The following is a 128667-nucleotide window of genomic DNA, read 5'->3' as shown; positions in this document are numbered from 1 at the left end:
GGTACCTACCGACATGTATGGTGTTGTCTGATGAGGGAACACGTAAGAACAGGTACCTACCGACATGTATGGTGTTGTCTGATGAGGGAACACGTAAGAACAGGTACCTACCGACATGTGTAGTGTTGTCTGCTGTGGGAACACGTAAGAACAGGTACCTACCGACAGGTATAGTGTTGTCTGCTAGGGGAACACGTAAGAACAGGTACCTACCGACATGTATAGTGTTGTCTGCTAGGGGAACACGTAAGAACAGGTACCTACCGACATGTATAGTGTTGTCTGTTGTGGGAACACGTTAGAACAGGTACCTACCGACATGTATAGTGTTGTCTGCTGTGGGAACACGTAAGAACAGGTACCTACCGACATGTGTAGTGTTGTCTGCTGTGGGAACACGTTAGAACAGGTACCTACATGTGTACACGCATATATAGCCAATTATATGCTCAGAATTAATATTAGTTTCAAAAGGGTTTGTCATAGACTCTTTATAGAGGGAGAAACAAAACGTTGATTTTTATCCATTTTTTCTGTTACATCCACATGTTGCCATTTCCGATTTCAGAAAAGCCAAACTGAGAGACACTCGACGAAACCAAAGAAGATAGACGGTTCTGCAAGTACACAATTAGGGCGTCATTTGGTCGTTGATTGTTAATAATGCTTCTAATTCAGTCTCCGATTGGTGCTTGAACTGTGTGAAAGGAAGCAAAGTTCTGAGAATAACTTCGCTATGAAACAAAAAATACCAGCTACCTTAATTTCTGCTAAAATATCCATATATTACAAAAAACTCGCCATTTTATAGTATCCATAGTTACAAAAGCTCGCCACATTAAAGCATTCATAGATTACATTGCTCGCCACATTGAAACATTCATAGATTACAAAGCTCGCCACATTAAAGCATTCAGAGATTACACAAGCTCGCCACATTGAAATATCCATAGATTACAAAAGCTCGCCACATCAAAGCATCCATATATTACATAGCTCGCCACATTAAAAATTCATAGATTACAAAGCTCGCCACATTAAAGCATTCATAGATTACACAAGCTCGCCACATCAAAATATCCATAGATTACAAAAGGTCGCCACATTGAAATATCCATACATTACAAAGCTCGCCATATTAAAGCATTCATAGATAACATTAGCGCGCCACATTGAAATATCCATAGATTACAAAAGTAAACCACATTAACATATCCATAGATTATACAAGCCCGCGTCATTAAAGTATCCATAAATTACATAGCTCGCCACATTCAAATTATCCATAGATTACGAAAATTAGCCACATTAAAGTATCCATAGATTACACAAGCTCGCCACATTAAAGTATCCATAGATTACGAAAATTAGCCACATTAAAGTATCCATAGATTACACAAGCTCGCCACATTAAAGTATCCATAGATTACACAAGCTCGCCACATTAAAGCATTCAAAGATTACACAAGCTCGCCACATTAAAGAATCCATCAATTACAAAGCTCGCCACATTAAAGTATCCATAGATTATAAAGCTCGCCACATTAAAGTATCCATAGATTACAAAAGTTAACCACATTAAAGTATCCATAGATTACACAAGCTCGCCACATAAAAGTATCCATAGATAACAAATGCTCGTCACATTAAACCATTCAAAGATTACAAAAGCTCGCCACATTAAAGAATCCATCAATTACAAAGCTCGCCACATTAAAGCATTCATTGATTACACAAGGCCGCGTCATTAAAGTATCCATATATTACAAAGCTCGCCACATTGAAGTATCCGTATATTACACAAGCTTGCCACATTGAAATATCCATATATTACGAAAGCTCCCCACATTAATGTATCTATAGATTACGAAAGTAAGCCACATTCAAGTATCCATAGACTACACAAGCTCGCATTATATAAGTATCCATAAATTACAAAAGCCCGCCACATTAAAATATCCATAGATTACGAAAATAAGCCACATTAAAGTATCCATAGATTACAAAAGTTAACCACATTAAAGTATCCATAGATTACACAAGCTCGCCACATTAAAGTATCCATAGATTACGAAAATTAGCCACATTAAAGTATCCATAGATTACACAAGCTCGCCACATTAAAGCATTCAAAGATTACACAAGCTCGCCACATAAAAGTATCCATAGATTACAAAAGCTCGCCACATTAAAGAATCCATCAATTACAAAGCTCGCCACATTAAAGCATTCATAGATTACACAAGGCCGCGTCATTAAAGTATCCATAGATTACAAAGCTCGCCACATTGAAGTATCCGTATATTACACAAGCTTGCCACATTGAAATATCCATATATTACGAAAGCTCCCCACATTGAAATATCCATATATTACGAAAGCTCCCCACATTGAAATATCCATATATTACGAAAGCTCCCCACATTGAAATATCCATATATTACGAAAGCTCCCCACATTGAAATATCCATATATTACAAAGCTCGCCACATTGAAGTATCCGTATATTACACAAGCTCGCAACATTGAAATATCCATATATTACGAAAGCTCCCCACATTAATGTATCTATAGATTACGAAAGTAAGCCACATTCAAGTATCCATAGACTACACAAGCTCGCATTATATAAGTATCCATTTATTACAAAAGCCCGCCACATTCAAGTATCCATATATTACAAAGCTCGTCTCATTAAAGTATCCATATATAACACAAGCTCGTCACATTGAAATAGCCATAGATTATAATAGCTCGCCACATTAAAGTATCCATATATTACACAAGCTCGCCACATTAAAGTATCCATATATTACATAGCTCGCCACATCAAAGCATTCATAGATTACACAAGCTCGCCACATCAAAGTATCAATAGATTACACAAGCTCGCCACATTAAAGTATCCATAGATTTCACAAGCTCGCCACATTAAAATATCCATAGATTACAAATCTCGCCACATTAAAGCATCCATATATTACATGGCTCGCCACATTAAAACATTCATAGATTACAAAGCTCACCACATTAAAATATCCGTAGATAACACAAGCTCTCCACATTAAAGTATCCATAAATTATGAAGCTCGCAACGTCACATTAAAGTATCCATAGATTACAAAGCTCGCCAAATTAAAGTATCCATAGATTACAAAGCTCGCCACATTAAAACATTCATAGATTACAAAGCTCGCTACATTAAAGTATCCATAGATTACAAAGCTCGCCACATTAAAGTATCCATAGATTACAAAGCTCGCCAAATTAAAGTATCCATCGATTACAAAGCTCGCCAAATTAAAGAATTCATAGATTACAAAGCTCGCCACATTGAAGTATCCATAGATTACAAAGCTCGCCAAATTAAAGTATCCATAGATTACAAAGCTCGCCAAATTAAAGAATCCATAGATTACAAAGCTCGCCACATTGAAGTATCCATAGATTACAAAGCTCGCCACATTGAAATATCCATATATTACGAAAGCACCCCACATTAATGTATCTATAGATTACGAAAGTAAGCCACATTCAAGTATCCATAGACTACACAAGCTCGCATTATATAAGTATCCATATATTACATAGCTCGCCACATTAAAACATTCATAGATTACAAAGCTCGCCACATTAAAGCATTCATAGATTACAAATCTCGTCACATTAAAGTATCCGTAGATTACAAAGCTCGCCACATTCAAGTATCCATAGACTACACAAGCTCGCATTATATAAGTATCCATATATTACAAAAGCCCGCCACATTCAAGTATCCATATATTACAAAGCTCGTCTCAATAAAAGTATCCATATATAACACAAGCTCGTCACATTGAAATAGCCATAGATTATAATAGCTCGCCACATTAAAGTATCCATATATTACACAAGCTCGCCACATTAAAGTATCCATAGATTACAAATCTCGCCACATTAAAACATCCATATATTACATAGCTCGCCACATCAAAGCATTCATAGATTACACAAGCTCGCCACATCAAAGTATCAATAGATTACACAAGCTCGCCACATTAAAGCATTCAAAGATTACACAAGCTCGCCACATTAAAGTATCCATAGATTTCACAAGCTCGCCACATTAAAGTATCCATAGATTACACAAGCTTGCCACATTAAAATATCCATAGATTACAAATCTCGCCACATTAAAGCATCCATATATTACATGGCTCGCCACATTAAAACATTCATAGATTACAAAGCTCGCCACATTAAAGTATCAATAGATTACAAAGCTCACCACATTAAAATATCCATAGATTACAAATCTCGCCACATTAAAGCATCCATATATTACATGGCTCGCCACATTAAAGTATCCATAGATTACAAAGCTCGCCAAATTAAAGTATCCATAGATTACAAAGCTCGCCAAATTAAAGAATTCATAGATTACAAAGCTCGCCACATTGAAGTATCCATAGATTACAAAGCTCGCCAAATTAAAGTATCCATAGATTACAAAGCTCGCCAAATTAAAGAATCCATAGATTACAAAGCTCGCAACATTGAAGTATCCATAGATTACAAAGCTCGCCACATTGAAATATCCATATATTACGAAAGCTCCCCACATTAATGTATCTATAGATTACGAAAGTAAGCCACATTCAAGTATCCATAGACTACACAAGCTCGCATTATATAAGCATCCATATATTACATAGCTCGCCACATTAAAACATTCATAGATTACAAAGCTCGCCACATTAAAGCATTCATAGATTACAAATCTCGTCACATTAAAGTATCCGTAGATTACAAAGCTCGCCACATTAAAATATCCATAGATTACAAATCTCGCCACATTAAAGTATCCATAGATTACAAAGCTCGCCACATTAAAGTATCCATAGATTACACAAGCTCGCCACATTAAAGTATCCATAGATTATAAAGCTCGCCACATTAAAGTAATCCATAGATTACAAATCTCGCCACATTAAAGTATCCATAGATTACACAAGCTCGCCACATTAAAGTATCCATAGATTACACAAGCTCGTCACATTAAAGTATCTATAGATTACACAAGCTCGCCACATTAAAGTATCCATAGATTACACAATCTCGCCACATTAAAGTATCCATAGATTGCAAAAGCTCGCCAGAGTAAGCTGTTTTCACGAAAGAAATCCTAAAAGTATTAACCATATGTAGACGAAGAGTGATGATGTACATTTCGGTAAGTTCTGTGGTAGACTTGCACAAGTCCCTATTTGTCAAAGACAAAATATTGTACAAAATATCAAAAAAATGTATAAATATAAGGATTGAATAAAGTTATGTTGAGGTGTATGGGGGTATAAACCTCAATAGGTCTTGAGACAAATTTAAAGCAGTTCATAAAATTTGTCTCAAGACCTATTGAGGTTTATACCCCCATACACCTCAACATAACATTATTCAATCCTTAAATGAGATTGCTGTGTGTTAAATAACAGATGTAAGATGCAGTTTATTATATAATTTTAAAGGTGGTTATATCATCTGCGTCTGTTGTACAATCCTTACAGAGTTTCGTAACTTGTTTTGTCCTTCATTTGTCCTCTGAGATACCCATACAGATATAACCAGAAATGGAAATCCAGAACGAAGGTTCGGCAAATCGAAATCAAATCGGCTCAAAGACTTTATTAGTGTTGTGTAATGTCATACCTTCAGTAGTGTGATATCACCCCTTCTGTAGTGTGATGTCATACCTTCAGTGTTGTGATGTCGTATCTTCAGTGGTGTAATGTCATACCTTCAGTGGTGCGATTTCATACCTTCAGTGGTGTAATGTCATTCCTTCAGTGGTGCGATTTCATACCTTCAGTGGTGTAATGTCATACATTCAGTGGTGTAATGTCATACATTCAGTAGTGTGATGTCATACCTTCAGTGGTGTAATGTCATACCTTAAGTCATTTGATATCACCCCTTCTGTAGTGTTATGTCATACCTTCAGTAGTGTGATGTCATACCTTAAGTAGTGCGATGTCATACCTTCAGTGTTGTGATGTCATACCTTCAGTAGTGTGATGTCGTATCTTCAGTGGTGTGATGTCGTATCTTCAGTGGTGTAATGTCATACATTCAGTGGTGTGATATCACCCCTTCTGTAATGTGATGTCATACCTTCAGTAGTGTGATGTCATACCTTCAGTAGTGCGATGTCATACCTTCAGTAGTGGGATGTCATACCTTCAGTAGTGTGATGTCATACCTTCAGTAGTGCGATGTCATATCTTCAGTGGTGTGATGTCATACCTTTAGTGGTGTGATGTCATACCTTCAGTAGTGCGATGTCATATCTTCAGTAGTGTGATGTCATACCTTCAGTGGTGTGATGGCATACCTTCAGTGGTGTGATGTCATACCTTTAGTAGTGTGATGTCATACCTTCAGTAGTTTGATGTCATACCTTCAGTGGTGTGATGGCATACCTTCAGTGGTGTGATGTCATACCTTCTGTAGTGTGATGTCATACCTTCAGTAGTGTGATGTCATACCTTCAGTAGTGTGATGTCATACATTCAGTAGTGTTATGTCATACCTTATGTAGTGTGCTGTCATGCCTTCAGTAGTGTGATGTCATACCTTCAGTAGTGTGATGTCATACCTTCAGTAGTGATGTCATACATTTAGTAGTGTGATGTCATACCTTCAGTAGTTTGATGTCATACCTTCAGTGGTGTGATGTCATACCTTCAGTAGTGTGATGTCATACCTTCAGTAGTGTGATATCATACCTTCAGTAGTGTGATGTCATACATTCAGAGTGTGATGTCATACCTTCAGTGGTGTGATATCACCCCTTCTGTAATGTGATGTCATACCTTCAGTAGTGTGATGTCATATCTTCAGTAGTGTGATGTCATACCTTCAGTAGTGCGATGTCATGCATTCAGTGGTTTGATGTCATACCTTCAATCATTTGATATCACCCTTTCTGTAGTATGACGTCATACCTTCAGTAGTGTGATGTCATACCTTCAGTAGTGTGATGTCATACCTTCAGTAGTGTGATGTCATATCGTCAGTGGTGTGATGTCATACCTTCAGTAGTGTGATGTCATACCTTCAGTAATGTGTTGTCGTACCTTTAGTGGTGTGATGTCATACCTTCTGTAATGTGATGTCATACATTCAGTGGTGTGATTTCATACCTTCAGTGGTGTGATGTCATACCTTCAGTAGTGCGATGTCATGCATTCAGTGGTTTGATGTCATACCTTCAATCATTTGATATCACCCTTTCTGTAGTATGATGTCATACCTTCAGTGGTGTGATGTCGTACCTTCTGTGGTGTGATGTCATACCTCCTGTAGTGTGATGTCATACCTTCAGTGGTGTGATGTCGTACCTTCTGTAGTATGATGTCATACCTTCAGTAGTGTGATGTCATACCTTCTGTAGTGTGATGTCATACCTTCTGTAGTGTGATGTCATACCTTCTATAGTGTGATGTCATACCTTCAGTGGTGTGATGTCATACCTTCAGTAGTGTGATGTCATACCTTCAGTAGTGTTATGTCATACCTTCAGTGGTGTAATGTCATACCTTCAGTGGTGTGATGTCATACCTCCTGTAGTGTGATGTCATACCTTCTGTAATGTGATGTCATACATTCAGTGGTGTGATTTCATACCTTCAGTGGTGTGATGTCATACCTTCTGTGGTGTGATGTCATACCTCCTGTAGTGTGATGTCATACCTTCTGTAGTGTGATGGCATACCTTCAGTAGTGTGATGTCATACCTTCAGTAGTGTGATGTCATACCTTTAGTGGTGTGATGTCATACCTTCAGTGGTGCGATGTCATACCTTCAGTAGTGTGATGGCATACCTTCAGTAGTGTGATGTCATACATTCAGTAATGTGATGTCATACCTTCTGTAGTGTTATGTCATACCTTCTGTAGTGTGATGTCATACCTTCAGTGTTGTGATGTCGTATCTTCAGTGGTGTAATGTCATACCTTCAGTGGTGCGATTTCATACCTTCAGTGGTGTAATGTCATTCCTTCAGTGGTGCGATTTCATACCTTCAGTGGTGTAATGTCATACATTCAGTGGTGTAATGTCATACATTCAGTAGTGTGATGTCATACCTTCAGTGGTGTAATGTCATACCTTAAGTCATTTGATATCACCCCTTCTGTAGTGTGATGTCATACCTTCAGTAGTGTGATGTCGTATCTTCAGTGGTGTGATGTCGTATCTTCAGTGGTGTAATGTCATACATTCAGGGGTGTGATATCATCCCTTCTGTAATTTGATGTCATACCTTCAGTAGTGTGATGTCGTATCTTCAGTGGTGTGATGTCGTATCTTCAGTGGTGTAATGTCATACATTCAGTGGTGTGATATCACCCCTTCTGTAGTGTGATGTCATACCTTCAGTAGTGTGATGTCATACCTTCAGTAGTGCGATGTCATACCTTCAGTAGTGGGATGTCATACCTTCAGTAGTGTGATGTCATACCTTCAGTAGTGCGATGTCATATCTTCAGTGGTGTGATGTCATACCTTTAGTGGTGTGATGTCATATCTTCAGTAGTGCGATGTCATATCTTCAGTAGTGTGATGTCATACCTTCAGTGGTGTGATGGCATACCTTCAGTGGTGTGATGTCATACCTTTAGTAGTGTGATGTCATACCTTCAGTAGTTTGATGTCATACCTTCAGTGGTGTGATGGCATACCTTCAGTGGTGTGATGTCATACCTTCTGTAGTGTGATGTCATACCTTCAGTAGTGTGATGTCATACCTTCAGTAGTGTGATGTCATACATTCAGTAGTGTTATGTCATACCTTATGTAGTGTGCTGTCATGCCTTCAGTAGTGTGATGTCATACCTTCAGTAGTGTGATGTCATACCTTCAGTAGTGATGTCATACATTTAGTAGTGTGATGTCATACCTTCAGTAGTTTGATGTCATACCTTCAGTGGTGTGATGTCATACCTTCAGTAGTGTGATGTCATACCTTCAGTAGTGTGATATCATACCTTCAGTAGTGTGATGTCATACATTCAGAGTGTGATGTCATACCTTCAGTGGTGTGATATCACCCCTTCTGTAATGTGATGTCATACGTTCAGTAGTGTGATGTCATATCTTCAGTAGTGTGATGTCATACCTTCAGTAGTGCGATGTCATGCATTCAGTAGTGTGATGTCATATCGTCAGTGGTGTGATGTCGTATCTTCAGTGGTGTGTTGTCGTACCTTCAGTAGTGTGATGTCATACCTTCAGTAGTGTGATGTCATACCTTCAGTAGTGTGATGTCATATCGTCAGTGGTGTGATGTCATACCTTCAGTAGTGTGTTGTCGTACCTTTAGTGGTGTGATATACCTTCTGTAATGTGATGTCATACATTCAGTGGTGTGATTTCATACCTTCAGTGGTGTGATGTCATACCTTCAGTAGTGCGATGTCATGCATTCAGTGGTTTGATGTCATACCTTCAATCATTTGATATCACCCTTTCTGTAGTATGATGTCATACCTTCAGTGGTGTGATGTCGTACCTTCAGTAGTGTGATGTTATACCTTCAGTAGTGTGATGTCATACATTCAGTGGTGTGATTTCATACCTTCAGTGGTGTGATGTCATACCTTCTGTGGTGTGATGTCATACCTCCTGTAGTGTGATGTCATACCTTCTGTAGTGTGATGGCATACCTTCAGTAGTGTGATGTCATACCTTCAGTAGTGTGATGTCATACCTTTAGTGGTGTGATGTCATACCTTCAGTGGTGCGATGTCATACCTTCAGTAGTGTGATGGCATACCTTCAGTAGTGTGATGTCATACATTCAGTAATGTGATGTCATACCTTCTGTAGTGTTATGTCATACCTTCTGTAGTGTGATGTCATACCTTCTGTAGTGTGATGTCATACCTTCTGTAGTGTGATGGCATACCTTCAGTAGTGTGATGTCATACATTCAGTAATGTGATGTCATACCTTCAGTAGTGTGATGTCATACCTTCAGTGGTGTGATGTCATACCTTCTCTAGTGTGATGTCATACCTTCAGTAGTGTGATGTCATAACTTCTGTAGTGTGATGGCATACCTTCAGTAGTGTGATGTCATACCTTTAGTGGTGTGATGTCATACCTTCAGTGGTGCGATGTCATACCTTCTGTGGTGTGATGTCATACCTTCTGTAGTGTGATGTCATACCTTCTGTAGTGTGATGGCATACCTTCAGTAGTGTGATGTCATACCTTTAGTGGTGTGATGTCATACCTTCAGTGGTGCGATGTCATACCTTCTGTAGTGTGATGTCATACCTTCTGTAGTGTGATGTCATACCTTCTATAGTGTGATGTCATACCTTCAGTGGTGTGATGTCATACCTTCAGTGGTGTGATGTCATACCTTCAGTGTTGTGATGCCATACCTTCAGTAGTGTTATGTCATACCTTCAGTAGTTTGATGCCATACCTTCAGTAGTGTGATGTCATACCTTCAGTGGTGTGATGGCATACCTTCTGTGGTGTGATGTCATACCTTCTGTAGTGTGATGTCATACCTTCAGTAGTGTGATGTCATACCTTCAGTGGTGTGATGTCATACCTTCTGTAGTGTGATGTCATACCTTCAGTAGTGTGATGTCATACCTTCTGTAGTGTGATGGCATACCTTCAGTAGTGTGATGTCATACCTTTAGTGGTGTGATGTCATACCTTCAGTGGTGCGATGTCATACCTTCTGTGGTGTGATGTCATACCTTCTGTAGTGTGATGTCATACCTTCTGTAGTGTGATGGCATACCTTCAGTAGTGTGATGTCATACCTTTAGTGGTGTGATGTCATACCTTCAGTGGTGCGATGTCATACCTTCTGTAGTGTGATGTCATACCTTCTGTAGTGTGATGTCATACCTTCTATAGTGTGATGTCATACCTTCAGTGGTGTGATGTCATACATTCAGTGGTGTGATGTCATACCTTCAGTGTTGTGATGCCATACCTTCAGTAGTGTTATGTCATACCTTCAGTAGTTTGATGCCATACCTTCAGTAGTGTGATGTCATACCTTCAGTGGTGTGATGGCATACCTTCTGTGGTGTGATGTCATACCTTCTGTAGTGTGATGTCATACCTTCAGTAGTGTGATGTCATACCTTCAGTAGTGTGATGTCATACATCCAGTAGTGTTATGTCATACCTTATATAGTGTGCTGTCATGCCTTCAGTAGTGTGATGTCATACCTTCAGTAGTGTGATGTCATACCTTCAGTAATGATGTCATACCTTTAGTAGTGTGATGTCATACCTTCAGTAGTTTGATGTCATACCTTCAGTAATGTGATGTCATACATTCAGTGGTGTGATTTCATACCTTCAGTGGTGTGATGTCATACCTTCAGTAGTGCGATGTCATGCATGCAGTGGTTTGATGTCATACCTTCAATCATTTGATATCACCCTTTCTGTAGTATGATGTCACACCTTCAGTGGTGTGATGTCGTATCTTCAGTGGTGTGTTGTCGTACCTTCAGTAGTGTGATGTAATTCCTTCATTAGCGTGATGTCATATCGTCAGTGGTGTGATGTCATACCTTCAGTAGTGTGATGTCATACCTTCAGTAGTGTGTTGTTGTCGTACCTTCAGTAGTGTGATGTCATACCTTCAGTAGTGTGATGTCATATCGTCAGTGGTGTGATGTCATACCTTCAGTAGTGCGATGTCATGCATTCAGTGGTTTGATGTCATACCTTCAATCATTTGATATCACCCTTTCTGTAGTATGATGTCATACCTTCAGTGGTGTGATGTCGTACCTTCAGTGGTGTGATGTCATACCTCCTGTAGTGTGATGTCATACCTTCAGTAGTGTGATGTCATACCTTCAGTAGTGTGATGTCATACCTTCAGTAGTGTGTTGTCGTACCTTTAGTGGTGTGATGGCATACCTTCTGTAATGTGATGTCATACATTCAGTGGTGTGATTTCATACCTTCAGTGGTGTGATGTCATACCTTCTGTGGTGTGATGTCATACCTTCTGTGGTGTGATGTCATACCTCCTGTAGTGTGATGTCATACCTTCTGTAGTGTTATGTCATACCTTCTGTAGTGTGATGTCATACCTTCAGTAGTGTGATGGCATACCTTCAGTAGTGTGATGTCATACCTTCAGTAGTGTGATGTCATACCTTTAGTGGTGTGATGTCATACCTTCAGTGGTGCGATGTCATACCTTCTGTGGTGTGATGTCATACCTTCTGTAGTGTGATGTCATACCTTCTATAGTGTGATGTCATACCTTCAGTGGTGTGATGTCATACATTCAGTGGTGTGATGTCATACCTTCAGTGTTGTGATGCCATACCTTCAGTGGTGTTATGTCATACCTTCAGTAGTTTGATGCCATACCTTCAGTAGTTTGATGTCATACCTTCAGTAGTGTTGTATCATACCTTCAGTGGTGTGATGTCATACCTTCAGTGGTGTGATGTCATACCTTCAGTGGTGTGATGACATACCTTCAGTAGTGTGATGTCATACCTTCAGTAGTGTGATGTCATACCTTTAGTGGTGTGATGTCATACCTTCAGTGGTGTGATGTCATACCTTCAGAAGTGTGATGTCATACCACTGATCGTATAAATTTCTAAGCCAATTAAAATGCGCGTTACAAACAAGATTTCCTGATATTCTCGTAAATAGTCTTGATGTGATAAATAGAAGATTATACTCGTCGCTATATGGTGTGAAATTTATTTAATTCGTTTTATAAATTCCATATTAAAGTATTAAAGTGTTGAGAGCCTGAGGCACATACTTATATACTCATCATAGCCTGGAAAAATGATTACAGAATGACAATTTAATGGTAACACCATAGACATCCTGAATGTATACAGATAAATACGTTATCCAGTATGGGAAAGGCACAAGAACTTAGATATTGGGTAGTTTTAAAACAAGGAGTAACGACAAGCAGTATTCCAATACTGATGAAACAAAGGTTCGGCTTTCAGAAAATGCATTTCTCTCGTTTAAGCAAACATCAGTTAAACGAAACCGTAATCCCAACTCAAAACCAACAAGGGCAAAAAAAAAACACGAGCAACATTTTGTACCACGAAGACAATTGAAGAAAATCCCAAATATAATAAGAGCCCGTGTTCCGATACACCCGTCGTCTAATTATAGGTAGAATCCAGGTAATATTACAATCCGAAAGTGACAAGTGTTTATGACAACGACACACATTCAAAATATTAAATATGACAGCAAGTAACTTGATAAGATTTAGATGCATAGGTACTTACCGGGTTTTGTGAGTATGAATACGAATTTGCCCATAATTTAGATGTGAATGGAAAAACGACAAATATAAACCCGCTACTCCCGTATGATATATTTATAAAATGAGTGACAAGAGGATTATTTTTCCCCTACGGATAAGAAGAGATATTGAATCGCATAGATTTGTATTCAAACGTAAAGTACCCAATGATAATAATTAGTTTATGCCTATTGTATAGTATAACACGGTCATAGGGTAATCGTCTCCCGCTCCAATATCATATGATGATTTTCGTCAAACTCGACAATACACATCCTAAATTCAATCCGACGTAAACACAAGTTTGCTTCTTTACGCTTTTCGTGTCATGCACCAATGCAAACAAAAAAACAAAAAAAACATCTTATCTTATATATAAGTATAGAGAGAAGAGAAAAAAAGTAAACCTTTTATGTAAATGAGTATAAAATTATGCACGGCAAGTTTTTTTCTATAACATTCGCTCCTCTCTCCGTCTTACCATGTACAGATGTATTAATTCATACTCTCATATATAGCATGCATATTGACATTATAGGTAAATGGACATTATAGGCATATTGACATTATAGGTAAATGGACATTATAGGCAAGCAAAGAGTTTACAAGACATAATAATCATTAGTGGCTCTTTAATCTCTAAGTATTTTCCTTTTCCCCAGTTTTTGGAATAGTATGCTCAGTGACGCGTGACCGTAGGTATACTAGACTATCTCAGAACAGGTTTAGATAGACTATGAGAGTACAATGTCACCTTGAACATGCAGCCACTGATGTTTTAGTGCGTTTAGTTCATCTTTAACTTTGATGTATACACTAATTTCATGCGCTTTTAATTAATTAATTAATTCTGAGTTTATGAACAAAGCAATTAGTTGTTGTTGTTTTTTTTTTTATAGTTTTGGGTTTTTATATGCATTGTTTCACAAGATTAATTTTGTATTTTCATCAATATGCTTATCAAACAAATTCTTGTTTTCGAATCATAGTCTTTTTCCCTTATCTATATACCTTTTTACAGTACCATATTATTTGAGTTATCATTTCAGGGTGTATTTTGCAAAAGAAACATATCTAACTGAATAACCTAATCTTAATAAGATGTGTTTATATTAAGAATTCATAGATTTATATCGAACAGTTTGTGTGTTTTTGTTTAGTATTATCGAAGTGTGTGCTATCTCATTGATTATTAATTTAATATCTTTCTAATATTCAATGATGTACGGAGAGAGTATGACTAGATAACTGTCAGATAATATTGATTTCAGATTTATCTGAATTGTACAGTTACTGGAATCTAACATATATTGTATAATTTGTTGGTTAGTGCAAAACTTGAAATCAGTCTGTGATTTGTGGAAACGGTTTTCTTAATCAACAAATTTAAGCAATACGTACGTCCGATATTTCCTGCATGGTTGCCAGCTGTAGGTGTCCGCCTCTATTTTTTATTATATGGCCTTTTGCCTTAGGAAATAAACTTGTCCTACATCCATTTTACATGCTACTAGGTCAAATACACAGGGGCTGACTGGAAGGCAGTTAGAGTATGTTTTAATGGAGCAGAAACCTATCTATTCTACATAAAAACTGAGATTTTAGAATTACAAAACTAACTACGACTTTAATGAACTAGACTTCATCCATTGCTAACCTAAACCAGTACGCAGCCTATATTTGTATTTCATTACCATACGCAAGCATAAATTAGTGTGTGTAAGCCCTCACTAGCATTGTGAGTATCGTCACCAGTAGTGCAGGACGCATTCGCTCAGCCTTAACGCAACATGTCGTCTGCTCTTCAAGATGCCCCCGGGTTCGTGGTTGTGGATTATGTATTGTTTGCCTGTGTTATTGTAATTTCCATCGGAATCGGTATATTTCATGCATGTGTCGGAGGGAAACAGAAAACTGGACTGGAGTACCACTTGGGGAACCGGAACATAAAGACGCTCCCTCTCATCCTCTCCATGCTGGTCACCACGCAGTCGTCCATCTTGATGCTCGGTATCCCCGCCGAGACCTATCTGTATGGAGGCGTTATTCTATTTTCATCCTTTGGTTTCTTTCTATCGTACTTGATTGGAGCAAGGATTGTGGTCCCAATGCTTTACCCCCTCAAGTTAACAACAGTAAACGAGGTAAATATTAATGGTGTACACCACATGTCCAAAACTACCTAGTTAATGATTCGGAACTCTTCTAGTATATAGGTGAAAGTGAGTTAAAATAGCAGAGACGTCCCGAAAAATCTGAGGAGAGGTCACGAAAAAGAAAGTAAATTTAAATAAGGAAACGTGTTCTATTTTCACATTTTGCGTTAGGCCCACAGGGGCTTGGCACGATTTTCCAAATGATAGTCTATATATATAGCCCCTGTGGTTAGGCCTATGACTTGAGAAAGCATTTAGTTCTTTACACTTAGAAACATACTTGGGGAGATTGAAAAGATTTGGGCTATAATTAAAGACTCGGGTTGTTATCCTAACCACATGAATAATATATAGTACATTAATATCGGAGATCTAATCCGGGGGGGGGGGGGGGGGGGGGGGCAATACTTTTTTAACCTTAAAGAGGCTTACCCGCAGACGGACCAGTAAACGGCACATACATATCCTATCACTAAATAAACTTCAGTACACGTTTCTATGTGACAAAATTAGAGGCTTTCCGACTTTATTTCTTGAAAACAATTACAGAATATGTATTTAAAGACGTTTTAAAACTCAACCTGAGAGGGAAATGTATGGAATATAACGGCAAATCTTCTTTGTAAATCGCCGCTGCCTTTGAAGTTATCACTGTGCGGCACTGTGCACGTGCTTGTTTCTTTGATGTGTCAATCAAATTAGACTCCACTTTATAGCGGGGACTTATTGCGGGTTGCGAGATTAAATAGATAATATTTAAAAATGAGGTTTTAATATCACTTTTCAGCGTTTTATAAGGAAAATAAAATGAAAAACTCAACAATTCCAACAATCTGTCATGTGTAAAAAATCTTTTTCTATTAGCCAATTTTTCTGATCTCTCTGCGGGCAAGCCTCTTTAAATTTTACGCACTAAAAAATCGTACGCCATCTCCGCAAAATTAGCCAATAATTATCATTTCAACATTATCCCATGATAATTTGTGTAGTACAAAATAATTCATAAATCAGGATATATTATTTATAGTAAAACATGAATCACCAGACCCTGATCCAGGATTTTCGAAAAGGGGCGGGGGGGGCGGGTCCAGTAATTTAGTGATAATGCGAGCGCCGTAGGCGCGAGCCAATTTTTTTGGGTTTTTTTTTTTTGGCGAGGGGTCCCCCCGGCGGAAAATGAATATAGCAAATTTGCAATCATTCAGGATTAGGCGCGGATCCAGGATTTTCGAAAGGGGGAGGGGGCAGTAATTTAGTGATAATGCGAGCGCAATTTTTTTTCCATTTTTAAGGCTATAAAAAAAATTTTCCTCCGAAAAAAGGGGAAATTTACCTAGAATAGGTATTCACTTTAAACACTTATTATTTTTCCTTAATAGTTCACAAGTTTTTAACTTTTCGAATATGATAGAATGTGTATCTAAAGCGAACCCTATATGCTGCAAATTTGTCGACAACAGATGCCAGTGCCGTTTCATGTCATACGGTGTTTCCTCATTCGTACCTGTCAGTAATTAGTATCACTCTATTCACGTTAAAACGAGAGTGGCAGATGTTATAAAACAGGATGTATATTGATATATTATGTTTGTCAACGTATGCCGAACAGATGATGTCGATTGATAAAATAAGCCTCTATTACAATATTTACATTTATTTACATTATCTACATAAAGATATTGGTCATAAATGTCATACTCTGTTTTACACACTATCTAATCTCCCATAAATCACTCTTACACAAATACTAATAAATCAATATATGGATATCAAACCCTAATATACACTAATACACACATATATATATATATATATTATACCACTATACTATATCACCTACGTTATAGCCAAACAGTCTGATCGCTCATCCTTCTGTTCACAACAAAGTCTATCCTCTACGAACTTTAACACTAGCCCTCCACCACTGGGTTGCAAGTTCGAAACCTACGTGGGGCAGTTGCCAGGTACTGACCGTAGGCCGGTGGTTTTTCTCCGGGTACTCCGGCTTTCCTCCACCTCCAAAACCTGGCACGTCCTTAAATGACCCTGGCTGTTAATAGGACGTTAAACAAAAATCAAACAAACAAACCTCCACGAACTAGTACAAATGTCTACTCCATCACAGAATGTTCCCGCCTTTGACTGTAGCTGAACAGTATCTCAGCTGCTGATTTGTCTCCAGTAAAACACCTGGTCCACTACATCACCGGGTCTCCATACCTCAGTATGAACGAGACACTCCCGGCCTCCATACCAGGAAGTAGTGTCTAAATGCGGGTTGTACCAACAGTATAACCCTCTCAGGATACACATATCCCAACACAAAATGAATGTCTATTCATGACGCACGACTTATGGTGTGTTCAAACATCCGTAGATGCCAACTGGAGTTTCATCTTCCTCGGCCCTTATAGGCTACCGTAGTTTTCGTTAACAGACAAACTGAGTAGTCTGAACCACAGGCGCTTGCATAGAAAATATGACTTTCAAATTTTTTTTTATGACAGTGGTATGTGTAATCTGTTAAGCTGAAGGTTGGCAACAACGCCACGAGCGAAACGGCACCCCATCTCACTTCAATCGACTAAAAAACACATTTATTCAAACTGGCACGGCGCACACTATATGCGACCGTCATCAGAAAACATTCATCTTTAACCTACCGTGACACTCAAATGATGACCCCCAAAAGTGCACCTGACGACTGACGATCATATAATCGCATAACCTTTCAACCCCGTATGTAAATGAAGAATCTGGACAGGCTGAGGGAGCCGTTTGAAAAATGGCGTTCTGAGCGAGGAATTCGGCGATGTTTTCACGGATTATTGTGTTTTGGATGTAACAATTCGTATTACATATTACACATACCAGAGACTTGTATATCAAGTCTCTGCACATACCACTGTCATATATAAAAACAAAAGAAAGTCATATTTTCTATGCAAGCGTCTGTGGTCTGAACTAGATAATAAGCTACAAATATAAACAACGACAATAACTATACTATTCCATTCTATTATATATTTCATATATACTACACACTAGCAATGGAATATATATATATATATATATATAAATACCCATAATTACACTATACCATGCTAGGCCTAAATAACATCTTACAGTATAAATGAAATAACTTAGGCTGTGTAGTGTGTACATCTTGGATTTTATCTCTTCATGTTATACATGTTTTTGTTAATAGACCGATTTGTCCTTCAGTTGATTTTTTTTTAAAGTTTACAAGCAGTTTACTGATTCAGAAGTATATCAATATTCTTCCACAAACATGAAAAAAAGGTCAGGGAAAGAACTAAAAACTATACCCGGCTCTTGGACATTTTTCAGCAGATAAATATGTTATTCTTGAATATATATAGAATAGGAATAACCAGATTAAGACATTTCATCTGATACAAATGTAGCTGTCTGACTATAAAATCCAATTTTAAATTTCTTATTTTATGACCTCAGACCCTGACGTTTCTCGGGCCCTTTGGCCCTTTGATTTTAATCTTTGTTTTTGTTTTATAACAGTATTACCAGCTGCGGTACAAGGGCAAGGCCGTGAGACTATTTATAGCAATATGTATGATACTTTTAAACGTAAGTAAAACAGTGTGATTATTAGATTAGAGAACAGACGCCACCAGAATCAGGGGCGATTAACCCTACTGTGCTCTGACATATTACTGAGCCTCATTGGTGTCGTGTTGAATCTCAAAGTACATGTGAATAACTATATACACACACTCACACACTGATAATGTAACCTAACGGAAATTGTATTGTTTCTCAAGAATTTCTATTTACACAAATGAAACACGATTTAACACGATTTACTGTATGTAAAACGATTTCTTATTCTTTCCTGACCTGAATTATATTACAGGGAATATACGCGGGCATCGTGGTGATGGGACAGGCGGTTGCTATGGAAGGCGGTAAGTGAAAGGTCTCTATGGAAGGCTGTTAGTGAACGGTTGCTATGGAAACAACATAGGAAATATGATTGTGGTAAGAGGCGTGTACATACGCAGAAACCTTCTATATGGTTAATGGGAGCCGTGGATCATTCACAACAATAGATAGTACCATAGCAAAGAATAGATAGGTCCATATTAGACACAGGCATAACAATTCAGTCGAACAGTCCATCATTAACATACCGTCAATCACAACCATACCGTCCATCACAATCATACCGTCCACGACAACCATACCGTCCATCACAATCATACCGTCCATCACAATCATACCGTCCATCACAATCATACCGTCCATCACAACCATACCGTCCATCACAACCATACCGTCCATCACAATCATACCGTCCATCACAACCATACCGTCCATCACAACCATACCGTCCACCACAATCATACCGTCCATCACAATCATACCGTCCATCACAAGCATACCGTCCATCACAACCATACCGTCCACGATAACCATACCGTCCATCACAATCATACCGTCCATCACAAACATACCGTCCATCACAGTCATATCATCCACGACAACCATACCGTCCATCATTAACATACCGTCCATCACAATTATACCGTCCACGACAACCATACCGTCCATCACAACCATACCGTCCACGACAACCATACCGTCCATCACAATCATACCGTCCATCACAATCATACCGTCCATCACAATCATACCGTCCATCACAACCATACCGTCCATCACAACCATACCGTCCATCACAACCATACCGTCCATCACAATCATACCGTCAATCATTAACATACCGTCCATCATAATCATACCGTCCATCATAATCATACCGTCCATCACAACCATACCGTCCATCACAACCATACCGTCCATCACAATCATACCGTCCATCACAATCATATCATACCGTCCATCACAACCATACCGTCCATCACAATCATACCGTCCATCACAACTATACCGTCCATCACAACCATACCGTCCATCACAACCATACCGTCCATCACAACCATACCGTCCACGACAACCATACCGTCCATCACAATCATACCGTCCATCATAATCATTGTGTCATTTGTGGCTAAAGGTTATATCGAAACCATGGCCCATCACTTTAGGGCTCGTCATTACTAAAAGTTTCCATCACAATTTCCAATGCAAATTAACCGGTGGCAAAATACCTACGCATTGCATTACAAGTGCATTACATTGTAGGAACTTAATTACATTGTTCTATTAAAGTTATTTATTTTTTCAGTGACCCGTATCCCCAAATGGGCCTCAATACTAGCCGTATCGTCTGCTGCCGTTCTGTACACATCTATCGTGAGTAACACTGATTAAAACGAAAATTACGTAGGTCGACATCATATACAGACCTCAAACCGCAGATCTCCATTTTTATCTTATTTCTTCTTTTATTCCCAAAAGATAGCAGCAAACTGAAATTGATATTTATTTCTTTATCTCGTCTTCTAAGTTTAAAAAAAAATTATTTTTCAGTTTACGTGAAAGAAGTCTTAGTTAACCTGGAAACACCATTTCTATTGACAAAATTTATCATTTTTGTCCGTTCATGTTTTTATATTTAAATCATTATTAAATGAAACCCACAAGAATCAAAACCGGCGGTTTTTCTCCGGGTGCTCCTCCTTTCCCCCGACCTCCAAAACCTAGCACGTTTAAACAACCAGACCTAAGCATTAGCAGTTCTTATTTGAATCAGATGTTTATGTTTAACTTGATTAATTGTTTTATTTGATATATGTAGAACATTTTAATTGACATATGTAGAACACTGTTACTTGACATATGTAGAACATTGTAATTGATATAATGTATGTAGAACATTGTTAATTGATATATGTAGAACATTGTTAATTGACATGTAGGACGTTGTTAATTGATATATATATATATATATATATATATAGAATGTTGTTAATTGATATATGTAGAACATTGCTTATTTATAATGTAAACATTGTTAATTGATACAAGTAGAACGTTGTTAATTGGTAGAACATTGTAAATGACATAATGTAGGAGTTTCACTTGACATATGTAGAAAATGATTAACTGGCGAATGTATATTTTATTATGACAGGGAGGAATCAAGGCGGTGATATGGACGGACGTTTTCCAGTGCTTTGTCATGTTGTTCGGAATAATATCGGTCACCATTAAGGTAATCATGGAATCATAAAATTTGGAATACTACATTTACACTTTTAAATTACTCATCAATATATGTGTTCGATAATTAATACAATTGAAATATTTAGTAGTTAATTATGGTTGAACGTTTGGACGTTAGGACCTTAAGATATAATGCCGTGATAAGACACATATTTTATGCTTATAGAACCGGTTGTGAACAGATAAGTCATACGCGTCATATATGTTCAAGAAAAGAATGTTAAACGCTCACTTATCAACTAGGTTACATGTACTGATCACATCAAGGTCGCTGACGAAGTAATGTTATACAATAGCTACGTAAGTGGGACATGCTAGTATTGTTATGATAACTATATACGTGGGACAAAGTGGGACAGGCTACTGTTTTTTTTTGTTGTGTAACAAATTCCTCCTCTCTATCACATTACATAACGTCAGCGATGCCCTAGATTCACTTAAGATGCTAATCTAGAGTCAAGGACACTGGAGGTGCTTGCAGCTGGTAAAAAAACCGTACAGTAGTACAGTACACATCTGTTAGGATTTAAGAATCTGTCGAAAGTCAATTTTAGTAAAGACCATATATTTTTACACTTTGCTTGTATATACGAAATAGTTTAAAATGTAAAATATCATTATAAATAAAACTTCCTTAAAGTTGTTCCATATGATTTGGCATTATCGTAGGTTGAGAAAACATTCTTTAAATTTTGTAATGCCTTTCTATAGAGCGATACATTAACGAATACAGGTCTGTTAATACTCCGTGTTTGAAATGAAAACTACACATAGAACAGTTATTTTGCCGGATACCTGTTATGGTTCTAATTCTACATCACATCTCTTTCCTTTCTATCACTATTTTGTCTCTTCACTACCCCGTCATCTTCATTGCTGTCCTCCTCTCATCTCAACACGCCGCCCTCTCATATCAACACGCCGCCCTCTCATCTTAACACGCCGCCCTCTCATCTCAACACGCCGCCCTCTCATCTCAACACGCCGCCCTCTCATATCAACACGCCGCCCTCTCATCTTAACACGCCGCCCTCTCATCTCAACACGCCGCCCTCTCATCTCAACACGCTGCCACATAAAAAATCCAAACGTAACATATATTTCATCACTCTCTCCACATAACATGCCATCAATATCCAGTCACATCGATATTGTCATCATCTATTGTTGTGGTAAGCTGTCATATAGTGACCCGTTCTAGTGACACTTACAGGGTACGATAGACGCCGGAGGGTCTGCCTATGTTTGGGAGGTGAATACAGCTTCAGACAGACTAAACGTATTCAAGTAAGTGTAACGTCAGGTACTAGGTCTGGTCGCCTTCAAGTAAGTACAACGTCATATAACTGGCCGCCTTCAAGTAAGTACGACGTCATGTATATAACTGGTCGCCTTCAAGTAAGTACAACGTCATGTATAACTGGCCGCCTTCAAGTAAGTACAACTTCATGTATAACTGGCCGCCTTCAAGTAAGTACGACGTCATGTATAACTGGTCGCCTTCAAGTAAGTACAAAGTCGTGTATAACTGGCCGCCTTTAAGTAAGTACAACGTCATGTATAACTGGCCGCCTTCAAGTAAGTACAAAGTCGTGTATAACTGGCCGCCTTCAAGTAAGTACAACGTCATGTATAACTGGCCGCCTTCAAGTAAGTACAAAGTCGTGTATAACTGGCCGCCTTCAAGTAAGTACAACGTCATGTATATAACTGGTCGCCTTCAAGTAAGTATAACGTCATGTATAACTGGCCGCCTTCAAGTAAGTACAACGTCGTGTATAACTGGCCGCCTTCAAGTAAGTACAACGTCATATATAACTGGTCACCTTCAAATAAGTACGACGTCGTGTATAACTGGTCGCCTTCAAGTAAGTACGACATCATGTATATAACTGGTCGCCTTCAAGTAAGTACAACGTCATATATAACTGGTCACCTTCAAATAAGTACGACGTCGTATATAACTGGTCGCCTTCAAGTAAGTACGACATCATGTATATAACTGGTCGCCTTCAAGTAAGTACGACGTCGTATATAACTGGTCGCCTTCAAGTAAGTACGACATCATGTATAACTGGTCACCTTCAAGTAAGTACGACGTCATGTATAACTGGCCGCCTTCAAGTAAGTACAACGTCATGTGTAACTGGTCTGGTCACCTTCAAGTAAGTACAACGTCGTGTATAACTGGTCGCCTTCAAGTAAGTACAACGTCATGTATAACTGGCCGCCTTCAAGTAAGTACAACGTCATGTATAACTGGCCGCCTTCAAGTAAGTACAAAGTCGTGTATAACTGGCCGCCTTCAAGTAAGTACAACGTCATATGTAACTGGTCTGGTCACCTTCAAGTAAGTACGATATCCTGTATATAACTGGTCGCCTTCAAGTACAACGTCATATGTAACTGGTCTGGTCACCTTCAAGTAAGTACAACGTCATATGTAACTGGTCTGGTCACCTTCTAGTAAATACAACGTCGTGTATAACTGGTCGCCTTCAAGTAAGTACAACGTCATGTATATAAATGGGCGTCTTCAAATAAGTGTAAAGTAAACGTCATGTTAATAGTACAATACCATATATTTAGACTGGTCGACTTCGGCAGTATGCTTCAGTGAGGTGGCACTATAAATCGGCAAAAAGTTCCGGCCTATCACAAAGAGACTGAACACGAACATACTGCAGCCTCCCAAAACACACATACGCACTCGCCACACGCATGCATGTCGCACGCACGGGAGGCCGTCCTTAAATGACATTAGCTGTTAATAGGACGTTAAACAAAATAAACCAAACCAAACCAAACCAAACCAAACCAAACTGGTCGACTTCAAGTAGGTAAACACGACGTACAACTCATGTTGTCAGACTTTGTGTCTTCAAGTAAGTACAATGCCATACACACTACATACTAACGTCTGTCATGTCCAACTGTAACTAATGGGATAGCATTGACAATTTCAACAAGACAATCCCCAACCTTGTCCTTGTTTTATGTTTCAGTTTTGACCCTGACCCATTAGTCCAGTACACGGTGTGGAGTCTCATCATTGGTGGAACATTTAAACTGTTTTTCGTAGTAGTCAAACAGAGTGCCATCCAGCGCATGAGTTCCTGTCAAACACAACGAGAGGCGACAACGTACGGCAAGTTTTATTCTTACATTCCGATCGTGATACTCTGTCTTGAATTATCTTAATTATACACCCAGAACATGCCTTTTTCATCATCGCGGCTCCTTTCTTGTTTAAAGTATAAATTTCTACCTGATTCCCTTTTTTGTGACAATATTGTTATAGTGTATACATTTGAAGCGTAGATAGCGTAGCCATTGTCTTTTGGCTTGGAATGTGTATTATGTTGTCAGTATGTTGTCAGTAGGTTGTCAGTATGTTGTCAGTATATTGTCAGTATGTTGTCAGTATATTGTCATTATGTTGTCAGTATGTTGTCAGTATATTGTCAGTATGTTGTCAGTATATTGTCAGTATGTTGTCAGTATATTGTCAGTATGTTGTCAGTATGTTGTCAGTACATTGTCAGTATGTCTGTAGTTTGAATATTTGATGTTTACAGCGTGTACCTATTATCTGGCCCCGCCTTCCTGTTGACAATGAGTCTCGCCTGTGGGGAAGGATTGGTAGCCTACGCCTACTTCACATCAAAGGGATGTGACCCCCTCGAATCTAAAATAGTGCCCAACCCCAACCAAGTAAGCAGAATTAAGCGAATTAAACGAGAACATTTTACTAACACAGTTTGCTGACTTGTCTCGACAGATATTGAGTCAAATATAAACCTTATCTATTTATCACGAATGGGTCTGTAGGTTAAACCTTAAAATAACGTTTATATCATCATTTACCAAAGCCCTAATATCTGGTGTAGGGCCAGAGCGCACTACTATATGAAAACGTGGAATTATCCGACACCGTTTGGTGTCGCTAAGAATTTGTCACACCCGATTTTATTGTATTTGCGCCAAATTCTTAGCGACACCAAACGGTGTCGGATAATTCAAAGTTTTCATATAGTAGTGCGCTCTGGCCCTACACCAGACATGGTGTCAGGGCCAGAGGAAATATGGGCTACATTTACCATGAACACCATTTTAAAGTATTTTTTTTAGGTTATATTAAAACTATTCCAGCAGGACCCGGAAAATGATATATTTGTCTTCTGTGTGTCGTTGCTTGTCGTAAAAGGCGACAAGTTGTTCCTCCTACCGATCAGGAATTTCGGAAGGTTTACCATATATAGTGCTCTGGGGACATCGCAGAGCCTAGGAAAATGCCTATTGAATCAACCGGTGTTGATCGTAGAAGGTCACTAAATGCGACCCCCTGCGGTATCGGGAGAGTTTTATTTCTCTGCGGCCTTTATCTGATGAGGGGACAGAACACTGGAGAGACGGAACTTACAGCCGCCCAATTGGAACGCTGTTTGCCTTGTCCCTTCTCTCATTTGTATTTCCTCATATTACCCTGTTTGAATGTAGGACATTCAACTCCAGACAAGATTAATATTTCACAAGTTACTGGAGAAGTTTGACCGCCTTAAACATAATGAAACCTCAGTTTTTGGATGACAACCTTTCCAAATATACTTTTCGGTTTATCGTACCACCTAAGTTATGATGAGTCACTAAATGACCTCATTTCAAAACCCATTGTGAATGTGCATTCATTGCATATCAAGTAGAGCAAGAAGATGTTGAATTCTTTAACTACAATAGAACTTTGGGGTATTTGCACGCACCTGTCTCTAATGTCTCGGTAATCATGTCAGAAATATGACTCGTGTTTTGAATTTGCATATGTCACCTAACTTTATCTGTTACAGTTACTGCCCTACATGGTGGTCGACATATTTCGGGACTATCCGGGTATGTCCGGGATGTTCCTGGCTGCCGTCGTGTCTGCATCATTAAGGTACCATAGATGTGCTAATTGTCGGGAATGTTTTGTGTAACTTAACTTATGCGTTATGTTACACATATTGAATATTGTTTTTTTGAATTTAATAAAACTCTTAAGAGATGGCTTGTACAGAAGAACCGCCCTAACCACGCACTTTAGTATTCCAACATACCCTCAACTGTGTTATATAATGTGTATTTTGAAAACTCTTCTGATCGCCTGTGTTGTTAACAATTTGACGTGTCCGTATGTCCGTCCGTATTTCCAGCTCTGTGTCCTCCAGCTTGGCCAGCATGTCCTCGATTACCCACGAGGACTTCATCAAACCACACTTTCCTCGTCTGTCGGACGCGACCATCACTCGTCTATCCAAATGTTCAGGTATTACACGAGATTCAGTTTATGTCTAGATTTAAATTTGATAAGGCCAACGATATATAAAATAGCATTACATGAAAGCTGTACAATGTGGAAAAATTCAATAAGGTCAGCATTGTTTGTCTTGTAAAAACTGGTAACGGGAAAAGCATCGGCTGTTGTTCCAAAGCCGGACTGTTGTTCCAAGGCCAAAGTGTCGTTCTGCAAAACAGACTGTAGTCAAGATGGCGACTGATTTAAAGAAAGTAAAGACAAGTCATATATTTTAGCTGGTTTTAGGCACACGGAATGTCGAAAGAACTTATTCACACTTGACCATTGATTTCTATGTAAATACACAGAATTAAATTTAAACCTGAAATATGTTGCTTGGAACAGCGGACGAAAGGGCAAATTGGACCCTTCTACTTAACTGACTCGCTCTCGAAACAGCCATACGATTGTTGCTTGATCTATGAACACTTCTATACGGGAAAATCACATTGTGTGTTCTAATAACTCGCTCATTAATTAGTCCAGCTTTGGAACAAAAGCCGACGCGTTTCCCTTTACCAGTGTGATGCCTAACAATGTTAATGGAAACAGTGGACAAGATATAATCGCTCGCCGAAATGGTAAAGTATCTTTTTATGATAGAGGGTTTATTTTAACTGTGGCATACATTTGCATTTAAACTTCTTACAATATATCAAGCAAATGTTTCATCAATTTTAACACAGAAAGATAGGTGGGATATTTACAGGTATTGACTTTTTTAACGTCAGGATGCCTTTGGCACCTGCCGTTATAGTCGTGGTGGGTAAATTTTGTTAGTCACACTTTTGTTTCCGGCTAACAACATCTCTTTTCTGTAATACAAATGATATACATCCGCAGTCTAATATAGTGCCTATTTTAACAGCAATTATTGACACGATTTAACTGATGGTTCCCGTGTTTACTGGAATTATTTAAAATGAAATATGAATGTTTGGTGTTTTAGACTCTTTTAGATTATAAATATAAACATTTTCCTTATCGGTACATTGTATATGCATTTTTTTTAGCGTAGGATGACGTAGTTCTGTCTTAATCTTGCCTTGAAAACGAAAGTTAAACAATTCAGTTTGATCGTCGTGGAAATTTACAGGCGTCCACAGAGAAACTATCCACATGTCTTAGACTTATATGTTCATCCTGAGTTCATATGCAGGAACATTTCATTTAAGCCTAAAACCATCCGTGTTTACGTAGTCAAATGTTTACAATTTTATCAATACCTGCAGCCAAACCATCTTCGCTAGCCAAGGCTTCTGATTACGTTACACTACACGAACCCTTGGCGGATATAGTCGTGTTCAAACCGTCGCGCCCTGGGCAACCAATCAAATCGCATTTTACATTCAGGCTTGGTTTCGCAGTAAACAAAAATTGCGGCACCCAGTACAGAGCTACAATGTCGACTATGTCATGGCATTTTACCTATATACAGAGACGAACTATCTTTAGGGAAACATTCGCAGTGTTTGATCAATCTATTTAAGTCATTGATCACATATCTCATCAAAATTACACAAGCCTCCATGTGTGTTTGTAAACATCTCAGATGAAGTAAATCGGTAACGCTCGTTTTGATTGGTCGAAAATTTCATGCGTAAAGAGTGGTAATTTTGAATCTCCGCTAGAGGGCCAGAACTGACGCCTATATCCGCCAAGGGTTCGTGTAGTGTAACATAATCAGAAGCCTTGGCTAGCGAAGATGCAGCCAAACATACCACGGGATACCTTCAGCTGTCACGTGACTAATTACGTGATCGTCACTTATCGGCCAAAATGGCGGTTATGTCTAATGTAACTAAACCAGCGACCGAACGCAGTTTCATATTCATTTGTATGTCGCTAGAATTTGTAAGAAATATCCACAGGTATTGAAGGCAAGTTGAAACAAACTACATTGCCGTTTTTCATGAGGAAATAATCTTCCACAAACATCAAAGAAAAAGGTCAGGGAAAGAACAATACTTAAGGTTTCAGCAGATAGATATGTTATACATGTTTTCTTGAATATAATAGAATAGGAATAACCAGATTAAGACATTTCATCTGATACAAATGTAGCTGTCTGTCTATAAAGTCTAATTTTAAATTAATGACCTCAGACCCTGGCGTTTCTAAGGGCATGTGACCCTTTGATTATACTAAGCAGAAAATGTGTACATTATCTCGTACACTAGGTCTGTCAAGAAGCTTGGGTGCCAACAAGAAAGATTCACGTCTGAAGTTCCCACCATTTTACATAAAAATGTATAATATCTGCAGTAATACAGCATAGCAAATGTCTGTGGTTAGGGTACATTTCCGTTATAATAAATAATCAATACGACCAATACATCTCTCTATAAATGTATTTACAGTTGTGGTGTACGGAATCATAGGAATAGGTATTGCATTCATGGTGGCAGAATTCCCAGGGTCAGTTTTCAAGGTTAGTAAGCTACCGTTATTAGACACAGGAAGTGTCCTATTTATCAAAGGTAAGGACACCGTCATATTTAGTCACACTTACTAGTACAAACGCCTACAAACTGCCCTATGTACTATGTACTTTGTCTGTAATGTTTGTCATGCCTGGGGTTGAAACCATGAACCCCTTACTTGTGGAATATGTTAACCAAATTCGCCGGTATTACGTGTGAATAACAGTGTATAGTGATTATGCCAAGCCACCAGCAGTCGCACATTTCTAGGAAGACCCTTATACGATTAAGTTGCTAACTATGTAGTATAATGATATCTACTTCAATTTTAGGAAGCCCCTTTGCATGTAATGTAATACTGCCCTTTAAGGTAGGAACCAGCACATTATACACAATTATATGTGATGTGATATTATCTACTTTCGTTGGCCAGTTTCATCATATCTAATATTTAATTATGTACGATTATTGAATTTATTTATATTTTTGATAGCCTAATATTAGGTCACCTGAGGCTAAGTCTCAATTGACCTATTTCCTTCATCCTGCGTTGTCCGTCCGTAAACAATAAATATTTTCAAATTCTTCCCAATAACCAACAAGCCCTGGGTCATGGTATTGGACAAGAAGCATGCTGGGCTGAAGGGCTACCAAGTTTGCTCAAATTAATGATCCTGACCTACTTTCAAGGTTTAAGATGCCAAATATGTTAAAATCTTTAAACGGCTTCCCACTAACCAGGAGGACCACGGTCATGATAAAAGGCCATATGCATGTTAGGATGAAGACCTTCCAAATCTCCCAGAGGTCAAATATGTTAAATGTTGGTCGAAAAGCAAAACATATGTGTCAGTGTACATATCTGAACTAGGGTGACCACAAAGGCCAGAGGTCTCTTGTATTTTATTTCACTCTGTGAACGATTATATTATTAGATTTATTTCACTCTGTGAACGATTATATTATTAAATTTATTTCACTCTGTGAACGATTATATTATTAAATTTATTTCACTCTGTGAACGATTATATTATTAAATTTATTTCACTCTGTGAACGATTATATTATTAGATTTATTTCACTCTGTGAACGATTATATTATTAAATTTATTTCACTCTGTGAACGATTATATTATTAAATTTATTTCACTCTGTGAACGATTATATTATTAAATTTATTTCACTCTGTGAACGATTATATTATTAAATTTATTTCACTCTGTGAACGATTATATTATTAGATTTATTTCACTCTGTGAACGATTATATTATTAGATTTATTTCACTCTGTGAACGATTATATTATTAAATTTATTTCACTCTGTGAACGATTATATTATTAAATTTATTTCTCTCTGTGTACGATTAGTAAATTTATTTAATTCTGTGTACAATTGTTAAATTTATTTAATTCTGTGTACAATTTTTAAATTTATTTAATTCTGTGTACAATTAGTGAATTTATTTAATTCTGTATACAATATCAAAGGAGGTGGTGCATGGCGGCCCACGACCGAATCTTATTTTATGCATGATATTATGATAGACTTTTACCAAATACATGTCATTTTAGACACTAAAACGAAAATTGGCAAATGCTGTATACGCAGCGCCACCTAACATGATTTCTGTAGAAAATGTGTACCCTCCCTTTTAAATTAAATATATTTCTTGTACAAAAGTACTTGATAAATTTCATATTGCATTGATAGTCTCATGTGATGTTATATTTTATAAAAACATGTGTGTTTAGCATGAATTTGTATAAAAGAAAGTGTAATTACAGCTTTTTTAGCAAAATTTTCAGTTAAAAATTTACCTTCTTGAAATTTTCTTTTATTTGTTAAGTAGATAAAATGTAATAATCGTTGGAGTACTATCAAATTTTGCTTTTAAAAAACATGTTTGCATATTAATCTTAATACACAACCAAAAAAATCATAAAAATTACTGGATAACAAAAGATTTTTGCATACAAAGAAAGGTTATGAAGTAAATTGTACTAAAAAACCAAGGGTTAAAAAGGAGCACCCTGTCTGACACAAGCAGTAAAGTCTGATTGCATTGTTATTTTTGTTAGATTTTTAGCATTTGCCTCTATTTTCAGACCTTTCGGTACTTTGATATGTTGTCCAAAATTGGGGGTGTATGCATTTAACAATAATAAAATCTTGGCATATCCAGTAATTCACCAAATAAATTTGTTTCATTAATTGTTTTTGAATATCCATAGATTATTTCTAACCGGAAATTTTGATAGTACTCCATTAATAACTTTGTGGTATTAGACTTTAAATGAAAAGTTAAAAACAATGATTTCCACAAAGAAGACATCAAATTAAGCTGAAATTTAATTTTAGTGTCACGGAGCGTGATGATTCATATACAAAATTAAACCTTAAACAAATGGGGTGAATTTGTTTCACAAATAGGAAATAAAAACATGTTCTATAATAGTTAGTGGTCAAAACATTAGCTTCTTATGCAGTTTGATGGGGAAATAATGAAATCACCAAAAAAAGAATGTATACATTGAGGAATGGAAATTAATTCCTCCCACATAATCGGGGATATTATGCTTTTGACAAAAATATGTTTCCGGGAAAAAAATCGCTGTGGGCCGATTTAGCCCTCCTATGCACCACCTCCTTTATTTCATTCTGTGTACATTTATTAAACATTTTTTCACTCTGTACGATTATTAAATCTATTTAACTATATGTACGCTTGTTTGATTTTTTTGCACTATGTACGATTATTTGATTGATTTCACTCTGTGTACGATTATTTGATTGATTATTTTATGTATTTATTTATTTATTTATCCATTTCAGGTAGCGTCCAGTATGCTCTCCGTGTTTGGAGTACCAGTTGTCGGCGTATTCCTCTACTCCATATTTTTTCCGTCCGCCACACAAATCGTAAGTCATGCTATCTCCCTCCCTCTCTACTACTGCTCTCTTGATAGAAATATGCGTTACACCAATACCATTACAGTAAATTAAATGAAACGTGGACTTTCACGCTGAATTGCATACAATCGGAGATATTTTTTAATATATCTTAATTTAACAAACTCACGTGTTTCTATCACATAAACAAATAAGGTAAAAAATGTACTTAAATTGAAAACGGAAAGAAGCGTGAGTAATGAATGCTGATTTGCATGGTAGCAACTCCATGTTAAATTAAGATGTGTCATGACGATCTAGACTTATCTGTCGGCTAGCTATTTCTAGAGGAATAAGTAGCATATAGGAGGAAGAAAACCATAATGGATCATTATGGGTGATGACATATTGGATCAGTAAATTATTGATTTTAGTAGTATAACTGAAAGTGCTGTCTACACAGAATTATGAAGGAGAATATACTGCTAACATTGTCTTGTTGTTCCAGGGAGCGATACTCGGGGGAGTGTTGAGCTCATGTTTGATGTTTTGGATTAATTTAGGCAGTGCATTCAACAAAAAGGCTCACCCCGCCCTCGAGCCGGCCCCTACTGACCAGTGTTGGAACAATACGCTGGTCAACGTTACATCACCGGCAGTTAGTGACGTCATAGTAAAGGAACGGTGAGTAATAGATACATCACTTGGTTGACCCTTTGTCGTCGTTAGATACCCGATATACATGTATATATTGTTCTTACTTCCTAGGGGTTGTTAATGTTTGGTGATATACTCTGTTGTAGGCCAGAGGGGTTGGATGCCCTCTACTCCCTTTCTAATCACTGGTTCGATGCCGTTGGACTCTGCTGTCTTTTACTGGTGGCAAGTCTGGTGAGCTGTATTGTAGGTGAGTGAAGAGACCCCAAGATAAAACATAAGTGTAAATATATCAACGTGTTTTATGCCCTTTCAGTGATGTTACTCCAGCTTGACCACTTCTTTTCGGGCGCCGTGTGAAAGACTTGTAAACTAATGGTCAACTGTAATCTCCCTTGTATAGTAGCTAGATTGATGAGCTGCTGTGTGACACTAACAGGCTTTATTCTAGCTAACCTTGTTGTAAAGATAAAAATAAAAGGACATGTTTTGAAAGCAAATTATTCCTTGTGAGGAATGTGTATGTCGGAGGTCGAAAAAGGAAGTGATGTTTTGAATGTCAGAGATCGAGAAAGGGAGTGATGTTTTGTATGTCAGAGATCGAGAAAGACTGTGATGTTTTGTATTTCAGAGATCGAGAAAGGCTGTGATGTTTTGTATGTCAGAGATCGAGAAAGGCTGTGATGTTTTGTATGGCAGAGATCGAGAAAGGCTGTGATGTTTTGTATGCCAGAGATCGAGAAAGGTTGTGATGTTTTTTATGTCAGAGATCGAGAAAGGCTGTGATGTTTTGTATGTCAGAGATCGAGAAAGGGAGTGATGTTTTGTATGTCAGAGATCGAGAAAGGCTGTGATGTTTTGTATGTCAGAGATCGAGAAAGGCTGTGATGTTTTGTATGTCAGAGATCGAGAAAGGAAGGGATGTTTTGTATGTCAGAGATCGAGAAAGGGAGTGATGTTTTGTATGTCAGAGATCGAGAAAGGAACGGATGTTTTGTATGTCAGAGATCGAGAAAGGCTGTGATGTTTTGTATGTCAGAGATCGAGAAAGGGAGTGATGTTTTGTATGTCAGAGATCGAGAAAGACTGTGATGTTTTGTATGTCAGAGATCGAGAAAGGGAGTGATGTTTTGTATGTCAGAGATCGAGAAAGGGAGTGATGTTTTGTATGCCAGAGATCGAGAAAGGCTGTGATGTTTTGTATGTCAGAGATCGAGAAAGGCTGTGATGTTTTGTATAGATCAGAGATCGATGATACTAGTGAGTGAAAAGAATGTGTCCTGTAAAATTATGCACGTAGGTAACTACTACTGATAGAAGTAAACACTGCCATATACAGCCAATATGCCGTCCTTATTTAAGCATTGAACTGCTTTCATTTGGCAGTTATGGGCTGATGAATGCCAACTGGACAAAGGCAAATTCAATGAAGCGCGCTAGCGCTTCATGTTGAATGTGCTTTTGTCTAGTTGGCATTCATCAGCCCATAACTTCCAAATGAAAGCAGTTCAATGCTTATATTTACATTTGACAACGAGTTTTAAAGACTATATCCAGAAATTTTGTTCCTACGATAAATGAACAAATCATTATCGTCAAAGACGGAACAGCCTTTTCAACAGCCATCTTTCGTTATCGCCGACGTGATATTTTATGACGTCACTATAGTAATGACGTCATAATAAAGATTTTTGGAATCTTAGCACGTGCGTCAATTCGACTGACCTACTTCAAAGTGAAACAATGTTTAAAAGGCGAACATATTTTTGACACGGTTTCACTTCAAAATGATTATTTTTGATGATTATTTTTATGTCTGTTGCAGGATAAATAGAATACGTGGTCAGTTTCTTAAAATATAAGCTGTATTTTTGGCTCGGGACAGAAAGACAAAAGTGGCTCGCCAAGGCTCGTCAGTTTTATTTACCCTCGCCAAAATACAGCTTATATTTTAAGACACTCACCATGTTATATGACTATGACTGTTAATAGGACGTGAAACAATACAAAACTGCACCAAGCATATCTGGTAGTTGAGAACTATTTACAATGTTACAGGTCGTAGAAAGCTAGAGGATTCGGACAGTCGTTACTTGTATAGTTTTGGGGAGAGAACGTGTCCATGTCTGCCAGACTCTGTCAGACGAATCGTATGCTGTGGGAACAAGATAGAAGACAAGGTATACGTAATGACTGGCAATACATTGTCCTGGTGTACAGAGTCAATCTCAGCTCTTTATCCAACGCAAATATATCAAAGATACGGCTGTTGATTTATCCAAACTACATAACTTACTGATCAGAGTACGTGAACTTATCTCCTGGATCTCTTTATTTGCTTTCAGTGAAGATGTTTTAATTTCTTCAATCTGCTAAAGGAACATACTTTTTATATTGTATAGATGTAAATATAATGCGTTTAAACACAAATCGACGAATGAAAAGCCAGTCAGCATCATAACTATTACTAGATAGATAAAGATCAGGTAAAATTGTAAGATTTTAAGCAATGGGTAGACAAGGTATACATGTGCTTTTCAGTTAGTTGTATCCTTAGTCATACGTATATCATATCTTGTTGAATCACGAGTGTGTCATATCTTGTTGAATCACGAGTGTGCCATATCTTGTTGAATCACGAGTGTGTCATATCCTGTTGAATCACGAGTGTGTCATATCTTGTTGAATCACGAGTGTGCCATATCTTGTTGAATCACGAGTGTGTCATATCCTGTTGAATCACGAGTGTGCCATATCTTGTTGAATCACGAGTGTGCCATATCTTGTTGAATCACGAGTGTGTCATATCTTGTTGAATCACGAGTGTGTCATATCCTGTTGAATCACGAGTGTGCCATATCTTGTTGAATCACGAGTGTGTCATATCTTGTTGAATCACGAGTGTGTCATGTCTTGTTGAATCACGAGTGTGCCATGTCTTGTTGAATCACGAGTGTGCTATATCTTGTTGAATCACGAGTGTGCCATGACTTGTTGAAACACGAGTGTGTCATATCTTGTTGAATCACGAGTGTGTCATATCCTGTTGAATCACGAGTGTGTCATATCCTGTTGAATCACGAGTGTGTCATATCTTGTTGAATCACGAGTGTGCCATATCTGGTTGAATCACGAGTGTGCCATATCTGGTTGAATCACGAGTGTTGTTGAATTATGAGTCATATTTTACTCTGAAATATTTAATTCTTGTTCAAACGCTGGTTCAGCCGTGACTCTTAATAAACATGGCGTACCAATGCCTACTTATAGGGTAGGAAGGTGCTACGTCCCTGACTAAGAGTAATCGTGATCGATTGAAAACAGAGATAGACTGTTGTATATACCAATTCTTTCTCTATCAATATTCTAAATCTAAAGTGGATAGATATTCAATTACCCCCCGAAGAAAATTCAACCGCGGGTGTCACTGTTGGTGTAGATTAGATAGATTTCTATACCGTGAGTGTCACTATGTATTTTCGTGACAAGAGGTATACGGTGTCGGCGATGTAACATCATACAACTTCGCCAGATTAGGAAGTTGCTATAAAGATCATCTGTTTTTAAATTCCTCAACTACTGACCCTTCGAACATTGTCTGTATATTTGTTCTCTATATAAGCATGAGCGTTGACCTGAAACACATCTTACTTGGGTTGATTTGTCGGTAAATGATCTGATAATGTAGATGTCTCGGCTCATATAGCACAAGGAGTACACAACCAACTCTTTATTAAAGAGTAAATGGGACAGATAGCCATAACAAAATGACAAAGGCACAAGTCACCTAGTCGAGCAGAAAGATCTGAGACAAGTTTGTATATCCCAAATTGAGTGATTTATAATTCTAATATAATTTTATCATATACCCATGAAAACATAACTAGGTTGGCGGTATATTTACATCTATATAGTAGTTTATTTTATACGCTACGGCATAAAGGTAATTTACGGCTAGATATCAGAATTCAAATCTTTAAAACAAATTCTATTCGACGGACAAAAACAGCCTTGCTCCTAAAATTAAAGGCTAACAAAATACAAAAGTACGAGGGCGATCAAAAGTAACCTCGTGATTGATTAGTGCTGATATAAAATGTAAGTAATAACTAGCTCGCTATACATAACGCTGGTGTTGTTACCATTGTTTTAGACACTTTCATTGACAAATGTATAATCGTTTGTATTCTTGCCGGCGTATCTGTTATGTGGATTTATTATCTGATGACCTTTCAATATCATTCCTATTCTGTCGATAACGTTCCTATTCCGTAACCATTGTTCCTATTTTGTTACCATTGTTCCTGTTCGGATAAAATCGTTCCTTTTCGGATGACATTGTTGCTATTCGAATAACACTGTTCCTAATCTGTTGACATTGTATCTTTTACTGTTGATACTGTTCCTGTTCTGTTGATACTGTTCCTGTTCAGGTGATACTGTTCCTGTTCTGGTGACACTGTTCCTGTTCTGGTGATACTGTTCCTGTTCAGGTGATACTGTTCCTGTTCAGGTGACACTGTTCCTGTTCTGGTGACACTGTTCCTGTTCTGGTGATACTGTTCCTGTATTGGTGATACTGTTCCTGTTCTGTTGATACTGTTCCTGTTCTGGTGACACTGTTCCTGTTCAGGTGACACTGTTCCTGTTCTGGTGACACTGTTCCTGTTCAGGTGACACTGTTCCTATTCTGGTGATACTGTTCCTGTATTGGCGATACTGTTCCTGTTCTGTTGATACTGTTCATGTTCTGGTGATACTGTTCCTGTTCAGGTGACACTGTTCCTGTTCTGTTGATACTGTTCCTGTTCAGGTGACACTGTTTCTGTTCTGGTGACACTGTTCCTGTTCTGTTGATACTGTTCCTGTCCAGGTGATACTGTTCCTGTTCTGTTGATACTGTTCCTGTTCAGGTGACACTGTTCCTGTTCTGGTGACACTTCCTGTTCTGGTGATACTGTTCCTGTTCTGTTGATAATGTTCCTTTATTGGCGATACTGTTCCTGTTCTGGTGATACTGTTCTTGTTCTGATGATACTGTTCCTGTTCAGGTGATACTGTTCCTGTTCTGGTGATACTGTTCCTGTTCTGGTGATACTGTTCTTGTTCTGTTGATACTGTTCCTGTTCAGGTGATACTGTTCCTGTTCTGTTGATACTGTTCCTGTATTGGCGATACTGTTCTTGTTCTGGTGATACTGTTCTTGTTCTGGTGATACTGTTCCTGTTCTGCGATACTGTTCCTGTATTGGTGATACTGTTCCTGTATTGGTGATACTGTTCCTGTTCTGTTGATACTGTTCCTGTTCTGTTGATACTGTTCCTGTTCAGGTGACACTGTTCCTGTTCTGGTGACACTGTTCCTGTTCTGTTGATACTGTTCCTGTTCTGCGATACTGTTCCTGTTCTGTTGATACTGTTCCTGTTCTGGCGATACTGTTCCTGTTCTGTTGATACTGTTCCTGTTCTGCGATACTGTTCCTGTTCTGTTGATACTGTTCCTGTTCTGGCGATACTGTTCCTGTTCTGTTGATACTGTTCCTGTTCTGTTGATACTGTTCCTGTTCTGGCGATACTGTTCCTGTTCTGGTGAGACTGTTCCAGTTCTGTTGATTCGGTTCCAGTTCTGTTGATACTGTTCCTGTTCAGGTGATACTGTTCCTGTTCAGGTGATACTGTTCCTGTTCAGGTGACACTGTTCCTGTTCTGTTGATTCGGTTCCAGTTCTGTTGATACTGTTCCTGTTCTGTTGATACTGTTTCTGTTCAGGTGATACTGTTCCTGTTCTGTTGATACTGTTCCTGTTCAGGTGATACTGTTCCTGTTCTGCGATACTGTTCCTGTATTAGTGATACTGTTCCTGTATTGGTGATACTGTTCCTGTATTGGTGATACTGTTCCTGTTCTGTTGATACTGTTCCTGTTCTGTTGATACTGTTCCTGTATTGGTGATACTGTTCCTGTTCTGTTGATACTGTTCCTGTATTGGTGATACTGTTCCTGTTCTGTTGATACTGTTCCTGTTCTGTTGATACTGTTCCTGTATTGGTGATACTGTTCCTGTTCTGGTGATACTGTTCCTGTTCAGGTGATACTGTTCCTGTTCTGGCGATACTGTTCCTGTATTGGCGATACTGTTCCTGTTCAGGTGATACTGTTCCTGTATTGGCGATACTGTTCTTGTTCTGGTGATACTGTTCTTGTTCTGGTGATACTGTTCCTGTTCTGCGATACTGTTCATGTATTGGTGATACTGTTCCTGTATTGGTGATACTGTTCCTGTATTGGTGATACTGTTCCTGTTCTGTTGATATTGTTCCTGTATTGGTGATACTCTTCCTGTTCTGTTGATACTGTTCCTGTTCTGTTGATACTGTTCCTGTATTTGTGATACTGTTCCTGTTCTGTTGATACTGTTCCTGTTCTGGTGATACTGTTCCTGTATTTGTGATACTGTTCCTGTTCTGTTGATACTGTTCCTGTTCTGTTGATACTGTTCCTGTATTGGTGATACTGTTCCTGTTCTGTTGATACTGTTCCTGTATTGGTGATACTGTTCCTGTTCTGTTGATACTGTTCCTGTATTGGTGATACTGTTCCTGTTCTGTTGATACTGTTCCTGTATTGGTGATACTGTTCCTGTTCTGGTGATACTGTTCCTGTTCTGTTGATACTGTTCCTGTTCTGGCGATACTGTTCCTGTATTGGCGATACTGTTCCTGTTCAGGTGACACTGTTCCTGTTCTGGTGACACTGTTCCTGTTCTGTTGATACTGTTCCTGTTCTGTCGATACTGTTCCTGTTCTGCGATACTGTTCCTGTTCTGTTGATACTGTTCCTGTTCTGGCGATACTGTTCCTGTTCTGTTGATACTGTTCCTGTTCTGTTGATACTGTTCCTGTTCTGGCGATACTGTTCCTGTTCTGGTGAGACTGTTCCAGTTCTGTTGATTCGGTTCCAGTTCTGTTGATACTGTTCCTGTTCAGGTGATACTGTTCCTGTTCAGGTGATACTGTTCCTGTTCAGGTGACACTGTTCCTGTTCTGTTGATTCGGTTCCAGTTCTGTTGATACTGTTCCTGTTCTGTTGATACTGTTTCTGTTCAGGTGATACTGTTCCTGTTCAGGTGACACTGTTCCTGTTCTGTTGATACTGTTCCTGTTCAGGTGATACTGTTCCTGTTCAGGTGACACTGTTCCTGTTCAGGTGATACTGTTACTGTTCTGTTGATACTGTTCCTGTTTTGGTGATAATGTTCCTGTTCTGTTGATACTGTTCCTGTTCAGGTGGCACTGTTCCTGTTCAGGTGATACTGTTCCTATTTTGTTGATACTGTTCCTGTTCTGGTGATACTGTTCCAGTTCTGGTGATACTGTTCCTGTTCTGGTGATACTGTTCCTCTCCTTGTAAAATTATTTTATCCTGTTGACATGTCATATATTGACTTTCCATCGTATCTACATTTGATACAAATCGTGTGTATGATATTACTACCACGGTATGCCATGATCCGTGACCAACATACTTTTTTACTTTCAGAGACGCCAGGAGGTCGAATACACAGAGACTGATGCCGAGACTGAACAAGGGTCGATATACAAAGATAACAATTCAGAAAATACAAAAGTATGAGGATGGAAGTAAGGAAATAATGCGTTACAATGATTATATTGGTGATGCCTTTCTTGATGGTGGTGCTTCGTTTTGTAGTCACTTGTATGACGATGGATGCTTATTTACACAGTCGCTACCATACTTACTCTTCCGCCGAAGGATGCAACTTTAACGATCACATTTATTGTTGATAAATGTTTTTAACAAATGTTGCAACATGATCAAGTTAATTTATGTATTATGTAATTCGTCACTAACACACTTAAGTATTATTTGTTAAGGAAAACACTTGCGCATGTGAACAGTACGATCGTGCCATCTGTATAAAGTAAACTGAAGTATTTCTCGTATAACAGCAATTCATCTAGACTACCGGATGTCATCGATTTGTTCCACCCAATCAATATTACTCACATGTCGTCCTTATCTAGATCAATGAGATCTAAGTTGTATAACTTTTTAACTTACTGAAAACTATTGCATATACAGAACTAATAAGTTTCATTAGCCAATAAAAACTAATTCCTACAATCGCATTGGTTGACTTTTATTCTCGATAATCAAACTTAACGATAGTAGATATGCTGAAGATCTTAATTTAGATTTACACTTAAGATTGCTAATGACTTTCCCAAGTTTATCAGTAATAGTGTAGATGTGCTGTAGAGCTAAATTTAGATTTACACAAAGTTTCAAGTGATCCCAGTTATTTTCACGTTTAGCCCCAATAATCAATAGCTGGGCCTATTACGGAAATCCGAAACCAAGATATCTTCGATTTATCTTCGATGTTAAGTTTTAAAAAAATATTTGTCTCATGAGACACTTTCTAAATTTCCAACTGTCAGTACGTGTTGCAGAGTGATCGAGGGATTATGATCCTGGATTTTTTCCTGGACTATTTCTCAGATGGTGTCGGGTAGATTTTTGACAAATACCACAAGCAAGATTTCATACGATTCCTAATTACATTTTACTTTTTGGGAAGATTGTCAACAGGTGGTTGTTAGGGTTATACTATAGGCATTTCTGCGGTTCCGATTAGCAACATAACAGTAACAGATGACCGTCAAGAATATTGATAAAGATTTCTCCATCAGTGTCTTAGAAAGAATGAGCGGTATCTGTCTGAAAACAGATCAAGATTCAATAAAAAAAATCGATCTATAAATATGGCGGGCGCCAAGATATCTATTTATTTTTCTGAAAATCTGTCTATTGAAATACCTAATTCCGCCTGATGTTGATATCTTCTGAATTGGGAAACCCTTCAGCAGTTTTCTGACTTTTACCATATTTGAAACCACATGGAAGTATCGCTGTCCTTCAGTCCTGGGCGTAACGAAGTCCTGTATGCTAAATCATGAAGACAACCGATGCCATTCACAACAAACAGTTTTATTTGGGAATGTTTGATTTTATCAAAAAACAAAACATAGACTACACTTACAAAACCGAGTCCACTACCACAGTATTCACAATCAAGCAAATAATGTCAAAGCATCTTGGGTAAAACATGTACAACAGACGTATATCAGTGAGCACAAGTCAGACAAGTCAAATGACCGCATCAAATTCTACAGAAAAATCAAAACCTTGACAAAGGTATGTCAAACCTCGTCACATTATTGTGTCCCAAATGTGTGGTAAGTTCATAATAATTTAATTAAAATCTAAAAATCTAAAATATCCATGCAATTATATTTCTCATTTTCTATCCTGATAACTCAATATAAAATTCTAGGACCTTCTATCAGCTCCGTGTACAGTATCGTGAGGACAATACAATATAAACATAAAATTTCTCATTAGGAGCCATTTGCTTGCTTCATATATAAGTGTGACAAAGTCTTAGCTGACAACACAACTTTGACTCCTGTGGTTAAGTGTTAAGTACAAATGAATACATCACAAGTGTTGTAACCGTTTAAGATGAAAATACAAATATGCGATTTATGTCACACAAAAATATATGACGTCAGACACACTCGTTCTCGTACGGCATCCTCGGGACAATAGGTTGAGACCTGTCACACACACCAGCTTCAGACGAATAAACAGATGTCCGAAGTTGACGTTGATACACGCTATGGTATGGTGTTAAGTAAACTCATTGTGGATTTTGTTTAAGGTGTATTGCACTTTGTCACATTAAAAACACGCTAAAACAACAAATATAGCTAAAACAAGTGTAGACTCACAGTAATTACACTGCGTGGCATTAAATATTAACCAATACTGTAATTTGTAAATCAAGTTCAATAAAATACACCCCATGAACACAACAAAAGCGACAGCTTGACATAATAAAAATGACATATCACAAAAAGCACTCTGGAGGCAATAAGCAACCTAACAATAACAAAAATTAATAAGAGATCACTGGGCCATGAGCGCAATCATCAACACCGTTCTCGCTGACTGATATCATTCTATGACGTAATCTGGAGTACTTTCCTGTAGTTGGTTGAAGTCCAATCGACTTCATTGTGGTGTTTGGCCCTTTGGTAAAAACCATAATTTTCCTGTACGTCAAATTGATAGGGTGACGTCATTCCGTTTATAAATAAAATTTCCCATTACGCAATGGTGATTAGTCGTATTGTTAAAAAAAATACGAGCGCAAAGATGATAAAAACGATATAAAATGTCTGATGAAATAAATTAGATCCAGCAGGAAGATTTGATTACAACGATATTTGATTATACATGTCAATTAAAGATGAACCATTCTCTAATAGACTTGCACCACAGGTTGCTTTAACACTGTGGTCGATTTCTCTAACTCTACAATATGCACCAATTAATATATTGAAATGATCAAATGAATAAAATCACACATATTTACATTGATATTAAGAAAAAAACACGGAAACACGGATTCTGGCAAGCTATTAGTAATGTTAAAAGGGGAATAACTCAGGAAAACAACATAACAGTCATTCTCGAGTTTTACACAAGTTACTAACATAAACAGTCTATACATGTCGGGGTGAGATTACCAAGGGCCCGAGATCACCACTGACCCGAGATTACCACTGACCCGAGATTACCAAGGGCCCGAGATTACCAATGGCCCGAGATTACCACTGACCCGAGATTACCACTGGCCTGAGATTACCACTGACCCGAGATTACCAAGGGCCCGAGATTACCACTGACCCGAGATTACCACTGACCCGAGATTACCACTGGCCTGAGATTACCAAGGGCCCGACTCATTACATATCATTCACAATACCAATGAGCAGATTGATATATGCTAACTTGGTAGAGGCACTCTCCAAACATCCTTGTCACGGTTCTACTTACTAAGAGATACGTATTCACCTCGTGTCTAACTCGACAACATGTCTACATTCATGTTTGCAGACTAGATAGAACCTATAACAGTCTGTGAACCATCACCTAATGCTGCACATGTGCAAATCAATCGTCCAATCGATGTCGGACTCACCACTACACGTGACAGCCACTGCCAATCCACTAAAGACTCAGCACACCGTTCGCGTGACAGACATTGTCCAATTGACGCAAGATTCACCACACGTGACGGTCATCATCCAATCCACGCCGTACACGTGACAACCATCGTCCAATTAACGTCGCATGATCTTCAAACTACACGTTGCATCCCTGACCCTACAACGCAAGACTACACCGGACTCGTCCTATTAACAGAACTACACAAGTATTTACCATCCAATCAGCATTACACATATCATACATCGTTCTATCGGCACAAGACTAAAATGGCTACAATACGTAAAGGACATTTTAACGGCACAACCTTACTCGCGCGAAATCCCTCGCCAGTATTTAGTGTTGTTTCCACAGCTGTTATCCGATACATACATACATGTATAGCCAATAAAGTTCACTATAGTTACATCCACCAATCCATCAAATCTGCATTAAAACTTCCTAAAGTAATGTGAAATATCACATACAATTATTGGGTGTGAACAATATAATATATTGACTTGCCTACAAAACAACATGTAAAACAGTAAAAGTTTAACAACATGAGACATCCCGTGAAATATGACTTTCTCTTAAAATTACTCTTACCGTAAATCTTAATAAATAAGACAAGCGGTGTGTACATTGTACAATGAGCAGCAACAGTCTAAGGAAGAAAGCATCGACTAAACATAGTGTAGTCATCACAATTACACAGAGTAGCACCATCAGTAAGCGGCATAGTGGTGAGTAGTTAACGTCTCAAGGCAGATACATAATCAACACGGCCAATTTAAAGAAAAACCTAGAGTTCCCGGAAGTGCAGTTCGAATTCGTAAAAGTTCCACGTCTACTAAGTTGACGATTTATTGATCTATTTCATATTAAACTGACCTAAACATCAGTTCCTATGCTAGTGAATTTTCGAAAAGATCAAAAAGCCTATCTCATCTTACATCTTAACAAGGACGAATGTGATTGTTTCTATTTGGAAGACGTGATGCACTAGTGTTAAGTAAATATCCTTTATATACCTTCCGTCTACATACTACTTTCCGGAGTGATATGGCGAGTATTTCGACCTAGCGATCTACAAACATAAGCACTTAAGTTGAATCCTAAGTAAATTATTAAAAAGGATTTTAATATCCATGAATAAATTCGGCTAGCTGCCTGTGTATTCTATGTAAGTAAACAAACAAAAATAAATAAAGTAAAATGGAGTATAACAGGTGAAGCAGATTGTCTCCATCACTAACACGGACTGTAGATATAATGTTGCAAAAGTGTTTTTTTTTCTTATACTGTGTATATAGTTATAATGTAGTGTTAGTGTAAGAACATGCCCACCCATACAACATATTACTATAACGGTCTCTCACAATGCCCACCCATACAACATATTACTATAACGGTCACTCACAATGCCCACCCATACAACATATTACTATAACGGTCACTCACAATGCCCACCCATACAACATATTACTATAACGGTCTCTCACAATGCCCACCCATACAACATATTACTATAACGGTCACTCACAATGCCCACCCATACAACATATTACTATAACGGTCACTCACAATGCCCACCCATACAACATATTACTATAACGGTCACTCACAATGCCCACCCATACAACATATTACTATAACGGTCACTCACAATGCCCACCCATACAACATATTACTATAACGGTCACTCACAATGCCCACCCATACAACATATTACTATAACGGTCACTCACAATGCCCACCCATACAACATATTACTATAACGGTCACTCACAATGCCCACCCATACAACATATTACTATAACGGTCACTCACAATGCCCACCCATACAACATATTACTATAACGGTCACTCACAATGCCCACCCATACAACATATTACTATAACGGTCACTCACAATGCCCACCCATACAACATATTACTACAACAGTCGCCCACAATGCCCACCCATACAACATATTACTATAACGGTCACTCACAATGCCCACCCATACAACATATTACTATAACGGTCACTCACAATGCCCACCCATACAACATATTACTATAACGGTCACAATGCCCACCCATACAACATATTACTATAACGGTCACTCACAACGCCCACCCATACAACATATTACTATAACGGTCACTCACAATGCCCACCCATACAACATATTACTATAACAGTCGCCCACAATGCCCACCCATACAACATATTACTATAACGGTCACTCACAATGCCCACCCATACAACATATTACTATAACAGTCGCCCACAATGCCCACCCATACAGCATATTACTATAACGGTCTCTCACAATGCCCACCCATACAACATATTACTATAACGGTCACTCACAATGCCCACCCATACAACAAATTACTATAACGGTCACCCACAATGCCCACCCATACAGCATATTACTATAACGGTCTCTCACAATGCCCACCCATACAACATATTACTTTAATGATCACTCACAATGCCCACCCATACAACATATTACTTTAACAGTCGCCCACAATGCCCACCCATACAACATATTACTATAACAGTCGCCCACAATGCCCACCCATACAGCATATTACTATAACGGTCTCTCACAATGCCCACCCATACAACATATTACTATAACAGGTCGCTCACAATGCCCACCCATACAACATATTACTATAACGGTCTCTCACAATGCCCACCCATACAACATATTACTATAACGGTCACTCACAATGCCCACCCATACAACATATTACTATAACGATCGCTCACAACTTATAACATTAGATACACAACTCCCACTTTCAGTCAATATTCTTCCTTATTCCAACATCCACAAGTTCTACTAATAATATAACTGTGACAAGATGATTTAAATGTTTATATCCACGAACATTCTAAGTACATTTTGTATAAAGGTTTAATCAATCAAAAAGACCCTACTGTATGAAATCCATTCTGATAATAATTGAGTCATTTACACCATAGTGAAGGTATTTAACTTGGAAATAACAATCATTCCGTGAAAGTGAACATGACTTATATATAAGGAGCTGGTAAACCCTGTTCAAACCCCAAATACATTCCGGGTAACACTGATAGGCATACTCTGACCTGCCATACACCATACTTCACACTACAGACACCTTCATGCGTTCAATCAATAAACATATGGGCATCTATTTACAATCATGGATATTGTAAAATGGTAATATGGTTCAATATCAACAGAAACCTACACGATGAACATGATAAACTAGGTCTAGTCAACATCACTGAACTATTGTATGTTGTGGGAATTCGTATGATCCTGTCCCTGAAATGAGAAGTGTTACTAAGTTCCGTGACATGATGATCGAATGAGTTGGAGAGTTGCCAGCTTCAGGGTTTATCTGGGATCGCTTGTATGACTCCTTTCTGCAGGAGGGGTCCATTTTCATCCCTAAGAAGGGCCGGCCACACCAGATAGTCCGTCTTGTGTCCAGAGTGGGAGTAGAAGTTGAACTTGGAGTTATCTGCCTCTGACCCATGTCTTACCTTGAACTGAAGATACATGGGGGGCTGCTGTACAACCATTTCCCAGCTCAGCTCCAAACACTTCCTGATGTACGACTTAATCTCATTCACTTCTCGTTCGTGTACGTTACGTAGATGACGAGATTTCTCAAAGTCCAGCTGTCCAAGGAAATCCTGTAATGAGTGGAATCAAAGTCTGTCAGAACAGCATTTATTTGATATTCATTGTTTTTCTGTTTGCTAAGTCGTGTCTATTCAAGATAGACAAGATATTAGTATCGTGTAATACAAATTGAGAGTAAGACACAGTAGAGTCAAACAGTCGATTGAAATAGATCATACAGCTGTTCCGTCCAGCTAGAATCGTCAGTGATGCTAAACGGTTAAGGTGTTGATACTTATGAGGCGACAGTATAAATCTCCCATACATGTGACCTAATTATGTAGCTCCTTGCCATCCGCCATTATACAATGTATCGCCTCGAATGCCGTTTTTATTGATATATTTCTTTCTTTTAATTACTGAAATACTCACCTAGTTGATAATGACGTAACATTCCAGTAAATATGTTTTACACTTTTAAGTAAAATCGCGGACTAGTATGTATAGTATATTTCTAAGTATGAGTTTGAAGCGAATGTTTTGACCTCAGCCATATTGGTTTGAACACGGAAGTAGTATTATGGATGGCGCCATGGTGAAACAGTCTCCATATAGGGAAATGACATCCATTTTACTCTAGATTCTAATAAACAAACATAAATGTTCGTTTTGAAACATAACATACAGTTTACTGTACAACTCGGGGATCAAAGCCCACCTGTAGTGTCTATCGCCTGGTAATACTAAAGCCCACCTGTAGTGTCTATCGCCTGGTAATACTAAAGCTTACCTATAGTGTCTATCGCCTGGTAATACTAAAGCCCACCTATAGTGTCTATCATGTCTATCGCCTGGTAATACTAAAGCTTACCTGTAGTGTCTATCGCCTGGTAATACTAAAGCCCACCTATAGTGTCTATCGCCTGGTAATACTAAAGCCCACCTATAGTGTCTATCATGTCTATCGCCTGGTAATACTAAAGCCCACCTATAGTGTCTATCATGTCTATCGCCTGGTAATACTAAAGCCCACCTATAGTGTCTATCGCCTGGTAATACTAAAGCCCTCCTATAGTGTCTATCGCCTGGTAATACTAAAGCCCACCTATAGTGTCTATCGCCTGGTAATACTAAAGCTTACCTATAGTGTCTATCGCCTGGTAATACTAAAGCCCACCTATAGTGTCTATCGCCTGGTAATACTAAAGCCAACCTGTAGTGTCTATCGCCTGGTAATACTAAAGCCCACCTATAGTGTCTATCGCCTGGTAATACTAAAGCCCACCTATAGTGTCTATCGCCTGGTAATACTAAAGCCCACCTATAGTGTCTATCGCCTGGTAATACTAAAGCTTACCTATAGTGTCTATCGCCTGGTAATACTAAAGCCCACCTATAGTGTCTATCGCCTGGTAATACTAAAGCCCACCTATAGTGTCTATCGCCTGGTAATACTAAAGCCCACCTGTAGTGTCTATCATCTGGTAATACAAAAGCCCACCTATAGTGTCTATCGCCTGGTAATACTAAAGCCCACCTATAGTGTCTATCGCCTGGTAATATTAAAGCCCACCTGTAGTGTCTATCAGCTGGCCCACACGTACTATTAATCCATGGAGTTCATAAAAGGCACAAAATATATTAAGATAGAGCTAAATATTGAAATTTAACAGCTGTTCCGTCATTGAAACATGCATTGTAAACTAAGTTCTGAAACGTGATGCCGTCGGAGCATTGGGGTAAAATTTTACACCTTTTCGACAGACGATAACAAAATATATCACATGTAGGTTACACGTACTTGTTACGTAAACCGATTTGAATAATTTTGTAATCCCAGTACAGCCGTGGAGAGTGTCCTCGAGTCTATAGATGACATGTAAAACTAATCACAATTAAAGGACATGAATCTGAGGATAGACAATATATGGTTTACCCCTTTAGGTTATAGTAATGTAATGGTGTCCCTCGTCCCAGGCACCGTATCAGACACCGTATCAGGCACCGTCCCAGACACCGTATCAGGCACCGTATCAGGCACCGTATCAGACACCGTATCAGGCACCGTATCAGGCACCGTATCAGACACCGTATCAGGCACCGTATCAGACACCGTATCAGACACCGTCCCAGACACCGTATCAGACACCGTATCAGGCACCGTCCCAGACACCGTATCAGACACCGTATCAGGCACCGTATCAGGCACCGTATCAGGCACCGTATCAGACACCGTATCAGACACCGTATCAGGCACCGTATCAGACACCGTATCAGACACCGTATCAGACACCGTCCCAGGCACCGTATCAGACACCGTATCAGACACCGTATCAGGCACCGTATCAGACACCGTCCCAGACACCGTATCAGGCACCGTATCAGACACCGTATCAGGCACCACCGTCCCAGACACCGTATCAGACACCGTATCAGGCACCGTCCCAGACACCGTATCAGGCACCGTATCAGGCACCGTATCAGACACCGTATCAGGCACCGTATCAGACACCGTATCAGGCACCGTATCAGACACCGTATCAGACACCGTCCCAGACACCGTATCAGACACCGTATCAGGCACCGTCCCAGACACCGTATCAGACACCGTATCAGGCACCGTATCAGGCACCGTATCAGACACCGTATCAGGCACCGTATCAGACACCGTATCAGACACCGTCCCAGACACCGTATCAGACACCGTATCAGACACCGTCCCAGGCACCGTATCAGACACCGTATCAGACACCGTATCAGGCACCGTATCAGACACCGTCCCAGGCACCGTATCAGACACCGTATCAGACACCGTATCAGGCACCGTATCAGACACCGTCCCAGGCACCGTATCAGACACCGTATCAGGCACCGTATCAGACACCGTCCCAGGCACCGTATCAGACACCGTCCCAGACACCGTATCAGACACCGTATCAGACACCGTCCCAGGCACCGTATCAGACACCGTATCAGACACCGTCCCAGGCACCGTATCAGACACCGTATCAGGCACCGTATCAGGCACCGTATCAGACACCGTATCAGACACCGTCCCAGGCACCGTATCAGACACCGTATCAGGCACCGTATCAGCTTTTGTAATGATTACGTGCGATATGCCTTTTCTTATGTTAAGTTATATTTCATCTAAATCAGTAAACAAATACCCATTGGAACATGGCTGTGATTTATTACGTACATCATAAAGGTGATCCACGAATTCCTTGCTGGGTTTTCGACGGTACTCCGATATAAGGTCCCGAAGTACAGCAGGAACGGAGTCAGGAGGAGGCAGCTTCTGTAACACAAAGGCACGCTAAACAGGCACAAACATACAGTATTTTCTTTTGTTTTCGTCAAATAATGTTTTAACCTTGAATTTCATGAAAAAATGCATAACTGCGGCCAGCGTAGGGCAATTTCAAGGTACAGCCATAATGAAGTAACGCTGTCCTACGTACCGCCGTGGATGTCCTCCGAGAGAGGCCTCCGCGGACCTGGGCCGCTGTCGGGTTACACAGGAGTGACCAAACCATGTCTATCTGCTGGCGGGCTATACGTCGACAGTGAAGGTACACCTCCTAAAACAGTAATATACACTCTTAACTTACACTTTAAAAGACGAAAATACCCAAACCAACAAAAGAATACAGGCAAACAATAACAAATGAACCTTAAAAGTAATTAGAGACAAAACAACAGCAAACGTGATATAAAACATCACGAAATCGCGTACACTCAAATAAAATACATCAAAGTGTCAAGGCCACTCATAGGTACTGTGAATGAAGGATCGAAGTAAAGGAGAAAAGCAAGTAGTATATCAATATAAAATGGCAGGAAATAAGAAGACATTTTCTTTTTCAAAGTGCATTCTTAATGTTTTATTGGTGGTTATCTCGTGTCATTTTAAGGCCATTTTTGGATGCCTATTTCTTGAAAATGACGTCAGAATCAATCAGAAGTATTCTATTTTCATTTTAAGTATCAAATGTAGAAACAATCGGAGATTTCACTTATCGGTTGCCAATTGGAAAATCCGAGACTAAGAAACAGTAAACTGGATTGTGTACGAGTTACCTCCCCTCATACAAACAAGGAAGCAAGCATAATAAATCAGGAATAAAACAGGTAATTGTGTATGATTTAAGCTGTTTTTCTATAATTTATTTAAATTCAACAAATATCTTGAAACATATAAAAGCGTGGTTCATATTACTTGATCACAAACAAATATTTTGCGGAAGGAGACGAGATTTTCTAGAGTGTGGTTTTTTTTTTTGGAAAAATTATTTCAGGTCCCATCCTGAACTCATCGGGATTTATTCAAATAAGCGACATTTTGATTCACCCGAGAGTTCCGAATGAATTGGTTCTATCGAAATTTGGCGATGACCGCTTAGAGATATACTCCAAAATACAAAACAACATACCTAACACAAAACAACACAAACGCCAATACAAAGCAACATATACACTCGAATAGAAAATAACATATACCTTCTCACCTCGATTCTTATTCAAAACAACACATAACCCCTCTCCCCAATACATAACAACACATCTCACACCAAACAACACATACACCCCACCCCACCCCCAATACAAAACAACACATACACCCACCCACCAACCAAAACAAAGACACCCACACAATACAAACAACACATGCACCCACCTCCCAAATACAAAACACATCTCACACCAAACAACACATACACCCACCCCAAATACACACACAGCTAACACAAAAAACACACACACCACCCCACCCTCCCAACCATACAAAACAACACACTAACAAACACAAAACACACACAGAACCCACCCAGCCCACAATACAAGAACACATCTAACACAAAACAACACATACACCCACCCACCAATCCTCAAATACAAAACACATCTAACACAAAACAACACATACACCCACCCACCCACCCCAAAAGACAAAAACACAGCAAAAAACAAACACAACCCACCCACCCACCAAAAGACAAAACACAGCGAACACAAAACAACACAACCCCACCCACCCACCGAAAAAAAACACAAGCGAACACAAAAACAACACAACACCCACCCAGCCGAAAAGACAAAACAGCTAAAACAAAACAACACACACACCCACCCACCCACCCAAAGACAAACACAAACAACAAAAAAACAACACAGACACCACCCACCCACCGCAAAACAAAAACAACAGCAACACAAAACAACACAGACCCACCCACAACCCACCCAGCCGAAAGACAAAACACACAACACAAAAACACATACACCCACCCACCGCAAACAAAAACACGAACACAAAACAAACAACACCCACCCACCCACCCGTAAAGACAAAACACATCTAACACAAAACAACACATGCACCCACCCATCCTCAAATACAAAACACATCTCACACCAAACAACACATACACCCACCCAACCCAAAACAAAACAAAGAAAAAAACAACACCAAAAAAACACAACACCAACACACAAACCCAAAAACAAATCAAAACACACAACACAACAACCCACAGCCGCAAAAAAACACAAAAAACAAAAACAACAAAAAACAACACAAAAAACCAAAAACAAAACAAGAACACACAAAAACCAAAAAAACAAAACACACAACACAAAACAACACAAACAACACCCACCAGCCAAAAAAAACAAATCTAACACAAAACAACAAATACACACCCACCCACCAAAACAAAACAAAAACACAAACAACACATACACCCAACCACAAAAAAAACAAAACACGCGAAACAAAACAACACATACCCACCACCCATCCACAAATACAAAAACATCAAACACAAAACAACACATACACCCACCCACCCACCTAAAATACAAAACACATTAACACAAAACAACACATGCACCCACCCACCATCCTCAAATACAAAACACATCTAACACAAAACAACACATCACCCCACCCACCCATCCTCAAATACAAAACACATCTAACACAAAACAACATATACACCCATCCACCCATCCTAAAATACAAAACACATCTAACACAAAACAACACATACACCCACCCACCCATCCTCAAATACAAAACACATCTAACACAAAACAACACATACACCCACCCACCCATCCTCAAATACAAAACACATCTAACACAAAACAACACATACACCCACCCACCCATCCTAAAATACAAAACACATCTAACACAAAACAACACATACACCCATCCTCAAATACAAAACACATCTAACACAAAACAACACATACACCCACCCACCCATCCTCAAATACAAAACACATCTAACACAAAACAACACATACACCCACCCACCCATCCTCAAATACAAAACACATCTAACACAAAACAACACATACACATACCCACCCATCCTCAAATACAAAACACATCTAACACAAAACAACACATACATACACCCACCCAACCTAAAATACAAAACACATCTAACACAAAACAACACATACATACACCCACCCATCCTCAAATACAAAACACATCTAACACAAAACAACACATACACCCACCCATCCTCAAATACAAAACACATCTAACACAAATTCTACCATGTTTGCTATGCAACGACAGTTTTGATTGGTTTAAAACCATATATTATTTAAGAAATAATTAACGATGGTTCGTGTATTGTTGCAGGATATACAACGAGGACGAGGATATTTTGCAATTAAATTAATAACGAAGGCCGCAGGCCTGAGTTATTAATTAAAATTGCAAAATATCCAAGTCCGAGTTGTATATCCTGCAACAATACACGAGTCAAAGTTGATTATTTCTATTCTACCATGTACTGTTTAGTTCTTAGATCTACCTGTTTCTAATAGAAAAACGGCAAAGAAACCCCGGGAAAAACTTGTAATTTATTTCTTGAGTATTGCATTATTTTGTTGATAAAATATACATTTCTTTACAGGCACTACAGTACTACAATCAAGAACATCTATCATATGGCATTGATTTTTTTTAAATTAAAATAAAAAGGATGAAAAAAAAGCGGCCTTCGTAGGATTCGAACTCGCGTCGTGATAAAAAATGAACGAAGACTAACCCATCAGCCCACTCGGCTACAGTTACCGTATTCTTGCTATATGAATATTAGATACATAACATTGTAACAGCCGTGACTCACGAGCGTGTGTTATTGACACGAGTGTGTATTATTGCAAAATAATACATGGTTTTAAACCAATCAAAACTAGCGTTGCATAGCAAACATGGTAGAATTTCAAATAATATACGCTCGTGAGTCACGGCTGTTACAATCTTTCCCCTCCGAAATCGTGCATTTGTAAACAAACATGGCGGCGCCAAAACGTTTGAACGTCGGAGACCGTGTATTTTACAACGGAGGAATTTAGCAGATTGTTAATTTCTATCCACCCAGAGCAGATTTTGCTTAACAATATGTTGTAAGGTATATTTCCACAGGCAACCTTTGGAGAGCATTTCTACATGAATTGCTTGCCGACATCCCCGAAAGTTATCGAAACGGCTTGGAATTGACGTCAGCTTTTGAATATTAATTAGCACGCGCGCCTTATCGTTTCTTGTGAATTGTAACAGCCATGTAGCGACACATTTCCCGGGGTTTCGTTGCCGTTTTTCTATTAGGAAGAGGTAGATCTCAGAACTAAACAGTACATTGTAGAATAGAAATAATCAACTTTGACTCGTGAATTGTTGCAGGATATACAACTCGGACTTGGATATTTTGCAATTTTAAATCAATTCGTTAATTATTTCTTACAGTTATGTGATCGCACAACGTTCAACGATGTGCGCACGATGTCTGCACGATGTGCGATATGTGCGATACGGATCGTGCAGGAAAATGTGCGCACGATGGGCGATTGGAACGGTACATGTGCGATACATTAATGTAGGTATCGTGGTAGATATAAAATGAGGAATGCAAAATCTAATTTTTTAAACGTGTGGAACGATTGTAAAAGATATACTACGATTAACATTTTACGAGGCAGCTAAGTACTATATTGTTGTTGAAATATATGCAATAATTAGTAGGAATGAAACTTAATACCGATGTATATTTAAATAAGTTATCTAAATTATTTTTAAAGAACTTTATATAATTTGCTCGGACGTCGTCGAGGACACCTCTAGGCTTAGGAAAGTCGAAGTAATGTGTACTCGGCGAGATTATATACAGGCTATTTAATCAGAGACATATATACAGAGAGATTGGCAGCTCTCTATTTGCCCTTGTGTTTACATAGTGGCCCCTGACCTTCCCACAATCCTTTGCGGTCGCTCGGTTCAGTCTTCACTAGACGCCATATTGGAGAAAACTTGAAAACCAGACACATAATTATCGATAATTTCTATTTGAAATCATCACCAAGATCCAATGATGTGCTTTAATTTTATTAATATCAAAGTGCAGAAGTGTCATCAATATGAAATATATCACAATTTGCTGTCCAAGTGTTTGTATTTTGAGTATGAAAGTCAAGCACAACGCAGGAAAGATCGGCGGGAATCTCCAATTTTCGAAAAGTCCCTATGGGGTTTTCGAGAATACGGATAAATGACAACAATGTGCATGATAATCAAGACCACATTCCATAAGTATGATAGTTTTTGGTTAATGTGGTAAATTTTGTAGTGGCCTAGATAAAACAATGTGCTTTTTGTGTGCGTTTAAAATTGACGATGTTTTGGTCGGACGTAATGGCTGCTTAATTACAAAACTTGGACATGTCGAATAGGACCCAATGGATTTTCGAAAATACGGATAAATGGCAACAATATGCATGACCAATAAGACTATATCCCATAAGTTTGATAGGTTTTGGTTAATGTGGTAACTTTTGTAGTGGCCAAAATAAAACGATGTGCTTTTTGTGTGCGTTTAAAATTGACGATGTTTTGGTCTGACGTAATGGCGGCTATTTACAAACTTGGACATGTCGAATAGGACCCAATGGATTTTATAAAATACGGATAAATGGCAACACTGTGCATGATCAATAAGACTATATCCCATAAGTATGATAGTTTTTGGTTAATGTGGTAACTTTTGTAGTGGCCTAAATAAAACGATGTGCTTTTTGTGTGCGTTTAAAATTGACGATGTTTTGGTCTGACGTAATGGCGGCTTAATTACAAACTTGGACATGTCGAATAGGACCCAATGGATTTTCGAAAATACGGATAAATGACAACAATATGCATGATCAATAAGACTATATCCCATAAGTTTGATAGTTTTTGGTTAATGTGGTAACTTTTGTAGTGGCCAAAATAAAACGATGTGCTTTTTGTGTGCGTTTAAAATTGACGGTGTTTTGGTCTGACGTAATGGCGGCTATTTACAAACTTGGACATGTCGAATAGGACCCAATGGATTTTCGAAAATACGGATAAATGACAACAATATGCATGATCAATAAGACTATATCCCATAAGTTTGATAGTTTTTGGTTAATGTGGTAACTTTTGTAGTGGCCAAAATAAAACGATGTGCTTTTTGTGTGCGTTTAAAATTGACGGTGTTTTGGTCTGACGTAATGGCGGCTATTTACAAACTTGGACATGTCGAATAGGACCCAATGGATTTTAGAAAATACGGATAAATGGCAACAATGTGCATGATCACTAAGACTATATCACATAAGTATGATAGTTTTTGGTTAATGTGGTAACTTTTGTAGTGGCCTAAATAAAACGATGTGCTTTCTGTGTGTATTTAAAATGACGATGTTTTGGTCTGACGTAATGGCGGATTAACCAGAACATGTCGAATAAGTTCCAATACTACGATACACACATGCGCATAGCCCGATTTACCTGCGCTCGCGTGTGTTTGATAGGAGACAGGACGCTCTCGATAAGGGATATGCTTGAGTGGTCACGAATAAAGGGAGCCACTATGTGTACGGGGAAATAGCGATGTTACTAATCTCTCTGTATATATGTCTCTGATTTAATACATGTAGAACTAAACAACAGATTAAACGACTTAAAATGTATTTTGAATAGAAACATTTCTTTTTTTGTTTGAAAATACGTATTATATGTAATTTATGTATTAAGTACGATAAATAATCGTAGCGGTACATGTAGATGTACAGTATCACCAGTGCCACCAGGCCGTCGAAAACATCACGAATACTTGCGAGACAAAATGAAGGTACTTACAATGTAAATGGCAAAAATTAACAGGTCATACATGTTCCATGGATGAAAACAATTGTTATGTAGCACGTATATATAAAACGACCATCTTATATCATAATTTTATTTTTTTCGTATATGTTTTCGTATAACTAGTTATTTCGTAATATTTATAAACCTATCGTTAGCTGTGCGGTTTACATCGCACAGTTGTATGGGGCGCCGTTTTACTATTTATTCCCATTTGGTGATATCACCTATTCAATCAGTGATATCACCTATTCGAATAGTTGATATCACCAATTCATTTTTCAAATAAGTGATATCACCTATTCGAATAGGTGATATCACTTAATGAAACGAATAGGTGATATCACTCATTTGAATAGGTGATATCACCAATTGGAATAGGTGACATCACTTAAAAATATTCTTAAGTGATATCACCTATTCGAATAGGTGATATCACCCATTCGAATAGGTAATATCACTTATAAAATTCTTAAGTGATATCACCTTTTCGAATGAGTGATATCACCTATACGAATAGGTGATATCACTTATGAAATTTATAAGTGATATCACCTATTCGAATTGGTGATATCACCTATTCGAATGAGTGATATCACTATGGGGTGCCGTTTTACTATTTATTCCCATTTGGTGATATCACCTATTCAATCAGTGATATCACCTATTCGAATAGGTGATATCACCAATTCATTTTTCAAATAAGTGATATCACCTATTCGAATTGGTGATATCACCTATTCGTTTCATTAAGTGATATCACCAATTCGAATGAGTGATATCACCTATTCGAATGGGTGATATCACTTAATGAAACGAATAGGTGATATCACTCATTCGAATAGGTGATATCACTTTAAAAAGTTCTTACGTGATATCACCTATTCGAATAGGTGATATCACCCATTCGAATAGGTAATATCACTTATAAAATTCTTAAGTGATATCACCTTTTCGAATGAGTGATATCACCTATACGAATAGGTGATATCACTTATGAAATTGTATAAGTGATATCACCTATTCGAATTGGTGATATCACCTATTCGAATGAGTGATATCACTATGGGGCGCCGTTTTACTATTTATTCCCATTTGGTGATATCACCTATTCAATCAGTGATATCACCATATCACCAATTCATTTTTCAAATAAGTGATATCACCTATTCGAATAGGTGATATCACCTATTCGTTTCATTAAGTGATATCACCTATTCGAATGAGTGATATCACCTATTCGAATTGGTGATATCACCTATTCGAATGAGTGATATCACCCTTTCGAATGGGTGATATCACTTTATGAAACGAATAGGTGATATCACTCATTCGAATAGGTGATATCACTTTAAAAAGTTCTTAAGTGATATCACCTATTCGAATAGGTGATATCACTCATTTGAATAGGTGATATCACCTATTTGAATAGGTGATATCACCAAATGGGAATAAATAGTAAAACGGCGCCCCATACAATTGTGCGGTTTGTATCGCACATCGCACATTTGTGCGCACGATGCTTTTGGAACGTTGTGCGATCACACAACTGTAAACAACACATACACCCACCCACCCTCAAATACAAAACACATCTAACAAAACAACACACACCCCACCCTACCCTCAATGCAAAATAACACAGCTCGGCTCGGCTCGCCAAGGCATGCCACTTTTGTCTTTCTTTACCTCGCGTATTCTATATAACGTGTCCTCATAAACGAAGTCCCTTTAATTTTTTGGGTATTTCTAATCATGTTGACATGTCTGTTGGTAATCACGACGAACAGTAGTAATACGTATAAAAATACGTCAATACTGGCAAAAACGTTAACGGTTTGATATGCATGCTACGCACGTGTAAATCAGGCTTGACTACAATGTTGTGTAGACGTCAGAATATAAAATCCCGCACGTCCACCATTACACAAGAGCCAAACAAACAGGTGCCGATCGATGGAACGTCTGCGTTCTAAATGTCGCGGCATTAACAGCCAGTCCTAAAAGTGCAGCCGTGTCGGATATCATAATATCGATATACCGATATCAACTCTGTCAATATAATGTGTATCAACTACATTTTAACAAGTTATACAGGAAAACTGGTCCTTAACATAAACAAATCGCTTATACATTTCACTTATGATGTAGATCAAAACATCTACTATTCTAATAATGGTATATACATAAACTATCGGAAACTTCTGACTTGAAGTGTACGACTTTTAGTTCAAAATCGTAAAATGAACAGCTTTTCTTTTACAAATTACATGTCAGTCAAAATAGCTATCTATATCAGTATACACAAACCTGTAACTGATTCCCTATATAGGTATACACAACACTACAACTGACCAGTATATATAGGTATACACAACACTACAACTGACCAGTATATATAGGTATACACAACACTACAACTGACCAGTATATATAGGTATACACAACACTACAACTGATTCCCCACCGTCACCAGTATATATAGGTATACACAACACTACAACTGACCAGTATATATAGGTATACACAACACTACAACTGACCAGTATATATAGGTATACACAACACTACAACTGACCAGTATATATAGGTATACGCAACACTACAACTGATTCCCCACCGTCACCAGTATATATAGGTATACACAACACTACAACTGACCAGTATATATAGGTATACACAACACTACAACTGACCAGTATATATAGGTATACACAACACTACAACTGACCAGTATATATAGGTATACACAACACTACAACTGATTCCCCACCGTCACCAGTATATATAGGTATACGCAACACTACAACTGACCAGTATATATAGGTATACACAACACTACAACTGACCAGTATATATAGGTATACGCAACACTACAACTGATTCCCCACCGTCACCAGTATATATAGGTATACGCAACACTACAACTGACCAGTATATATAGGTATACACAACACTACAACTGACCAGTATATATAGGTATACACAACACTACAACTGACCAGTATATATAGGTATACACAACACTACAACTGACCAGTATATATAGGTATACACAACACTACAACTGACCAGTATATATAGGTATACACAACACTACAACTGACCAGTATATATAGGTATACACAACACTACAACTGACCAGTATATATAGGTATACACAACACTACAACTGATTCCCCACTGTCATCAGTATATTAAATTGTAAACAATGCCTTGTGAGATATACTGTAAACAATACCTTGTGAGATATATTACAATATATCTCACAAGGTATTGTTTACAGTATATCTCACAAGGCATTGTTTACAATTTAATATACTGATGACAGTGGGGAATCAGTTGTAGTGTTGTGTATACCTATATATACTGGTCAGTTGTAGTGTTGTGTATACCTATATATACTGGTCAGTTGTAGTGCCTTGCGAGACATTTAAGCATTGAACTGCTTCCATTTGGAAGTTATGGGCTGATGAATGCCAACTGGACAAAGGCAAATTTAATGAAGCGCGCTAGACTATATCCAGGAATTTTACTCTGATAATGAATAAACAAATTATTATCGTCAAAGACGGAACAGCCTTTTCAACAGCCATCTTTCGTTATCGCCGACGTTACAATTATGACGTCACTATAATAATGACGTCATAATAAAAATTTGGATGTTATGGACTCATAACTTCCAAGTGAGCTTGGTAAAGTTATATAGTGGGGCTGCAGTGTAAATGTAAATATACTGTAAACAATGCCTAGTGAGATATATTGTAAACAATGCCTAGTGAGATATATTGTAAACAATGCCTTGTGAGATATATTGTAAACAATGCCTAGTGAGATATATTGTAAACAATGCCTAGTGAGATATATTGTAAACAATGCCTTGTGAGATATATTGTAAACAATGCCTAGTGAGATATATTGTAAACAATGCCTAGTGAGATATATTGTAAACAATGCCTAGTGAGATATATTGTAAACAATGCCTTGTGAGATATATTGTAAACAATGCCTAGTGAGATATATTGTAAACAATGCCTAGTGAGATATATTGTAAACAATGCCTAGTGAGATATATTGTAAACAATGCCTAGTGAGATATATTGTAAACAATGCCTAGTGAGATATATTGTAAACAATGCCTTGTGAGATATATTGTAAACAATGCCTAGTGAGATATATTGTAAACAATGCCTTGTGAGATATATTGTAAACAATGCCTAGTGAGATATATTGTAAACAATGCCTAGTGAGATATATTGTAAACAATGCCTAGTGAGATATATTGTAAACAATGCCTTGTGAGATATATTGTAAACAATGCCTTGTGAGATATATTGTAAACAATGCCTTGTGAGATATATTGTAAACAATGCCTTGTGAGATATATTGTAAACAATGCCTAGTGAGATATATTGTAAACAATGCCTAGTGAGATATATTGTAAACAATGCCTTGTGAGATATATTGTAAACAATGCCTAGTGAGATATATTGTAAACAATGCCTAGTGAGATATATTGTAAACAATGCCTTGTGAGATATATATTACACTAACTCAAAAGCTCAAAAACATTCTTAACGTCCCATCATTCAGAACATACAAAAAATGACAAGGACTAACCAAACTAATGGTAAAAATAATTGACAAAAACTGTTTCTAAAAAAACCCAACTAGAACTGTCGCCAGGATGGCTGACTAATACCCCCGCAATCTTCACTCAATGGTGAATTGGAACTGTTAATTAGAGGCTAACTAAGATAACCCATGCATGACAATATTTTTGAAATTCAGAATGTCTGAAATATGTGTTGTTCACAATTAACAGTGACCAGTTGCCAGAGCAACCATAATTTTGAGGGAAAAAAAGTGGCATGCACATCTACACATGGTCCTCTATATTTGTGCGAGGTTTCATTGAAATCGGACGTTCGGTTTAGGAGGAGTTGTCCGGACAAACTTACAGTTGTGGTTCTTATCGGAAAACATGTTTATAATGACCAGTTGCCATAGCAACCATAATTTTGAGAAAAAGAAAGTGGCATGCACATCTACACTTGATCATTAATATTTGTGTGAAGTTACATTGGAATCGGCCCATCGGTTTAGGAGGAGTTGTCCGGACAAAATGTGTCTACAGACAGACGGACGGACGGACGGACGGACAGACAACCTGATTCCAGTATACCCCCCTAACTTCGTTGCGGGGGTATAAAAAAACATGAACATAACTAAAGTGTGAAAGGTGGACATTAATGACATGTGCACATCTAGCGGAACATGTTAACACATATTTCACTGTTTTAAACATAAGTCTGACGTGTTATATTATTATCGTTATCTTGTGTAGGCTGAAATGATATAAAAATAAGTACAAAAAATAGTTTACCGTGCAGAAGTCCATGAGGATCTGCAGAGCCTTTTTCTCGTCCCTTTTGAATGTCGTGTTCAGTTTCTCGAAGGCGTTTGCCCATTTATCGCAGTAGAGTTCCTTGTGAAATCTTTCAGAAATGGCGATCGGAATATCTTCATCGACTTTCATCGTGACGAGGTTGACATCTTCCCTTTCTATCACCTCGTCAGCAGTCACACCCCTGTACCTGTGTTAAACAGCACATATCCGTACAATATGCTTTTTAAAAGATGGTGAACCTGACTTAGCCATTCATCGACGATACATAATTATTAGTCCTATTTGAAAGTGTTTAATTCAAAACGCGTCTTTTACAAATTGAACAGATAATTTACACTGTTCTCGAAGACAGCATTTACATAACGAATCAAATCGTTTGGAAGTGATTTTTTTTTACATTTGACTTTTTTCAAATTAAAGGCTCATGATCAGCTGCCGCTGTTTTGTTAAGTAAGATAGATATATAATTTTATGGATTCTGTAATATAGACTTCAATTCGATATATCAACCAAACAGTAGCATCCAATGCCAACAATAACATTTAACATTGCCAAAAATAGCAAAACTATTCCAAAAATAGCATTCTGAAGCAGTGAAACCTGCAGGTCTATATTGTGGCGATCTATAGAGTAATGTGGAAATGTGACCGGCAATCGGTCAGTAATCAAAATGATTGTGGTGGAAATGTGACCGGCAATCGGTCAGTAATCAAAATGATGATGGTGGTGGAAATGTGACCGGCAATCGGTCAGTAATCAAGATGATGATGGTGGAAATGTGACCGGCAATCGGTCAGTAATCAAGATGATGGTGGTGGAAATGTGACCGGCAATCGGTCAGTAATCAAGATGATGATGAGTTCAGTATAACAACCCAGGGAACAGAGAGCGTGAATAACATGCACACTTAAATACGTCATAACACTTATAACAACGAACCTGCAACTCAAGAAACGAAGAACTTAAAGGAAAGAATATCAGTGATAGCGTAACATCGTAAAGTATATACTTTGTACATGAATATTGGTAACAAAAACAAACACATTTGAAAATCAATAGCAAGAAGATATCGACTACCCCGTACTTACAAAATCCGCATAAGCCTGTGTACAAACAGTGACAAATTATTGAACACTAACGTCGATTGACCCTCCGTCACAACAATGTCACGGAGGGGTCGCATAATCTTTCTGTAAAAAATGGGGCCTTAATATGGGCACGATATAAAATGTGAGACGAACATGGAAATACATAGGCCAAATTCTGTCATTAATTTCATAAATCAACTGTGTGACTTCTCCAAAAACACACATTCACCAGACGCATGCATCTCAAGTACTCGCCCTAATATGACCATAGTTGTTGATAGGACGTTAAATAATACGAAACCAAATCATCTCGTCCTCTATAGAAACTTAGAAACTTTTCCTGAATTACAGATAACATCCTGTTAAAAAGATTTTAACACAATCAAACAGATTGGTCTGTTGCTCAGATATCACCAAATTGTGTCTCATCGTCACAAAGCATTTTCAATTACAACACTTTGTTAACAAACAGTTTTATAATATATGGTGCGTGCTGTCGACTGAAATGCCAACCATACAGCTATCTCAGAAACAATAAAACTATCATCCTTCTCAAACAATGCCTTACAGCCACACTGTTTTAAGTTGAAGCTTTTATATCATTGATCTATTGTATTATTCTTAAATAACTGACCCACCTAAAACCAGTTCTCAAGGAGATAGCAGAAATATCATGTGCACTCCTCAACTCTGCATATATCTGTATATATCGATGTATATGTATACATATGCGCTTATTTCAAATTGGTCTACACTCAAAAGCATATTACCGGTCAGGTTAACATAGGGTTCATATTAATGACCAACTTGCTCAATTTTTGTCATGTTGAGTCAAAAGTTTTCACGCGCATTACTATCTGAATACCTATGCAATTGTAGAACTATGACCTTTAAATACCACTGAAGTTTATTGGCTAGATTTGATAAGTTTAATATTTTACAAAGACTAATTCAGGGTATAATTAACTTACCGCTCCATGAGGTCTTGATACTTCTGTCGAATGTCCTTCATGTCTGCCTCCAACCTCGAGTATTTCTCCTCCTCCTCTTTCAATTGTATGGCTGCTTTTTCATATCGTGAGGAAACCTCTTTTAGTTCCTCCTGTTTTTGTGCTCCGAATGTGGAAGCCTCTGTTAGTGCCCCTTCCTGGAGGTTCAGCATTTTCATTTGGTCCTCAATGGTTTGTTTAAGTTGAGCTGTTTCTGCAGAGTACGCTTCAACCTGGGCACTTAGGGCGTTCTTTTGGTCCTCGATTTGCGTTAGCCTTAGCTCCATGTCAGAGTAGGAATGTGAGAGAGCACCTACCTCCCTTGTCAAGCTCGAGTGATCTTCTTCTGCCACCGACAGTCGCTGGACTACCTTCATTGAAATCGCCTCCATAGCCTCCTCGTCGTCCTTGCTGACCTCGAGGCGAATGATCCGACATTCCAGTTCTTGGAGACTCTTGAGCAAACCCATGACATCATCGCTGATTTTATCCCGATTCCCTTCGATTATTTCCAACCTTTCTGATAATTTTTCATCCTTACGCTCACGGTCTAAATCCTCTTCGATCTTCTCTACTTTCTCAACGACCGGTTCGTACGCAGAACAAACCCTGTCTAAATGACCTATAGCCTCCAGAATTTCCTCTCTACCTTTAGCATTGTCCAAATCATTCTCTTGGTCACTTCTAGCATTAGCATTAATATAACTTTCTGCTCTTGCACGCTGAGTTTCCACTTCAACTAATAGATCGTCTTTTTCCTTTTTCAGAGTATCCACTTCGACCCGTAATTTCCCCATGAGTTTGGCAGATTCCTCAACCTCTGTGCTCTTTGCGTCCTTGAGTTCATCTATTGTGGCCTTGAGACGGTCATTCTCGCGCTCCATCTGCGTTACACGTGTCCTCATCAGACAAAGCTCCGGTTCATGGTCCTGACTCGACACGGCCGGTACGGCATTCTTCGCGAAGTTCTTTGGCAGATTTTGTTTAGCCACCTCACCCGCCGGAGCGATATTGTCCGGCTTGCTCTCCCGCTGGCTCTCCTCCGGTAAAATGTTACTCTGGTCGCCGTCCGCACCGACCTTGGATTTGTCCTTCCTCTGTTGGAATTTCTCATGGAGCTCCTTGAGTAGTGGACTGACAGGTTCCTCCGCCTTCGAATGGCTTTCCTGGGCTTTCTCAACCTGCCGAAGTTTGGCATTTTCTATGTTTACCTGAAAATACACAAAATCGACTTTCCAGTATGTTGTCTATCACTAAAGGCTAAACGAAGAATTTGTCAAATCATGGTTAGGTAACACTGTGACATAACATTCCCATAGCTTGAATTGTTCGTTTACCCTTAACAGTCAACGTCTCAATCCTGTGCTGGGGCGCCGGTCGATAAAAATAACAAGAGACCCAATGAGCCTGACGGTCATCTCACTGTCATCAGTAAGACACATTGGTCATTACATGCAGGTTTGGGTTGAATCCCATTTGTGGAGATTTTAATTTCATTATTATTATTTTTTCATTTTAAAAGTTCTTTTTAGAGAAAATCATGACTATTCAATCATGAATATCACAAAAGGGCCGCCATTACTGGCATTTCGATGTTTTGTTGAGACAAATCGTGACAATATGCCAATGACGCGACTGGTAGTCCTAGCACAGGGATCAGAAATGACAGTCCTTCCGCGACGCTTTTCTACAGCAACTTAATAAAGCTATCACATAAGCTACAACTAAATAAAACAACTAAACCGACATTAGCAATAACTGAATAAGCCTAGACTAGACAACCGTCAGAGATTGAGACCGACATCAAAATTAAAATCTAAAAGACATCCGCTTACATGTTGTATATCTGTTCAGCAAATACTAAGTAATGTGTATAATTTGATTAAATTGATACCTTACGTCTTGTCCTGTGTGAATGCTGATATAAATATGACAACAGCAGCCTTCTAACATACCACAAGACACAAAACGTCACACCTACTTCCGGTTTTTCCATGACGTCATTTCAACGTCATTTATTTTTCGCGCAAATAACAGCGTAAAGCGGAGATGCATCCGCGACAGAATATAAATCAAAGAAGACAAGATGAATCGAAATACGAGGGGAAATTGTTTTGCTTTATGGTATACACCTTATTAATACATTGCTTAGGAGTCATATTGAAAAGTTTACTGTGCATTTTATTTTAAACCATTTTTCACTTATCATTAGAAATATTTTCTACCTGGAGTGGCGACTTCTGAACTGGTAGAGCCTCCTCGGGTTTGATTTCCTCGACAACAGGGGTCGCTTCATCGTCCTCTTTCTCCGGGACTGGTTCTGGCTTTCTCTGTACGAACGAGACAAACGGACAGGATTAGGATTTTATATTTGTAATATCATTTAGATACATCTAAAACGGGGTTGTCAGCTCGAACAGAGATTAATGTAAGGCCTAACATGTCGCTGACTGTAAACAACAGTCCGACTTCCACGGTTCCATGGAACTTTATTTAGTGAACCTAATACAATTAAGTTGGTAAATTCTTAATGAATATAACCGAGCCAATGGTATGTACCAGTGTTGAGGTATTGGCGTGACGAAGGCCACATATCAACGTCACATGCCCTGACTGCAGATCGATGCTCTTCCGTACAGAAATAAGAACGGTTGTGCAACGTAACCATTATTTCACCCATAAACAGCATGGACTATATATATTAGCTGTTGTGACAGCGGCCCACTGGCTAGTCATGTTGATCTGACCAGTTCTATAAACGGTTAAAAATCCATCACTTAACAAGCATACCCCAGTTTAAGGATTTGATGGAGGAAAGTCAAACGGCGAGATGGTTATAAACTTAATTTTTCTCAAATTTTACCTTTCTATAGTGACAATATATTTTAGAAATTATCGTTAATATGAAGAAAGTAACTGAAAAGAAACAAGAAATATCTTTATAAAAAGGTAAACGGCATAGTTTTAATACTTCAGCACGGATAACAGAATTATATCAAATTGAATCATTTTTGGTGATAATAAGACTGCATTTGAATCAGGAATGTAATTATATTAGTGTGTCATTTGAAAAGATACATCCACTTATTCAGCTTGCATTCAATCTTAACTTTTATTCGTTTTTAACTACATATCTGCATTTTGCATTTACCGCTACATTGACCGATCACATACTTCATCTTGACCATGCAGTAACGCCACCTGTCGCGTCATATCCGGGGCAAAAAGAAAATTATACGGCTGTGTCGAACAAGTATTTGATGCATTTCTTTTCGATTACCGGTGGTAATTTTTTTTCTTGTTAATTTCATCATTTACCGGATTTCTTTGTTTGGTGGGACGATATATTTTAGATACTGCAGTGCTTTAGTAATAACTTCGTACGGGAGTACACGGAGAACAAAAATGTAATGAAGTGATCAAATTTAATTTAATTTGATGTTCAGATTTTTAAGATCGAGGGAAAAATATGCTTACATAACATTACCATGTCCTATGTTCCTCTCTTTTTCTGGAAACGTTCATGTTTAGAGAGGCACATGGGAGTATTTTGTGTGGTGATTTTCGATTGTCGTGGCGGGTAGACGTGTTAAAATGGGGCTTTATAGTAACCCTCGAATTTCCCTATACATTGTATCAGAGACATATATATCTCTCTGATTGTATTAAGCACCTTCACTATATACATCTAATTAATTTTACACACATGCTTTCTAGTTAAATAATAACTCAAAAATATTTCTCTTAATTACATATTTGGCATATGTTCACTTAATCTGACTAATGTGGAAACTTTATCCAACTAATTCAATGCATTGATTTTCATATATATGTAGGTACATTGTAGGAATCACAGGGGCAACTGATCTAGGGGGTCGGACCAGGGGTTAATTTTTCATTCTGGGTCATGACCGTGTCAGTTAAGCCCATGTGTGTAGGACAAACGTTGGTAAATATGAAATTTGTCGGCCAATTTATCCATGTTACCAGAGATCCCTACCAACAAAAGACGTTTTAATAGACAAGATGCGGTAGCAACCAAAGGTATACACATATACCACGTACCGTTACAGCACAACATATAGTTACAAGGCAAATAATAACCGCTCCCCTACATATGTGCTCAGCTAGCGAATTGTCGCTCAGGCCAAGATCAGTTCGAGGACATGCATAAGCATTAGGAGCTTGTTAAATAGCTTTAACGATTGTGCTGATACGCTTTACACGGTGTTACATGCCTTGTTAGTGATCAGACGAGATTATCTAGCGGCTGTAAGCGCCAGTAAGCATTTGTATCGCTGACCAGGTATTGTCTCAAGTGTTAATGGGATTACCAATCGTAGGACTAAAAGACTCGTTATTTACTCCCAACCCCGACATGACTAAAATACACAAGGATGTCAGTATACTTAAAGTAAACGTGTAGTTTAGATGTAGTATATTTGTAGAAATTGTGCATTCAATTAACATCGATATATATAATATAGAATTCTGCAATCAATTAAAATCGATATACTAAATAGATAGAAGATCGAAAGCATATGTACACACTCGACAGATTTCGATTTCGTCAGATTTTTTTAAGGTAACTGATTCAATAAAGATCATGACTACATGTATATATTTATACGTCAAATAGGACACCAGTCCATGTGTTATTTTGCACATATGTAAATTTGAAATGTACAACCACGCTTTGTATGTTTTATTGTAACGATAATGACGAACACCTGTAAATAACCTTAAACCTCTGGAAACAACAAACGCCCGCCTACAGACCATGCTATCCAAGTATAGTATGTACCACAGTCCGATACTCAGGCACTAGGCCATGTGCGCCACACAGTGGACAATGTGGAGGTAATGGTGTAATATTTACCGTTGTACTCACATTTTACATTGTATTACAATGTTGGTTTTACGTCGGTGTCGTAAATCAACGTACACATGTATACAATGTATATTTAATGAGAACCAACACATGCCGGTAGTCATGTGACTAGGGTCACATTTCTATATTTATGGCAGCTGTTTATGTGTATCGCAGTATCTGTATTTCATCGCACACATACACACACGTGTGGTATCGTACAGCTCCTCTTTCTTACCTTTCTGTCTTCAGGCTCTTTTCCTTTTTTCTTTTTTGATTTCTTCAGTGGATTTTTGCCCCCGATACAAGAGAAGAACGCCGACATGATCTCCACTCACCCACGATTTTACCGGGTCCAACTCGATCGATACTCTATATGCTGAACACGCTACCTCTGATAGCGAGGATTTCCGGAAATCCAGCATAAAATAACAGCTGTTTCTATAAATAACCTCTACTGTAAATATGTCTTGGCCTATGTCTAGATTGAGAATTCCAAATATTGCGTTTTCACATCCAGTAGTCCAGACCAAGAAATGCACATCATAAACATGGTCGGCACTTTCGATATCACACTGCACATTTTGCGACCAACCTTGGCCGGGGAGCGGTTATTATTTGTGCCGACAGTCAGAAAATCGATAAAGGATGTATTTTCTTTGTTCGATAACAAAATATGTGAATCCCACAGAGGGCACTTATGCTAGACGCTCCTTTATTTCTCCATGATTAATATTCATGGAACATCATGAAGATTTATTGACATTATGATGCAGTGTAATTATAGAGCGATAAGGATTGACCAGTCTTTAAAAGTCTGGGGATTGACGAATGCTATTATGTAAGCGACCTGTCTGTTGTTGAATACAGGCAGAACATAACAGCTCGTGCTCTTGACGTTTCATGTATAAATATGTTCAGTCATGTGAACCATAGTTTGAGTTTAAAAAAACAACAACGCGTCATTCATGCAGGGATTGCTGTTTAAGTGTAACGGTTCGATTTTACATACAACCCAGGATCTTAATGATACTTAATAGTACTGTGTTTTTATAAAACCACGAATTATATACGGCCCTACATTTACAGTACCGCAGAATAAAACCAACTTCCACACTAATAAGCTATCAGTAACACAAACCATAAACTGCAAACTATAAGGAAAGTAACCAGCCGATGGCTTCTGTTAGTTATAAGGAAAGGATAGAAGCAAGTGACAACCAACTAGTAAGTAATGACATTCATCTTCCCACTCATATAAACTAGCACACTTTTACATTCACAATGGTGGGCAAAGATTATCATACACTGTTTTCTATATAAAATATATAATCATAATCACTCGCAAACATTCTCAAACTAAATAATACTCTCATACTTCATTTTACATTCTGAATACATAGATTCACACTTACAGTCAATAATGTAACTATAATTCAACAAAATACTCTCATACTTACACAATTACATACTTCTACTAAGGGACGCAACTCTCAAACAAAGGTACATAACTCGCGAAATCCATTCCCGTCACATAAATGCAGAGCCGCAGACGGCAGCCTTTGTCTCATCTATGTTTTTTTTTCAATATATCATTGGTTTGTATGGTCACGGACTTTAAGTTCATATTATGGCTACTTTCTGTTTTAAACATTATATTGATCATCAAAATGTACAAAGTAAAGATTTTTTCAGATTGCGTTAGGAAGTTTTGATATTTATTTGTAACTGCCTTATAAAACATTTTTCAAGAAAGTCTATAACCACTTAATGGTATATAAACGTGTGTGATAAAGGCCTAGATGGCAGGAATCACGATTTAGGAATGGTGACAAAATAACAATTTCCAATTTTCATGTTGATCATGTAAGTGATGTTTTTTTAGGAATCGGCATACAATATTTCTAACAAAGGTGATTCATTAATGCATTAGTGAGTCAAAATACACTATATATTAGTGTTGTTGTAGACTCGTTCTCGAAATCCGCAACAAATCTCGAGATAGAAATAAATCTTTTATACACTGATGTCACAATTGAAGGATTTCCCCGGTCAAGCGCCCACTTCAACGGTCATTTTAATGTCAGGAGAGCGTGAATGAGCATCTTGGATTGCCATTAATACATGTGTAGAATTTTATGTTATTTGGGAGTATGTGGCTATAACATACTTGACCACTGTGACCTTGAACATGGGTCAAGGTCATTTATATGAGGAAACTGTAATGTCGTCTTCTATATGTAACTACTGGCCAAATATCAGTTCTCAGTTGCTTATAGTTTTCTAGAAGGTAAAAAAATAATGTGTTGTATTATTTTGATGCTAATAGTACGGTGATGTTTTTTTTATTATTCCATAATCTTACGTTTATCATAATCTGTCATTGCAAGGTAGGCTGTATGTATGATTTCATTCGTGACAAAAAAAAAAAAAAAACGACTACAATATGATTTTCTCTGTAACCACTATACATTTACAGAGAACGAGAACTGTGGCCTTTTCCATCCTTACATCGCATATTTTCTCAAAAATGTCTGGATATCGAGAAAATTAGCATGGAATGGCGTAATAATAGTTTGCAACATACAATGTAGCAAATGGTTGCACAAAGATCACTCATATCAATTTTCATGACAATCACTTCATTACATCCTGACCGTGTCGTGTCCCCTTAGATCTAAGAACAATTATCAATAATACGACTTTTATCCCTTAGTTTCCCTCCTTCAGTGTACATGATTTCTGAGTGTTTGCAGATGGACACTAATTGTTACGGCTTTGTTTCTAATTTCTGTATTCAGAGGCCAATAATTGTCGTGTTGACTTTGCCACTTCTAACACGTAATTGATTCCATATTAAGTTGTCAGCGGACAGCAATACTATGATGTCAGGAAGAGTCCCATTGGGTATACATTATTTACCCTAGTTTCCTCCCCTCAGATAGGACCCTTCCATACATGGTCATATGTGTATATCCCGCTGGACTACACAGGAAGCAAGAATATGGTATAGTATTTGTGGTGCGTGTATTACAACTCGTATAGGCAGTATTACATTCGTTCTTCTTTTAGCATATTTGCTTCTTTGACGACACGTTCGTGCCATTCACAGGGGCTGTGATAGCTCAGTGGTCCGATTAAAGCGTCGACCACCTAATCTCAGGCAAAGACCCGAGGTGTCCTTACCCGTGTGTCGGTTTGTGTTTCTCGGGAAACTGAGAAACGTGCCTGTCTGTGACGTCGTGGTTGTGTCCTTGGACAAGACATTTTACCCTAACTGCTTTGGATGGCATGCGACGGGCCTACCGTGTGTTGTTCAGCGAGAAAGTCACCAACTACTACAAGGAGACCCCACTTCAAAACGACCCTGGCTGTTCACGAAACGATAAAACCGCCGAACAAATAAACAAAGTTTTCATTCATTCAATTTCATATATTTTATATTTACATGGTTGTTTGTTTTATATTTACATGGTTGTTTGTTTTGTATTGACATGGTTGTTTGTTTTATATTGACACGGTTGTTTGTTTTATATTGACATGGTTGTTTGTTTTATATTGACATGGTTGTTTGTTTTATATTGACATGGTTGTTTGTTTTATATTGACATGGTTGTTTGTTTTGTATTGACACGATTGTTTATTTTATATTGACATGGTTGTTTGTTTTATATTGACATGGTTGTTTGTTTTATATTGACACGGTTGTTTGTTTTGTATTGACATGGTTGTTTTATATTGACATGGTTGTTTGTTTTATATTGACATGGTTGTTTGTTTTATATTGACACGGTTGTTTGTTTTGTATTGACATGGTTGTTTTATATTGACATGGTTGTTTGTTTTATATTGACATGGTTGTTTGTTTTATATTGACACGGTTGTTTGTTTTATATTGACATGGTTGTTTTATATTGACATGGTTGTTTTATATTGACGTGGTTGTTTGTGTTGTATTGACACGGTTGTTTGTTTTATATTGACATGGTTGTTTGTTTTATATTGACATGGTTGTTTGTTTTGTATTGACATGGTTGTTTATTTTATATTGACACGGTTGTTTGTTTTATATTGACATGGTTGTTTGTTTTATATTGACATGGCTGTTTGTTAAATTATATTGACACGGTTGTTTGTTTTATATTGACACGGTTGTTTGTTTTATATTGACATGGTTGTTTGTTTTGTATTGACACGGTTGTTTGTTTTATATTGACATGGTTGTTTGTTTTATATTGACATGGTTGTTTGTTTTATATTGACATGGTTGTTTGTTTTATATTGACATGGTTGTTTGTGTTTAATTGTGTTCATGCGTAAAAAGGTTCAAACGTTTTGCTATAAAAGTGTTCCATTTGACTTTCAAACACTTCATAAATGTCTGATGGAGAAGACACGAAAACGTTGTATATGTAATGTACTCACAACGTGTAACATATTTATTGCTAATTTGCCTAATGCATCCTTGATTCATTTGTGTTGTCCACTAATAACTAAGTTTAAAATCGAACGCAGAATTCTGGAGAGGGTGACATTGTGAGAGTGTATCTAAAACAACTTTTCACGTGTTAGAAATGAAAGTCAACACGGCCAATTAGTGGTTTCTACAGAAATTAGCTATACCAAAACTTGTTATATGTTAGCAATGACAGTCAACACGATCAATTAGTGGTTTCTACAGAAATTATATATATCAAAACTGTGTATGTGTTAGCAATGACAGTCAACACGATCAATAAGTGGTTTCAACAGAAATTATATACATGTATATCAAAACTTTGAATGTGTTAGCAATGAAAGTCAACACGATCAATTAGTGGTTTCTACAGAAATTATATATATCAAAACTTTGTAGAAATTATATACACCAAAAAGAAACTATGTTCATCGTGAGGGGCCGCGGTAGCCGAGTGGTTTACTTTATCACCAGCCCTCCGCCTCTGGGTTGCGAGTTCGAAACCTACGTGGGGCAGTTGCCAGGTATTGACCGTAGGCCGGTGGTTTTTCTCCGGGTACTCCGGCTTTCCTCGACCTCCAAAACCTGGCACGTCCTTAAATGACCCTGGCTGTTAAAAGGTAACAAAAACTAAACCAAACCGAGATTAATCGTGTGTTGTTGCTAATAATATACAAGTAGAACTCTACAACCTGTTATGTCTACAAACACATGCGTGTCTCTGGTTAGTATTTGTTGAATAAGAGACCCCTACTAGCCTGCGTCTAGATTTCGAGTTTTTCATTTCAATAGCGATTCCCCCTATATAAATTGGTATACATTGTACACTGTATTGTGAGATATATATCAATGTTAACATTATTAGTAATTAAATTGAATTAAATTACATCGGGGTTATCAGAAGACTACATTGTGATGTTATTTTAATATTTGAAAACTAACGATTACCTTAGAAAATAGCTGTGATATTGTAAAGGGGAAATTGTAAAGTTGGTAAACCTACTTTAATCTCTGATTTAGATACATATTTGTATATATAAGTGTATGTATCTATCTAAGCTTGTGAGTGCTTTAATTAATATCCATTTTTGATAACAACCTAAAATATCTGAAAATAATCCAGTCAAAAGAAAGAAAAAAATGGTGATATCGAGGATGAGTTTTATTATATTTTGGTATGCCCATTATATACAGATCTGAGGGTAACATATAGAAAACAATATTACTTCAAAAAACCATCTGTTTTTAAATTAATCCAACTTTTAGGTTGTGAATATGTTAGAGAGTTGTCTAAGTAAATATCTATACTTGGCTAGCAATAGACGTAATTGATTAGTTTCATCACACTATGATTAATATTCGGATCGGCCACATCTTGTCGATAAAAATGAATTTTACTGGCGAAAGCAGCCATTAATCGATTTGGAGTAACGTTGGGTACTACATTTTCATTTCAGTATATTATTGTTTGTATGTTTGAATTAGTCGAAGTTCCTTGTTTATAGAATGTCCTCATTACAATTATAAGTAATGTTGTGTACGTAACGTTAGATCAATTACCATATACATATGTGTAACACTTCCCTGTATCATCTATATTTCGTGTTAATAATGTTTAATGTATATCATTAAAGAACTTGAAACTTGAACCACATACAGAGACTTGACACATCCCGCCACCCCGTCTCCCGTTAAAGATACCTATAATGTGTACCAAAACCCTGTGATATCACAGTAGAACACATTCTCATAGATCACAGGAAATCGGGGAAGATGTGCATTGTAATACATCAGGCTGGTAAATTTTGCCAAGTCTCTGTGGTTGGATGGAACAATCATTTAATGTAGACTATAAGTAAAGTTTAAAGTTTCATCGTTCCATTATGTGCTGTGGTATTTACTTTGTTATTTACTTAATTCACCAACTCTCATAATGAAATAGACAACGGTTAGGCGAAATACACTATGGCCAGGCAATGCTCACGTGACGCGCCCTAGCGACGCCCGTCCCCTGGTGCCGCCTTTGAAGTTGACCTCTGTTAGCTGGAGCTGCCGAGCCTAACGGATGCTGTTGACAGCAAAACGGTGTTTTGAATCCCAGCCAAGTTTCGGGGATTGGTCAGTTAGATTATACTCTGGAGTGCCTCATTATCTAAATCTGCATTGTACAAGACAGGTGGACATTTTAGTAAAATGGATTTTAACCTCAGTAAAGACTATCTCGGACTTTCTGACGTAATCTTTTTAAATGATGAGGACAAGGAAAGTGAACTGTGTGATATGATGGAGCAGGTCATTGAGATTCAAGGCGATAAAAGTAGACCAGCTACTGCGTGGAAACTGGACGACACGCCGAAAGCGAAGTGTACATTGCTTCCCATACCGTATACGGTTGGAGAGAAACAAGTATGTCTACTTCCAAAGCATGAACCCGAGGCGCAAAGTATCGGACACACGCAACGGAAACTCACGAAAAATCTTGGTGAACAGTATGAATCACAACACGTGTTTCAACAACGGCTGTTCAGTCAAAGGGAACTATACGGAACACCAAACACTTTTCAACAGCGTCCACCAAGTCCTCTTCTTCGAGAGGAGACCCAACAGGAACGGAGCACAGTTCAAAACCTGCCATTGAGACCAAATTATGGAACACAACATGGATTCCGGCACCAACCGCGTAGTCAAAGGGGACAGTATGGAACATCAAATACTTTTCAACAGTGTCCATCAAGTCCTCCAGTTCAAGAGGAGACTCATCAAGAACGACCCGGGGTCCAATACATGTTGTCCAGACCACTGACACAGGATCTCGCATCAAATGTACTTAAGCAGCGTCCAATAAGTCAGTTTCCAGAGCGCTATCAATCTCCAGCTGTGTTCAAACAACAAACGTTCAACCCAGGTGAACAGTCTGATAGTGCATGTGTCTCCACAAAAGGATGTACGCACTGTTCGGAACCATACATTTTACATGTGGGGCTGACATCGTCAAAAAAACAAGTCGGACGAACTGGACAAGATCTTCAATGGTGCGGGATGACTTCCGGGAAACAAAAACATGACACGTCCCAGGCGGAACATGGCACTGTGATTCAGCACAGTGAGAAACACATCGGCCATTTTGGAACGCAGCAGAAACGGCAGCACAGGGGAGCTCGTCCGGAGAGGCTACTACGTCACAATCAATCGGAGACATCCGTGACCGACACCAAAGACGTTCCCGGTTTCAAACAGTTTTCAGTGCAGAGGTTCGACACTCCATGTCGTTATCCCTCTCTAACTGGTCCTGTTGACGTCACTTATTCGCAGGACCAGGCTACACTTCCAGAACAACCCTTAGAACTTGCCCAACGTCGCAGCTGTGACATTGATACATTTAAAAGTATAAAAAGTGTGCCGGCTAACGCAACGAATAAGGGTAAACTCGTGTGTAAGTTCTGTAAGACGAATGGAGAAACAAAGATGTTCTACATGTCGCATGACCTCAAGGACGCAAAGGGACTCGTCACATGTCCAGTGTTGAGGACCTTCCGATGTCCCATCTGCAAGGCAACAGGGGACCACGCTCACACCATCACGTACTGTCCGTTCGGATCAGGGAAATGTTCCGTCATGGTGACGAGTAAGACACCGCGGATGAGTTGTGGACGTTCAAGAGTGTTTGATTTCCGATAAGGCATCGTGTCATCATTCCCTTCCCTGTTACACTTCAGCGCCTATTTCTAACCTGAACTAGGGATACCAGACAATCGGCAGTTACTTTAAATCTGTTAACGGCTAAAGTGTGTGTCGTGGGAGAATTTTATAATTATTATTTATTGTGTGTCGTGGGAATCTTATATTGATGATTTATTGTTTGTCGTGAGAATCTTATATCTATGTTTTATTGTGTGTCGTGTGAATCTTATATCGATGATTTATTGTGTGTCGTGAGAATCTTATATCGATGATTTACTATGTGTCGTGGGAATCTTATATTGATGATTTATTGTGTGTCGTGGGAATCTTATATTGATGATTTATTTGTTTGTGTCGTGAGAATCTTATATCGATGATTTATTGTGCGTCGTGAGAATCTTATATTGATGATTTATTTGTTTGTGTCGTGAGAATCTTATATCGATGATTTATTGTGCGTCGTGAGAATCTTATATCGATGATTTATTGTGCGTCGTGGGAAACTTATGTTGATGATTTATTGTGTGTCGTGGGAATCTTATATCGATGATTTATTGTGTGTCGTGGGAATCTTATATTGGTAATTTATTGTGTGTCGTGGAAATCTTATATTAATAATTTATTGTTTGTCGTGAGAATCTTATATTGATAATTTATTGTGTGTCGTGTGAATCTTATATCGATGATTTATTGTGTGTCGTGGGAATCTTATATCGATGATTTATTGTTTGTCGTGAGAATCTTATATTGATAATTTATTGTGTGTCGTGTGAATCTTATATTGATGATTTATTGTTTGTCGTGAGAATCTTATATTGATAATTTATTGTGTGTCGTGTGAATCTTATATTGATGATTTATTTGTTTGTGTCGTGAGAATCTTATATCGATGATTTATTGTGTGTCGTGAGAATCTTATATTGATGATTTATTGTGTGTCGTGGGAATCTTATATTGATGATTTATTTGTTTGTGTCGTGAGAATCTTATATCGATGATTTATTGTGTGTCGTGGGAATCTTATATTGATGATCTAGTGTGTGTCGTGAGAATCTAATATCGATGATTTATTGTGTGTCATGGGAATCTTATGTTGATGATTTATTGTGTGTCGTGGGAATCTTATATTGATGATTTATTTGTTTGTGTCGTGAGAATCTTATGTTGATGATTTATTGTGTGTCATGGGAATCTTATATTGATGATTTATTTGTTTGTGTCGTGGGAATCTTATATTGATGATTTATTTGTTTGTGTCGTGAGAATCTTATATTGATGATTTATTGTTTGTCGTGAGAATCTTATATCTATGTTTTATTGTGTGTCGTGAGAATCTAATATCGATGATTTATTGTGTGTCGTGAGAATCTTATGTTGATGATTTATTGTGTGTCGTGGGAATCTTATATCGATGATTTATTGTGTGTCGTGAGAATCTTATATCGATGATTTATTGTTTGTGTCGTGAGAACCTTATATTGATGATCTATTGTGTGTCGTGGGAATCTTATATTGATGATTTATTGTGTGTCGTGTGAATCTTATATTGATGATTTATTGTTTGTGTCGTGGGAATCTTATATCGATGATTTATTGTGTGTCGTGGGAATCTTATATCGATGATTTATTGTGTGTCGTGAGAATCTTATATCTGTGATTTATTGTTTGTGTCGTGAGAATCTTATACCGATGATTTATTGTGTGTCGTGGGAATCTTATATTGATGATTTATTGTGTGTCGTGAGAATCTTATATTGATGATTTATTGTGTGTCGTGAGAATCTTATATCGATGATTTATTGTGTGTCGTGTGAATCTTATATTGATGATTTATTGTTTGTGTCGTGAGAATCTTATATCGATGATTTATTGTGTGTCGTGAGAATCTTATGTTGATGATTTATTGTGTGTCGTGAGAATCTTATATCGATGATTTATTGTGTGTCGTGATAATAGTATATCGATGATTTATTGTGTGTCGTGGGAATCTTATATTGATGATTTATTGTGTGTCGTGGGAATCTTATATTGATGATTTATTGTGTTTCGTGAGAATCTTATATTGATGATTTATTGTGTGTCGTGGGAATATTATATTGATGATTTATTGTGTGTCGTGGGAATATTATATTGATGATTTATTGTGTGTCGTGGGAATATTATATTGATGATTTATTGTGTGTCGTGTGATTCTTATATTGATGATTTATTGTGTGTCGTGGGAATATTATATTGATGATTTATTGTGTGTCGTGTGATTATTATATTGATGATTTATTGTGTGTCGTGGGAATATTATATTGATGATTTATTGTGTGTCGTGTGAATCTTATATTGATCATTTATTGTGTGTCGTGAGAATCTTATATTGATGAATTATTGTGTGTGTCGTGAGAATCTTATATCGATGATTTATTGTGTGTCGTGAGAATCTTATATTGATGATTTATTGTGTCGTGTGAATCTTATATTGATGATTTATTGTTTGTTTAGTGGGAATCTTATATCGGTGATTTATTGTGTGTCGTGATAATCTTATATCGATGATTTATTGTTTGTGTCGTGTGAATCTTATATCGATGATTTATTGTATGTCGTGTGAATCTTATATTGATGATTTATTGTTTGTGTCGTGGGAATCTTATATCGATGATTTATTGTATGTCGTGTGAATCTTATATTGATGATTTATTGTTTGTGTCGTGGGAATCTTATATCGATGATTTATTGTGTGTCGTGATAATCTTATATCGATGATTTATTGTATGTCGTGGGAATCTTATATCGATGATTTATTGTGTGTCGTGAGAATCTTATATCGATGATTTATTGTGTGTCGTGGGAATCTTATATTGATGATTTATTGTATGTCGTGTGAATCTTATATTGATGATTTATTGTATGTCGTGTGAATCTTATATCGATGATTTATTGTATGTCGTGTGAATCTTATATCGATGATTTATTGTGTCGTGGGAATCTTATATCGATGATTTATTGTTTGTGTCGTAGGAATTTTTTTCTTGGTAGAATATGTCGCTTTTGATATTGGTGAATCTTATGAAATATAAATATATTTGAAGATCGATACATTTCATCAGAGTTCTACATATTACAACATTTGTGGGTCTCTTATTGTATTGAGTGTTTTGATACAACAGAGGAAATGTATTTATAGTGTGCGACTAGATTACACCTGTATTTACTCTAATCATTATGTCTGTTTGGTTATACCTACCTGTACATGTATTCATTATGACTGTTTGGTTATACCTACCTGTACATGTATTCATTATGACTGTTTGGTTATACCTATCTGTACATGTATTCATTATGTCTGTTCATTATGTCTGTTTGGTTATACCTATCTGTACATGTATTCATTATGTCTGTTTGGTTATACCTATCTGTACATGTACTCATTATGTCTGTTTGGTTATACCTACCTGTACATGTATTCATTATGTCTGTTTGGTTATACCTATCTGTATATACCTATCTGTACATGTACAGAAAATGGATTTACTCTGCACGAGTGAACTTGTGCTTGCATGTGTTCCATGCCGTAAAATGCATGTGTGTTTTATCGGTATCGGAGAAATGTATTCACTGCATGTGCGCCTTATCTATACCGGAATTATATGTACGATAGTTGCGACTTATATGTACGGTGAAATGTATTAACTTGCGCCTTTCGTACGCAGAAATGTATGTGCGCCATACCTATGTCGGGCAATGTATTTAAAATATGGGTAGTGTCTTAACTGTATAGAGAAAGCTTTTGCCTTCACCTGCTGTACCAGAATATGCGCTTTTCTTGTACACTAATGTATGAGCCTTATCTGTATTTATTTACTGTGTGTGCGCCTGCTGTACCAGGATTTGCGCTTTTCTTGTACAGATATGTATGTGCCTTATCTGTATTTATTTACTGTGTGTGCGCCTGCTGTACCAGGATTTGCGCTTTTCTTGTACAGATATGTATGTGCCTTATCTGTATTTATTTACTCTGTGTGCGCCTGCTGTACCAGGATATGCGCTTTTCTTGTACAGATATGTATGAGCCTTATCTGTATGTTTAACTGTACGTGCGCCTGCTGTATCAGAAAAACTATATTTAGATTCGCTTTACTTGTCTACCTCATGGTATGTACCCTACATGTAAGTTACACATGACGTGTAAATGGTTTACATGGGTATTGTTATTAAAATGAAGGTTACACTAGTTGTATTTGACCTGAATTGATTTAACTTTTTCCCTGGAATCAGAATCAAAAGGGTAGTAGCTGTGCATATAGCGGTAGGGGTATGATTTTTGTCTTGTTGTATTGCTTCATATTATTTCATCTGTACATGTTATCTTAGTTGTGTATGGTTTGTATGTAGTCTAGTATTGACCATGTTTAGTCTAGTTATGATAATATTTAGTCTAGATTTGATTATGCTCAACATAATTATGTTATTACTCAAAATAGTTGATTCCATCTTACGTTGGGTTAAAGACTGACTATTGGAGTTGTTTTTTTAGCCATGCTTTAGTCATGTTTTGTTGTATTTTTTATATTCCTATGTGTATTATACAGTCCAGACTAGTCATCAACCGTAGTCATACCAGTATATAGAGTTAACAGCTTTATAATATTTAGATTAGTCTATGTGTGTTTTTATAATGATTATTTTTATCTTCGAAATATTTCAGTTTTAGTCGTGTATTTCCATATGTAATTGATGTGTTTAAATAATAACTTCATATCTAAAGTTTTAGTCGTGTATTTCCATGTACATGTACTTTCAAAACAATATTGAAACAATGTACAACAAAGGGATGTAGTCCCGTTACTTTAGTCTTGTATATCCATATTTAAGTCTACTTCAGTATATGTTTATTATTTTCATCTTGAATCTTACCTTGTATACGTGATAATAAATCTTCACGCCTTGAAAACACAGTCTCTTATGAACTACATATTGACAGTAATTTAAAAGTGACCCTATTACCTTTGTGTAATTTGATTTACTACTTATGTTTCGGGAAATGCATTTGTTGAGATTTGATTTGCGAAAAGGTGTGCGTTTTGTTGTTCTGAGCTCCATGTACTGCTGTAGATCTCCCAAACCTGTAAACCTGTTCAAACGCAATCATCGTAATTATCATAATAAATGATTGATAAACGTCAACGTTATTGTTGTATTCGTTTGTTTTCTAGCAATGGTCAGGAATCTATGGGTGCCGTTTTAGTATTTATCTACAAAATGTTATATCATTAATTCGAATTATAGATATCATTAATTCGAATTATTGATATCAATAAATAAATTATTGATGTCAATAAATGAATTAATGATATCAATAATTCTTATTAATAATAAAGTCATAAATAGTTAATGACAGCAAAAATATCTTATGATATCTATAATTCAAATTATTGATATAATTAATTCATTTCTTGATATCAATAATTCGAATTAATGATATCTATAAAAAAAAGACTGCTCCCTCTATGTCTAAAATGACAGGTTCTCGTTCTCGTAGAATGACATGTGTCATTTCATTTAAAATATCGTATTATTTAATCTCATTAAATGATAACAGTGAACTGGATCAGTTATTGATCTGATTTTTTAAAGAGGGTAAATAATGGATATTAAGTAAGGCACTACATTCGGAACAGCGGGAAGATACGCATGGTGCCAGCTTAAATAGAGGTGATGGTCTCCACTGCACTTGGTGTAATTGACAGAGAACTTTTTTTAAAATTTGATTGCAGTCCACATCATCGTTGTCAAAACAGCGTTGCCCCTGAATTATCTTTTGTCTGATATGAAGCAGCAATTGCTGTATATCGTCCATCATGGTTTTATGTGTAATTCCACACAAAATGGGGAGACTAATTATTTGCTGTTGCTCCACACACGAATTAATGATATCAATAATTCGAATTAATGCTATCTTTAATTCCGGATATTTAATGATTTTATTGATATCAACAATTTGTATTAGATCTAGTGATATCACTAAATGAATTAATGATATCACTAATTCGCATTTATGATGTCATTAATTCAATTTAGTGATATCTTCATTAAGGGGTATCATTAAATCGAATTAGTGATACTACATGTTGAAGATAAATACTAAAACGGCGCCCCATATCTGATGGATCTCTGCGTTCACTACATAGGCCTATATGATATCGCGTGCGAAGAGCGACAACTCCCACCTTGGAATGGCGGAAATTTACGGTTTGTCCGTTTCTGAAAAGTCGTTATTATAATAAACGTATCGTTGAATAAAATAAGTAGATTGACTTATAGATTGTGGTCGAATCAAGCCCTATATTTTCAGAAGGCACACAGGCTCACCGGTCCGGTTGCTAAAACAGGCCTAATATTGGGTTCGCGGAATAGTTTTCTCCTCTTATTTATGTTTGACTACAGATGGCGCTGTCAACAAAGATGGCGAACATAACGATACCGCTTTTTCGAGCTCCTGGAAAATGTGAAATATTTAGCGGTTAATGGAATTGCACACTTTCATTATCTACAGCAATCGATGATGTAAGCAACTATACCCATGATATATCGATTTTAGACGACTTTCTTATCGTTCAATACGTAAAATGTCCCTTCATGCCACCTATAATAAACTGACCCACTGCCAATGCAATGTAGCAGCAGGTATTGGATGTTTTACACAATGTCGTATATGTCCACTGTTTATAGTACGGTGTAATATTATCGTTGGTAATAGAATGAGGAGTGGATGCTGCCCGGTGGTCAGTGGAGTCGACATTCCTGAAAATAGATGGGGTCCTGTTTCTTTTCTACATTTCAAAGCTCGGACCAGTAACGTTACTGTACTGTAACTTATACATAATCAGGATTTTTTTCTGGTGTTATAATAAAATTGTCTGCATTTTATTGAAATGTAGGAAAATAATAGGCCTAGAGTTTTGATTGTTTTCAATTAGTCGGGAAAAGTCAATAATACATGTATTCATTAATGTCTGTTTGGTTATACCTATCTGTACATGTATTCATTATACCTATCAGTGTACATGTATTCATTATGTCTGTTTGGTTATACCTATCTGTACATGTATTCATTATGTCTGTTTGGTTATACCTACCTGTACATGTACAGAAAATGTACTTGCATGTGTTCCATGCCGTAAAATGCATGTGTGTTTTATCGGTATCGGAGAAATGTATTCACTGCATGTGCGCCTTATCTATACCGGAATTGTATGTACGATAGTTGCGCCTTATATGTACGGTGAAATGTATTTACTTGCGCCTTTCGTACGCAGAAATGTATGTGCGCCATACCTATGTCGGGCAATGTATTTAAAATATGGGTAGTGTCTTAACTGTATAGAGAAAGCTTTTGCCTTCACCTGCTGTACCAGAATATGCGCTTTTCTTGTACAGATATGTATGTGCCTTATCTGTATTTATTTACTCTGTGTGCGCCTGCTGTACCAGAATATGCGCTTTTCTTGTACAGAAATGTATGAGCCTTATCTGTATGTTTTACTGTACCTGCGCCTGCTGTATCAGAAAAACTATATTTAGATTCGCTTTACTTGTCTACCTCATGGTATGTACCCTACATGTAAGTTACAAATGACGTGTAATAGTCAATAATAATTAAAAAAAAATGTATAAGGTGTCATTTGAAATATGATGATTATTACCTTATCATTATGTCCAGTAACCATGCACAAAAGGCTCACAATATATTCGAGGGAATTAATATTGGTATGTCGACTTCCAAAAACAAAAGAGAGTACAAATATTTCTGCATACAGCATGTACGGTCATCATATCTAAATCATGCATGCTCTGATGTGCCCAGAACCATTTTATATGTTTATACAAAATTTATTTGATATTTTTGCATCAAGTCAAGCTGTAATGAACTTTTATTAAATCATACTGTTTCATCCTTATAATGTTTTGTTAGGAGTACAAATGATGAACATACCGAGTGGCATCTCTGGCTGAAATTGGACCACTGACCAGGATGGACAGTGAAGAGGAACATGACCACTATCACGACAATGATCAAGACCACGATCATGATGGTGAGAGTACAGGGGCTGTTTCATCCCTTACAGGTTTCCTGTTCGGGAACATTGATAAGAAAGGAGACTTGGAGGAGGATTTCTTGGATGAGGTAATAATTGAGGAACAACAGATAGTGCCTGTCACAAACTTTTTTATCTTTCTTACCTTTGCAGTCAGTCATACTTTTATGGTAATGTCATGTCAACCGTTTTTCTCTTACTATGTTAGCTTTAAGCCTGATCTCTTAATACCAGCGGAACTTATATGGTGTAAAATATTATGGCAGTTGAAAAATAGTATGGGTATTACTTACCCCATTTATATAATAGTAGAGGGTTGCTTTTTTGAATGATTATTTATATAGTTTGTATAGAGAATGTGATTAATATGGTGATAACACAATGTTTGACTGCGTAAACAAAAAGACTTGTGGTTGAAGTTGAGAATTTGATGAGATCTAATATTTTACAGGAATCAAAGCGCCACCTTGGATCCCTTAGTGCCCTGGGAGGAATTGGGACCATGGTTCGAGAGATAACTGAGGAACAAGGGGCAGATGAAGGAGGTGACCAGGACGAATCCAGCTGTAGGTGACATTGTTACTGATATATAAATGTACAACATAAAAAGGCACATTTCTGTTTTTTGTTAAACTGTTTTAACCATTTTCATGCCTTAATCATTCATTATACAGTTAACAGAGTTTTTTCCTACCATTTCAGTAAACTATGAAAAGAAGGTTGCAGGAGCTGTGGATTATTCGGACATCACAGAGATGGCAGATGATGGGTCGGAGAGAATACGGGAGGCCATGAGTAATCTACACTCGCTCAAGTCAGGTCAGTATTCAGTATTTCTCCATGTCATAGCTGTCATCTGTGGAAGATATCTCAAAGAGGGAATTAACATGTCTGTTTGGTGTTTGAATTTTAGGGGTGTCACGGTTAACCGAAAGGACGGTTAACCGCAGTTGATAAGCTTACAGTTCGGTTCGGTTTGCTGTTTGTGAATTTCGGTTCGGTTCTGAATAAGTCAGTCGTTATCGTCCGCATTGTAGCAAAGGCGTGTGCTTTTTGTGTTATATGATTGATATCTTTAACGATACAAGGCCTTTGACTATTAACTATGTAGTCACGCATTCGCAATGAAAAACACGACTGTATTGGTTAGGATTGTTTACCTGACACAGATGGCGGCCAAACTTAAATCAGCTGTGTGGGAATATTTCAATTTTATTAACAAGGATGGCGTGGTCGATAAGACAATAACTGAGTGCAATATTTGCAAAACGCAATTCAAATATGCAACGGGATCGACGTCTTCAATGACGGCACACGTATCCCGTAAACACGGCATAACGTTAAAACCCAGGGAGCCTACCGCAAGGACTACGAGGTCAGGCTCATGTCAAAGTTCGCCACGGCCCGAAACCAGTGGTCCCTGTGCTGATGTTGTTGCTCAGTGCTCACAGTATTAATGTTTTACAGTTTGTTAAACAATTTATTTAAATATTTTCTAATCTAGTCAACAAATGACGCAGTGGCAGTCTGGCAGAAAGTCAGAAATTTGTCTTTTCTTTAAAATTCAATAATGAATACCTTGAGATGAAGTTTTGTGATGTTTTTTTACTGTTTTATTATTTGTTAGCATATTAAAAGTTATTTTAATGCCCATATGTTCTTTTAAGTTCTTGTTTAAGATATGAAAAACAAAGATTACAAGGTTGCCCGAACCGAACTGAAATAACCGAAAACTGACAAAAAAAATGAGAACCGAACCGAACCGAAAAAAGTTTGAACCGTGACACCCCTATTGAATTTGTTAATGTGGTAACAGAACTCACCAGTGACTGATAGAAGATTTGTGCTTTTTTTATGTTCCTCCACATATTATGTAAAAAGAAAGTGCTACCATTGTCCTTCAGTATGTAAATGTACACTACAATCATGTGGATGTAACAATTTCTACTACATAGCATGTCTGCTTTAATGTTTAACATCAGATGTGAAAATCATGCTAACTGGAATACAATGTGAATAAAAAGTTTGACATAGTAAGAGCTATACTATTAAAATACATATCCCATGAGAGGACTCCAGAGAGAAAGAATCCTATACAGATTGGGTGTGGGAAAATATGTTTTATTACCAGGGTATATGGTATTGAAGTTTTAATTAAATCACTTCTATTCTTTGATTTACAAGATAATGCAGGAAAACCTGGATTGTTCAAATAATTTAATTCTTATTCTTGCTGCAGAAAATGAGGAGGATGACTATGATGAAGATGACAATAAACTGATGCCGCCACCCTCCTGGCTCCCAAACAAATCGGGCAAGTCAGATGGAGAAGGAGGGGATACAGGTAGCCCAGCTAAGTCAGAGAAGGGATCCCTGTCTGATAGTCCGGATAAGTCCAAGTTTAAGACTCCTTTGGCAGCCATGTTACCCCCAGAGTTGGCCACAGTGGAGGTCACTACATTGTTTCCAGAGTTTCAACATGGAGAGGTATATAATATACCTTAATTCACAGCCCATTAAAAAAGGTCAAATTCATGATGATCAAGACTTGGAACAATGTAACTGTAACTATGTATCCATCACTCTGTTGTCCTTGCCAGCCTTTTGAATGGCTTCTAGTTGAAAGCTGAATTTTAGCAATATGTACCAGAAATGGAGTTCTGTCTAGGTCTTTCCAGATCTGCCTACTCAAAAGTGTTAAAATGTTAAAAAATTGATTCAAATAAAATTGAATGAGATAGACATGATGAAACTCTTCTCTTTCTTTTGCAAGGTCATAGGAGTTGAAAATGTCAAAAATTTAAGACAGTATCTAAGGAATAATATGGTCCATGGCACATCGACATGTTGTGCAGGCCAACATTACAATGCATACTGGTCCTGTTTCTGATATGTTGTAATCAGCATCCCTGTTACAGGCTTTGGTTTCATAGACCATCATCTTTCCCAGAAAAAAAAGGATCACAGTGAACTCATAGGGACAGATGTGCTTAGGGCTATTCTATTAAAATATCTTCGATATGTGAGGACTCCCAAGTTTGCCACACATTACTGTATAATAGGCTGCATTTTCTCCAGCACCCACCATGCTTAGAACTTCTTTATTTCTCGATTCCTCCCCTTGGATATATATTTTACTGGCATAGCTCTTCTAAGGTAGACTATAATGTCTGTCAATAAAAAGAAATGTTTCAATATATACAGTAAACAGTTTATAGCTTTATTATCCAGAAACTCCATTAAATATCTATCTGACCCAGGACTCCACAATAAATAATTTCTATCCATGGTTGGATTGCCTTCCTATTTCTTCTATGTAATTTATTAAATACATTCTATAGATGGCACGTACCCCTTAACAAAACCTGGAGTCCTGGGATGGGGTAGATGTTTTACTGGAAAAGCCCTAAGATGTTATGTATTATATACTTATCTTAATTCTTGTTTTAATAACAATTCAGTAATTAATAAATTTCTCTGATCTGCAGGTCCTGAGATTTTCCCGTCTGTTCAAGCCTGTTCATACACCCCATGTCTGGAGAAGGAAAAAGAAGAAAAAATCAGAAGATGAAGACCAAGATGAAGCAGAAGTAAAGAAAAAAGGTAAGTACAATTGAAGTGTCATGATAGGAAAACATGTTAGCTCACAGATGTTGATATCATACTGTTGGTCTGAATAATTTAACTTTTAACAAAGCTGTCGTATGGTAGCAGGTTAGAAATGAAACTAACACTTCATATCTTTTCTTGATGGTCCCCTCTTTTCTAAACCAAGGGTGCAGAGTTGTATCCCCAGAAATGCTCTATACCTTTGGTTAAAATAGCTACAGTATTCTGGACTATAGTGCAACCTTGGACCAACAAGGTATAATGTTTCATAAGATGTGTTTCATGTGGGTGAACAGAGTCTAGGTAATTCGCCTACATATATTTTCAATTTTATACTGGGATATTAGGCCTCAAGACACAGTTTTGTTCCTGCTCTTTTTTCACTCTACTTGTATTATCAAGTCTAAAACTGGCCAAACTGTTATTAGAACAACAGACAATGGAAATGTTGATGCTACCCTTCGCTAATCACATAATATTTGTTTACTTTGGATACTTCATGATGTTTTTGTTAAAGCCTACTTACTGATATAATGTATTGACTAATTTTTGTATATTTTTTGGCTGCCTTTTCTGATCCTTTCTAGTGCAGATGGATCAAACTTTTCAAAATGTATGGAATTATTAACAAAATTTAGTTACGATAAGTGTTATTAAATTGCTATTCTTGATCTAACAGAGGAGGAGAAGAAAATGTCCCCAATACAGAAGATGATAGCTCATACTAATGAAGAAAGAGAGCAGTCGGAGAGTCACAAGGCCGCTGAAGACTCACAGGCAGTTGAGGACATGCAAGTAGACGAGGAGAGTGAGGAGGATGACTTCAAATTGAACCTGGGAAGACCAGCCCTGGCAGAGGAATGCCTGTCAGATGATGAGGTACATAGAAAAACTTTCCATTTGTTTCTAGAAAAATGCAGAGCTGTAAGTATATTTGCTGTTCCAAATATAGAAGGAGAATTTGATCAGGATAATTCTTACTATTCAAATCAAATGTAAATAGCAAAAAGTGTTTTACTGAAAGTGTTTCCTGAGAAATTTTGATTTGGTGAAAATATTAATTTATGAGAGAAGTATTGATGTCATTTAGTGAAATATATAATGAAAAATGTTCAGTTTTCAGTTGTAAAATTTTTTTTTTGTCTTCATTCAATCAAAATCAAATTAATTTTAACAGGAGAAAATGCTGAGAGCAGAGGAGGAAAAATCTCTTATTGACCAAACCAAAAATCTGGGGGAGTCTGAACAAAGTCTGAAAATAGAACCGTGGCGATATGGTCCAGCTCAATACTGGTATGACTTTATGGGAGTGGATGAACTTGGACGCGACTTTGACTATGGCTTTAAACTCAAGTCGGTGGGTATATGATTAAAATAGAGTCTTTTAGCTTCTCAGTGTGTATGTTGTGTGTAGCTGTAGACATATACTCTGGTATATTATTGTATATACATATGCTTTAGGCAATAGAGTTTTATAGTGACTTCTTTTATACCCAGAAATTTGCTTAACTTGTCAGAGGTTCTTGGCCCAGGAAAACATGTTAGTCCCTCTTACCAAAATTGAGTCTAGAATGGAAAGGAACAGGTTCAATGTATATAAATATGAACGTATAAATACAATTGTTGTATCCTTACATGGATGTAATAGAGACATGATTAGGGATCCTTTTCAAGTTGAAATTTCTTTTCAAATACAGAATACTAGAGCACTTGATATGAAACCTCATTTACACCATGAACGTCAGCTGTCCTCAGATTATGGGGTGGATTACACAAAGGATATCTATTAGATGATAAATTCCCCTCCACCACCAACCACAAATTGGGCCACAGCAAAGTGTCACATTTTGCTGTAAAAGCATTTTTATCTTAAGATTTGATTTAATATAATACAGTCGAATCTGTATTAAGCGACCACTCAAGAGAAGTTGAAAAACGGTCTCTTAATGGAGAGTGGTCTCTTAATAGAGATGGTATCTTAAACTTAAAAAATGTTCATAAGCCTTTTATTCACTTTATAAATTAGCAATAATGATTTATAATATATATGAAAAATGAACCACCACTTTGATTAAAACAAAACAACTTTTTTTTTTTTTTTTTTTTAATTTTTTTTTTAATAATTATTACTGTGCTAATTTTTCATCATTATATGTATTTTTTGAAATTCTTTCAGCATAGCAAAATATATCGATTTAACATGAGAAATATATTTCATTGGTTAATTAGATTACTTTCAAATTATTTATATATATTTTTTTAATTCCTGAAATCTTGGTCCGGATATCCGCTCCAATTATTATTTATGTTCCTGCATTTCCTACTTTAAAAACGGCGACTTTTTCACTAGCAACTATCTGTTTTAATGTCTCAAAAAAGATAACAAATCACGATTTAACAGTAAGTTAACTGTTTATGCATTCCTTCATTGTTATATTTCGCATGCAAATTGATATATCATATATAAACGTCTGAAAATCGTCAGAATTCTAGACCGTCTCTTCGCCTCCTCTCCCGTCCTTTTGCACGAAAGTAAAACTACTTGGGTGTTATCAAGGCGAAAATGGTAATGTAAGGCATTTTGGAGACTTCTGGTGGCTTATTGGAGAGTTATTGTTATCACGGGAACGAAAAATTGTGGTCGCTGGTCGCGTAAACAGAGGGTCGCTTAATAGAGTTAAAATATATAGCGAAAACGCTCAGGAGGAATTGAAATGGTCGCTTAGAACAGAGGGTCGCTAAATAGAGATGGTCGTTTGGACAGATTCGACTGTAGTTCAGTTTTACATAGGATTATATAGGGGGAAACAATAAAATCTTCTTCAAAGAAGCTACTAAAAAGTCTGAAACTTCCTGTGATTACAGCTGTACAAATTCTGCATGAAAAGGGCAGGCACCATAATTATGATTATGAGGGCTGAGGGTTGGGTCTTTAATATGTGACCATACAAAACTAGAAATATTAGATGATTGAGTACGGATTTGACAGAAGGTATGATGTCATTGGGTAACATTTCTTGATGCAATACATGTACATTGATCAGCAAACTTAGGTGTGTGTATTCTTTACCTCTTTAAATAAGTAGACAAAGGTGATATGTGTATTTATTTCAATGTTTTATATGATTGACATGTCAGGAGAACACTGAAGCTGAAATTTGTGCTAATCCGAACCCGAAGAGGGTGGAATTTTCGGATGAGGTTTTCCTCATGGTGACACAGCTACAGTGGGAGGATGACATTATCTGGAATGGAGAGGATGTCAAACATAAAGTGATCGCCTCTCTCAAACAGAAGGCTCCTTCAGCTGGCTGGATCCCCAGCACCTCCCATCGCACCGCTACCCAGTTTACCACACAGGGTGAGACTGTTACTGTTTTCTTGTCAGTACCAGAAAAAAAACAAGTTTGATACTTTACGTACGGAGTAATGGTGTACTCTGGTAGTCACCATTACATTACAGAGCCTACCAAGAAGCTAGATAGACTCCCTCTTTAGCTCATTTGGTAGAATGTCGGACTAGTAAACAGGGGTCTTGGTTCTGTTTCTAGCATTAATAAATCAAAGCCCCTGTTAAATGAATTAACCTGTTACTGAAACAAAACCAATGTAGAATCAGTTGTTGGACTACTGAAGACACATATAGGCTACTGAAGACACATATAGGCCATTTTTGTTTATCGCAGTACAAAAACTGGTTGGACTTCAGTTGTTTGTACTTGAGATAGTGAAGGACCTAGTGATTTTATGTTTCATTTGGACTTTCAAGGCCGGTATTAATATTTGCAGGTCTGTCAAGATTTATGTATGAGATGTTACAATCAAAAATTGACAAACCGGTTTGTCAGCATAAACAAACAGGCCCCTTGTATGTTTGAGGTTTTAATTGATTTGTTTGATGTAGGTAAACCCAATGACATCCTCAGTGGCTTGACCCCCAAGGTGCCGATCCTAAATCCTGGATATTCGAAGACTATACCTGGCATGTCTCCCATCATAAAACAAGGTTAGTATACCTACCATTACAGGGTCATTATTATCACAAGGTCATCCATGGAGTCTCAAGGGCATTCATAGAGTCTTAACTCTTTCAGTACCGTTGTCGACTATAGTCGACATAAAAATGTGCTCCCTCTTCCCCGTTGACTATAGTCGACATGATTTCAAGCTCCGTCTTCCCCGCTGTCGACTATAGTCGACAGACTAAGTTGATGTTTTTAAAGTGTTGATTTGTCGACAGCATCAACCGATGAATACAATTACCAAATCCAATGATTGATAAAAAATGTTCAAAGCTTTTGAAACAAACATTTTGGTTGATAAATTAATTTTTATTTCGTTTGTTTTAAGTGTTTTTCCGGTAGAGTAATAGTTGATATTTTCTCAATATGTTCTTAATGTAAACAATATGGCGGCTTGCTACATTTGCATTTTAGAGATCAGAGTCTAGGAAGTTTCAGAGTGATAAATCTGATCTAGATCTTATTTTATTAAATATTTCTTAATCATGTACAAAGAAAAACTACTTCCGGTACGGAATCCGGAAAGAACACAAAGTACGGAAAGAGTTAAGGTCATTACCATCAAAAGGTCATTGAAGAAATCTTTGGGTAATCTCCTACCACCACCAGGTCATCGAAATTATCAAAATATTACCATAAACCTCCAGGTTGTTCTCCATCTTTTGTTATAATTGTAGTTAGCTGAAGCACTCTGTGGTGAAGGGGTATACTTTGTGTATGTTAATAGTGACAAGTTGTATATTATGATGTATTTTACACAGGAGATGGTTCTGACTCCAAAGAGAAGATCTACTCCATTTTTCCAATAGAAAACCAGGAACTCATCTATGGACGCTGGGAGGACAACATTATCTGGGATGCAGAGGTGAGGAGATCGGTGTATTGTTATTTTATTTCTTCCTTCCTCTCTTATACAAAGTAATACAAAGTGTCTGCCATGCACTTCCTTTCACCTTTTTTTGTGATTGCTCTGTAGCTTTTTAAAATACATGGAAAATTACATGATTCAGTGTGGAACAAAAGATTACCCGGGAAATCTTATATTGTAAAGTAATAATAAACCGATGTACTTAATTTTTATTTGCAGAATATGACTAAGATCCCTACGCCACAGGTCTTGTCTCTTGATCCGAATGATGAAAACATTATACTGGAACTTCCTGAGGATAATGACCCTGATGCTAAATCTGTACCAGCCAAAAAGGAAAAGGTGAGTCTTGTGGAAAAATCACCAGATGAGTTTGTGCTCATCCAAACAGAAACAAAAGTCGGTGAATGTTTTACAGTCAAGGATAAAAAGCTGACCAAGATCAGACTTAAGAAAAATATTGTAAAATTTTCTCTCAGCATGCTAATCCAAAATCATTTTAAATCACATGAAAGATTGTTCTTGGCTGGGTCTGTTTATATCTACAGGTACGAGGGCTGATTGATAAGTTGTGAGCCTCATATTGAAGGATTTGAATTTTGCAGGACATGTTGTATTATTTTTCAACATAATCCTTTGCCAGACATATTGTATTATTTTTCAACATAATCCTTTGCCAGACATAATCCCCTTCAGTATGTGTACACTTTTAACAGTGGTGTTTAAGGGCATACATGCCACTTTTATAGAACTCCTTTTCTTGGCTGTTCAGAAAGTCATCCACTTCATGTTAATAGGGTAAGGTTGCCTGAAATAGCTGTTTTCAGTTTTGGAAATAGATGAAAGTCTGATTGAGCTAGATCAGGTGAATAAAGCAGATGCTCAATCAATTGAAAGCCACAATCGTGAATGGCAGCTATGGCTCTTTCACCCTAACTCTAACCAATTTTGTCCATTTTGCAAAAGCCGCTAGTCTTGTTTATTTAGAGTGCTACCTTGTCGATATAAACTAACCAAATGAGACCAGTCCTTGGATACACGGCCCTATATACTCAGAGAATAGTAGGGCTTAAAAAGGACATCCTTGAGTACCCTCCTTCAATACGAGACTCACAACATATCAATCAACCCTCGTAGACTTAGTTGGATTAAAGGCTTAGTTCCATTTCAATCAAGATAGAATGGAGCATATATGTTTACCAACATTTTCTTGTTACTAGTGTAATGTGTGGAATAGTGTTTTTGTTGGATAAATGCTGCAAAGTAATCATATTAAAACAGTTTCATTTGGAATTATTCAATATTCTATAAAATTGATATTAAGCTGATATTTACTTAATGATGCATTACAGGAGATTAAGAAGTCAAAGCTGTTACTTAACAAAGCTGGTATAACCAAGGAGGAGGAGGAAGACGAGGAAAAGGTACAGTAAGCCGCCTAATAAGGGAAGGAATTGGTAGTCTCATCTATGTTTTATTGTTACACTTTCTAGCTGCTCAAATCCATTTTAACATAAGTATTTTGTATGTAGATGTTCATTTGTTTTACTCCATCTGACTTTTAAGATAGGCTGTTACGGCCTTTGATTGGTTGAAATATTTTTCTGTAGGACTATTAAAACCTCTGATTGGTTGAAATATCTTTCTGTAGGACTTTTAAAGCCTTTGATGCTGAAATATTTTTCTGTAGGACTGTTAAAGCCTTTGATTGGCTGAAATATTTTTCTGTAGGGCTATTTATGCTTTATGAGAATGGCAAAACAGAATGCAACGTTTTGTCATCTGTTTCTTGATTCGGTGATTGAATTAAAATGCCAGGCTGGATTATCATCAGGAAATAAAGACAACACGAAGAGGAAAATCCAACTATTTCTAGATGCATTATGACTAATTCTAAACTCTTTGTATAGACCCAATACAACAAGTGACTCCTATCTGTGATAGAATAATAGATATGACGTCCTGGAAATGTCAGGATTTTGATTCAGAAATCAAGACAAGGATGTTGTGTATATCTTTATAGAATGCACCCAACCTACAGGAGAAGGATCCATTCAATATATCTAATGATGAATACTACAGTCCAAAAACTATGGAGAATGCAGTGAAGGGCAACCTTGGGGGAAGTCTTATACAGGTAAATACATAATGAATCACAAAACTAACCTATGGAATATTTGATGTAGAGATTTATTATTATACCAATTTGAATTCCTGCAATGCATTTTAGTATCCTTAAATGATTAAGTTACCTGTATTTACTGTCTGTTCATTTTAATGAAGTTTGGTTGCTTACTTTTTATAACAGCACTCCACACCTAGTCTGGAGTTACGGCAGCCTTTCTTCCCTACTTATATGGGCATTGGAAAGCTCCGCACCTTCCACAGAAATACCCTGAAGAGATACTCCCATGGTGCCTTATCCATGCCTGGCCCACATTCTGTATTACCACTCCTCAAGCAGATCAAGAGGAAGGCCAGGGTAAGTAGTCATATTCTAGCTCAGAATATTGACTTACATTTGTTTCAGGTGAGGAAGTATTTTATAAGGAGGGGAGCTTCAAGGAATGATAAGAGTATTATAATAATAATGTCTCGTTTCATATAATTGTATGACCCTAAAATCAGAAAATGGTTCAAGCTTCATTAATGCTTCCATTTCTTTTAAAACCTTATAAGGTCAACCCACCCTTATTCCCAGGAACCTGTTATAAGGTTAGACTAAGATTTTTTGATGGATTCATTATAATGTAACATAACAGAACTTTTCTGAGGTTCATGCCAGGTACCTCCAAACTGGTGATATACCAGCTGTGTAATTTAGGTATTAACCCTGACCAAACCTCATGATTAAAAGTAAATCTACTTCCTATCTAACAAAGAATACATTTACTGTTTCAATAATTAATGAAAATGTAAATTGCCATCCTGTCCAAGAAAGAATTCATTTATTGTGATACAAGTATCTTGCAGTTTTATTTTATGAGTTGTATGTGGGTGTTGCTATTTGATGAGTTGGTTAACTGTGGGTGTTGCTATTTGATGAGTTGGTTAACTTGGGGTGTTGCTATTTGATGAGTTGGTTAACTTGGGGTGTTGCTATTTGATGGTTGCTATATGATGAATTGGTTAACTTGGGGTGTTTCTATTTGATGAGTTGGTTAAATTGGGTGTTTGATATTTGATGAGTTGGTTAACTTGGGGTGTTGCTGTTTGATGAGTTGGTTAACTTGGGGTGTTGCTATTTGATGAGTTGGTTAACTTGGGGTGTTGCTATTTGATGAGTTTGGTTAACTTGGGGTGTTGCTGTTTGATGAGTTGGTTAACATGGGGTGTTGCTATTTGATGAGTTGGTTAACTTGAGGTGTTGCTATTTGATGAGTTGGTTAACTTGAGGTGTTGCTATTTGATGAGTTGGTTAACTTGGGGTGTTGCTATTTGATGAGTTGGTTAACTTGGGGTGTTGCTATTTGATGAGTTGGTTAACTTGGGGAGTTGATATTTGATGAGTTGGTTAAATCGGGGGGTGTTGATATTTGATGAGTTGGTTAACTTGGGGTGTTGCTATTTGATGAGTTGGTTAACTTGGGGTGTTTCTATTTGATGAGTTGGTTAACTTGGGGTGTTGCTATTTGATGAGTTGGTAAACTTGGGGTGTTGCTATTTGATGAGTTGGTTAACTTGGGGTGTTGATATTTGATGAGTTGGTTAACTTGAGGTGTTGCTATTTGATGAGTTGGTTAACTTGGGGTGTTGATATTTGATGAGTTTGGTTAACTTGGGGTGTTGCTGTTTGATGAGTTGGTTAACTTGGGGTGTTGATATTTGATGAGTTGGTTAAATTGGGTGTTGCTATTTGATGAGTTGGTTAACTTGAGGTGTTGCTATTTGATGAGTTGGTTAACTTGAGGTGTTGCTATTTGATGAGTTGGTTAACTTGGGGTGTTGCTATTTGATGAGTTGGTTAAATTGGTGGGTGTTGATATTTGATGAGTTGGTTAACTTGGGGTGTTGCTATTTGATGAGTTGGTTAACTTGGGGAGTTGATATTTGATGAGTTGGTTAAATCGGGGGGTGTTGATATTTGATGAGTTGGTTAACTTGGGGTGTTGCTATTTGATGAGTTGGTTAACTTGGGGTGTTTCTATTTGATGAGTTGGTTAACTTGGGGTGTTGCTATTTGATGAGTTGGTAAACTTGGGGTGTTGCTATTTGATGAGTTTGGTTAACTTGGGGTGTTGCTGTTTGATGAGTTGGTTAACTTGGGGTGTTGATATTTGATGAGTTGGTTAACTTGAGGTGTTGCTATTTGATGAGTTGGTTAACTTGGGGTGTTGATATTTGATGAGTTTGGTTAACTTGGGGTGTTGCTGTTTGATGAGTTGGTTAACTTGGGGTGTTGATATTTGATGAGTTGGTTAAATTGGGTGTTGCTATTTGATGAGTTGGTTAACTTGAGGTGTTGCTATTTGATGAGTTGGTTAACTTGAGGTGTTGCTATTTGATGAGTTGGTTAACTTGGGGTGTTGCTATTTGATGAGTTGGTTAAATTGGTGGGTGTTGATATTTGATGAGTTGGTTAACTTGGGGTGTTGCTATTTGATGAGTTGGTTAACTTGGGGAGTTGATATTTGATGAGTTGGTTAAATCGGGGGGTGTTGATATTTGATGAGTTGGTTAACTTGGGGTGTTGCTATTTGATGAGTTGGTTAACTTTGGGTGTTTCTATTTGATGAGTTGGTTAACTTGGGGTGTTGCTATTTGATGAGTTGGTTAACTTGGGGTGTTGCTATTTTGTAGCTAAGAGAACAGGAGAGACAGGCCTATGGAGGAGGCGAGATTTTCTTTATGAGGAATGCTCAGGACCTGACTGGTATGGACGGTGAGCTGATTCTGGCTGAGTACTCCGAGGAGTATCCACCGTTAGTCATGCAAACCGGCATGGCAACCAAAATAAAGAACTACTATAAAAGAGTAAGTAAATATGAACTTTGTACACTTACAAAGATTTCATTCTGACTTCAGGGCTAACAATAACATAAAGGGATGTTAGTATATAATATTAAATTAATATATTTTCCTCTGATGTTTTCAGCACACTAAATTTAATTGACCAAGAAAGGAGAGTTACGAATTGTATCCCCTGTCTATAAGAAATAGACAACTTCATGTAGAAGTTCATGATTTATTCATGTGTTTGAAAAAAAATTATATGTGTTAGAAAAAGTGTTATGTATTTAAGAAAAAGATTCATGGATATTTGTTTTATCCAGAAACCAGGGAAGGATGCCAGTCCACCTCAGTATAAATATGGGGAGTTGGCCTACGCTCATACGTCTCCCTTCCTCGGAACACTCAGTCCAGGACAGTGTGTCCAGGCTTTTGAAAACAACATGTTTCGTGCAGCTGTGTTTGAACATAAAGTACCAGAGACTGATTTTGTAATCATCAGAAAACGAGACAAGTAAGGAGCACCACTTTTGTAGGGATTTGGTATGATGTGTTAAACAGCTAATTTTAGGTTTTATGTAGGGATTTGGTATGATGTGTTAAACAGCTAAGTTTAGGTTTTATGTAGGGATTTGGTATGATGTGTTAAACAGCTAATTTTAGGTTTTATGTAGGGATTTGGTATGATGTGTTAAACAGCTAAGTTTAGGTTTGGATGCTTTGTATAGGTTCTACAAAGTGTTATGTTTTTTTTCTAATTAAAAGGCAATTTTCAAATGAAATTCAAAAAGAAAATTGGGCCACAATAGCTCAGTCGATAGAGTAATGGATAGATGCCACCTCAGATGATGATTGGAGGTGTGTGGTTTGAACCATACCAATGTTAGGTTACATTTTCCATTAGCTGTTGAGGTCACAGACTACCCTGTGCTGTTTAAGTTGTAGACTTTGACAAGACACTTTAATCCAGTTGTTTTGGGAGGCATGCAATAGGCCTCCCTTATGATCATTGAGGTAGTCACCAGCTACTCTGCAGAGGCTTGACCTCAAAATTAAGCAAGGAAAAAGTCAAGCGTTAGTATTAATTAAAAGTTGATTTATCTAACGAGACCAAGATAAATGGGAACACAATTTGACGAAGCCTCTGTGTTACATCTATTCTATATATACCAGCAGTAAAAATGTCTCATTTTCTTTTAGCTGCCAAAGAAATGATTGTTCAAAATGGCTATTCACTATTTTACACTATGTCAGGAAGTATTGCATGTTACATACCTGTATTTTGTAGTTACTACATCAGGGAAGTGGCCACGATATACTGTGTGGGACAGGAAGCCACACTAACAGAGGTGCCTGGCCCCAACTCCAAGCGTGCTAACAACTTCATCAGGGACTTCCTACAGGTACTCATCATAGTCATAGGTCTGACTCAGAAAATACATGTAGTTAAATCCTGTCAGTCAGTGGTTTGTGTCCGTACATGTATAGGAGTTATACATTTAAATTCTTTTGTATTAAACATGGTTTATACATTTGATCTGATTTTAAAATGTGATAGTCTGATATTTAACTTTGACTTTTGATAAATAATGATGAATACTTGCTTGATTATTGGGAAGTTATTATCTAAAGAATAATAGATGACCATCTCAGATGTTATCTTCATGCTCTTCACTAATTTACATGTTTAATCTTTTAAGGTTTTCATTTATCGTCTGTTTTGGAAAAGCAAAGATACACCAAAGAGGATCAAAATGGATGATATCAAACACGCATTTCCTTCTCATTCTGAGAGCAGCATAAGAAAGAGACTTAAATTGTGTGCTGACTTCAAACGTACAGGTCAGTTTTGATCATTAAAATTCTGATGTCTTTTTTGTGTGTGTGGATTACCAAGAGATTTTATTATATTAACTTACCCTGGACAGAGATATCAACAATTTTATCAATGTGAGATTTTCTCATTTCACCGTAGGGCTGATACAAGCTATACAGTCATGGTCTTTGCAGGTTCTTCTCTGTTGTATGATGTCACAGGAACAATACAATGGCATCAAGTTAACAATTCAATCAAGTCACGTCAACATTGTCTTACATTGATGTAACATCACTAGATACATAAGAGGAAAAATAGGGCCAGCTAGAGCAAAATAATGACTCGCCCCCTTGTGTTTATAATTTTGGCAACTAATTAATCTTCCCCTTTGAGTTGAGATCCCCCTGGCTCACCCCCATGGCGGTGAAACATTCTATGATGGAATTCTACAATGTTTGGACTTTATATCATGGGTATTTTTACAGTATATATTAATTTTTCAAATGAGCTCCTGCCCACAAATAAACCAACTTCTTCATTTTTGCAGTCAATTTCCAAATAGTAGGCTGAAATTGGTAAAAAATAAGCCCTATCAAAATGTTATCACTAAACCCCACTAAAATTTGTTTTTACACCTGTACATTAATGAAAAATAACCATTTTCTGATTTTAGGGCCATACAATCTTCTTGGTAATTGGTTGTAGTGTTTAAATCAATTACACTGTTAGTTATATAAGGTGATGTTATTTATACCTTTTGTTCAGTGTAGAAATCCATTTAAAATTTCAGAGGAGCCAGATGAAAATGGTAGTTTGTTATTTTATTTGAAATGTTATTGATTGTGAAGGACCAACACAGAGTCACTGACTTATTGTAATTTTGTTCACTGTTGTCTTCAAGTCATCGAAGTGATAGGCCAAAAACGTTTCTTTTGGTGTTGTCATACTGAAAGTGCTGTCATATTTTGTCACAGGATAACATTGATCGTTGAAGCAAGGCATTTTGTACCTGATTTGAAATTCTTAATTCCTGGTGACTACTACATGAACCAATGTGAAAGTCAATGTGCTGTTACTAAAATTAGTCTTTATTAAGTAAATGAAAATTTGAACATTTATTTTGCTAATAGAAATTTTGATATTAATCATAAGAATTGAATTTCCTGGTATATAATTTAGTCTTTTGGTGAACAGACTGTTAAACAAAGAGCAATCTTTACATAAGTTGTTACCTGGTTTATTTGCAGTATAGTTTGGTTATCTTATATCCATCGACAAAATTAACTTTATCTCTTGTTAAATCTTCAAATCAATTGATTTTGTCTGCCCTGTATTGAGGATGTTTGTTAAATCTTTAAATCAACTGATTTGTCTGCCCTGTATTGAGGATGTTTGTTAAATCTTTAAATCAACTGATTTTGTCTGCCCTGATTTGAGTTCACAGTGTTAGTGAATGTTTCTTAGACTGAAAAAGATTTAGTTAATTAATAAATTATTTAAATCAAATTGATTTGAATAATTATTTCATTTAAATGTACCATTATCTCTCCGATGGAAATAGATTTAGGTTGTGATCGTGTACAAGGAATTGATTTATTTAAGCTTACATATAAGTTGTGTTATGTTTTGGTCCTTCTACTTTGGTCGTTACAGTTTATATAAAGTTTGGTGTTACAGATTCCTTGACTGTTTGATGATGTACTGTAAGGTTTTCTTGTTACATTTTATGTTATGAAGCATTTTTCAATTTTAGATGTCACTGATTGTTTGCAGTTTTTCAGGCAGTTTTTCGGAACCAATCATGCATACAAAAACATATGTCAATACTTTTCTGTGTTTTAGATCAAACTAATAGCATAGTAGACAAGATATACATATTAAAGATGACCTTGTGTGATACATTTCATTCCTATGCAAATTCTAAGTTAGAGGCATTTTCATGTTAATTTTCCAAAAAAGTTATTATCAGCAAATCCTAAGTAAGAGGCATTTTCATGTTAATTTTCAAAAAAAGTTATTATCAATTACTGTAAATGAGAATTTAAGCACAGACTATCTGATTGATTTATTACATTAAAACCTTCTTCAGATTAAACTGATAATTAATTAAAATGAGTTTATAACCAGCATTCCATCATGATCACCTGATAACATTGTATACAGAAGTAGTATGATGGTGGTAACAACAGAATGACCTGTTGAACTCAGATTACCATCTTGGTTATTATCATATTTATGCCTTGTTAAGTTCAAAGTGATATATCATTCTAGTTTTATTTTACCTGTGACCGTATATACAGTGATGTTGATAACACGTTTATATAATTCAAACATATTTTTTCATTCTTGGGAAAATTTTCAAAAATTGAACTTTGAAAATGTGTGCTAATTATTGGTTTAGCTAATGAGGATTTGATGTATATTTAGCTGCAATGTTAATAGTTTGTGGTGTGTGACAGGTATGGACTTAGTGACAATGTTAATAGTTTGTGGTGTGTGACAGGTATGGACTTGGTGACAATGTTAATAGTTTGTGGTGTGTGACAGGTATGGACTTAGTGACAATGTTAATAGTTTGTGGTGTGTGACAGGTATGGACTTAGTGACAATGTTAATAGTTTGTGGTGTGTGACAGGTATGGACTTAGTGACAATGTTAATAGTTTGTGGTGTGTGACAGGTATGGACTTAGTGACAATGTTAATAGTTTGTGGTGTGTGACAGGTATGGACTTAGCGACAATGTTAATAGTTTGTGGTGTGTGACAGGTATGGACTTAGTGACAATGTTAATAGTTTGTGGTGTGTGACAGGTATGGACTTGGTGACAATGTTAATAGTTTGTGGTGTGTGACAGGTATGGACTTGGCGACAATGTTAATAGTTTGTGGTGTGTGACAGGTATGGACTTAGCGACAATGTTAATAGTTTGTGGTGTGTGACAGGTATGGACTTAGTGGCAATGTTAATAGTTTGTGGTGTGTGACAGGTATGGACTCTAACTGGTGGGTATTGAAGCCAGACTTCCGCCTACCTACAGAGGACGAGATGAGGGCTATGGTGTCTCCAGAACAGTGCTGTGCCTACTACAGTATGTTGGCTGCTGAACAGAGACTCAAGGTTAGCTGTTGTATTGGGTACCTGACGTAATGTGTCAGTACAGATACATCGTAAGGTTAAGCACTCATTTGTATGGCAATGTCCTGATCCATTTTGTAAATTATTGACTTGTGTCTTTTTATATTGTTAACAATTTGCCAGACCAGAATCTATCAATACATGGAAGTTTTTTGTAAATCTTTCATTGCTGTCAAACCTCTTCTTCTTGAAGTAAATGGAGCCATGAAAAACTTAAGATATCCCAAATATTCTAGGTAACTGATATATTTTACATACTGTGTAACATGAAATATTCATGTGTACTGTCTTTTATGGTTTGGAGCTTTCAAATTATTTCCTGGGTAAAATCTTTCATGGTTAGCCCATGCAACAATATTCTTAATCTTTGTATTAATATTTGTGGTTCCATAGCAACCATGGAAACAATGAAAGTTCATACACAATGAAAGTTTCATATTTTACAGTAGAACTTTTACTGTTAGAACTGAAAGTTTACTTTGAGTCATATTAAGCAGGGTGTTTGAGTTAGTCAGAGTTCGAGATAAGAAAGTTTGACTATGTAGTAAGTGTGGCATAATAAGGTGCTAATAATACTGGGTTATAATATCTTAATTGTTTGAGTAATTGTTTGAGTTAGAGTTTGAGATAAGAAAGTTTGACAGTATGTAGTAAGTGTGGCATAAAGAAGGTGCTAAGGGTTTAATTGTTTGAGTAATACTTCTGTCATTTTGTATAGGATGCTGGGTATGGAGAGAGATCGTTATTCGCCCCAGAGGACGACAACGAGGAGGAAACACAAATGAAGATTGAAGATGAGGTTTGTTGAATACATTTATTGGTGACAATGTGACATATATCATCGTTTTACTCCACTTTTTGTATTCTTTCTGTATGAACTAGAGGAGTAATGGAGATATAACTTTATAATGTAGATTCCATGATGACAGGAAACATTTGATTAATCTGTTTACTTTTGTGATCCCAGGTGAAGACTGCTCCATGGAACACTACTCGTGCGTATATTGCTTCTCTCAAGGGTAAGTGTCTGCTGGACCTGACAGGTGTGGCCGACCCAACAGGTTGTGGAGAGGGATTCTCTTATGTCAAAGTTCCTAACAAACCACAGCCTAAGGAAGAAGGGCAGCAACAGACTCCACAGAAAAAGACCGTCACAGGAACAGACGCTGATCTCCGTAAACTCTCCCTCAAGGATGCTAAGCAGTTGCTGAGGAAATTTGGACTACCAGACTCTGAGGTAACAGTTACAGGTTGGAGTTGTGATTTTGAGGACATATCACAAATTGTGTAGTTCAATACATAGGAAAACTCACAACAATAGTCAAAGTGTTATAAAGGTAGCATAACATTTCCTTCAATATTGAAACCACACATAAAAAACTGCATGCATGTTTTTATGAAAACGTTTTAAACAACACTGAAATTACAATTTCTCAAGAACAAATTAATTTGTTACTTTTCAGTGTTTAGAGGGCCTTTATGAGACATGTAATACAGTAATTGATATTTTGTCAACATTCATAAAACAGATTTATATACATTTAAAGTAGTAATCATTCGTGTTATAGATTCGCAAATTGTCTAGATGGGAGGTGATAGATGTTGTCAGAACCATGTCTACAGAGCAGGCCAAAGCAGGACAGGATGGTCAAGGTTAGTTATCTGTTATAGGGCATTATATATCATGATACCAAAAACAGATTAACCTTTCAGGGCATCTACGTCCCTTAGTACTAGTAGTATAAGGGTTTTTTTTGCAAGTTTTATGAGTAACAATATTTCACACAAGGTTGTCAGGTTTCAGAGTGCAGAGGTCAAGACACCCATGTTTGGCATGCACTGCAAAATTATGTTAGTCTTTCTGGGAACTTATTTCTGTTTCATATTGTCATCAGCATTAACTAGTCTGGTTTGTGAAATCAAAGTACCACTTAATCTCTGTGAATGTGAAATCAAAGTACCACTTAATCTCTGTGAAACTGACTTTCCTTGACTAATTTTTCAGTGGGTATGAGTAAGTTTGCAAGAGGGAACCGCTTCTCTGTAGCAGAGCATCAGGAACGCTACAAAGAAGAGTGCCAAAGAATTTTTGATCTACAGAACAGGTAAGTATTGCAATGGATGTAAATTTTGTGTGACTATTTTCTGATTTCTTAGAATTTTAACATTCCGATGCCCTTGACAGTGAGAGTTTATATGTGTTTTTCTGTTTGGGGTTAGGATAGCTCGGTCAGTAGGGCATTTGATTAATGATACAACCACAGATGGAAGATCTGAGATGTGGTTTGATCTGTACCCAGCTGGCAGATTGTGTTTCCTAGGTAACTGATATTGATGACTGTCTTGTGCTGTTGTAGTTATATTCTTTTACCTCAATTTCTCCAGATAACATGTGATGGTACTCAATTATGTTGTACAGTGAGACAACTACTACAAGGCCCCTATTTGGGTGGGGCCCAATAGGGGAAATAGGCTGAGGTCAATTCCTCATTACCTCAAGGTGAGAGGATATTAAACTCAACAAGCTGTGTCTGTATGGTTGTGTCTTATTTACCGTCAATTCACAGTATGTTGTTTAAATTTTATTGAAATGACAGATTTGTTTACCTGATAGATTATTTTTCATTATTTGCAGGGTATTATCCTCGAATGAGGTGTTGTCTACTGATGACGATTCAAGTTCTGGAAATGAATCCGACTTTGAAGAAATGGGCAAGAATCTTGAAAGTATGCTGGTCAATAAGAAAACCAGTTCACAGGTATTAAGCCAATTCTTTATGATCTTGTATTGATGTTTTGAGATGTGTGTTTCCTAAAATAAAATAGTGGTATACACTAAATGTCTAAGTTTGGGTGATGAACTTATTTTCTTAATTCAATTGACACAAAGAACAGGTAAAGTTGTTTTTCTAGTGGATTAGATATTTGACACTGTCTGTGTGAGGACATCAAGTTCAGATTAACCCATATATAATGTCATAGGTTTTGTAAGCTTGACAGATCTAGAGTAGAGGACCATTTCACCTGGATTTACAGAAGATTTTACCTTGGCAACTCCTCCCTGCAATGTGGCTTTAGCTTGCTGCCTTTTGTATTCTATGCTTAATGAGAAAAAATATGTTTAAAAAAGTTACATCATTTACAACCAATCCCTTTGTAAAGATCACATGGTATCTTTTGTCAAAACTGAAAAATTATATCAAGAATTTTGTTCTTGTTTTTCTGATATTTGTATCAAGCTTCTGGTCAAAATTGTGAAAAATTTAGGCGGTGTTTGAGGCATAAAACATTATAAATCACATAATAATTTTCTTAACTTTTAGATAGAACAGCAAATCTTTCCCCTATAAATTAGTATCAATATCTTTTGATTAAATGGAACATTGTTCTTTGATTAAATACCCAGTTTGATGAGAACCACATGTAATGGTTTGTTTTGGTCTGTTGTAGCTAAGTCATGAGAGAGAAGAAGCAGAGAGACGGGAGCTACACAAGATGATGCTGATGGGTGAGGATAGTAAAGACAAGGGTAAACAGAAGGAGGATGATATCAATGCCGCTAACATGGTGAGTAGCTGTCTGTGGTATATGTTATAATTAAAACAGTTGTATTGGTAGGTTATAGGTCTAGGTTTGCAGAAGATATTTTAAAACAACCAAAAATATTATAAGAAATTATTTACATGCTACAACATGCAAAAGCTGATCTTAATTCACTGATTTTGGATGTTTTAGGCTGGCCGAAAATTAAAGATCACAAGAACGTTTAGAAATGATGAAGGAAAGGAATACACGAGGACAGAATGGGTTTTGAAGCCAGCAGTGATTGACACCTATGTGAGGATTCGGGAGAAAAAGGACCCTTCCTTCATGTAAGTCACTTGACAGTAACTAACGCCGAATTATAGTTTTTGGATAGATTGCTTGGACATTCCGCATTCTCTCTGTCATTCAGAAGCTTAAAGTACACATTCCAGTTTTTGGGAAGCTTCAAAGAAGATAATATTTTGATATTTATATGAAGACCATTATGCTGAAATAATTAATTTGTTACAAATAAAAAAGAAAGAAAAATCTAATGCAGTAATGTACATATATTATGCATTAGGATATACAAAATAATGTCCGACATTTATCAACCTGAAGAAAATATTGCATACTGACATTTTATACAACAAAAATGAACCACTTTTACTTTACAGTAAAAATTTTGCGGCTATGGATGATTCTATGAAGGAAGACATGAGGAGGGAGAAAAGGAGGTCTGTATTGTGTAGAACCAACATAGGTTTGTGGTGGATATAACATTGTATGCAAAACAGTCAACAAGTGTTAATATGAATGAAAATGATAATGGAGTTTCAATCTTTATGCTTCCACCCTTTTGACAATTTATTGGATTTTGATCAAACTACATACAGATTCAGAAGTAAAACTGTATTGAATAATTCATATCTCAGGACCTAATATTAAAAGCTAATGCCACAATTGCTATTTTATCGATTTGCAATAAAAATATCACTAATTTGTACGGATATACATGTATATGATATCTTTTAGTCATTTCTAACTTGAACTTGTATAAAGAGCAGAAGTAAACTAGTTAGATTTCTTGTTTTGATAGACTACAGGAGAGACTCCGGAGGATAAAGAGAAATGAAGAGAGGGAAAAATTTGCTCCACCCCCTATAAAGAAAAAGAAAAAGCAAGAGCCACTTTCCATCAAAGCCAGCAAGGTATAACATGAATATTTCAATTTTACCAATACTGCTTGCTGGAAATATGATAATTCACTGTAGATCTGAATATTTTCGGGCTGTCATAGTGATTGTTTTCTGTATTGTTACAGTAATCTTTGAGATATGGGCTGCTGTAGTATATGATTCAGCTGGTTTGATGTTTGTTTTAGTGGGGAATAAATCTATGCTCACTTAAGTGAGAGAAGTATAGGGATCTGGTATATGATTGAGCTAAAGAAAAGTGTTTCCTTGTTGACAGTTGAAGTGCGGTGCCTGTGGTCAGATTGGTCACATGCGGACGAATAAGGAATGTCCGAACTACAACAAGGTGGGCAATGTGGCACCTGTCCAGGTCGCCATGACACAGGAGGAGGAGGAAGAGGAGGAGAAGAATCTCCTGGTTGACAATGACCTTATTAATGTGGAGGGCACTAAAATCAAGTTTTCTAAGAACCTTGTGGAACAGTAAGTTTTGCCAAGGTAATATGTCGCAGTAGTGTTTTCTTACACTGGAACTATTGATAACAGTGACCTATGATTTCGTGTATCTGGAAAATTCTTATTAAACATTATGTATTTTTACAAGTTTACTGAAGATTTTTCATGGTCCTGGAAACCTTGTATAAAAGTGACATCATTCATCAGTTAAAGTGTTTGACAGTAGTGATGGAGTTTTTTTTCTGCCAGTCAGTATTTTTACAGGTTGGACATCAGTGTTCACAGATTTTACCTGTGTTATGATTCTGATCATGAATTTACAACTATCTTTTATATATTTAAACAACATGCAATGTTTGTATTTATGCCAAGTAACAGCATTATAAATTGTAATGGACATCTTTACTTTTAGTGCTGAACAAGTAAAGAGGAAGTCACTCCTACTGAAGTTCCCGAAGCAGGCGTTCAAACCAGAGAAAAAGAAACGTGTGGGATCCGTCATACATTGTGACTACCTCAAGGTAAGGGGAACTGAAATGATCCGTTACAAATCTAACTAATGTTGTATATCAGACATTATCACTACACTGAATTTTTCAATCTGGTTACAGGGAGAATCTACCTAAATGGTAATTTGTAAATTTTAACCTAAATTTACAATACTTCAGGTAATCCTATTCAGGTAACAAAAGGCATTTACTTGAAAAGATCATGTTTATTATGTATAATTATTTATGTAAAAATCAATAAATAAATGCTATAGCATCAATGTAATATTAAGGTTTTCACAATTATTTAAGAAGTAAACTGAAATTGTCACTAACTAGGGAAAAAAAATGTGTTAGTAGAGATTGTTTTTGAAATGTCTGAAATAATTAGGAAAAAAACATTACAGGAACAGACAGAGAAAAAAAACAAAACACATTGGATTGAAATAGATTAGTTTATCTTGAATATTATGCTTCACTATGTGTTATAGATAGTATTCAGTCAGTTCAAACTTTTTATTTCAGAAACCAAAGCAGACATCAAACCGTCGACGTACTGATCCTATTGTTACACTGTCCACTGTGTTAGAATGTGTCCTGAATGAGATGAGAGACCAACCTAATGTATGTATCTTTGTCAGGACAGCCATTGGACACCTACAGACATCCAAACCAAGTACACCCAGACACTCGACCAAATACACCCACAGACACCCAAACCAAGTACACCCACAGACACCCAACCAAATAAACCTAGTCACCAATCAAATACACCCACAGACACCCAAACCAAGTACACCCACAGACACCCAACCAAATAAACCTAGCCACCAATCAAATACACCTTCAGACATCCAAACCAAGTACACCCAGACACCAACCAAAATCACCCACAGCACCCAACCAAAAACACCCACAGCACCCAACCAAAAACACCCACAGACACCCAAACCAAGTACACCCAGACACCCGACCAAATAAACCTAGTCACCAATCAAATACACCTTCAGACATCCAAACCAAGTACACCCAGACACCAACCATAATCACCCAGACACCCAAACCAAGTACACCCAGACACCCGACCAAATACACCCACAGACACCCAAACCAAGTACACCCGACCAAATACACCCACAGACATCCAAACCAAGTACACCCAGACACCCGACCCAAATACACCCACAGACATCCAAACCAAGTACACCCAGACACCCGACCAAATACACCCACAGACATCCAAACCAAGTACACCCAGACACCCGACCAAATACACCCACAGACACCCAAACCAAGTACACCCAGACATCCGGCCAAATACACCCACAGACATCCAAACCAAGTACACCCAGACACCCCAACCAAATACACCCACAGACATCCAAACCAAGTACACCCAGACACCTGACCAAATACACCCACAGACATCCAAACCAAGTACACCCAGACACCCGACCAAATACACCCACAGACACCCCAAACCAAGTACACCCAGACATCCGGCCAATACACCCACAGACACCCAAACCAAGTACACCCAGACACCCGACCAAATACACCCACAGACACCCAAACCAAGTACACCCAGACACCCAACCAAATACACCCACAGACATCCAAACCAAGTACACCCAGACACCAACCAAAATCACCCAGACACCCAAACCAAGTACACCCAGACACCCAACCAAATACACCCACAGACATCCAAACCAAGTACACCCAGACATCCGGCCAAATACACCCAGACACCCAACCAAGTACACCCAGACATCCACCAAGTACACCCAGACACCAACCAAAATCACCCAGACACCCAAACCAAGTACACCCAGACACCAACCAAAATCACCCAGACACCCAAACCAAGTACACCCAGACACCAACCAAAATCACCCAGACACCCAAACCAAGTACACCCAGACACCAACCAAAATCACCCAGACACCCAAACCAAGTACACCCAGACACCAACCAAAATCACCCAGACATCCAAACCAAGTACACCCAGACACCAACCAAAATCACCCAGACACCCAAACCAAGTACAGAGCAACCCGCTTATTTGCATAGCCCTTTTTCCATGACAAAATATGCAAATAATCGGAGTATTCGTATAGGCGGAGTTGGGTTTTGGCCCCTCTTGTTACACATGTAGATCGTCAGGTAGGTACTCAAAATGGGCGCTATATGATTGTTTATGTTATTTGCATTAAAAATATATTTAAAAAAAACATTATTTAAAATATAAGAGTAAATACGAAATACATGGGTTGTTATTCTTTGTAAATGTACAAATAAAATATTTGCATTTACTTCGTCGTCGCTGGGTCCGATAGCGGTCATGCACGCGTGGGTTGGCATTAGGCCTACGATGTACAATGTCATCGTTTCAATTAAGATTCATTATCGTCTCGAGATGCGTTGTGTTCCTGCTATGAGTATATTAGTTGTTTGATCATAGATGATGAGCTGCTGAAGCAATAGACTGTCTTAAATGACCGTGACATGTGTATTGTTGTTTGGGTCTGTTTTGGAAAATGGCGCACACACACAAAGAGTTGTCGTTCATTACACATATGCCCCCCACAATGCAACGCGCCTAGTAAACAATCATGGCGATCGCAACCTGCCTCAGCGAGTGTTCAAGTGCACAGAACACAGGTTTGGATCGATGCTATAATAAATAAACAAATTTCATCAAAAGATGAGGCAAATAAATATTTTATTCAGTAATTCTTCTGCACAATGCTACTGATATGGTTTGGATAATAACTAAATGTCGATATCGATGCGCGCATCGAACATAACCTGTTTTGACGAAGTGGGAACCAATGATTAGATAACGTTGTACATCGTGTCAAAGCAATATGCAAGTTCAAACACTTTTCATAAAACTTTTATTACGGGAAAATCACAAAAATACCATTTTTATCGATTTTTTTGGAATTTTTATATGCATATAAGCGGGAGTCGGTGTTTTAGTCGATGCAAATACATGGGATTAAAATACAAAGATAAAGAAGAAAAAAATCGGGACATGATAATTTTATGCAAATAAGCGGGATATGCTAATAAGCGATATGCAAATAAGTGGACTCCTCTGTACACCCAGACACCCGACCAAATACACCCACAGACACCCAAACCAAGTACACCCAGACACCTGACCAAATACACCCACAGACATCCACCAAGTACAACCAGACACCCAAACCAAGTACACCCAGACACCCAACCAAAATACACCCACAGACACCCGACCAAAAACATCAAACAGATAACCAAACCAAATACATCCAGACATCAACCAAAAACGCCCACAGACACCCAAACCAAGTACACCCACAGACACCCAACCAAATAAACCTAGTCACCAATCAAATACACCTTCAGACATCCAAACCAAGTACACCCACAGACACCTGACCAAATACACCCAGACATCCACCAAGTACACCCAGACACCCAAACCAAGTACACCCAGACACCCAACCAAAATACACCCACAGACACCCGACCAAAAACATCAAACAGACATCCAAACCAAATACATCCAGACATCAACCAAAACGCCCACAGACACCCAACCAAGTACACCCACAGACACCCAAACCAAATACACCCACAGACACCCAAACCAAGTACACCCACAGACATCCAAACCAAATACACCCACAGACACCAACCAAAATCACCCACAGACACCAAATCAAAACCACCCAGACATCCAAACCAAAAACACCCTCAGACACCCAAACCAAATACACCAACAACCACAATATAATGTTAGTCCCCTGTCATGTATACAGTCACTGTATAATGTTAATCTCCTGCCATGTATACAGTATAATGTTAATCTCCTGTCATGTATACAGTATAATGTTAATCTCCTGTCATGTATACGGTATAATGTAAGTCTCCTGTCATGTATACAGTATAATGTTAATCTCCTGTCATGTATACAGTATAATGTTAATCTCCTGTCATGTATACAGTATAATGTTAGTCTCCTGTCATGTATACAGTATAATGTTAATCTCCTGTCATGTATACAGTATAATGTTAATCTCCTGTCATGTATACGGTATAATGTTAATCTCCTGTCATGTATACAGTATAATGTTAGTCTCCTGTCATGTATACAGTATAATGTTAATCTCCTGTCATGTATACGGTATAATGTAAGTCTCCTGTCATGTATACGGTATAATGTTAGTCCCCTGTCATGTATACGGTATAATGTTAATCTCCTGTCATGTATACGGTATAATGTAAGTCTCCTGTCATGTATACGGTATAATGTTAATCTCCTGTCATGTATACGGTATAATGTTAGTCTCCTGTCATGTATACAGTATAATGTTAGTCTCCTGTCATGTATACGGTATAATGTTAATCTCCTGTCATGTATACGGTATAATGTTAGTCTCCTGTCATGTATACAGTATAATGTTAGTCCCCTGTCATGTATACAGTATAATGTTAATCTCCTGCCATGTATACGGTTTAATGTTAGTCTCCTGTCATGTATACGGTATAATGTTAGTCTCCTGTCATGTATACGGTATAATGTTAGTCTCCTGTCATGTATACGGTATAATGTTAATCTCCTGCCATGTATACGGTATAATGTTAGTCTCCTGTCATGTATACAGTATAATGTTAATCTCCTGTCATGTATACGGTATAATGTTAATCTCCTGTCATGTATACAGTATAATGTTAGTCTCCTGTCATGTATACAGTATAATGTTAATCTCCTGTCATGTATACGGTATAATGTTAATCTCCTGTCATGTATACAGTATAATGTTAATCTACTGTCATGTATACAGTATAATGTTAGTCTCCTGTCATGTATACAGTGTAATGTTAGTCTCCTGTCATGTATACAGTGTAATGTTAGTCTCCTGTCATGTATACAGTATAATGTTAATCTCCTGTCATGTATACAGTATAATGTTAATCTACTGTCATGTATACAGTATAATGTTAGTCTCCTGTCATGTATACAGTATAATGTTAATCTCCTGTCATGTATACAGTATAATGTTAATCTCCTGTCATGTATACAGTATAATGTTAATCTCCTGTCATGTATACAGTATAATGTTAATCTCCTGTCATGTATACGGTATAATGTTAGTCCCCTGCCATGTATACGGTATAATGTTAGTCTCCTGTCATGTATACGGTATAATGTTAATCTCCTGCCATGTATACAGTATAATGTTAATCTCCTGCCATGTATACAGTATAATGTTAGTCCCCTGTCATGTATACAGTCACTGTATAATGTTAATCTCCTGTCATGTATACAGTATAATGTTAGTCCCCTGTCATGTATACAGTCACTGTATAATGTTAATCTCCTGTCATGTATACAGTATAATGTTAATCTCCTGTTCTGTATACAGTATAATGTTAATCTCCTGTCATGTATACGGTATAATGTTAATCTCCTGTCATGTATACAGTATAATGTTAGTCTCCTGTCATGTATACAGTATAATGTTAATCTCCTGTCATGTATACAGTATAATGTTAATCTCCTGTCATGTATACAGTATAATGTTAGTCCCCTGTCATGTATACAGTATAATGTTAATCTCCTGTCATGTATACAGTATAATGTTAATCTCCTGTCATGTATACAGTATAATGTTAATCTCCTGTCATGTATACAGTATAATGTTAATCTCCTGTCATGTATACAGTATAATGTTAATCTCCTGTCATGTATACAGTATAATGTTAATCTCCTGTCATGTATACAGTATAATGTTAGTCCCCTGTCATGTATACAGTCACTGTATAATGTTAATCTCCTGTCATGTATACAGTATAATGTTAATCTCCTGTCATGTATACAGTATAATGTTAATCTCCTGTCATGTATACAGTATAATGTTAATCTCCTGTCATGTATACAGTATAATGTTAGTCTCCTGTCATGTATACGGTATAATGTTAATCTTCTGTCATGTATACAGTATAATGTTAATCTCCTGTCATGTATACGGTATAATGTTAATCTCCTGTCATGTATACGGTATAATGTTAATCTCCTGTCATGTATACAGTATAATGTTAATCTCCTGTCATGTATACAGTGTAATGTTAATCTCCTGTCATGTATACGGTATAATGTTAATCTCCTGTCATGTATACGGTATAATGTTAATCTCCTGTCATGTATACGGTATAATGTTAATCTCCTGTCATGTATACAGTGTAATGTTAATCTCCTGTCATGTATACAGTATAATGTTAATCTCCTGTCATGTATACGGTATAATGTTAATCTCCTGTCATGTATACGGTATAATGTTAATCTCCTGTCATGTATACGGTATAATGTTAGTCTCCTGTCATGTATACAGTATAATGTTAATCTCCTGTCATGTATACAGTGTAATGTTAATCTCCTGTCATGTATACAGTATAATGTTAATCTCCTGCCATGTATACAGTATAATGTTAATCTCCTGTCATGTATACAGTATAATGTTAGTCTCCTGTCATGTATACAGTATAATGTTAATCTCCTGTCATGTATACGGTATAATGTTAATCTCCTGTCATGTATACAGTATAATGTTAATCTCCTGTCATGTCTACGGTATAATGTTAGTCCCCTGTCATGTATAGAGTCACTGTATAATGTTAATCTCCTGCCATGTATACAGTATAATGTTAATCTCCTGTCATGTATACAGTATAATGTTAATCTCCTGTCATGTATACAGTATAATGTTAATCTCCTGTCATGTATACAGTATAATGTTAATCTCCTGTCATGTATACAGTATAATGTTAATCTCCTGTCATGTATACTGTATAATGTTAATCTCCTGTCATGTATACGGTATAATGTTAATCTCCTGTCATGTATACAGTATAATGTTAATCTCCTGTCATGTATACAGTATAATGTTAATCTCCTGTCATGTATACAGTATAATGTTAATCTCCTGTCATGTATACGGTATAATGTTAATCTCCTGTTCTGTATACAGGCACAGCCGTTCCTGTTCCCTGTCAGTACCAAAGAAGTACCAGACTACTACAAGGTGGTCAAAATCCCCATGGACCTCCAGACCATCAGAGAGGTTTGTATCAGTAACACCAGTTTATCCAAACTTCCTTATCTGAAATCTCAGCTATCTAATTTAAACTTATAGCCAAATATCAGCATAACCAAACAAATCTTCCCTGGGCATTCTTGATATGCTGTTTCAAGTAGGTTATGCATATCAAAATGATCAATTGTAATGTCAAAATAGTTGCGAAATGTGTTGATTTGTAATGGAAGGTTCCTTATGCTATTGAGATATTTTGGTGTGCATTGTGTAGCAAAATTATGTAAAAAAGGATAGCAATAATGAATAATTTTTTGTAATATGTTTTTGGAATAAAAATGACAATAAACTGTGTTCTTGTATTTTGCGACACCAACCAGTATGTTTTATAGAACCTGTGGATTACAGTTTGTATTTTATTTGCAGGGTCTCCGAAATAAGAAGTACACGTCCAGGGAGACTTTTCTTATTGATGTTAACCAGATTCTCGAGAACAGCAAGATGTATAATGGTGAGCTGGTTCTTCCCTTTATGCCAGTAGATGTGTACTTATTGCTAATATTCTGTAGAATATTACAATCAATGTTATGAAAAGTCTATTTCCTTGATTTAATAAATATTTAATTAATGTCACAGATTTATTGTTGGATAATTTGTGTTGTTTTATGTAAGTAATTGATGATAGATGTATTTTTGTATTCATATATTCTCATAACAGAATTATTACATTGAAAGTCAATCATAATATCTGTTAACTTAATATTTCTATCAAGGCAGTCACATCCATGATACGTTGATAGTTTAATGTATTTTGCTATGTTATTTATAGAAAATACATTCCATATTTCAAAGATAAATATTTTTTTCTCAGGTGCAAAAAGTGCTTTGACACTGACAGCCCAGCAGTTATTGAACCTGTGTCTGAAGCGATTTGCCGAGGTAGGTGATCATACTGTTAGATCACTGTATGGAGGTGATGGCTGTGTATGTAATTAGTCTAGTAACATCAGTCTATATGTAGTATTGGTAGTAGGTTGTATAGTCTAGTAACATTAGCCTACATGTAGTATTGGTAGTGGGTTGTATAAAGTCATTTGGCTGTGTATGTAATTAGTCTAGTAACATTAGCCTACATGTAGTATTGGTAGTGAGTTGTATAGTCTAGTAACATTAGCCTACATGTAGTATTGGTAGTGAGTTGTATAGTCTAGTAACATTAGCCTACATGTAGTATTGGTAGTGAGTTGTATAGTCTAGTAACATCAGTCTACATGTAGTATTGGTAGTGGGTTGTATAAAGTCATGACTGTATTCACTAACTCTCCAGTACAGCTGTTTTATCAACTGAAATAAAGAGGCCATCAATAATAACTAATTTTCAGACTTTACTGAAAGATCTCTTAATGCTTATTTGTACTGTTCTGAGGTTTATACTGGGTGAATAACGTGTTTAAGAGATTGATGTCGAATGACTGATACTTTTACATTTTGTGAAGTTGATTTGATATGACACAAGAAATGATAGAAATGAATGTGATAATATTTTCATAGTGGTGAAGGGTGTATGTATTTAATTACTGGTACTTTATCATAGAACAAGGGCAGGTTGCTGAAATGTGATTGTATAATGTATACCAGTATGTTGAGATGGTATGTTGTTTACTTCACAGAAAGAGGACAAACTGATGAGACTTGAGAAGGCTATCAATCCTCTGTTGGATGACAATGACCAAGTAGCCTTCACCTTCATCCTGGAGAACATTATTGCTCAGATGAAAGCAGTAGAAAATGTAAGATTTCAGTTTACAATACACCCCTTTGTATTTACTACATCATAATCTTGACATGAGATTTAGGGCTAAAACACTTCAATTAAATGATATGAGTAATCTTCAGTATCAACTTTCTTGTCACTGAATTTGATATACATAATGTATTTTTACAAATCAACATGGCCACTGGAAGTATGCGCCCCCAAACATACCTTATAGCCAGTTATTTTCGCAAAGATGATATTTTCTTTTTTCGGGGGCCATTGACGTGATTGCGAAAATTTGATCCATGAAATGTTAAGACATATGTAAATTTCATCCGCATAATAAACTGTGATTAAGACTATCATCATATTATACTGTCATTAGGTGACTCAGCCCTCTTCAATCATCCTAGGTTATTTCAACAAGAAGTCTTCAGAACAGATAACAGATTAAAATAACTAATAGTTGTGTTGAGATACAGGTGCTATGAGTATGCTGATGTAATTTTTAAAAAGATTTTTTTTTTAGGTTGTGATATATTATATTAACAATCACAAGTTAAACAGTTTGTAACTCGACATCGGAAGTTGTTTACTGAGCTGTAGCAATATGTTTACATTTCAGTCCTGGCCATTCCATGCTCCTGTCAACAAGAAGTTTGTCAAGGATTACTACGAAGTCATTCCAAATCCAATGGACCTTGGAACACTCCTCAAGGTACAAGTCAAATTGGGATTAAAGGGTTAAAAAGTTGAGGGATCTTCATTGAGTATGAGAATCATGTACTTAAAGAATGAGGGATCTTCATTGAGTATGAGAATCATGTACTTAAAGAATGAGGGATCTTCATTGGGTATGAACTTAAAGAATGAGGGATCTTCATTGAGTATGAGAATCATGAACTTAAAGAATGAGGGATCTTCTTTGAGTATGAACTTAAAGAATGAGGGATCTTCATTGAGTATGAGAATCATGTACTTAAAGAATGAGGGATCTTCATTGAGTATGAGAATCATGTACTTAAAGAATGAGGGATCTTCATTGAGTATGAACTTAAAGAATGAGGGATCTTCATTGAGTATGAGAATCATGTACTTAAAGAATGAGGGATCTTCATTGAGTATGAACTTAAAGAATGAGGGATCTTCATGGAGTATGAACTTAAAGAATGAGGGATCTTCATTGAGTATGAACTTAAAGAATGAGGGATCTTCATTGAGTATGAGAATCATGTACTTAAAGAATGAGGGATCTTCATTGAGTATGAACTTAAAGAATGAGGCATCTTCATTGAGTATGAACTTAAAGAATGAGGGATCTTCATTGAGTATTAACTTAAAGAATGAGGGATCTCCATGGAGTATGAACTTAAAGAATGAGGGATCTTCATTGAGTATGAACTTAAAGAATGAGGGATCTTCATTGAGTATGAACTTAAAGAATGAGGGATCTTCATGGAGTATGAACTTAAAGAAGGAGGGATCTTCATTGAGTATGAGAATCATGGACTTAAAGAATGAGGGATCTTCATTGAGTATGAACTTAAAGAATGAGGGATCTTCATCGAGTATGAGAATCATGTACTTAAAAAATGATTATAACCTAACTTTAAGTTCTCTTTGTCATGAGTAATTTGAATGGATGTTTACATCTTTATCATTTCAGAGAGTCCAAGCTCACAAGTACCAGACAAGGGAATATTTCATGGATGATGTTGAGCTTATCCCAATCAACTGCAGCAAGTACAATGGCAAGGATAGCCCTCTTACAGAAACAGCCTACAGAATGGCAGATGTCTGCAGGCAGGCTCTCTCACAGGTATAGTAATGTAGTCAACGCTGTCTTGTCATAGAAACAGCCTGCATAATTATTGCTATCTGTGGGCAGGACCCGCACATAACAGTCAGTTCAGAGATGTCATAGAAACAATCTCTGTAGAGAAGCTATTGAACAGGCATAACAACATGCTTAGTTGTCATAGAAACAGTCATCAGAATGGAGGATGTCTGGAGACAGGTATAGTAACATGATCACAGTGGTCATAGAAACAGCCTTCAGAATGGAGGATGTCTGTACACAGGTATAGTAATACAGTCAAAGATGTCATAGAAACAGCCTTCAGAATGGAGGATGTCTGTACACAGGTATAGTAATACAGTCCAAGATGTCATAGAAACAGCCTTCAGAATGGAGGATGTCTGTACACAGGTATAGTAACATGATCACAGTTGTCATAGAAACAGCCTTCAGAATGGAGGATGTCTGGAGACAGGTATAGTAACATGGTCACAGTTGTCATAGAAACAGCATTCAGAATGGAGGATGTCTGTACACAGGTATAGTAACATGATCACAGTTGTCATAGAAACAGCATTCAGAATGGAGGATGTCTGGAGACAGGTATAGTAACATGGTCACAGTTGTCATAGAAACAGCATTCAGAATGATCGTTACCTTTTCTGTCAACATGACCATAAAAGGAAAGTATTTAATAGTGTATTAAACTCGAAATAGGATAGCATGGGTGAAAGTGTTCAGTGTAAATACTAAATTCAGTATTTTGGAAATATTCCCCCATATGTGCCTATATCAAAATTTGGCAAAACCAGCTATTTCAGTATTTCAAAAATCAGACACTTTGACCCATGGAACAGGAAAGGGATTAGTATTGCTGAATGATAGAACCTGCAATAATTGTCTATCGGGTAAAAACGATATGAAAGTATGATATTTGTCATTCCTATTAGTGAGATAATGATAATCACCTTCCAACACCATACTATTAGAGTAGTGACTTCTGACTAGCTAATTGTGTGTTATTAACAGAATGAGGAACACCTGATCCAGCTCGAGGCTGACATCCATGCTGCTCAGGAGGCGGCTCTAGAGGCAGTGGAGACTGACAGTATCATGACAGGCACGTCCGCCAACCCTGATGACTACAGCTTTTTGGGTATATATTCCTTTCTTCTTTTCTGTTTTCCTACTCTTTTTCTGGTCCAAAGCTCTATATACCTCCATTTTCTCCCCCCCCCCCCCCCCCCCCCACCCCCCCCCCCCCCCCCCCCCACCCCACCCCCCTCCTCTCAGTTATGCAGCATTAAACATGGATGGTAGAAAGGCACAGTGGTTACATCTGGGCTTCACCTAGATGTGAAAAAGTATATGATCATTTGCCCATCATGTGGGTTTTCTTTGGGTTCTCCAGTTTCCAAAAAAGGATTGTACCAAGAGCACCCAAGATACTTAATAAGACCTTTCAACACAAAGTTAGAGACAGTACAGCCAAATATGAATTTGACTGCATGATGCCGTTTTTTCGTCCTTTGATGTAGGAGCCTAAAGTGTTGATACCTAGGATACTGAGGAAAGGTCAAATAAGAAATGTTGATATAACTTATTTTACAATTGTTGTAAAATAAATAATATATCATCTGTTATTAAAGTAGTCTCGAGGAAAATGGATCAAGTTGTTAAACATGCATCTCTCTTTGCTTTTCTTCTTTGAATTGAACCCCAGTATTAAAGTTGATCTGACAAATATCAAAATGAGAGGTCACTCAACAGGGCTCTGATTTAGGTTTTTGAGAAATATGCTGTAACTGTGTCTGTGTTGTAGGTATGGACAATGAGAGTATGGATGAAGGGAACAGTTTGGGGACATCACGAGAGAACATCACCATAGCAGAGGACAACAGCAGTCCATTAAAACGCTGGGCTGGAGACGACTCCGGCATGTCTGGAGGGGTAAGACTGTCATACACTGTATAGTATCCTCTCCAGTATATTCATGTGTTTGTATTACTTTGCTGAAGTCTGATGAATGGATGGTATAGTGATTCAATGACAAAGGCGTTCACTTGATTCTTAGATTCTATTTCTACAGACCAGAAAGGCAGAGCTCATTTTGAGGAATTAAAGACATATTAATATTGAAAGCCCTGTTTTATTCTCCAGTAGCAGTGTCTCTGTATGAAGTTAACATGGTGGAAAACTGTTGACTTGTAGTACAGAATGTACAACTTGTGTGTTATAGGCAGTGCCAGAGGAGTATGACTCCGAGTTTGTAGATGTGGAGGGAGATGAGGAAGGCGATATAGAAGGAGATGAGGAAAATGCTGTTGACATGAATTTCAGTCAGCAGAGCAGTGATCAGACATCAGACCAGGTACATTTCTCACTGCTTCTACACATCATTAGGTCCTGGTACTGTTGTAAAGTTAACTTAATGGAGAGTTGGTGACATTAAGATAACTTTTACCTGCCCGTAAAGATAGAGTATGTACTCGGAAATGCAGGTGGTGAGGATTAACTCTGGTTTTATTTAATGAAACGGGATGCTTTGTTTAATTTCATCATATCACTTTAAGGTTGATAACAGCTACTGTATTACATACATAGAAGAGGAAGTGAAAATGTCTCATCAGAAATGGTATTCAGTGTGTTTTGGTTTGACTCCAGGTGATGAACACCACAGGTGAAGTTGACGAGTCCCTAGCCCAGGACCTACAACTTACACCCGAAAACTCTGACAATGAGGACCAAGTCTTAGGTGAGTCTCGTGTGGAAAAAAAACCTCACGATTTTGTGAACATAATATAGTAAGGTCACAGATTGTGATTTATAGAAGGTGAGAAGAGCTAGCTATGTAATGGTGCATTTTCCCTTGTTTGACATTATTCATTAACTTTGGACCAATTGAATGAATTAGCTCAAGGTCACAGCTATCAAATGTCAAATCATTTTTTGAAATTAGTGGGAGGCCCTATATAAACAGCTTGTGGCATGCAAGGGTGGAGGACTTTCTATGGACTTTATTAGGTCACCTGAGACGAAGTCTCAAGTGACCTATTCTAATCGCCTTTTGTCCGTCGTCGTCCGTCGTGCGTCGTGCGGTGTGCGTCGTGCGTCCGTAAACTTTTTACATTTTCGACTTCTTCTCCAAAACCACTTAACAAAATTCAATGAAATTTGGCAGAAAGTTTCTATGGCTGAAGGTCAACCAAAATTGTGAATTATATGGTCCCCACCCCCCAGGGGTTCTGAGGGGTGGGGCCAAAAAGGGTCAAATTGACTAAAACTTCAAAAATCTTCTTCTCTACTCTCAGATATGGTGGAGTCAAACACTCTTTATAGATGAAAGGGTCTTGTGGTGCTTTACCAAAATTGTGAATTGCATGACCCTGGGGTCTCAGGTTTGCCCCTGGGGAGGGGGTAAACTTTACTATAGTTTATATAGGGAAATCACATTTTTGACTATTACTTGTTGGATTTGTATTGGAATTCATTCTAACTTGTATCAAATTATCAGCATGGGAGGACACTTTGATGGTATGTACATGTTGGCCCTAGTTGACCCCCAGGGGCTGGTGGGCGGGGCCAAAAAGGGTCAAATTGATTAAAATTTCAAAAATCTTCTTCCCTACTCTCAGATATGGTAGAATCAAATACTCTTCATAGATGGAAGGGTCTTAAGGTGCTTTACCAAAATTGTGAATTTCATGACCCTGGGGTCTCACGTTTGCCCCTGGGGAGGGGGTAAACTTTACTATAGTTTATATAGGGAAATCACATTTTTGTCTATTATTTGTTGGATTTGTATTGGAATTCATTCTAACTTGGTTCAAATTATCAGCATGGGATGACAGTTTGATGGTATGTACATGTTTGCCCTGGTTGACCCTCAGGGGCTGGTGGGCTGGGCCAAAAAGGGTCAAATTGACTGAAATTTCAAAAATCTTCTTCTCTACTCTCAGATATGTTAGAATCAAATACTCTTCATAGATGGAAGGGTCTTTAGGTGCTTTACCAAAATTGTGAATTTCATGACCCTGGGGTCTCACGTTTGCCCCTGGGTAGGGGGTAAACTTTACTATAGTTTATATAGGGAAATCACATTTTTGACTATTATTTGTTGGATTTGTATTGGAATTCATTCTAACTTGGTTCAAATTATCAGCATGGGAGGACACTTTGATGGTATGTACATGTTGGCCCTGGTTGACCCCCAGAGGCTGGTGGGCGGGGCCAAAAAGGGTCAAATTGACTGAAATTTCAAAACTCTTTCTCTACTCTCAGATATGTTAGAATCAAATACTTTTCATAGATGAAGGGGTCTTATGGTGCTTTACCAACATTGTGAATTTCATGACCCTGGGGTCTCACGTTTGCCCCTGGGTAGGGGGTAACTTTACTATAGTTTATATAGGGAAATCACATTTTTTACTATTATTTGTTGGATTTGTATTGGAATTCATTCTAACTTGGTTCAAATTATCAGCATGGGATTACAGTTTGATGTTATGTACATGTTGGCCCTGGTTGACCCCCAGGGGCTGGTGGGCGGGGCCAAAAAGGGTCAAATTGACTGAAATTTCAAAAATCTTCTTCTCTACTCTCAGATATGTTAGAATCAAATACTCTTCATAGATGGAAGGGTCTTTAGGTGCTTTACCAAAATTGTGAATTTCATGACCCTGGGGTTTCACGTTTGCCCCTGGGTAGGGGGTAAACTTTACTATAGTTTATATTGGGAAATCACATTTTTGACTATTATTTGTTGGATTTGTATTGGAATTCATTCTAACTTGGTTCAAATTATCAGCATGGGATTACAGTTTGATGTTATGTACATGTTGGCCCTGGTTGACCCCCAGGGGCTGGTGGGCGGGGCCAAAAAGGGTCAAATTGACTGAAATTTCAAAAATCTTCTTATCTACTATATGTATGAATCAAATACTCTTCATAGACTGACCCCATTAGGACTGATGGGTGGGGCCAAAAAGGGTCAATTTAGTTGACCGAAATATTTCAAATCTCAGGTGACTGTTAAGGCCCTTTGGGCCTCTTGTTTTAAAATGGCCTCAAGTTTGACCACTTGAAATTTCTTATATTAAAATATTTTATATTTCAAAACTTTAAATGGCTAATTTCAAAGATCTATCAGGTCCTTAGCAATGGTATTTACTAAACGATAATGGCATTACATCATGTATAGTGTTGGAAATGCAATGACAAAGGCAGATATTCTTTTTTTACTCGAGCCCTGTTTTGGGCCTCGGACTTGCTTTAACTATTATTCCATTATGGTATCCCCTTTAAATACCATTTCATGAAGGATGTTGGTATTTAATGTGTTGTGTATGGTATTGATGTAACATGTGTTATATTAATATATTGTATGCTGTGGTTTATAGGTAAGGCGAGTGACAGTGAGGAGGAGGGCGACACAAGCATGGACATGCAGACCTATGAGGATGGACGCCAATACTATGATGGTACCGGTCAGTCCTACATGGCCGCACCACCTCAGGACATTGATGAAAACAGTTTTGATCCCTCCGACTTCTTTATGCACAGTTCACTAGCCAGTGAAGCAGCAGCTCAACATGTGATGGAAAACAAAAATGGCCATGACATTAACATGGACCTACAGGTGTCTGAGTCTGAAGAAAGTGACGCAGAGCAGGAAGGAGCAGAGCAGGGAGAAGACCAGTCAAATGATGGCTTCGATATAGATGAATTCCTGCAGTGATTCAACAATATGTGATACAGACTACTACATGGGTTATAGTTTAATTAAATTTTGACTACTTTGCTCCAACCGGGCCAGTACAGAAGTTTTCTGTTTCATAGTCTGTCTGGTGTTTGATTTAGGGCAAGTTCTTACAGAGACAAATCCGACACCCAAATAAACCCTGGTGACATCTGTACTGTTTTCGTTTATCATGGTACAAATGTTTGGATTGGTTTGACCAGAGTTGATAATGACAGAGGTAGTGATTTAATGTTGCTTTGAGAGGAGTCTTGACAAAGACTATTAAAGGCCTGTATTAACATATGCAGGTCGGTCAAGATTTATGCCTGATTTGTTACAATTAAAAATAAATAAACAGGTCTCAGGGCGTTAACAGCTGCTCATATATTAGTGCTGGAGAACTTATTAAGGTGAAGCTATAGGTATCTTTGTATGTGAGGGTCCATGGCTATCACTAGTGTTTCTCATTTAGAACATTGATCAAGTTGTCATTTATTTGAAAACTTTCTCATTGAATATTATTTATTTTTATCTGAATGTTTTATTTTGTTATAACAACTTGGCAGTAATGGTACAAGTGTCGGAGGCCATGTGTTTAGTGAGTGGTAATGTGTGTGTGCGTTAGAGAGAATGAGTATGATAGTTTTTATCATTACTGTCCAATTTATTCTCATACATTTATCCATCTTTATATTTTGGACCAATCATGACAGATTATTGCTCCTGTGTCACTTCTTTCTTGAAAACTCTTTGATGGGGTCATGTCACTGTAGTCACGACTTCCCTCGTTATGACATCATAAAGGAAATCATTGAAAATGTAACTTAACGCTGATGACAGCCTGCCTAGAAGAACAATACATTTTTTTTAATGCAGCTATATCATCCAGGACATTGTAATTCTTGTATGTGTGCACAAGTATGTGTATGTAAATGTGAGTGATTTTCATTGGTACACCTGTGTATTTGTATGCGTGTATAGTACATGTGATGGAGTATATGTGTGTATGATGTGTAACTACACATTATATGTTGGAATGTAGAGCTTTACTGCTACAAAATTAGATGTTTGAAGACTAGATGTTTGAAGACTAGATGTTTTTGAATGAGATATAGAAGGGATGGTGCCAGGAACCTGGATGAGGGGTTAGACTCATCCATAAACAAATGTATGGTGATTGAAAGCAAATGTGGAAGGATTTAATAAAAGCAAAATTAAATTTCTACTTTTTACTGTTATTTTTGATGAGGTGGAAAGTGACCTCAGGATTGGTGGTATTTTGTTATTTCAAAATATTGGATATCCAATGCTTTATAACAGTCCTTTACTTGAATATTTTGGAAATTCAATCTCAAAGATTGGGTTGATATAAACAAAAATGTGCCCACTACATATAAGACCATAAATAGCCTATATAAAGTATTCATAGACAAAAATCATAGAGAACTTGTATTTATGAACAAAAGGCACAAAGAGGATATACAACTGTATAAGGTTCAATACAAATTTATTAATTCCTATTCATTGGGCTGAGGGGCTATAACAGCTGTGGCACTTGACTAGACTTCAGTTGGACCAAGTTAAACTTGTATTAACATAATTAGCTTGGCAGGTGAAGCTGTTAGCCGAGTCCATGAAACTGAAAGAAGCAAGCTTGATAACAGAATTCTTGGGGGACTTACTAATTAGGGGACTTACAAATTACATAATGCAGTAAGAAGCCAACTTGTCTAATTATAAAATCTGTACAACAGAAATATAGAAATGCTTCAGTCCTTTATAGAGGT

General features: G+C 37.3%; 3 protein-coding genes across 4 annotated transcripts; 2 read left to right on the top strand and 1 right to left on the bottom strand.

Moving 5' to 3' along the window:
- Nucleotides 1–15078: 15078 nt before the first annotated feature.
- Nucleotides 15079–41742, top strand: LOC117328954 (sodium-dependent multivitamin transporter-like). Its single transcript, XM_033886587.1, has 16 exons — nt 15079–15472; nt 19025–19093; nt 19380–19431; nt 20715–20782; nt 21564–21644; nt 22869–22942; nt 24661–24798; nt 25234–25369; nt 26500–26588; nt 26845–26957; nt 29348–29418; nt 32245–32331; nt 32810–32985; nt 33105–33208; nt 35017–35138; nt 40497–41742. Exons 1-16 carry the CDS (start codon nt 15119–15121, stop codon nt 40587–40589), a joined length of 1827 nt encoding a protein of 608 aa, XP_033742478.1. The 5' UTR covers nt 15079–15118; the 3' UTR covers nt 40590–41742.
- A 211-nt stretch (nt 41743–41953) lies between these two features.
- LOC117328953 (GRIP and coiled-coil domain-containing protein 2-like) lies at nt 41954–70801 on the bottom strand. Of its 2 annotated transcripts, XM_033886585.1 has the most exons (8): nt 70447–70801; nt 67564–67668; nt 65321–66549; nt 64350–64364; nt 63238–63448; nt 51118–51237; nt 50856–50954; nt 41954–47724 (listed from the first exon to the last, which is right to left on the bottom strand). In XM_033886585.1, exons 1-8 carry the CDS (start codon nt 70531–70533, stop codon nt 47416–47418), a joined length of 2175 nt encoding a protein of 724 aa, XP_033742476.1. In that variant the 5' UTR covers nt 70534–70801; the 3' UTR covers nt 41954–47415. The 2 variants fall into 2 exon arrangements, with proteins under 2 accessions (XP_033742476.1, XP_033742477.1); XM_033886586.1 differs by lacking the exon at nt 64350–64364.
- A 13970-nt stretch (nt 70802–84771) lies between these two features.
- LOC117328952 (transcription initiation factor TFIID subunit 1-like) lies at nt 84772–128103 on the top strand. Its single transcript, XM_033886583.1, has 43 exons — nt 84772–84903; nt 86312–86524; nt 86887–87001; nt 87138–87254; nt 88675–88922; nt 89924–90038; nt 90724–90923; nt 91222–91401; nt 93183–93405; nt 93949–94050; nt 94828–94931; nt 95154–95276; nt 96287–96358; nt 96958–97071; nt 97243–97416; nt 99735–99908; nt 100208–100398; nt 101173–101287; nt 101585–101726; nt 104688–104818; nt 105555–105635; nt 105804–106073; nt 106405–106489; nt 106842–106941; nt 107472–107595; nt 108287–108403; nt 108572–108708; nt 109039–109098; nt 109461–109572; nt 109835–110040; nt 110426–110534; nt 111027–111125; nt 117524–117616; nt 118013–118097; nt 118458–118525; nt 119257–119376; nt 119968–120060; nt 121009–121161; nt 122170–122296; nt 122963–123090; nt 123380–123511; nt 123805–123895; nt 126540–128103. Exons 2-43 carry the CDS (start codon nt 86372–86374, stop codon nt 126875–126877), a joined length of 5721 nt encoding a protein of 1906 aa, XP_033742474.1. The 5' UTR covers nt 84772–84903; nt 86312–86371; the 3' UTR covers nt 126878–128103.
- The last annotated feature ends 564 nt before the right edge of the window (nt 128104–128667 follow it).

Source organism: Pecten maximus, chromosome 6 (assembly GCF_902652985.1).
Source record: "Pecten maximus chromosome 6, xPecMax1.1, whole genome shotgun sequence".
Taxonomy (NCBI): domain Eukaryota; kingdom Metazoa; phylum Mollusca; class Bivalvia; order Pectinida; family Pectinidae; genus Pecten; species Pecten maximus.
Note: the sequence above shows the minus strand (reverse complement) of the source record. Positions and strands in the feature narration are given on the sequence as shown.

Coding starts and splice junctions, on each gene's coding strand:
- LOC117328953 (XM_033886585.1), bottom strand. CDS start 70,533: ATGTCGGCGTTCTTCTCTTGTATCGGGGGCAAAAATCCACTGAAGAAA. Junction 67,669..70,446: donor AAGAGCCTGAAGACAGAAAG/GTAAGAAAGAGG, acceptor TCGTTCGTACAG/AGAAAGCCAGAACCAGTCCC. Junction 50,955..51,117: donor CTCGGAGGACATCCACGGCG/GTACGTAGGACA, acceptor TTTGTGTTACAG/AAGCTGCCTCCTCCTGACTC.
- LOC117328952 (XM_033886583.1), top strand. CDS start 86,372: ATGGACAGTGAAGAGGAACATGACCACTATCACGACAATGATCAAGAC. Junction 105,636..105,803: donor AAATGAAGATTGAAGATGAG/GTTTGTTGAATA, acceptor TTGTGATCCCAG/GTGAAGACTGCTCCATGGAA. Junction 108,709..109,038: donor AAAAAGGACCCTTCCTTCAT/GTAAGTCACTTG, acceptor TTTACTTTACAG/TAAAAATTTTGCGGCTATGG.
- LOC117328954 (XM_033886587.1), top strand. CDS start 15,119: ATGTCGTCTGCTCTTCAAGATGCCCCCGGGTTCGTGGTTGTGGATTAT. Junction 19,432..20,714: donor GGCGGTTGCTATGGAAGGCG/GTAAGTGAAAGG, acceptor TTATTTTTTCAG/TGACCCGTATCCCCAAATGG. Junction 25,370..26,499: donor TAGTGCCCAACCCCAACCAA/GTAAGCAGAATT, acceptor TATCTGTTACAG/TTACTGCCCTACATGGTGGT.